This window comes from Delphinapterus leucas, chromosome 1, assembly GCF_059928025.1.
Source record: "Delphinapterus leucas isolate spDelLeu-1000000601 "Yukka" chromosome 1, BTC_Dleu_Yukka2, whole genome shotgun sequence".
Lineage (NCBI taxonomy): Eukaryota > Metazoa > Chordata > Mammalia > Artiodactyla > Monodontidae > Delphinapterus > Delphinapterus leucas.
Window position 1 is genome coordinate 107,461,713 of NC_143129.1, and position 144,179 is coordinate 107,605,891.

The 144,179-nt window shown below is 38.7% G+C and overlaps 2 protein-coding genes and 1 non-coding gene across 3 annotated transcripts; 1 reads left to right on the top strand and 2 right to left on the bottom strand.

Annotated features, from left to right (window-relative positions):
- Window positions 1–12,985: 12,985 nt before the first annotated feature.
- F3 (coagulation factor III, tissue factor) lies at window positions 12,986–37,978 on the top strand. Its single transcript, XM_022553361.2, has 6 exons — window positions 12,986–13,270; window positions 14,343–14,454; window positions 18,344–18,534; window positions 20,337–20,515; window positions 21,376–21,535; window positions 22,872–37,978. The coding sequence occupies exons 1-6, from the start codon at window positions 13,171–13,173 to the stop codon at window positions 23,006–23,008; spliced, it is 879 nt and encodes a 292-aa protein (XP_022409069.2). The 5' UTR covers window positions 12,986–13,170; the 3' UTR covers window positions 23,009–37,978.
- On the bottom strand, window positions 23,483–120,248 carry ABCD3 (ATP binding cassette subfamily D member 3). Its single transcript, XM_022553304.3, has 23 exons — window positions 120,054–120,248; window positions 95,989–96,025; window positions 89,638–89,736; window positions 85,686–85,774; window positions 77,832–77,901; window positions 76,331–76,428; window positions 75,849–75,972; window positions 73,603–73,659; window positions 71,503–71,645; window positions 68,751–68,820; window positions 66,418–66,487; window positions 66,236–66,333; window positions 66,032–66,123; window positions 64,363–64,454; window positions 64,208–64,271; window positions 64,016–64,079; window positions 51,472–51,549; window positions 51,301–51,366; window positions 51,110–51,199; window positions 50,517–50,636; window positions 43,876–43,980; window positions 40,870–40,926; window positions 23,483–38,743 (listed from the first exon to the last, which is right to left on the bottom strand). The coding sequence occupies exons 1-23, from the start codon at window positions 120,161–120,163 to the stop codon at window positions 38,666–38,668; spliced, it is 1,971 nt and encodes a 656-aa protein (XP_022409012.1). The 5' UTR covers window positions 120,164–120,248; the 3' UTR covers window positions 23,483–38,665.
- Window positions 92,028–92,134, bottom strand: LOC115801880 (U6 spliceosomal RNA). The gene has a single exon (XR_004022238.1). It is a non-coding gene; the product is annotated as a U6 spliceosomal RNA (small nuclear RNA).
- Window positions 120,249–144,179: the final 23,931 nt, after the last annotated feature.

Genomic DNA, 144,179 nt, shown 5'->3' on the forward strand with positions numbered 1-144,179 from the left:
GTTTTTGGTGTCTGCCCCCATTGGGTAAGGTTGGTCCAGTGGTTTGTGTAGGCTTACTGCTGGAGGGGACTGGTGCCTGTGTTCTGGTGGGTGGGGCTGGATCTTGTCTTTCTGGTGGGCAAGGGTGTGTCTGGTGGTGTGTTTTGGGGTGTCTGTGAACTTAGTATGATTTTAGGCACCTCTCTGCTAATGGGTGAGGTTGTGTTCCTGTCTTGCTAGTTTTTTGGCATGGTGTGTCCAGCACTGTAGCTTGCTGGTTGTTGAGTAGAGCTGGGTCTTAGTGTTGATACAGAGACCTCTGGGAGAGCTCTCACTGATTGATATTATGTGGGGCCAGGAGGTCTCTTGTGGGGCAGTGTCTTGAAGTCGGCTCTCCCACCTCAGATGCTCAGGCCTGACACCAGGCCAGAGCACCAAGACCCTGCCCACCACATGGCTGCTAGTGCTAGAGGGTCTTCTGCAGAGGTGGGGGGTGGCTGTGGCCTACTGCGGGGACAAGGACATTGGCAGCAGAAATTCTGGGAAATACTCTTTGGCGTGAGCCCTCCCACAGTCTGCCATTAACCTCCCTGAGTTGTCATTTTAATATACCTTAATTTAAGGACGCCAAGTGTGATTAAAAAGATAAAATAGCTCTCCACCCAGAACTGACCACTCCTGTCTCGAGCACCAGCAGCACTTTTTGTTCTGTCTTCGTCTAGGACAGCGTCTTCTGCGTTATAGCACGTATTTTTGCCTTCACCTCCCTAGGTCCCCTTGAGGGTAGGGGGAATATCTTGGTCTTCCTGGTGCCCCCGCAGTACCTTGCCCTGAGCTGGCGCATTGTGGGTGCTTAGGATAGGGTGCTAGCAGGCTGGATCATGGTCAAATATACATGCTCTGGATTCAAATGACCTGCTTTGAGCCGCCAGCTCTGATGCATCCCTGTGTGTGATCCTGAGCAAGTTTCCTTAGCCTTGCTAAAGGCTAAGGTGGAGGACTTACAGTACCTGCTTCTCAGGATTTTCATGAGAAGTAAGTTAGATAATCCTAGTGCACGGTAAGCACTCAAAACCTCCTGTGGCTAAATCATGATGACCTAGACAGAAAAGTTTATCAATGCTGGTAAAACAATTAGTACTTACCTGTGAAATATTCAGGCAAAGGGAAACCTACTCATTTTAGACCGGTGTTTAGTACGGATGGGAGTGTTAGGAGGTGGGTATGAGGAAAAACTCCACTACGTATCCAGTATTATCAAGAAGGCTTTAAGGAATTGAGGTTTCAGGAGCTCTTAGTTGAAGGGAGCTTGCCCGGGAGAGTCTTATAGGTAAGTGGGAGGATCCCAGAAAATTGCTTTTCGCCTCGCTCTCTGAACTCCGCCTCTCAAGTTCTCTCCTCCCCAAAGCCCTTCCCAGAACAGCACATTGCTGCTGAACTTGGAAAGGGATCGACACTGAGGAGCAGGTTCAGAGACTGTCATGCAGTCATCTGCCTCCCAGTCTTGCCCTAGGGCATTGCCCACCCTGTCTCCAGTGTGTAATGTGCCCCACAGGTGTACCTGATTACGTTATTCTGCCCTGGGAGCTGTGTGCTCATTGTGTGTCGACTGCATGGCTGGATCTCAGGAATAATGGACATTGCTAAGCCTGCAATAACTAGAATCAATGCATTTGCCAATGCGGAAATAAAATAAGCAGACCCACAAGCGAATGGCCCGTAATATCTGAGTTAATTCTAGTGACAAAGAAATGGTGAGTCTGGGTGCTTTGAACCATGTCAGTTTAGAAGGTATATTCACAGAAACTATGAACTATAATCTTAGAAGATAAATATTAAAAACTTTAAAAAGTAATTTGAAAAGAGTAATATTTGATACAACTAGTATATATCAGCCATGAATATAAGCTCTGGCCCACATTTCCAAGTCTCTAAGAAAATGAAAAATGGACTATGAGGTTTGGACCACTGTTCCGTTGGCCCATTTTACAGGTAGGAAAACTAAAACCCTGAGAAATCAAATGGCTTACATACCTGCATGCATGCATACACAACACATAAATTTCTCTCTCCTGGGGAAAGGAGTGCATGCCACTTTTCCATGACCACTTTTGATTTTTAAGACTCAACCATTTCATGAGGCCTCAACATCCAGTGTGCTTTGCTCTTGGATTAACTGTGCTATTTGAATTAAAGGCTTAACTTGTTCTTAATCTTCTTTTTGAAATGCTGACTTAGAGAATCAGCGCCCTGCCCATCAGGTCCCAGGCACAGATGAAGCAAACAGCCAGCATGCACACTTTAGCAACAGATAGAGCCTGGGTCGGAGATCTGGGGACCAGTTTGTCATGGCGCCTGTGTCAGAGCCAGCATACCAGGGTTAGAGATCAAGGCAGAGACAGAGATAGTGGAGGTTATCTGAGGAGGCACCAGATACGATCAAGAAAGAGCATCGTGGCCACAATCAAGACTTCAGTGACTGCAGCAGCCCTCTTGGGTAATTCAGAGTGGGTGGACTTTTCCATGAAGGAGAACCAGAGATGGTGCCTTTCACACACTTGCTGTTATTGTTATCCCTCACTGATGAGGCTGTGGTAACCATCCCTGCCCCACTGGGTTAACGAGCAGCTGGGAATCAGAATCTATGAGTATTGCCCGGCAGAACTGGATTAATATTTCCAGTCATAACATGACCTTTCTGCCCTATGTAGACAGAGGTAAAGTGACTTTCTCAGGCATGGGGACAAGGCGCTCCTTTCCCTCTCTCGGGGTATTTGGGGACAGCTGGTGAGAGCTTATAGTTCATGGCCATACAATCAGCTCCCTGCTCCTCTCCATTATGACAAGAAAATTCTCTCCATGTGACCCCACAGCTCCCTGACATCCCATACACTATCTCACTCAACTCCTGCTGCCCCCGTGGGGTTTTTCTCTCCTGGCTGCCCTTAATGATGATTGGAACATTATTGCCACGTGATAATCATGTTTCTGATGGGAGGAAGGGAGAGGGCCCAAGGTGATTTTTCCTAGCATCAGCCTCAGTCATGGGTTCTCAGGCACCACCAACATTTTTCAAAGCAGCTTTAAAGGTGTTGCAGAAATGACCACATAGGCAGGGCACAAGACTAGTGACGGTTTAATAAGCAAAGCCCAGACACCCAGGTGCTGGTGCCACCTGACCTGCTCCCAGAGGCAGGCTCAGAGATTGGCATGCGGCAACCTAGCCTGGGTTTGGGGAAGTGACGCCCACAGAGGAGTCAGGTCTGTGGTGCAGGCAGCCCCTGGATCCCACAGGGAGGAACTCAGCTGAGAAGCCTCCCTCCTGGGCTCTCAGGTAAGGAGCAACCATCCTACACAGACAAGTGGAAATACAAGGGAGTCCAACAAGTTCCCTCTTGAGCCTGGACATTTGCATCATGTGTGAGAAAAGGCATGTGGAAGGCAGATAAGTGGAGGCGATTACGGTTTAAACGAACTCACCAGCTCCATTATGCCATAGCAAGAAGTAGGTCAGAAGGGTCCTCCTGACCCAAACTCTAGTTTATTCATCATAATCATGACCCATGTTTCTTAATGAGTAACAGAAATGCTGAGGGACATTTATTTCATGCTGTCAAGGCAAGAAGAAGCCATTTTCAGGTAGAATCTCTTTTTATTCTGCTCTAGAGAGGGGAAAAAAATCTGAATGTGGAAAAACATTAAGGACCATATGAGTTGGAAACAAAGCAAAAGAAGGAGCCCTTTATTCTTGAATAAGACCAGGTTTTGGCTTAGCTTTCGTTTGGAAATTCCCTTTTTTTCGAAGCCTGGAACTTCAGAGAGGGCCAGCTTCACAAGGTAGGAAACGCTGAGGAAAAAGAGAAAGGGACTTGAATTCAAGCGTTGGTTTCCATGGAGCTTTCATAGGACCTGTGCATGCTTTAGTGCTGTCCTTGGGGAGAGTAGCATGTGTGGTGGTTAGGGAGTTGCACCCTGGAGCTCAACTGCCTGCTTTCAAATCCCAGCTCTGCCTCTTCTCAGCTGTGCAAACTTGGGCAAACTCCTTAACCTCTCTGGCCTTTGGGTTAACTCATGTTATAAAATTCTATCTACCTCTCACGGGGTTGTCATGAGGATTAAATCAGCTAATACCTAGAGGATGCTAGAATGATATCTTTGGCCATTTTCACTAGTTGCAAATAATAGAAATAGATCGCTGAATATTTCCAAATGATCATTTGCTTCTCCACTGGCATCATGACATCAGCTAAGAAGAAATAAGAGGCTACTTATAGAGGGAACAAAGTTAGTTTGCAGATTTCCTGGATTCTCAGAAAGTGACATCATGTCAGAGCTATGTCTAGTGTGTTGTCCATTCATCTAGCAAATATTTGATGGGTCCTGGCCTTCTGTGGAGGAGCAAAGGCAGACATGTTCCCACCTGTGTGGTGCTTAGACCAGGAAAGAACAGAATATCATCATAATAACCTCAATACAGGGCAATGGAGGTGGCAAGAGGGTAAGTACGGGATTCTGGCCGCTGACCAGGTAGAAGACTGTGTCTTTAACAGCCCCAGCCCCCCAGGTGCCCAGCACAGGCTAGACACATAGTAGGTGCTCAATAAACATTCAAGGAACTAATTCACACAGTGCTTATTGGGTGGGACTGTGTGTCTCATGTTGCCCTTTATCTCCTACTCTTCAGAGCAGGAACACATCTCCTTTATTTTTGCGACCCCAGCACCTAACGTCACGCCTAGCACATAGGGTAGGAGCCAAAAATATTTGTTGAATTGATATGAATGATTGATAAGCCTGATGTGTCTCTCCCCCTGTTCAACGGTGGAGGCCTTTCTTGCTTTAACCCAAAGAAGTGAGAAACTTGACAAGATGGGTAGCCAAGTTACTTTTAGGAGCTGAATCTTTTCATACCCATTAAAATTATATATGTAACTGGTTTTCAGCTCACAGCTGCCACGACCTCCTCTTTCTTATGAAAACTCTCTCTCTTTAGGGTTAGGGTCCCACCTGCCCTCCCCCATCTCTCTGGAAATTTCTCCATTTTTCCCCTATCATCTCCCTCCTCCAGCTCCCAGCCTCAGTCCTAAGCCCAGCGGTCGCCATTGCGGCTGTCGGGCCACTAACGCTATCAACCCCCTCCCTCCAAGAGCAGACCCACACCCTGGCCCCAGGAGCCGACACATGTTCCTCTGGCAACGCTGACTGGCCCAAGGAGTGGGCATGAGCCTCAAGCAGGGACAGTCAAAGTCCTTCCCTGGCATGACGCCTGCACCCTGGGGTGATGAAGCTGACAGGATGTGGCCCTGGGGCTGTTGGCATCAACCAGGCCCTACCACGTGGAGTCTCCCTGCAGAGACAAGTGGAGGCCAGCTGAAATGGGAGATGGGAGAGAGAGCAGACAAGAATGAGAGAGAGACCCAGTCTCTGGGACTTCCCTGGTGGTCCAGTGGTTGAGACACCAAGCTTCCAACGCAGAGGGCACGGGTTCGATCCCTGGTCAGGGAACTAGGATCCTGCATGCCATAGGCACGAGGCCAAAAGTAAATAAATAAATAAATATGACCACATACATTAAAAAAAAGAGAGAGAGAGAGAGAGAGAGAGAGAGAGAGCGTGAGAGAAACCCAGCCTCAGAGGGCTCTGGTTTCTCTAGCCCTTGCACTGGGCTGTGAGCTTCCCAGACACGTAAACCCGTGCCTTCTCCTTTAACTGAGCTGGGCAGACTGGAGTGCTGCTGTCTGCAGAGGGATTTGCTGCCACCCTAACCCTCCTTGGGGGCCTTGTCCACTTTTACAGCTTTGACCAGACTTCTAAGCAAATGTCTCCCAATTTCTATCGTTAACCTCAGTCTCTCCACAAGCCTGTGTCCCGGTTCCAGCGTTCCATGCAGGGCACTGTTCCTGGATGGCCACTGCCCCCCTCAACTTCAACTTGTGTAAGGCTCTTCGCTGCTGAGCTGCTGACCTTCTCCATGCTCTACCTTGAACTGTGGTGCCTCGTTTCTCTCCCTCGAGGCCTTCCTCCTCTCTCTTCTTCCTGCCGCCACCCACAATCAGGCGCTAAGTCCTGCAGCTTCCTCCTTCGCACTGTTTCCCACGGCTGCCCTTCTTTTCTATTCTTTGACCACCACGTGGGTTAGGGGCTTAGCTTCTTGACGTGGCCCCTAACTCAATTCTTCTGGCACCGCATGATCAGAGGAATAAGCTTCTTGAGGTTCTCTCTGCTGAATCAAGTCCAGGCTTCTTAGTGGAGCCCACAAAGCTGCCCGCCAGCCATCGTCCTAGCTTCTGGCCACACTCCTCACCCACAGGACCCCTGCGCCCCAAACCCATCGCACATAGCACTCTGCCCACGCAGGCCTCAGCCCTTGCTCACCCCTCCTCCGCCCTGCCATTCCTCTGCGGTCCAGCTGAGGTATTGCTTTCCTCCAGGGAACCTTCTCTCTTCCCCCGGAAAAGTGAACTCTCTCCTCAAAGGTCCCAAATACATTTTAGGTCTTTAAACAAAGTTTTATGGCTATGGAGGAACTATTACGTGCCAGGCCCCGGGGACCTGACTTAAGGATAACGCAGTCTCTGCAGGCACCGAGCCGTCAATGGACTAGCAAGAGATATGGCGACACATCCCGCTTCACTTATACCGCCTCCTCCTGTGGAAGCTTCCATATTAGTCTCACTCCCCTGATTAGCTTGAAAGACATTTTAGAGAAGGGACCCATAGTATAGTTCCTGGCACACGGCCCTACACATAGGAATTCCTCAATAAATACTAACCTATATAAAGCAGCGTCTAGGTTAAAAAATCCATAAAGGATAAGAGATGTAAAAGAACACTATTCTTTTTAAAAATTAATTTTATTGAAGTATAGTTGATTTACAATGTTGTGTTAATTTCTGCACGCACACACTCTTTTTCATATTCTTTTCCATTATGGTTTATCATAGGATATTGAATATAGTTCCCTGTGCTACACAGGAGGACCTTGTTGTTTATCCATTCTAAATATGAGTTTGCATCTGCTAATCCCAAACTCCCAACCCAGCCCTCTCCTACCACCCCCCCGCCTTGGCAACCACAAGTCTGTTCTCTATGTCTATGAGTCTGTGTTTCACAGGTAGGTTCATTTGTGTCATATCTTAGATTTCACATATAAGTGATATCAGATGGTATTTGTCTTTCGCTTTCTGACTTACTTCATTTAGCATGATAATCTCTGGGTCCATCCATGTTGCTGCAAATAGCATTATTTCATTCTTTTTTTTTTTTTTTTTTTTAACAAATACTATTCTTAAAATTAAGGTCCAGGCTTAAAACTAATCCTTTCAGTTTGGTCATTTTAACAGCTGTGTATAAAATTTACCAAATTCTGAAAACTACTGCCTTGGTACCACAAGCACCCTCTAGAGTATATGTCCTGTTAACTCCCCTGACCACAGGGAATAGGAGTCATTTCATGGTTTGTTTGTAGCTGATTTAGAACTGTGAGTTGCTACAATATAGTAACTTAAAGGGTGATAGTTTAGGACAGCAATTACAACTAGCCAAACATTATAAACATGCTTCCACTGTGGAAATAACTTGGCTTATTCAGGAATTACTTACAGGCTTGAAAGCTCTGTTTTCAAGAGTAATTGGTGTCATAGGACAGAGCATCATTCACTAAAGGCAGCACGTGAGTGATGGGCTAAAATTTGGGAGCATTTGTGACCTATGCTATTTTTCCAAACTAAAATGCTGGCAGAAAATCGTACAAATCATTACATAGGATGTAATGTATGTACATAGGAAGGATTCTTTTTGTTTAACATCCAAAGTCTAGCAGAGAACTCAGCATCAGGCAAGATACTCATGCATTTATTGAATGAATAGATTTCTGTTCATCAAATTAGTGCTTATGTCAGGGTAAGTCCAGGCCACTCAAGACGGCTGGTCTCTTGCTCTCGGTACATCCCCTACTTGACCAGTGCCTGCTTCACTCACATGACTATCCAGTCCTTACTTATAGGGCTTAATTTGTCCCTGGTAAGTGATGAGACAACCTGATGTCAATTCCATCTATAAATGGTAGCCTCCTTCTTCCCTAAGTAGTAAAGACTGCTGCCATTTCCTGCTCACTGTCTGCTGCACATGGTGAGGTGTTGCTCCAGGACACTTTGGGTGAGATTCCCCCATCTATTAAACCATTAATGTCTCTGTCGCTGTCTCCAGGCTGGGCAACTGCAAGGCTTGCAGGCCTGTGGGGTTCAGCCCAACAGTCAGGTATAAGGAGATATGGAAATGGGGAATTAAGGGATGTTTTCATAACATGATACCATATAAAAACTTTTAAATCATATGTGTTAAATTACTAAGAACATATGTTAAAGGCTTTAATTTTAAATGACTTTTTCTTACTAAAACAATGTCCACAATTTACATTTATGATTTATTTATTTTGTCAACATTGTATGTAGATAATGTATGATGAATATTTACTGTTCATCAAAATGAAATTTGGCAGGAAGTCTGGTAAGTCTTAAGCTTATAAAGATAGTTGTGTGCTGAAAATAATAATCCAGTCTAAGATTTGAACTGGAAGCTTTTTCTCTAAAATTATACTTTTCAGAATACTGGTGCTATGGGATAACATTTGGCAAAGTTTCTTGTAAACTCTTCTAGACAGCTAGTAGAAGTATTTTGAATGACCAGGACAATAGATTTCATTTTATGGACTCTCAACTATTTAATTTTGGTCTAAAGGTTAACTGTTAGACTAGTGTATAATTATTTTCACAAAATGCATAATCATGACTGTCAACTTTTCCATGACTAACTATACCCTGCCAGATGTTTTTTAGGTTCTGCTAAGTCACATTTTTTTTTCCGCCGGACTCTGTGTTCCCACACTTATTCCCTCTGGTCTTTTTTCATACTTTGCCTTTTACCTGAATTTTGGGTAAATGGTTTTATTGCTCTTTTTACTATTTCATATGAATATAATAGTTTCATATAAATTACTCTCAATTTCACCTTCTATCATAAAGCTTAACCTATCCCTTTCCTTGGGAGAGATACATTTTGTGCAATTTATTCTGAAAAGTTATTAAGCCTTTCTAAGCAAGGAAAGCTAGCAACAGCTCATCAGATGACTGAAAATCTGCTGAATCACTCTAATATCGAGTCTTTTAGGAAAATGCTAACCATTTCCCAAACTTTGACATTTGTTTTCTGCTCTTCAGCCACGTCTCCTGATTAGGTTTTCTGGCTGTAGCAAGGATCATTAATCATTAGACAGCTGGGGCTCACTGTCAAGTGAGACCTTGTAACACATGGTGGATTTGTATTTTCTTACCAAGTTGAGCTTTTAGGGAACATTCGCTGCTGGCCACTAGCAGAAGAATTTCGATGACAAATTTCATCTCTCGAATGCCAGTGAAAATATCTGGCTGCATGCATGGTTTCAAAGTGTTTATTGATTCAAAATGTATTAAAGCCTACCAGGTGCTTGTAATTGTGTGAGAAATGTGAAGAAAAAAACCCAGGTCTTATTCCCCGAAGGAGCTCTAGTGGGAAAGACAGACGACAAACACACAGTTGAAATCAAGTAAAGTATTCAATGAGGTCAAGTCTGTGAAACAGGTGGGGAGTGCTATAAAAGTACAGAGGAAGCGCTGCAACATTGCCCCAGTCACCTTCAGACTCTTCACCAACCACATTTCATCACTGGTTATGCAAAGGCAATGCAACCCTGCTTACATGACTCCATGCATGCATGTTTGAAGGAGAAACCATCAGAATATTTCTGCAGGAGAACAGTGAGGTCTCCAAACTGCAAATATTTTCTACACCAATTGCAGAGCGTTGTTGAGCACCTACGGTTGAATAAACTAATTAAAGTGAGCTTGGGTTTACGACCTAATCTTACTTCCATGCATTGGGAGAAGAAAGCATGGTCGTGCAAAGAAATCTCCTGGGGTCAGAAAACCGGATGTGTATTGTGAGATTAGGCAAGCGGTGTTCACTCAGGCCAGCTGAACACAGGATCGTCATCTGTGAAGGCATGTCTGTCAGGTCCCCCCAGTCATGTGACATTCTAAGATCTAATCATAAGGGGATTGGTCAGGCCAGCCTGATTATCATTATAGTTTAGGACCATTTCAAACATCTGAATCTCCAAGGTGTATCATACAGGAGGAAAATCTGGTAACTGCTGAGCTCCACTTTATTGAAGGGGGTTAAAAAAAACTGTTTTAATAATCAATCTGTTTCTGTGCAAAAAATTATCAATAGTGAAATTTTAACCGTGCAGAGCAGCACTAGAAAGCATTTGGCCACAGTCTGATCAACAAGGAAAAAAACTTTACTATGAAATGTTACTTACCATAGCCAGTTTTCTTCCTCTTCTTGAAAGTGGTAATTCTTTTTTAGCATTTTTCAAATCTTTTATTTTTTTTTACCTTTGATAATTGACTTTATTTGTGGAGTTTTTTGTATACACAAAAACTTTAATTTTCGCATATTCAAATATGCCTTCACATTCTTGCATAGCTTTGGGGTTTGCAGTTTTAATTAAAAAGGTATTACTAACTCCTATATTGTACATGTGTTTTAGATTTGTCTACATTTAACTCTTTTTTTAAATTTATTTTTTATTTATTTATTTTTAACATCTTTATTGGAATATAATTGCTTTACGATGGTGTGTTCGTTTCCGCTGTATAAGAAAGTGAATCAGCTATACATATACATTTATCCCCATTTCTCCTCCCTCTTGCGTCTCCCTCCCACCCTCCCTATCCCACCCCTCTAGGTGGACACAAAGCACCAAGCTGATCTCCCTGTGCTATGCGGCCGCTTCCCACTAGCTATCTATTTTACATTTGGTAGTGTATATATGTCCATGCCACTCTCTCACTTCGTCCCAGCTTACCCTTCCCCCTCCCCGTGTCCTCAAGTCCATTCTCTAGTCTGCGTCTTTATTCCTGTCCTGCCCCTAGGTTCTTCAGAACCATTTTTAATTTTTTTTTAGATTCCATATATATGTGTTAGCATACAGTATTTGTTTTTCTCTTTCTGACTTACTTCACTCTGTATGACAGTCTCTAGGTCCACCCACCTCACTGCAAATAACTCAATTTCGTTTCTTCTTATGGCTGAGTAATATTCCATTGTATATATGTGTCACATCTTCTTTATCCATTCATCTGTCGATGGACACTCAGGTTGCTTCCATGTCCTGGCTATTGTGCATTTTTCAAATCTTAAAGAATGTCATTCTATATTCACTCAAAAACCTATGTTAACACCCGACAAATTCTTCTCTTTCCTGCCTGATAACTTTAGTGAATATGCAAAATAAATATTCTTCTACTTTGTCAACATTTATGGCACCTTTGGTATCACAATATAATGTTAAACATATTTTTCTTATCAAACTGCTGATCTTGACAATTTAAACAATGCTGATTGTTTAAAGCCCTTTATGATTTCAGGACAGTCAGTGGCTCCAAATACAATCAATTACTCTGCAGACAGAGCAACACTTCCTTGGGCCTTGTAAGGCACTTGATTGAAGTGTAACATTTTCTCCCAGCTACCTTCAACTCCAGAGCACAAAGAATCACAACCCATGTGGGGCTAAAGATCTGTTAGGAAAAATGACTCAGGCCAGAGACTGCAAAAAGGAGGATTGCATGGCTTAGTTTTGCAAATATAAATTTTGTTTTAGAGTTGGAGGAGAACTCAAAGAGGAAACCAGCAAGTGCAGCTTTCAGCCTCCAGGAAGGAAGGACTACAAGAGCTAAACCTGGATGTGCTATTTCAGTTCAAGGAAAGGGGGAAAATTTAATTTTGCCAAGTTTCATTTCTTTTAAAATAAGTGTAATGCTATGGCTCAGCAGGCTATATGGAAATGTGTATAGAGTGTGCACTAAAATGCAAGGCTAATTTCCCTAGAAGAAAACTGGGAGAGAAAGAGAGAGAAAACAGACTCCACTCTCCTAAAAACTCTCCAGTCTGTCGAGGAGGCAACTACAGAGTACAGTAAAAAATGACGGCAATACTTTGACAAGAACGCCTACAGAGCCGCTCAGTAGAATGAGAGTTAACATTCTCCTGCCTGACAACTTTACAGCAAAGCCCAGAAGAGGAAGCCAGAAAATTCAGAAAAACCAAAGTTTAAGTCTGACTATATTTTTAAATTTCATTTTTGGCTTCTTTATACTTGAGCAGAACTCAGTCCCGCAAACGTCTTCTTCAACGGCGGCAGATGTCACCTTGGAATTCTCCCAGAGGCAAAGTGCTAGATTTGGGGCAGTTCTTCCTCGGTCACTAACCCGAGGTGGGCTGGGTTGTGCCTGAGCTGACTGAACTTCGGACCCGTAGAAACACCTGCATTGGCACCATCTCATAGGATGCTCCCCGGGCGAGTCAGGTATCATTGCCTTCGGGGCGAAAGCCGAAATCACAGCTAGGAGAGGGCTCTGCTCCTCATCACGCTGTTACTTGACTGCAGATTCCAAGGCTCAGCCTGACGCGCGCAAAGCGCCCGGGAAATGCCCTGGGGGCCGGAGAGGAGCCCGGAGCCAGTACTTTCTATTAAACTCGGTAAGTACTGCTCTCCCGCTGACGGGGACACTGCATCGCCAAGTGGAAGGGAGGGTTCCCTCTCCTCCACCTCGAACTCCTTCCAACCGCCACCTTTTCCTTCCCAACAGACCTGCCGCCCATTCAGGCGGGACATCTGGGTCGGTGGCCTGAGGGCCAGAGCTGGGAGTCAGGGGGTCTGGGCGGCTGGGACCCTGGTTCCCCTCAGCACCTGGAGCCGCCAGTGGCCGAAGGACACTCGCGCTTGACGGCCGATTGAATCACGGGTGAATCAGCCCCTGCAGGGTTTCGGAGTTTCCTACTGGGAGGAGGCGGGGCCGGGGTGTGGATTCGCCGGGAGCAGACCAGGGAGGCTGCTGGAGCCTGGCTGGGGGCGGGGAGTCGGGAGGAGGGGCGGGGGCGGTCGTAGGGCCTGCGGAGGCGCGGGCATGCGAGGGGCTCTTTAAAGCGCGCCGGGCACGGGCTCCCACAGACTCGGGGTTCCTCGCGCCCCTCCTGCTCCATCCCGCAGCCCCAGGCGCCTCCAGTCCAGCCTCCGCAGCCTCCCCGTCTCCCCAGCCTCCGGGGCGCAAGGAATCCTCCCGACCTCGCCGTCAGCTCGTGAACATGGCGACCCCCACCGGGCCCCGGGTACCCTGCTACGAGGCCGCCGTCGCTCGGGCGCTCCTATTCGGCTGGGTCCTGGTCCGGGTGGCCGGAGCCACAGGTGAGTAGCACCCTCCCCCCGCCCCCCGAGCCCTGGGGCCCGCCACCGGGAAGAGGGAGGACAGTCCTGGCTGGCAGCAGGCTCGCCCTGCCGCCCTGAGGTGCCACCCGCCCGGGACCCGCCGCCCCTTCTGCTAGAGATGCTTGCTCGTGGCGTCCAGCGTTGCCTAAGTGCGTTCGAGGCTCTCGCTTGAAGTTTAGGAAAAGAGCTTCCCAGGGAGCCGACACCTTGAAGATGGTGGGACGTGGCTCCTCACCTGCACGGGTCGGCGTGCAATGTTTGAATGTTATCCTTCATTATATATGCACTTTCCATAATAAAAAGCGGCTCTCGGTCTTATCTTGATCGTCTGTATTTTAGACTGCGTTAGAGGCAGTCATTGCAAAATGTCGCTTGCACTGGAGCAGGCACCACCACATTGTGCATGCCCTGTATGCCTGTTCCGTGTGCGGGCAGGGCAGAGGCTGATCTGCTGAGAACTGGCCAGGCAGACCTTAACACTAAGGCATCCTAACCGAATACATCCGACGGTGTTGGATGGTTGTCTGTGGAAGTTTCAGTATAGAGACATTTTAGATACAAATGAAAAAAGTCAAGGTTTGGGTTTTTTATTGGATGCAGTCCTAACTCTTCTTACACATGTGGGCTTTGTCCTTTAACGTAATTTATGGAAAACCCTTCCTAGCCGGCTTTCCCTGCTAAGTTGAACCTGGCGTCCTGCCCTTCCCGAGTTGGGCGGTGGACACCCTGGGCCACTGATGGCTCCTGGACTGTGCTTCCAGGTCATTATCACAGGGCTTCCCCCATGAATAATTGCAAACAAGGGTTTCAAGATCCTTGTGTGTTTCCTCAGATTACCCGGTCAACCTTGCCATGAGGAAATTCTGGGTTTAGGAAAAAATTGCAGATTTTTTCTTATGATAATTCAGTTAAAGCTTTTGTGGTTGGAAAAATATTAATGTGAGGTTTATGATGGTGTTGGGGAGTGGGAAGATGTTTTATACCATCAACATGAAATCGTGTGCTGAGAAGTTCATGTAAACATTAATAGCTGTTTCTCTGTTGTTTAAAGGCACTACAGATGTAGTAGTAGCATATAATTTAACTTGGAAGTCAACTAATTTCAAGACCATTTTGGAGTGGGAACCCAAACCCATCAATCATGTCTACACTGTTCAGATAAGGTAAGCTAGGTACCAAAAAAGAAAAATAAGATTTTTGCTGTTTCCTGTGCTGAATATAAATGTCTTTAAAGCTGATTGATGGATGAGATTATTTAACAGATAACAAAGAAGAGGGCATTCATCGTAATTTGCTGGCCAGAGCCATACTCTATCAAGCCTGCAACATTTCCAGACCTTAAACTGATAGAACATTTTAATTGTTTTTGGAGATGATGGGGAAATTTGTAAGTGGAGTATAAGCTATGGATAGGAGAACCTTCTTGAGCAAGCCACGGTGGCAATGATCGCTGATAATTCATCTCATCTAAGTACACAGCTCTTTTTCCGTGCTGTCTAGACTGCTAGCGGGATTTAACATGTTAGAGAAGAGGTGGGGAGGAGTTTGGATGTATACATTGCCTTTAAACAGTGTTTGATTCATTAATCTTTGGACTCATGATTCAAAATTCGGTTGCATACATGATCTTGGAGGGGGTCAAATTCATGACTCACTGAGCGGGAACGGAATACTCCTCTGTCTGCACCCTGAGCTGTCAGGGCTGCTCTGCTCATCCGTCCCCATCCCTGATTGGCAGCTGTCCCCAAGAGCCCCTAATTCAGCATATTCAGTCTCAATGTCCTCTTTTTGATGGTTGTCACCATATTCTTAGCAAGTTTTTGGTTTCTGAAATGTTCTAGGAAGCTTGGTAGAGCTCTTATTAAGTAGAGGAGAGCAGCTGTGGAAATTAACACTGCTTGTAAGAGGCACAAAAGTATCGCTGGCTAAAATTAAAGGTGCTTTGCCATTTTGTTTAGCTTGTGCCAAGCCTTTTGTAGCATTTGGAATGCAGCTGCTAAGTATGGAGTGGGGCTTTTAGGTGGTTTTTTTGTTTTTTTGTTTTTTTTCCAAAATCAACTTCATGACAACCATTGCCAAGGCAACACGGAAGAGAATTTGTGTGTGCATGCATGCTTGTATAGATACATAGAAAGATTTAAAGGAATTTCATAACTCGAGGTAATAATTACTATTATGGTCAAACTTGTCAAATCAGATTCTACTGGTTGAGAGTTAGTAATTCCACTGATACAGAGCTGAAGTTTACCTTAGTAGATGCTTTCCTTCTGGGTAGTGAAAATAAGATTTTAGGAGGAATGCTTACCTTCGAAATATATTAAGTTTGGTGAACACGAGGAAACATATTTCTGAGTTACCAGCTTTTGAAACATAAGCCTTTGTCAACTCAAAGTTCTTGGACTTTGCAAGGCTGTTGTTACTTAAGTGGACGCAGTCCCCTTGTGCAAACATCCTAGTGCAGAGCTGCCTCTTGGGGGCGCCCGCGGACCCGGGCTGGGGGTGGTTCCCGCCGCACCGGCCGTCTCCACACCTGTGCTGGAGGACTTGTGAGCAGTCCCTCGCCCCTGCCGGAGACCCGCACTCTTCGGCGACCAGCCCACGGGTAAACGGGATTCCTGGGTGAAGGGACCGTAGCAATCATTTTATAGAAGAGGAAACTGGCCCTGGGAAGGTGAGGGACTTATTCATGACTGCGCTGATGGGGCTCGCCCAGCAGGGTCAGGTACCAGGGTCTACCCAGCGACGCGCACCACCACCCCTCAGTGGGTCTCCCCCGGGTGTGATGTGGGGCTCCAAAGCCGGGAGGAGGAAAGAAAGTCATTCCCACTGGCCTCCGCAGTGCGCCTTCCTCCCTCCCGGTTTCCTTCCCTAGAGAAAGTGTCTTGACCTGCTGCTCCTCCTGACCCACCCACCTCACCACCAGCCAGTCCTCAAACACAGGGTGCCGCTGCTGTGTCTGAAGCCCCTCCTTGGAGCGCCAACTGCCTTTTTACCCTTTGGAAAGTGTTCACCGGTGGTTGCAAAGTGTTACTGGCTCAAGCCTTAGCACCGACCATCCCTTGTAGTATTGATTCCATGAAACGTGCTGAATTCTAAAACAGAACTCCCCAAGCTTGTAGAAAACAACTTGCTTCTTAATTGGTGAGTCTGGATTCTGTTGGGATTTTTTAGAAGTTCAGGCGGAACTTTTATTATTTCCAAATCAGGAGATTTTGCAATACCCAGAGGAACCTTGGAGGCGTTTATATTGTTCATGCTGATTATAGCATTCAGAGGAAATGAACTGCAGAATTGCCCCTTCCTAACCTGTTCACAGCACTTCATGGCTTTATTACTTTTGATGATTTAGTTGCTTGTGCTAAATTTTGTCAGAGGACTGTGGTTGCTATTGTGAGCTGGAAGGAACCAAATGCTATATATCTCTCAGACAGAGTGTAGCCTCAGCACCCAGCAGTGTTGCTCCTGTTATCTGAACCATTTGTTTGCCATAGCAGTGGAGAAGAACCATCAGGTTCTCATTCACTTTTTAAAATAGAAATGATGTAATTTAAAAAAATGCATTCTGGTCATTCTGGAATTAAGACTGCATCTCTACTTTTATCACAGAAAATTAGAGAAATCTAAGAGTATGTAAACTGATATTTCTGTATCAATCTTTATTTGTGAATTTAAGGACCAAGAGTGTGTTTACTCACACCCTCTTAGCCCGATTACTTAGTTCAGACTTTTAAAAAAATACTTATTTATGGTTCTCATGCCTGGATTTAGACAACTGAATCCATATGGCAGCTTGTTTTCCCCTGGTTCAACCTGGAAATGTAAACCATCTAATATCCAGCAAGGCCTGGCCATGTGCAAGCCCTAAAGCCCCACTGCGTGATGGGGGAGCGCAAGCGTGGAGCCCTGGTACCACCCTCACCTTAAATGCTTTAATGAGATGTCAGTGCTGGGGGATGGGGAAGGGAAAGATTAATTCTGAGCAAGGAGATCTGGAGATTCCTGCAGAAGGTGGGATTGGAACGTGGCCTTGAATGAAGGGTAGGGAACGCTAGTGGTTGATGATGGGGAAGGTCAGGGTAGCTGTCAACTTATGTGGGACAGATGTGTGTGGATCCAACTGCAGTGACATTTGTCTAGGAATTGTCTTGGTTCTGTAGAATAATTTCATTTTTAGAAGCTCTTTATATCACTTCAGGATACTTTCATTTTTGGCAGTACTTTAAATCATTTCCTCTTCAATGACATCTTACAAAAGAAAGCTCTGTCTTTCGTCAGATCTGTCTCTTAGTCTCAGACTTTGACAGATAACCACCTGTGTTGTTGCTCTATAGTTTTTGACAGCACATCTTGTGAAAGTGAGGGAGGCATGTCATATAATGAGAGGAACAGACCCAGCTCTCACCGCATAAGCTGTGAGACCTTGTACAAGTTACCTAGCAGCTCTGTGCTTCAGGGTCCTCATATGTAAGGAAGATCCAATACCTTCTTGGAAGGATTATACCAAACAAAGTAACATGGCTGAGGGTCCAGTACAGTGCCTGGCTTATAGTAGATTCAATAACTGTTAAATAACCACACCAAGAATGGTCACAATAGAATGTAATAGGATAGAATATATTACATAGAATATAGAATGTGGTAAACAGAACATAACAAGTGGACTGTAATAAATAATTGGGTCTTGATGGAAAATTGCCCTTTATCCCTCATAGTCATGACAAATCATCTACATTTTAAGGAAGATATTTAACAAAACGGTTCAGAGCACAGACCCAGTAGTCAAATTGCTGTCTGGCTCAAAATCCAGCTGTGTGACTTGGAGCTGGTCACCCAGTCTCCCTTTGCCTCCATTGCCTTATCGGTAAGAACAGAGACAATTACAGAGCCACCCGCAGGTTGCTGTGAGGATTCAAACTCATCTAAAGTGCTCAGCATACCAAACGCCTCCTTGGGATTGCTTGTGGGAAGCTGCTGTTGTAACAAGGCACCCCAGCCAGAAAACAGTTTGTCTTGTTGGATGCAAATCATAATGTTCCATTTCTCTTCCTTCAGCTCTAGATTAGGAAATTGGAAAAACAAATGCTTCTACACAACAGACACAGAGTGTGACGTCACCGACGAGATCGTGAAAAACGTGAAAGAGACATACTTGGCCCGGGTCTTTTCCTACCCATTGGATGCCATCGGTTCTACTGGGGAGCCTCCGTTTACCAACTCCCTGGAGTTCACACCTTACCTAGAGAGTAAGTAGCTCGGTTTGTAGTAACCGTTCATTCTTGTTTTCAAAAACTTCTGAATATTCTTGTGAGCTTGTGACCCTTAGGAGCCATGACATAAAAAAATATCCATAAACACATCTTCTTTCTCAGAAACTGGTAAGTGCCACAGGCCTCTTCGCTCATTCCGGATGTGGCAGGAGGTTGACGGAACGTGAACTTTGGAGTTGATAACAATGTCATCAAGTAGGTTTCTCCACCAGTCTGTCCCCAGACCCTACCAGTAACTGGCTGGATGAGGGGCAGGGAGTAGGAAATTCACCAAGCCTGGGGTTCCAGTATTATTTCCCCATATATATTTAGGAGATTCTATATACCTCCCTTCTGAATTTTCAGAAGTCCCAGTTGAGGGTTTTTCACAGGTGGTCATGAGTCCATGGGGAGAGTTCCGTCTCCCTCCAATCTCATCATTGGGCTTGCTGACCTTTTTAATCACTTGACCATGATCTGAGTCCTGTGATGTGCTGGCACTTGCCGGGCCAGCTCCCATCCTGCTTCCTTCTTGCTGGTCTTGAAAACGCAGAGTGCTCTTCTCCTCAGCCTTTGGCCCAGGAAACTGACTTGAGCATCTACTAAGGGAGAGCAGAGGATTCCTGCCAAGTAGGAGACGTACATTTTTTGTCACGGCTATGGTTCTGAACTAGGTATTTTAAATAAACACATGTAGCGCATTGAGAAGAGCGAAATCAGCTGCTCTAGCAAGAAGACTTGGAATGAAAGTGTTGTGTTATTGGTGCTTTTATATTTACCCTTCTGACACCCAGAGGGGAGTTTCTCAAAAGCAGGGATGGAGAGAAGGGGCCAGAGGGACAGGCAGCCGCCTTTCCCCTTAGCACCTACTCTGAGGGTGGAAATAGGGCCAGCCTCACCCCAGGTGAATCTGGCTGCCTGCCCTGAGCCCCCGTGTGCCAGAGCCCGTCTTCAAACTCCCCTAGTGCTTCTACCTGTGTGCCTCTCCCAGCACTTAGCTAGAGTAGCGACCCTACCCACAGCCGCCTGCAGTAACTGCAGGGTCATTGACATTTATTCTCCCTCCACTGGCAGCATCCTCATGATTCCTTTTTATAGTTCTTGAGTTTTTGTCAGCCACTGCAAATCCTTTTTCGGTGCAAGAGGGAAAATAGTTTATGTTTTTGCATGTGCTCACACACACACATACTTGCATATAGTTCCTGTTAAGTTATCGGGATTTGTTTTACTGTCCTTCAACCAAAGCACATGAGATAATTGAGCCATCAAAGAGACCTGGTGGTTAAAACTGTTTCCTTGAGGTACCAAGGACAGACATTTCTTGGGCTTTCCCACAGCCTCTAATTTATTGTATCTAAGATATGGAATCTTATGCAGCTGTTTGGTTAACCACATGTGGCTGCTAAGCACTTGAGATATGGCTAATGCCCTAAGTGTAAAATACACGCTGGATTTTGAGAAAGATCTCCTAAAGTTTTTATACTGATTAAATGTTAAAATGATAATATTCTAGCCATATGGGGTTAAAAGAAATATATTATTAAAATTAACTTCACCTGTTCCTTTTTACATTTTCTAATGTGACTCCAAGGAAACTTAAGGTGACATCTGTGGCTCCCACTACATTTCCACTGGACAGCACTGCTGTAGAACGTCTCGGGGCCCAGCTCTGGGGCTAGGGAGTTGGTTCTATGAGCTGTTTCATGAGGGATGACCAAGTTGTTATTAACCGTGATTAATGGGATTCTACTTTGTCTAGAATTCTTTGATTCCAACAAAGCTCATTTTCTGTGTTTTAGCAAACCTTGGACAGCCCACAATTCGGAGTTTTGAACAAGTTGGGACAGAACTGAATGTGACTGTACAAGATGCACGTACCTTAGTCAGAGTGAGCGGCACATTCCTAAGCCTCCGCGATGTTTTTGGCAAGGACTTGAATTATATACTTTATTATTGGAGAGCTTCAAGTACAGGAAAGGTGAGCGTTCTTTTGTTTTTATGACTCGTTTTAAATTGCAGATCCTTGATTTTACAGCCTACTTCTTTTCCAACTCAAATATCAGAGCGGGTGGTTGAGAGGACAGGGTGGCGGAGTGGGAGGGGCCGCTGTCCTGGTTTTACCTGTGAATTCCAGCTGCCTTGGTCAGGGCCTCCTCGGATACTCAGGTTCCTCAGCCAAGGGGCTGGACCGGTCATCTCCAAGGTTCCCACCAGCTCCCGCATTTCTTCCTCTACGGAGGATCCCAGAGACAAGATTTGTTTTCCATTCAACAATTAATACTTCATTCCTATTTTCCTTTACTGCAGATATCTTTTTTAAAAATTAATTAATTAATTAATTTTTGGCTGTGTTGGGTCTTCGTTTCTGTGCGTGGGCTTTCTCTAGTTGCGGCGAGGGAGGGGCCACTCTTCATCGCGGTGCGCCGGCCTCTCACTATTGCGGCCTCTCTTGTTGCGGAGCACAGGCTCCAGACGCGCAGGCTCAGTAGTTGTGGCTCACGGGCCTAGTTGCTCCGCAGCATGTGGGATCTTCCCAGACCAGGGCTCGAACCCACGTCCCCTGCATTGGCAGGCAGATTCTCAACCACTGCGCCACCAGGGAAGCCCCAGATATCTTCTAAAGGGGCTAAAAACTGGGTTGGATGTGCCCAAACTGGATACCTTTATCCTTGGGAAAAAAACATCCTTAGCAGTTATCAGGGGAACTTGATGAGCCAACTCACTTCCAATCCTTTATGTCAGATGTGTCCATGTAGGCTTTAACTACCACAGTGACTTAGTAAAGGGGGCAGAATTCACTCTGAGCCCAGATGAATAAAGGACTCTATCTTTTAACAGAAAAAGGCCACGACGAACACTAATGAGTTTCTGATTGATGTGGATGAAGGAGAAAACTACTGTTTCAATGTTCAAGCAGTGATTGCATCACGAAGAGCCAACCAGAAGAGTCCAGAAAGTCCCATCGAGTGTACTAGCCAAGAGAAAGTTCTGTCCACGGGTGAGTGGCTCTACCCCTGATCCATCTGGGAGGGAGGGAGGGGTGCCTTCCAGGACGAGGATGTACTTTCTTCAGGGGAAAACTGCCTTGGTTTTTTGTGGTTTTGGGGGTACTCATAATTTTAGGCATTTAGAGATGTTTCTATGTTGTTCCCTTGTATTAGCAAGTGTTTTTCTGAGCACGTACCATGCGCTAAGCTCTCTGCTGAGCCCTGGGCCCATGGTACATGTTTAGGATTTAGCATCAAATGCAGATTTCTCTGAGCATTTCTTCTACTTAAATTCTGACTTGGGGAGCTTGGGGGCAGCTTCCGGGCCAGGTGCAGTAGCACCTGATGCACATTTATGAGCACCTACTGTGGGCTGTTGCCACAAAGGTTTTAACCCACGAAGGGAAGGGATTGAGTCTATCAGGTATACCACATGCATGTGTGTGTCCCTGGCCGGCACGTGTGTGTGTGTACATTATGTGCCACACCAGGGCCCTGACACCAAGTGAGGAGTAGATCTTATCTGGAGATGCCATGGAGGCTCAGACACGTGCATGAGGGTGAGAGCCCAGGAATCTCCCACCAGGCTTGAGCGGGTAGTGCTCTGAGTACTTTTGGGAACAAAAAGTCAAAGGATAGCAATAATGACCTAGTGCCTTGTTAAGATGTAATTTAAGCCTTTTAAAAACACTTTTAAAATTCCCTCCCATTTATTGACACTGACAGAAGGAAAGGGCTCTCTTTCCCTCTGGTTCTGCACCGTCTGGGCCCTCATACCCACAGCCCTCAGGTCCATCCTCCTAAAGCCAGCCTGAGTTCCGCTGCTCTCTGACTTCATGCACACCTAGATCGCTGCTTCCCCTGCCTCTTCTCTATCTGCTGAATTGGGTCCTTTGAGAATCATTTCAAATGCCACCTCCACCAGGAAGCCTTCTTATTGCCCCAACCAGTTATCATCTCTTCTTTACTTGAATCTTGGTAGTGCTCTGTATCTCTCTTTGCACTGAGAGTTCAGCTTCTATAATCGTTGCCACCAAAGTCAGCATCATTTTCAGTCACTTGTTTCTAACAGCCGTTCTTGCTTTCGTCTTCATGCATCTTTCTAGACTGTGAGCATTATCCAGTTTATTAAATCGTTTTCACCACTGTCAATTGCCCGCAAACACCTAGGGTTTGACAGATTCTTTCCTAATCGAAATGTGTTGTGGTGGAAAGAGTACAGAAAAGAAATTTCAAGTTACGCAAAAGCAGGATGGTGTAATTTGGGGTTATGCCTTCAGTTCTGCCCACTGATAAATGGGATTCAAGCTCTCTCTCTGAGTTGACTTGGTACCTTTTATTTTTCAGAAATGCCCTTCATCGTTGTAGCAGTGATGCTTGTTGTCATCATCTTCATCATCGTCCTGTCTGTGTCTCTGTATAAGTGCAGGAAGGCGAGAGCAGGGCGAAGTGGGAAGGAGAGCTTGCCCCTCAATGTTGCATGAAAGATCCTGCTCTTGGATCTGCCAGCTCTGCAGAACTCGTGTTGCACTGTGACCAAGAACATTTAAGGCAGTAGAATACATGGAAACACAAATGAGTGTTTGGAGCTTAGAGAGAGACCCTTGGGCTCAAAGAAAGCTCTTATCTGACCTATTCTCACGATTAGCATTCTGGTTTCAACATCAGCATTAGACACTTTGGGACGTAATGAGCGGTACAACCAATTCCAAGTTTTTTCAATTTCTATTTATTTTAATGCTACAGCACCTTTTGCACATATCATGCTCTAGACTGTATATTTTCTACACTCAAGTTGAAGCCAGATCATCTAAGGAAAAACAAATGAACAAATGCCCTAAAAAGTCCTGGGTGGATTTTTGGAGAACTTTTGAGAGGCCGACTTCAAACCATGTGGGAGAGTAAAATGGAAACTGGGTGGACTTTCTAACGTATGTCTGTCCTTTTGTAATATGGTGTTTAGGGTTTTTTTTTTTTTGAGTACTTTTGGAGGTTCGAAACAATTAGCAAACATTTATATGAATGTGTTAAAAGCAGAAGACTTGTATTTGGGGCACATTCATAACATGCATTACAGTTTAGCACTTTAACTGACTTAAATGCCGTTGATGAAACACTTGACAGATAGCTGTATTTTTATAAGACTACTATACCAACAAATTACATAGAGTTTAAGATTTAAGGTACTTCACACTTTATGATCAACATTGTACATATTTATATAATTTGAAAAAAGGTTTTATATATGGGGATTTTCTATTTATAGAGGTAATATTCTGTTTGTATATATTGAGATTATTTATTTAATATACTTTTATATAAATAAAGGTAACTGGGAATTGTGACTATTATATCTTATTTATCTTATTTAGTTATTATTTATGGTTTGGCCTTTATATTAGTTGGCTCTGCTGCAGTAACAAATGACCCTGGAATTCTCAGTGCCTTATGACAATGGTATCTTTACATTACACTTACAGTTTGGTGGCTGTGGACTGACTACAGCTCTTCTTAATGTCTTCTCATTCTAGGACCAAAACCAAAGGTGAAGCCCCTATTTGGATCAGGGCAGAGGGAAAAGCAAAAAACTAGTAGAACGGGCAGCCATGTCTTCAAGGTTTAAGCCTCCTCCTAAAACTTCCACTCCAGAGTGGCTCAGTGTCACTTCTGGTCACATGCCACTGGCCTAAGCAAGACATATGACCAAGCCTGATAACACTCTGCCTGCCGGGAGGCACCATGAGTCACACAGCAATGGGCAGGGATGTATGGTTTCCAGGGAAGGGAGGATCTTATACCATCTACTGCAGGCTTAGCGGGAGCGAGATCTTCCCATGGGCATCAGTTTGAGTTGCAGATGAGGGTTGGAGAGGAGAACAGAAGAAAAATTCTTCAGATTATTGAAAGAAAATTTGATAAAAGGACAGTGTAAGATAAGGAGAGAGAGAAGTGGAGTTTCTAGAGTTATTAGAAGCAAACTAGGTTGAGAGCTCTTTGTGGGCAGGATGGGGTCACCGTCTGCTGCTCCTTGAAGGTGACCGTGCCAGTGGGCTCTTAAGACATGGCTGAGTCGAACTACTTCACTTCGTCTAGAATGTAGAAATAGTTCTCCATTCAAATGCAAATAAAATCTAGCAGAACAGTCTTGATCTCACAACTGCACTGAAAGAGGATTCTAAGTAGAGATGAAAATGAGGTTCCTGGCACCTGGTTGAGCCCAGCTGTGTTTGCCTCCTGTTGTGGAAGGCTGGGCCAGTACGGCCTGAGAAAGGCTTCCAGAGGCCACCCCCGCTTGGACATGGTCCCGCCAAGGAGACACTTAGCAAGCACTGAAAGCCAAGACTCAGCTCACTGTCCAGCTGTTCATGAATTAAGTGCATTTTGTTCGTTTGCTCCAAAGAGCTCAAAGCATTGTCAATAAAAATCTAAACATGAAATGTTAGGTATAACACCATATTCTTAGAAAGAATGGGGCCAAACAACCTTTCAGGTCCTCAGAAAGATGGCAGCCTGAAAAAAATATATATATATATTTTGGAGAAATTAAGGGAAACAGACCAGTGGTTGGTTTATTGGCTGGTTCTGATGGGTTGTTTGCCAGTCTGTGTCAATGCTGGAGTGGCATTCAAGCCCGAGAAAGAGGGCGTGCATTTGCAGCAGAGTCAACAAAAGAGAGGTTGGCATGGGAGCATGTCCCAAAAGAAGTATGCTTTGGCTGTTATCTTGAATTCCTGCTCACATGGGGCTATCCAGGACAAAGAGCTTAGTGCATGGGGGTAGAACAAGCTCCCAGAGAGGGTATCTGACTGGGTGGTTCCATCAGGCTGCTCTATTCTCGGCTAGGAATAAGTACAGCGTTATGCAATTCCACGGCCTCATAATCTAAGGAAATTGAATGGCCCCACTAAAGAAAGTACTGGCAGAGTGAAAGCAGGTCTGGGTAGTAATGAGGTGTCTGGCTGTTCACAGGGAAGGAATTCATTACAGATCCAAACAAGGCTGCACTGCAATGATCGGGAATCGGGAAGCTTCAATATTGCACATTTTAACCACGACTCAGGTTTCCACCCCTGCCCTTATCGCTGAGACTAGAGCTGCTGCTCAAATCAACATCGTAATTAGCACTGGAGCAGAAAGCCATGCTCTAAATTGTTGGCTGGTATCCAGAAACTACTGCCCTCCAGTGGGCCAAATTATACTTCACTATTTATCCTGGTCTTTAAAAGTATCCCATAAAGCTAATTGTTAGTAAACTAAACGTTCATGCTTTGAAGACAGATTTTTACCATCTTAAATTATTAACCAAGTTCGACTTACATATAAGAGACTAATACCTGTGAAATCCAAAGACATTTTACCTTAGTTACAGCTGAGAGCCAATAACCTAAGGACTTGTCTCAAATAAACAAAGGAACAATTCTATCAAATAGTAAATAAACTCATTACCAAATGCAGTTTTGACCTGTTCTAAGACACGTGTATTTAGCATGTGTTATTTTTCTTCGGTGGTTGCCTGAGAAGCTTTGTGATGGTTACAAGGTGACTTTCATTCATACCACACACTTATAGTGGACTCTAGTTCTTCTTTCCCACAGCCCTGCTTTTCAACTGCAGACAGAGGTGATTCTGGCTTTGCCATTCAGCACATTCCTTCCTCAGGACTGCAGAAACTGGTTTAGGGGTAATCACATGCCCTAACTTGGTCTAGGAAGGGTGAATCTCAGCGCTCTTTGTGGGAATGTTGGGATGCTCTCTTTCTTGATGAACATAATGAAGAAACATGTAGCCCCAATGTTAGCTTAATCTGATGGTTCTCAAAGTGTGGTCCTGCATCTCAGGTGATGGAATAAGAATTAGCATCACCTGAGAGCTTGTTAGAAATTCAAATTCACAACCCTGACCTCAGACTTACTGAATTAGAAATCTGCATTTTAACAAGAAGCCCTTCAAGTGATTCTAATGCCCAGTAAAGTTTCAGAACCACTGGCTTAATCTATAATCTACTGCAATGAGAGACGACAAGTAGCTCTAGACACAAATGGGGCATTCTTAGCCCTGGGAGAGGTCAGAAAGCAGCTTGCTGTGAAGCCAAAATCAAATTAAGAATACATAAAGCATAGACAAGATCCTCTGTCTTTAGCTGCACTGGAAGGTCTGTCATATATGGGTCTGTTAGGATTTTTTGTTGCAACGTACCGAAACTCTTTCAAGAGAACTTCAGCAAAATTGGGGAGCCTGTTTTCTCTTTTGTCAAGTGAGCTAATTGGTTGAAAGCTCTTCAATCTCTTTTAGCCTAAATTCCATGATTATGTATTCACTAGATAGAGCATGAATAATTAGCAGCTGAAAGACAACACTTTCTCTGGGAGAAATGAAAATACTTCAAAACAATCCAGGAATTTTTTAACAGAAATTGCAATTCATCTTGAATATACAAAATTTAATAAACATTTAAAACAGGGTTCTAAAAAAGCTTTAAGAAAAAAGGTTTTGACATAATCTTAGTCCAGCCTGATTTTCAAAAATCACTGGAAAACTATGCTCCATCTGCAAAGAAACTTGTCTTCTCTAAGCATGTATCAGGCCAGAGAATAAGAAACATACAGAGGGGCAGGAAAATGCTTTTCCTTTGCATAACAGCATTTAGGATGGAAGTGTCCTTTAATGACTAAGATTGTGCTGCCATCTTCAGTTCCTGAGGAGCATCGCAACTTAACCAGAATTCACGAACTGGATTGCAAAAGCAAAGGAATAGTAAATAAAACCCAAAACACCTGTAAATGATTAAGAATGAAGGAACATGGTGGGAGGGGTGGCCAGAATCACTGAACCAGAGAACCTTCTCCAAGTTGCTGCAACTCTACCTGTGATGGTCTCTTTAGTCCACAGCTAGAGCTCCACCCCAGATCCTGCTACTTAAAGTGTGGTCTCGGGACAGCGTTTGAGCATCACTTGAGAGGTAGTTAGAGATGGAAATTCTCGGACCCCACCCCCGACCTACTGAACCAGAATCTGCATTTTCCAGGTGATTTATATGCACATTGAAGTATGAGAAGCTCTGTGCTTTCCCCAATCATTTAGCCCACTCTTCTGATTTCACAAAGGCCGGGTAGGGGAAGTGAGGTGGAGAAAGGGAAGAGACACCTCACCAATGGATAGAACTGCACAGCCTTGACAAGAAGTTGCCATTTATTAAACTTAAATTTTAGCACGTTATTAATCCATGCCAAAAGTAAAAGCAGAGCCATGATCACACTGTAAATACTACACATTTCACTAAGACAATACTTTGAGGACCTCTGCTTTCATCCACAGTTTTCTAAAGGCCAAAAGCTCTCCTGCCTCAATCTCACTGATTCATGTGCCCTGCTTCTACCTACCCATCCTTCAAGACTGGATAATAATTCCTGGATCTCACCCAGGAGCTTTCCTCTTCCATATTCCCAGTGCACTCTTCCTACCTCCTTACTGCATTCTCACAATTCTTTCTTACCACCCTTAGTATTGTACAGATCTTTACCTGTTATGGCCCCTTTCTAGATGGTAATTTTTCTGGCAAGAACCATGCTTATGCATTTGAATTCATTCATTTATTCTAATATTAAGCACCTACTATGTGCCAGGCATTTTGGATTTGATAAAATACCACAGGTATAATCTCAGCTCTTGCGGAGCTCATGTATTTGCAGGGTAAAACGTCAAACAAGTAATGATAATAGAACGTAATCATTATGATAGGGGAAGTATAGGGTGCTGTGGAAACTCACGTGGGGCCATCTAACTTGGAAGGGCTACCTAAAACCTCAGCTGAAGGACACAGTTAACCAGGCAGATGGAGGAAAGGGAGAGGAGAAAGTGTGAGAAGTGTTCCAGGAAGACGGAAGGCTTGATCACAAAACAATGTCTTGGACATAGGATGATGCCAAAAATAAATATGTGTTTGAAAAAGCTTGGAGTTTTGTATTGCCTTAAGCATCCCAAATTCAAAGCCATTTGGCAAAATATCTTTGGCTAAATAGTTTGGCCGATTAATTTATGTTTAAAATTTAAATTTCTAACGGATATGTGTATAACTAACTCGCTTTGCTGTATAGCAGAAACTAACACAACATTGTAAAGCAGGCTAGGATCATTAGCTAAAAGCCCGCCTGTGACAAACTCAAATCCTCACACATCGACTGCTTTAAATATTGTCCCAAACCATAATTTTAGCTGATTAGAGCCTACCTACTTTACATACCCCATGAAATTGTATTGAACATCTGCTGACCATAGATAAGACAATCCTATAGCTGTAAGACCCCAAACCACTGCTTGTCCTTCAGAGCAACTGCTGCTGAGGGACATCACCTAGACACATGAGCCCCTCTCTGATTTCCCTGTTGCCCCTGGGAGTCCCCTTGTCCTGTTCCACTTATAGGTGGTGGTCTCACGCCACCATCTCTGGAACTAATTTTTTCTTAAGTTCTGTCAGTTCTCACGTGTTGAAGGACTTCCTCTCTCATGCAATCCTGTCCAACTGCCATCCAAATAAAGTTTATGTGTTTAAAGTTTATCTTGTCTCCTCCTTGATCAACACCCAAGCCCCTGACTTACCACAAGAAGTTACGAAGTTCACAGGTTCAAGGGATGGGATTATAAACCTCACTTCTCTTTGGAGGATGTTCATACCACACTGTAAAGAGCATGTGGGATGGGAGCATCCTTGGAAAATACAATCTGTCACAAAGATCAATTTACAAAAATTAACAAGTAGAAAATAAAATATACTATACTAGAATCAACAAACATCAAATGCCTAGCAATGAAGATGTGCAAGACCTCTACACAGAAAACAACAAAATATTACTGACAGAAATTCAAGAAGTCTTACATAAATAGAGGGATCTATCATGTTGGGTGAATTCTGCAGTTGCTGGGTACACATGTTAATTACGTCAAGTTGGGTAATTGTGTTCAATATTTATGTGGGGTTTTTTTTTCCCCCACTACTGGTGGATCAACCTTTTATCATCCTGAAATGACCTTTTTAATTTCTAGAAATGCTCATTATCTTAAACGTCTACTTTGGATTCTGACACAAGATGATAGAGTAGAAGGACTTGAGCACACCTACTCTCATGAAAACACCGAAATCACAACCATCTGCTGAACAACCATCAACAAAAAAGACTGGAACCTACCAGAAAAAGATATTCTATGTCCAAAGACAAAGAAGAAGCCACAGCAAGACAGTAGGAGGGCGTATGTGTGATATAATCAAATCCCATACCTGCTGGGTGGGTGACCCACAAACTGGAAAATAATTGTATCACAGAGGTTCTCCCACAGGAGTGAGAGTTCTGAGCCCCATGTCCGGCTCCCCAGCCTGGGGATCTGGCATCAGGAGGAGGAGCCCCCAGAGCTTTTGGCTTTGAAGGCCAGCGGGGCTTGATGGCAGGAACTCCACAGGACTGGGGAAAACAAAAACTCCACTTGTGGAGGGTGCACACAAGGTCTCATGTGCACTGGGACCCAGGGAAAAAGCAGTGACTTCATAGGAGCCTGGGCCAGACCTACTGGCTGCTCTTGGAGAGTCTCTTGGGAGGCGGGGGGTGGCTGTGGCCCACTGTGGGGACAAGGACACTGGTGGCAGAGGTACTGGGGATTACTCATTGGCATAAGGTCTCCTGGAGGCTGCCATTCTGACACCAAGACCTGGTCCCACCCAACAGCCTGTAGGCTCCAGTGTTGTGACACCTCAAGCCAAACAACCAACAGGGTGGCAACACAGCCCCACCCATCAGCAGACAGGCTGCCTAAAGTCTTCCTGAGCCCACAGCCACCTCTAAACACAACCCTTGACGTAGCCCTGCCCACCAGAGGGTCAAGACCCAGCTCCACCCACCATTGGGCAGGCAACAGTCCTCCCACTAGGAAGCCTGCACAAGTCTCTAGACCAGCCTCACCCACCAGGGGGAAGACACCAGAAGCAAGAGGACCTACAACCCTGCAGCCTGTGGAACGGAGATCACAAACACGGAAAGTTACGCAAAATGAGATGGCAGAGGAATATGCTGAAGGAATCAGATAAAACCCCAGAAGAATAACTAAGTGAAGTGGAGACAGGCAATCTACTCAAAAAAAGAATTCAGAGTAATGATAGTAAAGATGACACAAGATCTCAGAAAAAGAATGGAGGTACAGACCAGGAAGATACAAGAAATCTTTAACAAAGAGCTAGATGTTATAAAGAACAGAGTTGAACAAATACAATAACTGAAATGAAAAATACACTAAAAGGGATCAATAGCAGAATGAGGCAGAAGAACATATAAGTGACCTGGAAGACAGGATGGTGGAATTCACTGTCATGGAACAGAATAAAGAAAAAAGAATTGAGGACAGTTTAAGAGACTTCTGGGACATTAAACACACCGACATTCACATTATAGGGGTCCCAGAAGGAGAAGAGAGAGAGAAAGGGCCTGAGAAAATATCTGAAAGGGCCTGAGATAATAGCTGAAAACTTCCTTAACATGGGCAAAGAAACAGTCACCCAAGTCCAGGAAGTGCAGAGTCCCATACAGGATAAACCCAAGGAGAAACATGCTGAGACACACAGTAATCAAACTGATAAAAATTAAAGGCACAGAGAAAATATTAAAAGCAACAAGGGAAAAGCAACAAATAACATACAAGGGAATCCCCATAGGGCTGTCAGCTGATTTTTCAACAGAAACTCTGCAGGTCAGAAGGAAGTGGCACAACATAAACTGATGAAAGAGAAAAACCTACAATCAAGAATACTCTACCCAGCAAGACTCTCATTCAGATTCAACAGAGAAATCAAAAGCTTTACAGACAAGCAAAAGATAAGTCAGCACCACCAAACCAGCTTTACAACAAATGCTAAAAGAACTTCTCTAAGTGGAAAAGAAAAGGCCACAGCTAGAAACAAGAAAATTACAAATAGGAAAGCTCACCAGTAAAGGCAAACATATAGTAAAGATAGGAATCATCCACACACAAATATATCAAAACCAGCAATCGTGAGGAGAGTACAAATGTAGGATACTGGAAATGCATTTGAAATTAAGAGACCAGCAACTTAAAACAATCTTGTGTGTGTGTGTGTGTGTGTGTGTGTGTGTGTGTATATGGACTGCTATATCAACACCTCATGGTAACTGCAAACCAAAATTCTACAATACATATACACACAAAAAAGAAAAAGCAAAAAAATAAAAATAAAAACAACGCAAACACAACACTAAAAATGGTCATCAAATCACAAGAGAACAAAAGAGGAAGAGAAGAAAAAAGACCTACAAAACCAAATTCAAAACAATTAACAACATGACAATAAGAACATACATATCAATAATTACCTTAAATGTAAATGGATTAAATACTCCAACCAAAAGACAGACTGGCTGAATGGATACAAAAACAAGACCCATATATATGTTATCTACAAGGACCCACTTCAGATCAAGGGACACATACAGACTGAAAGTGAGGGGATGGAAAAAGGTATTCCATGCAATTGGAAATCAAAAGAAAGCTGGAGTAGCAACACTCGTATCAGACAAAATAGACTTTAAAATAAGGACTGTTACAAGAGACAAAGAAGGACACTACATAATGATCAAGGGATCAATCCAAGAAGATATAACAACTGTAAATATGTATGCACCCAACAAAGGAGCACGTTAATATATAAGGCAAATGTTAACAGCCATAAAAGGAGAAATCAACAGAAACACAATAGTAGTGGGGGATTTTAACAACCCACTTACTTCAATGGACAGACCGTCCAGACAGAAAATCAATAAGGGAACACAGACCTTAAATGACACATCAGACCAGATGGACTTAATTGATATTTACAGAGCATTCCACCCGAAAGCAGCAGAATACACTTTCTTCTCAAGTGCACATGGAACATTCTCCAAAATAGATCACATGCTGGGCCACAAAGCAAGCCTTGGTAAATTTAAGAAAACTGAAATCATATCAAGCATCTTTTCCAACCACAACACTATGAGATTAGAAATCAACTTCGAGTTCTCATGCAGGAAGATCCCACACGCCATGGAGCAACCAAGCCCGTGCACCACAACTACTGAAGCCCTTGTGCCTAGAGCCCATGCTCCACAACAAAGAGAAGCCACCGCAATGAGAAGCACACACACCGCAACGAAGAGTAGCCCCCACTGGCCACAACTAGAGAAAGCCCATGCGCAGCAACAAAGACTCAACGCAGCCAAAAATAAAATATAATAAATTAAAAAAAAAAAGAGAAATCAACTACAAGTAAAAAACTGTAAAGAACACAAACGTGGAGGCCAAACCATATGCTACCAAATAACCAATGGATCACTGAAGAAATCAGAGGAAATCAAAAAAATACCTAGAGACAAATGAAAATATGATGATCCAAAACCTATGGGACGCAGCAAAAGCAGTTCTAAGAGGGAAGTATTCAATATATAGCAATACAAGCGTATCTCAGGAAACAAGAAAAATCTCAAACAACCTAGCCTTACACCTGCAACAACTAGAGAAAGAAGAACAAACAAAACCCAAAGTTAGTAGAAGGAAAGAAACCATAAAGATCAGAGCAGAAATAAATGAATTAGAGATGAAGAAAACAACAGAAAAGATAAATGAAACTAAAAGCTGGTTCTTTGAAAAGACAAACAAAATTGATAAACATTTAGCCAGACACATCAAGAAAAAAAGGGAGAGGGTTCAAACCACTAAAATTAGAAATGAAAAAGGAGAAGTTACAACTGACACCACAGAAATACAAAGGATCATAAGAGACTAGTACAAGCAACTATATGCCAATAAAATGGATAACCTAGAAGAAATGGACAAATTCTTAGAAAGGTACATTCTTCCAAGACTGAACCATAAAGAAACAGAAAATATGAACAGGCCAATCACAAGTACTGAAATTGAAACTGTGATTTAAAAACTCCCAACAAAAAAGTCCAGGACCAGACAGTTTCACAGGCAAACACTATCTAACATTTAAAGAAAGTTAACACCTACCCTTCTGAAACTCTTCCAAAAAATTGCAGAGGAAGGAACACTCCCAAACTCATTCCACGAGGCCCCCATCACCCTGAAAACAAAACCAGATAAAGATATGCCTAAAAAAGAAAATTACAACCAATATCATTAATGAGCATAGACACAAAAATTCTCAACAAAATACTAGCAAACTGAATCCAACAATACATTAAAAGGTTCATACATCATGATCAAGTGGGATTTATCCCAGGGATACAAGGACTTTTCATTATCTGCAAATCAATCAGTGTGATACAGCACATCAACACACTGAAGAACAAAAACCAAAGGATCATCTCAATACATGCAGAAAAAGCTTTGACAAAATTCAACACCCACTTATGATACAAACTCCCCAGAAAGTGGGCAAAGAGGGAACCTACCTCAACATAAGAAAAGCCACCTATGACAAACCCACAGCTAACATCATACTCAATGGTAAAAAGCTGAAAGCATTGCCTCCAAGATCAGGAACAGGACACGTTTATTCAACATAGTTTTGGAAGTCCTAGCCATGACAATCAGAGAAGAAAAATAAATAAAAGGAATACAAACTGAAAAAGAAGTAAAACTGTCACTGTTTGTAGATGACATAATACTATACATAGAGAATCCTAAAGATGCTACCAGAAAACTACTAGAGCTCATCAATGAATGATGGTAAAGTTGCGCAGGATACAAAACGAATACACAGAAATCTGTTGCACTTCTATATATTAACAATGAAAGATCAGAAACAGAAATGAAGGAAACACTCCCATTTACCATCGCATTAAAAAGAATAAAATACCTAAAAATAAACCTACCTCAGGATGCAAAGGACCTGTACTCTGAAGGGAGTACACAAAGGGTATCCAATTACATATGAAGTTCACAAACAGGCAACCTAATTTATAAGTCAGGATAAAGTGGCTTTTATGGGCTAACGATTAGAAGAAGACATGAAGGAGGCCCGGAGGCGTGACAACGTCCTATTTCTTGATCTGGGGGGTGGTAATGCACATGAACACTTTCTAAAAATCCAATGAGCGTAAGATTTGTGGGCCTTTCTGCTTATGTATTATATCGCAATAAATATATTGGCTGTGGCTGGAATACGGGCAGCAGGGGACGCCTAGAACTGAAAAAGTAAGAAGTAGCTATATAATACACTGCTTAAAAATAAAACCACCAGGGCTTCCCCGGTGGCGCAGTGGCTGAGAGTCCGCCTGCCAATGCTGGGGACACGGGTTCGTGCCCTGGTCCGGGAAGATCCCACATGCCGCGGAGCGGCTAGGCCCGTGAGCCATGGCTGCTGAGCCTGTGCTCAGCAACGGGAGAGGCCACAACAGTGAGAGGCCCACGTACCGCAAAAAAAAATAAATAATAAATAAAACCACCACAAAACAGTTACAGGTTACAAATGGTCGCCCCGGGCTTCCCTGGTGGCGCAGTGGTTGGGGGTCCGCCTGCCGATGCAGGGGGCACGGGTTCGTGCCCGGGTCTGGGAGGGTCCCGCGTGCCGCGGAGCGGCTGGGCCTGTGGGCCGTGGCCGCTGGGCCTGCGCGTCCAGAGCCTGTGCTCTGCAACGGGAGAGGCCACAATAGTGAGGGGCCTGCGTGCCGCAAAAAAAAAAAAATGGTTGCCCCACTGAACAGCAGAAACGACCTCAGCATTGTAAAGCGATTATACTCCAATTTAAAACAAAAAAAGAGAGACAGAGAGAGAGAGATTGCCCTTAGGGTGTGGGGAGGGACTGTTATTTATGAATTTCTGGTACTAGATTTTTTTAAGTGGTATGCATACATTTATAGGTCAGAGCATTTCAACTCTTCACAAAAGGAAAATTACTGATGGAGGTAAAAATGTAAACAGCTTCCTACAACTAACAATGCTAAAGTCCCATCTGATAGGAGAAAACTCACTCTGCTTTTAGGCAAACTATGGTTTTAAACACCAAATTTAAAAAATTATATAAGGAAATGATAAATGCTATAATATCACCACAGTTTTAAGCCAAATGCTAATCATTAAGGGGTGGAGGGGGAAGAGGTGAAGGGTGGTAGGATTTGTCATCCCAAAATATGCCACTTTGGCATAAGGACTAGTTTGAGCTACAGGCACTTAAACAGCAGGTGCAGGAAGGGCACTCTGACTCTCCCCTTTTTCTTCCTAAAAACAGGCGATAAAACCCCCATATGGAATATGTCCTCACTACACCCGAAGGAGAATAACACTGTTATCAAGGACAGGATGTTGAGGCTGAGAGAATTCTATACAAAACTTATTAAAATAATTCTTACCTTCTTTTAGCCTCTCCACATAGTTATTTTCCACAATTGCTTGTTTGTTCAGCTTTGTAGCCTCAGGTTTTGCCACTTCTTTGGGGCTTTATTTCCTTACGAGGGCTCCCGTGTCACATAAAACTTATATTAAATAAATGTGTATGTTTTTGTCCTGTTAATCTGTCTTACGTCAATTTAATTCTTAGGCCCAGTCAAAAAACCCAAAGAGGGTAGAACTTTTGCCTCCCTTATAGAGGCAAACCCCAGATACATTTATTCTATTAGTGCATAGCATACAACCCTAGGTGTCTGCATCCCTATTTTCTCATAGAAAAAGTAGAAGCTTGGTATGATACACTTGATATGCAGTGTGTTGCTCATGGATGAAAGTCCTTATCTTCAGTTTATTCTTCAGATTAAACTGCCATTTCCTAGTTCAGTCTATGAACGATACTAACAGGAATTATATGGGAAAAGATGTTCCATGGTCAATCACGTTCTGGAAACACTGGATTCCTTTACTGCAAGCCTTCCTAGAACCAACAAGTTAATGTATACTGTGATTCTCCAGGAAAGGGATCTTTCTTTATACCTCATATGGTGAGGCACTTTAACATTTGTTAAATTAAAAATGGAAGAAAAAATAAAGAAAACAAAAACAAAAAAATTTTCTTGATTGCAAGAATTCATTACAGGGTTTCCCTGGTGGCACAGTGGTTGAGAGTCCGCCTGCCGATGCATGGGATGCGGGTTCGTGCCCCGGTCTGGGAAGATCCCACATGCCGCGGAGAGGCTAGGCCCGTGAGCCATGGCCGCTGAGCCTGCGCATCCGGAGCCTGTGCTCCGCAACGGGAGAGGCCACAACAGTGAGGGGCCCGCATACAGCAAAAAAAAAAAAAAAAAAGAATTCATTACAGAGAAATAAGGAGGCAGCTAGGAAAATACTTCTATTAGTAGGCTTAGGATAACCTAGAAATCTGAAAATCTGAAACTTCCCCTATGCCATAAAATGTTTCCCAGGACTGATACTATCTTTTAAGGTTTCCTATTTGGTAGCATTTGTGAAGTACACTGAAGGTTTTTTCCTGGCTTTTCTAAAGAAGAAATTCATTCCATTAAAACCACATTTGACAAAAATTTTTTAAAATTAGATACTGGATGCTAAAAGGGCTTTCTGAATGTTTATTTTTGTATTTTTCAAGTCAAGACTGTATAACTCTGTATGAACTACCTAGGATTTATATACCAGAATAAAAAGAACAAGCAAAGGTTGTATAGGATATCTGATTCTTTTTTAATCTGAACAGAAAATAAGTAAGTATACAAGTTTGCTAAAGAGGAGCGGTAAAAATTGAATGTTATGTATTATGGAATCAGTACATCAAGTTTTAACTTTGGTAGTCAGTGATTCTTATAGTTAATTCTGCAAAAAAAAACACCCAAACCAGTTATGCAGAGACAAGAATATAAAAAGCCCCTTTCTGAATCCCAGTTTGATAAAACTGATTTCATATCTAGCTTATTGATAATACTCAATTTCAGTTCTCCCTGTGCAAATAATACACATAGTCATTAATGGTGGTCTGGTGAGATGAAATTGATTTCTCTTAGGATATAGTTCAACATAATGACCCAAATACAAAAAAGTTATTAAAGAGTCACAGAGATAAACCAGTGCCTTAGGAAACATAATTCATTCATGTGCATAATTTTATAACATATTTTTTAAACATAAAATCACAGTCAAAGACAGTGATAACATTGCATACTCAGTGCTTTACTTCATGTAGTACATTCCTATGGCTCATCTGGAGTTTAACGCCATGTAACCACCACACTTCTAATGAATGGGCTCCTAACATATACAAATCCATCCAATTCTTTAAAAATTCTAAAAATCTTATAAGACCTTGAGCTTGACATGTAAGGACTTTGTGTTTTCATATCCCATCACTGAGAAGATTAGGTGTGAAACACAGTAACCATCCCCTGTAAGCAAGACTGCACATAAAGAGGGAAGACATATGGGAACATATGTATAACTGATTCACTTGGTTATAAAGCAGAAACTAACACACCATTGTAAAGCAATTATACACCAATAAAGATGTTAAAAAAAAAAAAAAAGACTGCACATATACTTTTGTTGCATCACCACAAATAACCCTCAAAACAACTCAATAATGAAGATTGCGAGTGGCACATTTATTATTTAGCCAAAGAAAATCCAAATGGCTTTCCTGGATTCAAATGTACCCCAAGACATAAGGAATGAGTATAACTGTGGCAGCTAAAGACATCTGCCACAGGGTAATAAAGGCTATTATGCCAAGATGTACATTTTGATAATACACTATGATTTGTTTGTTTCCCACTATCATGGGGCACAAGAAAATGAAACTCAAGACTATCTTGTTAGAACAGGACAAGTGATGACCCTAGTTTTAAATAGGGTTCTTCATTGAAGGAAAAGATAGAGCCATAAAAGTCAAAGTAGCTGACTTCAAATGGTTTACATCCCAGGATGAATCAGGTTACACTGATTTAAGCCCAATTTAATTTAGGCAGGTTTTTAACCACAAGAATAAGGACATTCTTAGTACATATTAATAATTAAACCAACATATACACAATTAGCAATATCCTATATAATATTAAATGTTTCAACAACTTATTCGTGATTATTTTATATCTAGTTAATTTGTTGTTTTGTTTAAAAAAACAAGCTCAACTTTATTTTACAATGTACTTTGTATTTCTAATTGTATTGTGTAATTATTTCATTGAAGCTGGTTCAACACAGTTCTCTGGATTCTAAGAGCCAAACTCAACTGTATCTTCTGTTATCTGTTTGAATTCATAATTGCCTCTGCCATCCATATGCAGGTAGTACTATGGGAAAGAAGGGGGAAAAAAATCAGTAACTGAGAATCTCCTTTTTGTCAGGAATTTATGTAGAGATTATTATACGAGAAAATGATTGAAAATAATTATTTTAAGCCACTAAAATCTTCAAAAGTTTATACTCAGAAATGCATACCATTTTCCAAGGAAAGACTAAAAGAAGATGTCCGCTGTCCGCTCTCTTTAAAAGGAGCCACAATATACAACTGCTTGTAGTGGAGATGGCACTTTCCATTAAGAGAATTAAAACACCAGACTTCCTTATTATTATTTTTTCCTTATTATTTTAAAGGAACCAAATCTGTAAGCATCCCACAAATTAGAAAGCTTCTACCACTCCACAACCAACAATCTGATCTACAGAGGTGCAAGTGCACTAAGCGCAAGCCTGTCGTACAGGACAGCCTCTAAAATACTTATTTCAGCTGGTTTCCCAGGTCAGCTCAGAACCTCTAACTTAAGGCTTTTTGTTCATCTGTTCTTTGACTTAGCAGAGGAGGATGAGAACTAGAGAGTGAGCTCAAATATTTCATCCTATGAAGATGCTTATTAGGACAGCAGTTACAAAGCCTTCCATCTTATTTAGTGGCTTTTTGTTTACAGAAAAGACTTCTGTTTTTCCATTTTCTATATTGTTATTTTTAAGCTATCCTGGACTCTTCAACATTGCAGTTCTTTGTGTTACCCCTCCTTCACATGATCACTGGCCTGATGGTTATTTTGATAACTGTCTATACACCTCCAGGAGAAGAGGAGAGGGGAAACACAAGTCCTTTCACTGTCCTATGGCTGTAATGTTTATGAACTTCTGAGAAAACACAAAGGCTTGGGTATATTTTAAACTGCTTTGATTTCTAGTTATTTAGTTTTTCATTCAATTCATGAAAATGGGCAAATTATAATATGTCATTAAGATAATAAAAGTATCTTTAAAAGTCAACAGCTATATAGAACTTCATTACGGTTTATTAAGAACTTTCATACAGGCTACCTCTTTGATCCTCACGGTAATCTATGAGACAGTTAGGCAAGGAACAATACTTTATTATACGAAGGAAGCAATTAATGCCAGAAACAGTGATGCCTGAACCCAGGTTTTCTGACTTCAAATCCCATGCTCTTCATTTAACCATTTATACACTATAATCTAAACCATAAGGTTCTTGAGTGTAAGGACAGTACTCTGTATCCCTCATGACACTTAGCCCAGTATCTGGTTAAAAAGATAATCAATCAGGTATGTATTTTATGGGACAAAACACCCTTACCATGTTCCAATTTCTCTCAACCCTTTCTGTATCATTTAGGAAGGAAAAAAAAGGAAAGAAGAGAAGAGGGAAGGGAGAAAGAAAGAAAGGATGGAAGGAAGGAAGGGGGGGGAGAGAGGAAGGAAGGAAGGAAGGAAGGGAGGGAGGGAGGGAGGGAGGGAGGGAGGGAGAAAGGAAGGGAAAAGAAAAGAAAAGAAAAAAGAGAAGAGGAACTAAGCTGGGTTTATTTTTAGGGTTTGATTATTTTACATTAAGAGTTGAAGAGAACTCCCACACTGAGAATGGCACTATGGCACTGCTGGAGCACCTGTACCTATGTAAACCTCACTGTAATATCTTTGTAAATTATAGTGACCACCTAATGAATTCTGTTTATTACAGTGTGATGACAAATATAGCTGACATTATACAGTTTCCTCCTTGTAGTCCTGATCTCTACTAAAACTGTCTCTAAACTTTTTGCTACCTGATCCTTCTTAAAACTTTCTCCTTCTGTCAATACAGAATGGTAAGAAAAAGTTTGTTTGGCCATAGTTGTGATAAGATTATGCACATTTTAGTCAGTTACTATACAACAGTCATTTATAAAACTGGAGAACCACTAACTGGTTCTCTAATATCTATCATATATAACAAGGGACTGTTTACATATATTGTAGCTTTCAAAATTAACAACTACAATAATATTTATGAAAATCCTGTTTTATAAAAATGAATTAGAATCACCTTTTCCCCTTAAGTTATATATTTATAAGGGAATATACACCAAGAAATCTAAAACCATAATCACCTGAATTCATATATGAAAATAAACTCTCACTATACCATTCAATAAGAAATACAAACCTCATGGTGTTTCCAAAGAGACTTTCTATGTGACACAGTGAAGAGGGTAATGCCAACCTAATACAAGGAAAATGATCTAGGTTTATATCAATAACACAAAGTCACAAATTAAACTAGTCTATATAATTTAAGCTGTTAAGATGACTGTCTTCAGTAGCTATAGTTAAAAATCAATGCCAAAGAGAAAAAACTGTAACCGATGCCAAATGTTTAAGGTAATGCAAAGTACAGGCCATTGACCACATAATAAAAACTAACAAGTATCAATAGAATCTTAAAGAAAAAAAAAAACCTAAACTAATAGGTACTAGCTTAATTAAGTGTATTATTTTGTTTTGGGCAGGAAATATATATCCTAGCACATTTTATATTTTATTGTGAAAAATATATGAAAAGAGTATAAAGGTGGTAAAAGTAGCAAAAAGTCAAAAACAGGAAAATTAAATCAATATAGTACTGCCTACAGTAAATTTGTTTTTCAAATACAGGGTCATAATCTTTTATTGGAAACCCTTATTTTGGAATGTCTTAGAATTCAGACTTTGGAAAAGTAGTATTTACCACCCCCAGAGGGTTCTGAGGCAGAATTCTGAAATCAAACACATCAATGTTTCTGCAACAACACATATGGACATGAACATTCAGTGAGATAAATAAGAGCTTAAAAGTCTTCTGTCAGTTCAGGCCAGATCTGGCTACCCAGTGAGCTTGCTACAAAATAATGAAAAATCTTTTGGTTTTACAAGCTTACTGGATTTCAGACTGTGAATTAGGATTTACAGATTGTTCTTCAAATTTTCAAAACAACACTAAGAGATATAGCTAGTTGCTCTGGATCAGTGATTCTCAACCAGGGAGGGGAGGCAGGGGATTTTGTCCCATAGGGGACATTTGGCAAGGTCTTTTTTGATTGTTGCAACTGAGAGTGCTACAGAAGTCTAACGAGTAGAGGTCAGAAATGCTGCCAAACATCCTACAAACAGAGGACAGCCTCCCACAACTAAGAGTCATCCAACCCACAATGTCAACAGTGCTGAGATTGAGAAACCTTGCTCTAGATCAGTGTTTCTCAAAATGGATCTCTCGAGGCTGAGATACATGCTAGGGTAGCCAGGAAATCTCCACCATGAGTTCCAATTTTTATATCCATTTTGATAATTAAAAAGAATTTTGAGTATGTTCTTCTTATCACTTCTATCATGAGATTTAAGTGCCCAAGTTTGTGTTTACACTTCTGTTGGCACCAAGTGGTGACTTAAAGTGGTATCATTTAAAACTTTTAATGTATCATAAGTTTGGCTGCCATGGGAAAGGTTTTCAAACAGGTTAGGAACTGCATGACAAGTATATGGTCCGTTATTAATAAAACATATATTTCGATGGTGCAACACATATCTGATTTTTGAAAGCTCACTTCAGATATTATTTCTCTTACAACTCTAAAATAACTGGATTAGATCTCAACTGAATGAAGGCATTCTTATAATAGAATTACTTAAGTCAAAATACCTAAGCAAAATTCAAAACATAAGATCTGGACCTCCTATTATTTTTGGACCTCAGATTAAACCTAAACCAGTGGTTTAGTTTCAGCAAAACAGTATCATAGGTCTCTCTAACGCTGCAGTTTTGAAACTGTGTTTTAAAGTTTTATCTGTACTTAATTTATAAGTTTATATTGGTTTTGTAGCTTTTGTAAATGAGTTTTAAGTTTAAGTTCATACTTCATTTCATGCTTATCCATATTCAAGTGCCATTATAGTAATACAATTTATCAACTGGGGGCTCCATAAGAATTTTTTTCTTTTAAGTGGAATCTATACATAGGAGAATTGCATCCTTTGTGGGGACTTGCAGCCTACAGCTAGATATAAGAGGAAACTGCATGGACAAAATTACCAGCAAAGTGCCTCTAAATCACTAATCAAGTAGAGACTACGTGGTTTTATGTGTAAGAGATTCCACAAACACCTCTAATGCCTATAAATCTGAAAATACGTATGGACAAATGGACAAAAAATTATAAATGACTAAAACTGATTAAGAACAGAAAACCATTAAAGAAATAAAATCAGTAGCTATAAAATCTTCCTAAAAGGTGAACGTAGCAAATTTATTCCTTCTTCATTATGCCAATTCTTCTCAAACTTTAATGTGCATTTGAATCATCTGGGGGTTTTGTTAAAATGCAGGCTCTGATTTAGTAGTAGGGCTTGAGACTGCATTTCTAACAAGCTCCGAAGCGATGCTGCCACTGCTGAGCTATGACCAACCACACTTTGAGCAGAAGGAATTGATACTGTATATATGCATCGTGACTTTTTATATTTATTGTGAACTCCCAAAGAGCAGTTACAAAATGTTAAAAGACTCCTGTACTTCATTTGCTTACACTGAAACTCTAAAACAGTTAGGATACACTGCTCTTGTTCTCAAAATCCAACACAAGTATAGATGATGGTGACAATTCCTCACAGGAAAAAAAAACAAACAAAAAAAACTGAGATTACTGGATAACTACTTAAAGAATGGAACCAATGTAGACAGCCTCAGAAAAGGCTACTAAAAGAAGCCTTGGTAAAATACTGGCCAGGCCAGAGAAAAAAATGGATAAATTAAAAGTTGCCAAATAATTACTATCGAATTTTTTTAATTAAATTTTTTTTTGAATTTTCTTTATAAAAAAACAAATGATATTTAGGTAAAGTTGGTGGAACAAATTAAGAAAATATCAGTTTACTAACTCTGAGTATAGAGAATGAGTTAAAAGGAAAATAAATGTAAACACTTATTTTATATCTAATACACGGCTAAAAAGAATTATATTCAGAATTCATTGATAATTTTTACTCATATCTATTAATTATCAGTTTAAAATATTAAAGCAAGATATCATCCTATGATAGTAATTTTGTCCCTTTATAACTTGGAATCTTCTCTTTGGGTAGATATTTGGTTGGACACAGAGTAAACTGAGAGGGGGGACTGAGAATTTATCACACTTACCTTTCGACAATGACTGTAAATGTAGTCTTCCACATCCACACTAACTGCACTTGTGCATTCATCCAGAATGGCAAACTGGGGCTTATGATAAAATAATCTTGCCATCTGAAGCATAAAAAGAAATATTCTGTACAATCATTTAGAGAGCTAAAATTAATATGTAAAAGTAGATTTACTTTAAATTAAATACTCATTTACAGTCTTCTAAAGCAAAGATGAAAATTATTCTAACTCAAATATCTACTTCTCAGAAGCAAAAACAATATAAAGAAACCTGATTGTTTTTATTATCGTCCCGAACAGAGGGAAAAATGTAACACATGGGAAATATTGTTAAGAATAATGCAAAAACTTTTAAGACTGATGGGAGATGAAGTTGAGTTTTAAACTAGTATTAAAGAAAGCTCTCTAAAAAAGGTCAGAGGGTACACTTTTTGATGAAATCTTAGAATTCAGACTATAGATGACTCATGCAAAAACTGACTATTTTTAAACATTTTGTTGCTAAAGTAATGTCAATATTATGTTGCCAATTAATATTCCCACCAACAATGTTTGAGTGCACCTGTTGTATATATCCCTGTGGTCAGTACTGGGCATGCTCATTTTTAAAAGGCTGTGCTAATTTTATAAGTGAAAATTAACATCAAGGTTATTATAGCTTACATCTCTTTGATTAGCAGTAATGCTGAACATTTTGCTGTTTATTTTCCATATGTATCTTATTTTCTGGGAATTATTTATTTTGATCCTTTGTCTAACAGATATTCCAAATTGGCATCTGCTCCTAACTGTGATCTCCATGTTGCATGACCAACGGACACTTTCTATCCTTGCCCAATTTATCTTCTCTGCAACATTCAACGCAGGTGACCAGTCCCTCCTTCTTGAGAAAGTGAAATCATGGTTTTAAGTTTCTTTCCATTTCTTATGCTGTTTTCTCAGTTTCTTTTCCAGCATTTTCTCTTTCACTTGACCATTAAATGTTGGGGTCCCTGAGGGTTAATTCCTAGGTCCTCTCCGCTTTTTCCTATGTTGTTCCTCTCTGAGTGATCTCATCAAATCTCATGATTTCAAATATTATTTACATTTGTAAACTCTAGATATATCTCCCTCACCCATACTTCTCTTCTGATTTCCAAACTAATACATAAAAATTCCTATTTGATCTTTCTATTTGGATATCTTACAGGACTCGCAGACTTTAAAAATCTAAAACTCAACGATTTTCTAGATTTTTCCCTTAAATCCATTCATCCATTTCAGAAATGAAGCTATCAAACAGCTGCTCAAGCTAGAAAGCTGTGAGTCCTCCTTGATCTTTCCCTTCTCCTCCTCCCTTCCCCTCCCCCCCCCATTTTTAGTCCATTCAAGTCAGTCCTGTGGACCCTACTCACTTTCCCCCAGCTCACAATCATGTCCTTAGCCCAGAGCATAATCCTCTCCTGCCTGGACGACCACAAAGAGCCTCCTGCTTCCTCTTTTGCACCTCTTTAACCCATTCTCCATGTAACCAGAGAGGATCTTCCAGAAACGTAACAGAGAATTTCATTCTTCTGCTTAAAACCCTTCAATAACTTCCCATTTCACTTAGAATAAAATTCAAACTCTTTACCATGGTCTACAAGGCCCCGCACAACCTTATTACTACTCACTCTCTAACTTCAACATTCCAGCCACCCTCTCTCCTCTCAACTACCAGGACACAATGTGTCACAGGTCTTACAGGCTTAGCACATGTCACTTTCCTTGTGTCTCAAACGCCTTACTCTGCTCCTTGCATCTTTCAAATTTCTGCTTAATGTCACCTTCTCAGACAAACCTACCCTGATCCCTTTCCCCAATCCAAGTAGGTCCCTTCTGTAACATCTCTGCAGCTCTTCACATACTGTAAATTGTATGTTGTCTGTTTCTTTGTCTACCCCTTAGGCTATAATATTCACAAGAGCCGAGACTCCGTTTTAATCACTACTGTACACCCAACACCTGTATAGTATAGGAAACATTCAAATATTTGATAAATGAATGACTAAAACATAAAAACAGCTTTCTTGGGGTTTATATCTTATTTATGAGAGGTGTGAGGAAGGGGAAGCAGCAAGGACAGACCATCAAGAAGTTCAGCTGTGCAGAGAATGAAAGGTATAGGCTACATGGGACCTTTGGTTAAGGCAGAGTTTGCTTTTTAGATCACAGAGACCTGAAAATATCTTTCTATAAGAGGACTAGAAGAGATTAAATATGGGGGGGGTGTCGGAGGGGGTGCATAACTGAAGGAGAGGGATGTGATAAAGTTGGAGGAGGGAGGGTCCAAAAACATAGATGGAGACATTTAGCCTTTCTCAAGAGGAAGGATGACATATCCTCCACTAACAGTGGGAGCAGGGAGGTCAGGACAGCCCAGTGCAAAGTTATTAAGAGGAGTGATTATTTGAAGGCATTCCACAAATGCCCCTCCTCTGTGTTCCCATGCAATGCTTTGCATAGCTTCGTCACCACACTTAGCACATTATATGGAAATTTTCTCATCATGTGTCTTTATCTCTCCCACTATGCAGTCAGCTACTCGGTTTCTCAATACAAGGAGATTTTGGAGTATATGAACTCTGCAGTCATACTGCTGACTGAGCATGACAGGCCGCTCCCACCCCCCACCAGCTTTAACATTTCCTAGATATCTTTGCCTGGCAAGCCACTTAACTGTTCTACATTCTATTTCCTCTGTGAAATGGGACACTCACAGCTCTCATCTCACAGGACTATGGCGAGAATGAAATGAGATAACCTGTGTAAAGTGCTTGGCATACTGCCTATCGCCTATTTAGCACTCAATAAAAATTAGCAGTCATGTAACTGAAATAACAGCATCTCTTTTTTCTTTAAGAAGTAGGAGGGGGCTTCCCTGGTGGCGCAGTGGTTGAGAGCCCGCCTGCCGATCGACACAGGGGAGACGGGTTCGTGCCCCGGTCCGGGAAGATCCCACATGCCGCGGAGCGGCTAGGCCCGTGAGCCGTGGTCGCTAAGCCTGCGCGTCCGGAGCCTGTGCTCCGCAACGGGAGAGACCGCAACAGTGAGAGGCCCGCGTACCGCCAAAAAAAAAAAAAAAAAAAAAGAAGTAGGAGGAATTATTCTGCTGAGAGTGGTGGAGTAGGTAATGGGGTAGAAAGCCTGAGACTGGTAGTTTTCAAATGATTATCATGAAAAATGAGACAGAGGGACAAAAATCAGTAATAGGATTGCCAAGCTATGCTGTGAATCTCTGTAAGACTGGAAACCATGGAAGTGCAGTGCCACCAATCCATCTTATTCTCTGATTTTTTTCCAGCGGTGCTCAGAAGCCAATGTACAGAGATGCCAAGGCAAACAACTGCTCTTGGATTGGTGTTTAAATAATATGAGAAAACAGAAAGTGGGAAAGGAAGTTAAGGGGAAGGGATCATTTGTTCATTCCTTTAAGAAATATCTCCTGTGTACCTCCTATGTTCTAGGCCCTGGATTGTTAAGTCTGTGCTGGACAGGAAAGAAGGTAGTCAGAAGGGAACTGATCAATTATAGAGAAGGAATGGGTAAATATTAGAGAGACCTCAGTGAGTCTGAAGAATGGGGACAGCTGCCAATTAGGTAAAGGAAAAAGAATTAATTACAAAAATGAATTTAAAAAAACACAAAATCTTATGACAGTGGTATGTCTGGTAAGGTGGTTTGGGCCTTTCTTTACACTTTTATAAACATTCCAACTTTTCTATCATATATACTTTTTCATAATTCAATATAAAGAAACCATCACTAAAGAGGAAGAACAAGAACAGAAGAGAAGAAAAGAAAACTATGGGTCAGAGAAATAAGACAGCCCAATTTATGATATTAGGTGGAGCAACCCTGGCTGATGTTTGGACCAGGGTTGGACTAGCTGATGGCTGGACACAAATGGGTACAATGGGGGAAAAAGACATGTCACTTGAGACTTCAAGGCACAGTGAGAGAAGAGAACTGGTCAGACAGTTCACCTGCATATTGAAGGCCGTATACTGTAATGTATTGGTTAAGAGCAAGAGTTCTGGGGTCAGACTCACCTGCACGTGGATCTCAGTTCTGCCATGCCGCAGCTATCTGGTATCAGTAAGCTGCAAGTTCTCCAAGTCTTTCCCTCATCTCTACCTTACTTCACAGGGGCTCTTGAGAGAATTAAATGGGACCTGCCATCCCAAACCAATCTTTCCCTCATCAATATTCTAGTGCATTTTCTTTGTAACTATCACTGAAGACTGCCTGCCTGGTATCACAATTAAAGGAGCATATCTGGCTCTCCTTACTAGATTATAAAGGCAGGCACCTAGCTAAGTGCCTTGCACAGAAGAGATTCTTAGCTAATCCTAAACTCTGTGGCAAGCATACCATAATTAATTTTTTTGCTGTTAAAATAATGGAATAATATTTCCCCCTATATTTATGTTGATATTTTTCAAGGGACTTTTAGAAATGTGTTCACCAGATCTCCCTTTATTCAGTGGTTTTATTCCATTCCCTCAAATTCAAATCCTGATTCTCCTTACCTAAGAGTTCCTTTGGTTCATCTGTTTTATACCAACCTTCACTCATAGATTCACTGTTTTGGTTAAACCTCTCAAGTCTGTTCTTCCTAAAAACTATAATTTTTATAATTTATAAATTATAGATTTTTATAATTTATAAAAATTATGTCTTCTCTTCCCATCAACTTTTTACTTTGAAAATCTTAATCCTACCAAAAAAATGAAAGAATAAAATGAATACACATACATTCTCCACCCAACTTCAGCCATGTTAATATTTATTGCATTAGCCTTTTCTATCTCCCTCCAAACCCTTCTAAAGTAGCAAAACAATATGCTCTCTTTTAAACTTCACATTCAATTCTCCAAATATTGGCCTATACAGAACACACCCTGTCAAGGGCTTGGCCACACAACCATGTTACAGGTGAGCTCTCCCCATTTCCCAGCTCTATCATGGTTCATCTAGCTTTACAGGGTTCCTTCCCCCACTCCCTATTCTTCCAAAATGACCTCTCACTCCTCTAGGCATACCCTTAAATTTCGTATCTTCTAATAAAAACTACCCTCTGTGTAACATTTATACCAAACATATAGAATTCCTTAGTTTAAGCAGATTTATTTTTCTTTCTGAGTCTCCATTGTGTCCACTTGTGAATCTTGCCTTATCCTTCCATTTTCTTTGAAGTCACGGTATAGGAATGTAAATTAGTTTTCTTGAATTGCAGTTATTTCTATAGGCATCTTCTAAACTGATTCCAGAAATGCTCAATCACTTTAAATTCTCATGCCTTCAGCCCAATTTCCACTTTGAGTATGGCTGATATCTCCTCTTTCGTTTATGATTCATTCATCACTCTAGATTAATCTCACTAGCCAGACAAATCACAATATTAAGTTGATATTAAGTTCATATAGAATGGGTATGACCTGGAGAAAAACAACATGCAAAACAATTATGGAATAGGAGGTAACCAAAAGGTAGAATATAACCTGAAGATAAACAGTAAGCAATTCTGAAATAAGTCCATTCTTCTGCTATCTTTCCTTGGCTACAGTTTTCTCTAATTTCCACAAGGTTATAACACTCCCTCACCAAAAAATTCCCCTGGATCTGCTCAAGTTATGGTATGTCTAGTTAGAAAATGACTCCCTAAAAGTTATCCCCCTTGCGACTTCCCTGGTGGCGCAGTGGTTAAGAATCCGCCTGCCAATGCAGGGGACATGGGTTCAATCCCTGGTCTGGGAAGATTCCCACATGCCGTGGAGCAACTAAGCCCATGCACCACAACTACTGAAGCCCACACGCCTAGAGCCCGTGCTCCACAATGAGAGAAGCCAATTCAACGAGAAGCCTGCGCACCACAACAAAGAGCAGCCCCTGCTCGCCGCAACTAGAGAAAGCCCACGTGCACCAATGAAGACCCAACGCAGCCAAAAATTAATTAATTAATTACAAAAAATAAAATAAAAAAATAAAAGTTATCCCCCTTTACAGAGTACTCAAAGAATCACTCTTAATATGTCACATTTTGTAGTCATGTTTGATTGAGATAACTTTAGTTGATCATAAGATAATTGCTTTGAAATGTTTCTTTATATTAGGAAAATTTTAAAATTCTAAATAACTTTAGGTAGTAGATACTGAGCCCTGAAACAAGGATAAATATAATGATAGAGGGAAAGGATAAGAACAGAATAAAGAATAAAATGATAATAAAATTAACATCTCTAATACCTTCAGCTACTTTAGAGAGAACAGGCTAAGACAGAGAGGTGTCTATAGGGAAAAAATACTGAAAGGGATCTCATAACCCAACCAGGACCTATGTGCTACAAAGTTCCCCAAACTTTTGGAAAAACGGATTAACGGTATATAATTGGATCTGCATCTTTTCCTTTCATAGGAATATTTTTGCATTTTTCAGAATTCCAAATTTACATGCAAGCTATACTTCTTTTATCATATAAACTAAACCACACTATAATAATTGCTAAATAAAAAGATTAAAACAAAACTGTATGCCTTGATTATCAAAATGCTGGATTCTAAGAGTGACTTTATGCAACCAGCTGCATTGTTGTGCAGTGTTTTCAGAGCACACTTACTGCCATTCTTTGCTTTTCTCCACCACTGAGTACATCCATCCAATCCTGAACACTGTCCCAGCCTCCTTCACGTTCAAGGATATGACCCAGCTGGACATTGTCTAAGTATTCCTTCAGTACCTTTCAGCAAAATGATTAAAGATGAAATCATGCTTCATATAAACCAATATTCTCTACCTTGCTTTATTTTTTAAACTAGAAGGACTATAATACTATTGTCAATATCACTAAAAAAGGCACATTTCACAAAAGAATGTGGCACAAAGGTAAACAAACTCTTCCTATTTATACTAATTTTGACAAAATATATCCAGAGGCATAAAGAAAATAATACTATTGTACATAATTAAAGGACAAGGGCAATGAGAAAACAAACAATAGTGTAAAGACAAGGTTAAACATTCAACAAGTCATATTTAAGCAAAATGGTTAACGTCTTACCTCAACCTGGAAAGTTATAATTAATGATTAGGCTGTAGAAGCCTTTACAAAAGGTTAGGATAAACTACTTGAAATCTAAAATACTTAACTGATTAAGATAAAGACTCTGAAGTGGTGTTTTCAGTAAGTCTAGGAAATAAACATTTCCTTACGAGGTCAGAAATCCCCTTCTTTCTCTGATCTTCTCTTCCATCTGGATATATCACCTGGTCTCGAAGTGTTCCAAGGGTCATATAAGGTCTCTGATAGTAACAGAGCAAAAATCATTAGAAGTGATTTTTTAAAAAATAAGTTAAAAGATCTTGAAATCAAAGATTATAAAATAACTCAAACAAGGTCTTACCTGGGGAACGTAAAATAACTTTCCTCTCTCAGGTTTAGTTAGACGTCCTCCAAAAAGAGGCCATAACTATAAAAGCAAAGGAGGAGGGGGAAGAAGAGCTGTAAATTTCACAATGTGGTAGATTATATAGCAAAATAAGACTACAAAACCTTGAGGCCAATTTTTACTTACTTCACCAAGAACACGGAAAAGTGAACTCTTTCCACAGCCATTTGGACCACAAATTAGAACGTTTGCCCCAGATCGAACCTGAAAGGAAATGAGTCTATGAATTAATTAAATAGAATATACACTCAATGAACATTTCCATAGAGTCAAATAGTTCTTCGCTAATGATAAGCTTTCTATTATGTCTATAAATGTGATATTAGGTAGAAGCAGTGGAGGCTATGGATGAAGAGACCTTTTATTTTTGTTTACTTTCAATTTTTACTCAGTCACTTTTTTTCCCACTTAAATATCACTATTGATTGATATCAACTTAATCTCAATCAGAATACAGATATCTAAAGCTTGAATTCTTGAAAACAGTAATTATGTATGTAAACACAGTCTTGTTTTAAAAATAGAATTGTACTATATATACTGCTCTACAACTTGTTCTTATTTAACAATATGTCGGGTGCTGAATAGACTCATCCTGCCTAGTTGGGGAGGTCAGCAAAGAATTATGTTTTATTTTGCTTTGCTTTTGAGGTTTTTAAAATGTACTTAAAAAAAATCTAGTTATATATTGCTTACAAGAAATATACCATAATAAAACAGCTCAGGAAAGGTATAAATAAAGACTTGTACAAAATACAGATGTAAACAAAATGAATTTCATGGAAGGGATCAAGATGGTGGAATAGAAGGACGTGCCCTCCCTCTTGCAAGAGCACCAGAATCACAACTAACTGCTGAACAATCTTATCAACAGGAAAACACTGGAACTCACCAAAAAAGATACCCCACATCCAAAGACAAAGGTGGAGCCGCAATGTGACGGTAGGAGGGGAACAATCACAATAAAATCAAATCCCATAACCACTGGGAGAACACAAAATGGAGAACAATTATACCACAGAAGTCCACCCTCTGGAGTGAAGGTTCTGAGCCCCACGTCAGGCTTCCCAACCTAGGGGTCTGGCAACGGGAGGAAGAATTCCCAGAGAATCAGCCTTTGAAGGCTAGCAGGATTTGACTGCAGGACTTCAACAGGACTGGGGGAAACAGAGACTCCACTCTTGGAGGGCACACACAAAGTAGTGTGCACATCACGACCTAGGGGGAAGGAGCAGTGACCCCACAGGAGACTGAACCAGACCTACCTGCTAGTGTGGGAGGGTCTCCTGAAGAGGCGGGGGGGTGGCTGTGGCTCACCCTGGGGACAAGGACACTGGCAGGAGAAGTTCTGGGAAGTAATCCTTGGCATGAGCACTCCCAGAGTCACCATTAGCCCCACCAAAGAGCGGGGTAGGTTCCAATGTTGGGTCACCTCAGGCCAAACAACCAACAGGGAGGGAACTCAGCCCCGCACATCAGCAGACAAGTGGATTAAAGTTTTACTGAGTTCTGCCCATCAGAGCAACACCCAGCTCTACCTACCACTAGTCCCTCCCAACAGGAAGCTTACACAAGACTCTCAGATAGCCTCATCCACCAGAGGGCAGACAGCAGAAACAAGAACTACAGTCCTGCAGCCTGTGGAACAAAAACCATATTCACACAAAGATAGACAAAATGAAAAGGCAGAGTACTATGTACCAGATGAGGAAACAAGATAAAACCCCATAAAAACAACTAAATGAAGTGGAGACAGGCAACCTTCCAGAAAAATAATTCAGAATAATGATAGCAAAGATGATCCAGGACCTCAGAAAAAGAACGGAGGAGTCAAAGATTGAGAAGATACAAGAAATGTATCTTCTAGAACAATTAACGACCTAGAACAATTAAAGAACAAACACCCAGAAGATTTAAGAACAAACAAACAGAGATGAACAACACAATAACTGAAATGAAAAGTACACTAGAAGGAATCAATAGCAGAGTAACTGAGGCAGAAGAACAGATAAGTGACCTGGAAGAAATGAATGGTGGGATTCACTGCTGTGGAACAGAATAAAGAAAACAGAATGAACAGAAATGAAGACAGACTGAGAGACCTCTGGGACAACATTAAACACATGAACATTCACATTACAGGGGTCCCAAGAAGAAGAAGAAGAGAGAGAGAAAGGACCCGAGAAAATATCTGAAGAGATTAGAGTCTAAAATTTTCCTTAACATGGGAAAGAAAATAGCCACCCAAGTCCAGGAAGTGCAGAGAGTCCCACACAGGATAAACCCAAGGAGAAACACGCCAAGACACATAATAATCAAACTGGCAAAAATTAAAGACAAAGAAAAATTATTAAAAGCAACAATGGAAAAATGAAAAATACAAGAGAACTCCCATAAGATTAACAGCTGATTTCTCAGCAGAAACTCTACAAGCCAGAAGGGAGTGGCATGATATATCTAAAGTACAACTAAGATTACTTCCCTGGCAAGGATTTCATTCAGATTCAGTGGAGAAATCAAAAGCTTTACAGACAAGCAAAAGCTAAGCGAATTCAGCACCACCAAACCAGCTCTACAACAAATGCTAAAGGAACTTCTCTAGGTGGGAAACATAAGAGAAAAAAAGGACATATAAAACCAAACCCCAAACAATTCAGAAAATGGTAATAGGAACATACATATTGATAATTACCTTAAACATGAATGGATTAAATGCTCCAACCAAAAGACACAGGCTTGCTGAATGGATACAAAAACAAGACCCCTATATATGCTGTCTACAAGAGACCCACTTCAGACCTAGGGACACATGCAGACTGAAAGTGAGGGGATGGAAAAAGATATTCCATGCAAATGGAAATGAAAAGAAAGCTGGAGTAGCAAAACTCATATCAGATAAAATAGACTTTAAAATAAAGAATGTTACAAGAGACAAGGAAGGACACTACATAATGATCAAGGGATCAATCCAAGAAGAAGATATAACAATTATAAATATTTATGCAGTAACACAGGAGCACCTCAATACATAAGGCAAGTGCTAACAGCTATAAAAGAGGAAATCAACGGTAACACAACAATAGAGGGGGACTTTAACACCTCACTTACACCAATGGACCAATAATCCAGACAGAAAACTAATAAGGAAGCACAAACTTTAAATGACACAACAGACCAGACAGATTTAATTGATATTTACAGGACATTCCATCCAAAAACAGCAGATTACACTTTCAAGTGCATATGGAACATTCTCCAGGGTAGATCAGACCTTGGGTCACAAATCAAACCTCGGTAAGTTAAGAACACTGAAATCATAGCAAGCATCTTTTTCAACCACAACACTATGAGATTAGAAATCAATTACAGGGAAAAAAGCGTGAAAAACACAAACACATGGAGGCTAAACAATACATTAATAAATAACCAAGAGATCACTGAAGAAATCATAGAGGAAATCAAATCATACCTAGAGACAAATGACAATGAAAACACAATGACCCAAAAGCTATGGGATGCAGCAAAAGCAGGTGTAAGAGGGAAGTTTAGAGCAACACAATCCTACCTCAAGAAACAAAAAAAATCTCAAATAAGCAATCTAAGCTTACACCTAAAGGAACTAGAGAAAGAAGAACAAACAAACCCCAAAGTTAGTAGAAGGAAAGAAACCATAAAGATCAGAGCAGAAATAAATGCAATGGAAACAAAGAAAACAATAGCAAAGATCAATAAAACTAAAAGCTAGTTCTCTGAGAAGATAAACAGGATTGATAAACCTTTAGCCAGACTCATCAAGAAAAAGAGGGAGAGGACTCAAATCAATAAAATTAGAAATGAAAAAGAAGTTACAATGGACACCACAGAAATACAAAGCATCATAAGAGACTACTATAAGCAACTCTATGCCAATAAAATGGCCAACCTGGAAGAAATGGACAAATTCTTAGAAAAGCATAACCTTCCGAGACTGAACCAGGAAGAAAGAGAAAATATAAACAGACCAATCACAAGTAATGAAATTGAAGCTGTGATTAAAAATCTTCCAACAAACAAAAATCCAGGACCAAATGGCTTCACAGGTGAATTCTATCAAACATTTAGAGGAGATCTAACATCGATCCTTCTCAAACTCTTCCAAAATATAGCAGAGGGAGAACTCCCAAACTCATTCTACAAGGCCACCATCACCCTGATACCCAAACCAGACAAAGATACTACAAAAAAAGAAAATTACAGACTGATGAACATAGATGCAAAAATCCTCAACAAAATACTAACAAACAGAATCCAACAACACATTAAAAGGATCATACACCATGATCAAGTGGGATTTATCCCAGGGATGCACGGATTCTTCAATATATGCAAATCAATGCGATACACCATATTAACAAATTGAAGAAAAAAACCGTATGATCATCTCAATATACGCAGAAAAAGCTTTTGACAAAATTCAACACCCATTTATGATAAAAACTCTCCAGAAAGTGGGCACAGAGGGAACCTACCTCAACATAATAAAGGCCATCTATGACAAACCCACAGCAAACATCATTCTCAATGGTGAAAAACTGAAAGCATTTCCTCTAAGGTCAGGAACAAAACAAGGATGTCCACTCTCACCACTTTTATTCAACATAGTTTTGGAAGTCCTAGCCACAGCAATCAGAAAAGAAAAAGAAATAAAAGGAATCAAATTGGAAAAGAAGTAAAACTGTCACTCTTTACAGATGACACGATACTATACGTGGAGAATCCTAAAGATGCCACCAGACAACTACTAGAGCTAATCAATGAATTTGGTAAAGTTGCAGGATACAAAATTAATGCACAGAAATCTCTTGCATTCCTATACACTAACAATGAAAGATCAGAAAGAGAAATTATGGAAACAATATCATTTACCATTGCAATGAAAAGAATAAAATACCTAGGAATAAACCTACCTAAGGAGGTAAAAGACCTGTACTCAGAAAACTATAAGACACTGATGAAAGAAATCAAAGATGACACAAACAGATGGAGAGATATACCATGTTCTTGGATTGGAAGAATCAATACTGTGAAAATGACTATACTACCCAAAGCAATCTACAGATTCAATGCAATCCCTACCAAATTACCAATGGCATTTTTTACAGAACTAGAACAAAAAAATCTTAAAATTTGTATGGAGACACAAAAGACCCTGAATAGCCAAAGCTAGCTTGAGGGAAAAAAATGGAGCTGGAGGAATCACACTCCCTGACTTCAGACTATATCACAAAGCTACAGTAATCAAGACAATATGGTAGGGGCTTCCCTGGTGGCACAGTGGTTAAGAATCTGCCTGCCAATGTAAGGGACACGGGTTCGAGTCTGGCCCAGGAAGATCTCACATACCGCGGAGCAACGAAGCCCATGCGCCACAACTACTGAGCCTGAGCTCGAGAGCCCGCAAGCCACAACTACTGAGCCCACGTGCCACAGCTACTGAAACCTGCGCGCCTCGAGCCCGCGTCTGCAACAAGAGAAGCCATGACAATGAGGAGCCCGCACACAGTAACGAAGAGTAGCCCTGGCTCACCGCAACTAGAGAAAGCCCGTGCACAGCAATGGAGACCCAACACAGCCAAAAATTAAAAATAAAATAAAATAAAGACAATATGGTATTAGCACAGAAACAGAATATAGATCAGTGGAACAGGATAGAAAGCCCAGAGATAAACCCATGCACCTATGGTCAACTAATCTACGACAAAGGAGGCAAGGACATATAATAGAGAAAAGACAGCCTCTTCAATAATTGGTGCTGGGAAAACTGGACAGCTACATGTAAAAGAATGAAATTAGAACACTCCCTAACACGATACACAAAAAATAAACTCAAAATGGATTAAAGACCTAAATTTAAGACCAGACACTATAAAACTGTTAGAGGAAAACACAGGAAGAAGACTCTTGAAATAAATCACAGCAAGATCTTTTTTTATCCACCTCCTAGAATAATGGAAATAAAAACAAAAATCAAGAAATGGGATCTAATGAAACGTCAAAGCTTTTGCACAGCAAAGGAAACTATAAACAAGACAAAAAGACAACCCTCAGAATGGGAGAAAATATTTGCAAATAAATCAATGGACAAAGGATTAATCTCCAAACTACATAAACAGCTCATGCAGCTCAGTATTAAAAAGAACAAACAACCCAATCAAAAAATGGGCAGAAGACCTAAATAGACATTTCTCCAAAGAAGACATACAGATGCCCAAGAGGCACATGAAAAGCTGCTCAACATTACTAATTATTAGAGAAATGCAAATCAAAACTACAACGAGTTATCACCTCACACCAGTTAGAATGGGCATCATCAGAAAATCCACAAACAACAAACGCTGGAGAGGGTGTGGAGAAAAGGGAACCTTCTCGCACTGTTGGTGGGAATGTAAATTGATACAGCCACTATAGAGAACAGCATGGATGATCCTTAAAAAATTAAAAATAGAATTACCATATGACCCAGCAATCCCACTACTGGGCAGATAGCCAGAGAAAACCATAATTCAAAAAGACACATGCACCACAATGCTCACTGCAGCACTATTTACAATAGTAAGGTCATGGAAGCAACCTAAATGCCCATGAACAGAAGAATGGATAAAGAAGCTGTGGTACATATATACAATGGAATATTACTCAGCCAGAAAAAGGAACGAAATTGGGTCATTTGTCGAGACGTGGATGGACCTGGAGACTGTCATACAGAGTGAAATAAGTCAGAAAGAGAAAAACAAGTATCGTATATTAATGCATATATGTGGAATCTAGAAAAATGGTGCAGATGAACTGGTTTGCATGGCAGAAATAGAGACACAGATGAAGAGAACAAACGTATGGACACCAAGGTGAGGGAAACGGAGGTGGGGGTCAGGGGTGGGGGGCACGGTGGTGGTGGTATGAAATGGGAGATTGGGATTGACATATATACACTAATACGTATAAAAGAGATAACTAATAAGAACCTGCTGTATAAAAATAAAATAAAATTTAAAATAAATAAACAAACAAACAATATATCACAGATATTCTTTCAGGTCAGTATATTCAGATTCTCCCCATTCCTCTCTTAATGCCTGCAGTGTATTCCATAGTAAGGATGTATCATAACGTATTTAAATACTCTCCTTTTGTTAAATATTTAGGTCATCTGCATTTTGCTTGCTCTTTTAATAATACTGCAATGAAGCTCTGAGAGTGCAAACTGATGCACTGGTGAGAAATACTTCTACAGATCAGATTCTTAGAAATTATGTATTGTATCAAAGTACATATGTATTATAAATATTTATAAGTGCCACCAAATTGCTCTGCAACAACGTAAAGTTAAATGAAAAATGTCAACAGTGGTTGATTTCTAAGCTTATGGTCTTATCTGAGTTAATCAACCTGGCGATGAATCAAAAAACCTGAGTCATAATTGTAGCTCACACAGCAATGTATCACAGCAGAAAAAGACAACAGAGAGATATGAGTTACCCTGGCTGTGGAACCTGCCTTTTTTAAACTGTTGAGCCTTAGGTTCCTATTTTTTAATTCAATGAATATGTATTGAATACTCAGTGTCTGGCTCTGTTCGAGGCAATGCAGCTACATTAGTGAGTAAAAGAGACCAAAGAAACCCAAAGAACAACAAAAAAACACAACAAAATCCTTACCCTTACCAGTACACATTCTAGTGGGAGAGATATACAATAAGGAACATGCATAATAAATAAGTAAATTAAACAGTATGTTAGAAAATAAGTGCTACAGGGAAAAAATAGATAAAGGTAAAAAAAAACTGTGGGGGGGGTGGGTTGCATTTTTAAGGTGGTCAGGCCAGGCCTCACTGAAAATGACAACTGGGCAAAGCTGTGAAAGAAAGAGTAAACCAGAAGTTTATCTGGAGGGACTGTTGCAGTCCCAACCCTACCCACAAAAAGTAGCTACAAAGGCTGAAGCAGGAATGTACCCGTCGTATTCAAAAACCAGAAAGGATTCTGCTGAAGAAGAATGAGCAGGAGGGAAGAGTAGTAGGAAATGAGCTCAGAGAGGTCAGAGGTGGTGGCAGGGTAACGGCAGGTAAACACTATAGGGTGCTGTAAGCCACTGAAAGAACTTTTTCTGATGGAATGCAGAGCCTTCTGCGTTATTCAAAATAGTCGAAAGTGGAAGCAACCCAAGTGGATAAATGAATAAACAAAATGTGGCATATACATACAATGGAATATTATTATTCAGCCTTAAAAGGAATGAAATTCTGCTACATGCCACAACGTGAATGAACCTGAAGACACGATGCTAAGTGAGATATGCCAGACACAAAAGGACAAATGTTATGATTCCATTCACATGAGGTACCCAGAATAGGCAAATTCAGTGAGACAGAAAGTAGAACAGAGGTTACCAGGGACTAAGGGGTGGGGAGAAACGAGTTACTGTTTAATGGGTACAGGGTTTCTCTTTGCTGTGATGAAAAAGTTCTGAAGATAGAGGTGATGGTTGCACAACACACTAAATGTACTTAATGCCACTGAACTGTATACTTCAAAATAGTTAAAATGGTAAATTTTATGTTGTATATTAGAGAATGAGCTATTCTGAATGACTTTTCCAGATATTTGTCTTTTTTTCTGAGAAATTATTTTAAAGAGTTATTTTGATGAACTTCTTCTCAATACATATTTCTTTTTCCTATAAAATTGAATATAGTGAATATTCCTAGTAATACATTATATATAATAATTGTACTCTACTATAAAAGTGTTTCCCCTAGGAGCACCTTCAAGTCCAGAGAATGATTAATTAAATGGTTCCCTAGCACTCTGATTTATTTAGGTAATGTTAGCCATATGTACTGCTCTCTGCACCTAACTGCTTACTGGGGCTTTCACTGATATCCAATACCCCTCCACATTACTTGGTGCAACATGCCGGGAAACCTCAAAACCAAGTTTGTAATGATGTGTATAAATAGTAACTAGAGTTACTGAAATCCTTAGGTACTCTTCTATGCACAAATGTCTGAGACTCAGCATTAACTTTTCTTTACTCCGTGGCTTTTGATAATGTTGGACAAAACTTCCAATTATGACATCAGCCATGGTAAGCCAGTGATAATTTTTCCAAATTAAAGATTTGTAAAAACATGTATTTTTTTTTCTGGGTTGAATTAAGACTAAAAGCCAAGGGTTCCTTTCACTGAAAACCAGTTATTAAGTTCTTAATAACACTCTATTTTTCAATTTTTTAAATATAAATTTATTTTATTTATTTATTTTTGGTTACGTTGGGTCTTCATTGCTGCGCACAGGCTTTCTTTGGTTGTGGTGAGTGGGGGCTACTCTTTGTTGCAGTGTGCTTCTCATTGTGGTGGCTTCTCTTGTTGCAGAGCATGGGCTCTAGGGACAGGCTTCAGTAGCTGTGGAGCACGGGCTTAGCTGCTCCACGGCATGTGGGATCTTCCTGGACCAGGGCTGGAACCAGTGTCCCCTGCACTGGCAGGCGGATTCTTAACCACTGAACAACAAGGGAAGTCCCAACAACACTCTATTATTGAGGATCCTGGATTGCTTTACTGGGGCAACGAATGCTTTGAACCACCATATCATTACCAATAAAAGTATTCCCCCAGAAATATCACTTCTTGATAAATGCTACTTCCTATGAATTTACTATAATAAAACATCAAAATATTCTACACATAAATATGATTTAAATGAAAGAGAGATTACATGAAAGTATGCTGTTTACGAAGATTTACTTAGGCTTCTTTAAACATTAAAATATGCTCGCTTACTGAAAAGGTAAAAATTTTAGTAAGTTACAAAGTACCGTTTTAATGCCCACATTATAACCTACAAGTAGTTATTTCTTAGGGTTTCTCCAGTCTATATAAATATGCCATTGCTGAGGGAGTTTATAAAGGAATAAGATATAAAATCTCCTATCTCAAAGAAGCTTACATTATTTGATTATTAGGTAACCCAAAAGGCACACTGATCATAAAGTAGGACACATTAATTTGTGATGGCCAAGTCTCAGTTTTATCATGCCTCTTTGCAGGAGAAAGGAATCTTTATTTCCAAGTAAGCCAGATGGATAGAAAACAATCAGATGTTACAAAGAAGTGATGGATGTTTGTTGAATTAAAAAACAAAATAAAACAATGTTAAAAAATGATAGAAAGACAAAATAAATGAGAAAAAGCCAAGTCTAACTTAGAATACCCTAAGTCAGAAAGAGACAGAAGAGGAATTTATAACAGTGGACCAAAAGTACAGAAGTCAAAGAAACAGCTCCAAGTGGAGGAGAAAACAATACAAGAATCACAGAATAGACAACAGTGATATGGAACATGGTCACAGAGTAAAAAAACTTAAACAAGCAGGGGTGTAACTGATAACTAAAATAAAACTTTCCAAAATGAAACCAAAATAAGAGCAAAAAACTTAGGTCCTTTCTGAGACTAAAAGTGAAGTTATCAGTACTGGCCAGAAGTATACTAAAATTCAAACATAGAGGCTTTAAAGGGAAGGGCGGCTTTGGACTAAGATGAAAGGGACAGCATTAGTGTGGTAACACTGTGACAAAGTGAGCATATCACAGACCATAATCATGATCTATTTATTCCACGTGGCTGTACACACAGATCCCAAATCTCTCCTCACTAGGCTCAAACCATGTGTGCATCTGTATTGTTGGCGTATTCTATGTCTGTGTAAAGACACAAGTGAGGGAAAGTAGGAGAAAGGGCTACGAGGATTCTTCAATGGAGAAATCTCATGGCCCTTTTTACTCTTGGGTAGTGACAATAAAAGGGTTACTGGAAATCTATCAAAGATGGAGTTTTGAGCTGTTTTATTCCTGAAATCAAGCCCTGTAGGTGGCCACCTACTTTGCCAAGGGAGCAAAGCAGCACCTAGAGCTGTAGCTCTGACTGCAGCACCTGGAGCTAAATGAGAAAACACTTCTGTAATACTTGTGCCATTAAATATTTACCAAATATATTCACATTTTCTGTACTTCCCTTTTTGTTTCCTGGGTTTAAAATAAACATGACAATATATAACACTCATTGTTGAATAAGTCCAAAGTACTTTGCATAACCAACACTTTTCATTTTTACAGTTCCTTAAAAAGAAAGTGGAGACGTACATAATAAATATACATGACTAAGAGTAGAAAAACTGAAGACTTACCTATAATTATAACACTTTGAAAACAAATCCAGTAATTATACTCCTTATTTTATGAACTATCAGACAACATTCCTTCAATAACAGCAGTTGAAGAGAATCTCCATATACAACACAAATTACAGAGGACCATAAACATAAGCATGTAGAGAATTCTAGAGTTGTGCTGTCCAATACAATAGCCACTAGTCACATGGCTATTTAAGGTCAAATTCATTAAAATTAAGTAAAATCTAAAATTCAGTTCCTCAACTGTACTAGCCGTATTTCAAGAATACAATATCCACATGTGGCTACTATACTGGACAATGCAGATATAGAACATTTCCATCATGGCAGAAAGTGCTACTGGACAGTGTTATTCTAGAGTAACGGTATCTGGAACTGGAGAGACAGCCCACATGATAGCCATCTGTTACTAATCTCCAAGATTTTCAGATGTGAACTATTCGTAAAGTCACAATAGACACATAACCTAAATAGTAACCCTTAGGTCTGCAAGAGTCTTATAAAATCATACAATAACAATAATTCTCATCTTTTGCTTTTTCTTTTTCATTTGGCCTGCCATATTCCCATTTGGTTAACAGACTATATTGATCAGCACCACAATTCACTTGGCTCGAGATGTTATGTGTCTTGGGTGAGTGGCAATCTGCAGCGCTATTGTGCTGCTCTTCCACTGTTTCCATCAGTAATATGAAAGTCTGTGTTTTGTTTTTATAGGTACAGATCCTCCTATACCATCAAAATACTACCAAATGGTAAATTATTTTAATTTAAAGAGACTAATGTTATATTTGCATGTTTAAATATTCATCTTACATCGGAGATTCCAATTATCTATATCTTCTATGGCTTTCTTCAGATGGACTTTATTTGCAAAAGATTTTTGATAGTAGTATTTGAAACTTTAAAGTCCTGTCAAATAAGAAAAATAAATTTCTATTTCAAAGACTTACTTTTTATTTTTTTCTTCCAGTTTTATTGAGATATCATTGACATGCAACACTGTCTAAGTTTAAGGTGTACAGCATAATGATTTGACTTCCATACACCATGAAATGATTATCACAGTAAGTTTAGTGAACATCCATCATCTCATACAGATACAAAATTAGAGAAATAGAAAAAGAATTTGTGTGTGTGATGAGAACTCCTAGGGTTTACTCTCTTAACAACTTTTCTGTATGATATACAGCAGTGTTTTTATATTGGTCATGTTGTACATTACATCCCTGGTACTTATTTATCTTATAACTGGAAATGTACAGTACCTTATGACTACCTTAATCGAAGGCAGTCCTCCTTTATAAAGACTTACTTTTTAAAGCAATTTTGTGGGTTCAGAAACTAAGTGAAGCCTTAAAATTATGTTAAATATTCAGACAACAGTTCTTCATTTCACATTTTGAAGATGATTTAAGCTTTTATATAACCATGTAAAAACTTACTTCAAAATTAAGGTCTCGAATCAAGATATCTCCATTTGGCGTTGCTAAAGGAACATGATCAAATCTATAGAGGAAATTAATAAAAAGAGAATAATTTTACATTAAACACTAAGCAGATGTAGCTGAAAGAGAAAGGCTACTGTGTAGTTTAACAGATATTTATGGTGCTAAAGAACCCTTTTCTGTACGTACTTTATAATGTTATCTGCATTGATGATTTCTCCAACACCAGGTATCAAGGGAATGCCTTGTGCTCCTTCAATACATTAAATGGAAAAATCAGTATTAAAGCATCATGGCATGTCAGCAAAAACTTATAATAGGTGACCTAGTGCATTCATATTTACCTTTTTCCTGTTGTGAGACCATGGTGCGTTCATATTTGCCCTGATTTAAATCCTTTAGTACTTGCATTAATTCTGTAATCCGAGCAGTAAAGCTGAAGAAAAAGAGAAGTCATAATCAAAACTCCAAAGGCTATATATTTAATTTTTATTATTTATTTGAATATAATTGACATAACATTAAGTTCATATTTTTTACTTTATACAAATCTAACTGAAGTTTCTAAACTTATCATTTACTTTAAATGAGATAACTTAAAAGACATCTCATCAACATAAAGTATTAGTACACGTTTTATTATTATGCTTCAATAGGAGAGCAGGAACACGCGGCTAAGAAAAGAGGTCTCATAGGGTCCCACCTCAACAGATACTTCATTAATAGGCAAATCAAGAAGGTTCTCTGCCACTAGAATTTTAAGGAATTTTCTAGTAAATACTATAAAAGGACTAATGCTAGTGCATTCCTTAGGTCCAGGAAGCATGGACCCTGAGTTCCTGCTGGAGCGAGTTATAAAGCCTTGGATAAAGTTGGTTTTTCTCTCTGAGGACATCATTTATTTTAAGTATGCCAAAAGCACACTACTTCCCTACAAACATGGGAGAATTTGGAGGATTCCTCTCTTTCTTCCTCTGAAGAGGGAAAAAAGATGGAAGTGTTCTTAATATTAGAGAGAAATCACTGTGGTGATAGAAATCAAAACTAATGACAAGAAGTTGAGGAGGAGAAGAATGATATGATGGTCGAAGAGAAAGCACTCTAACCAGAGAAGCAAACAGGATCATTCTGTGAATAACAAGCAGAAACTTCCTAAAGGAACAGAAGCATCCCATATGCTAGGAGCTGTAAAGGCATGAGAAAGTTATTAACAAGTAGGGAGAATGTCAGCATTCTCAAGAGAGAGACTCATAGTAGTTTATAACTTCTTATAACTATCTTGCCGTGAAGACCTTAACTGCCAAAGGAGTAGAGAAGAAGGAACAGAGGAAACAGGCAGACTAATCACAGGCCTGGGAAAGATCCAAAGACATCTAATTTCTTCAGATGACCTGAAACTTACGGTGCTTTTTTTTAACATTATAGTTTTTTTGACACCATACCAAGCCCTTTATATTAGACCCTGAAATTTTGAAATATTTAACTCCATTTGATGGTCTAAGAACAATTTTACTAGACACCCCGACCATATTTACAACTGGACCTACAGCTACCATAAGGTAACTTTTCACTTTTTTCATTAAAATCAACTTCATCCTTGTTTATCTTTTGCTGAGTTGCCAGGTATCAAAGACCTAAGGAAAAAAAAGTCTGGTAGGGGACAAAAAAGTTCAAACGAGAAAATTCTATTCACTAACTTAATTTTCTGTGAATCAAGGAAAGACTGCCCCAATTCGACATTTCCCAGCTTACTGAATACCAGTGTCCACAGAACAGACAGCTTGAGAACAACTAACCTAGTTTAAGGCTCCAAACAGCTATCTTAAGGAAACATGGAAAGTTCACTATCAAAGAAAAATCTTCCTAATTTTCTATCAAAACCAGCTTGCAAGAGCAAGAAATACGGGGCTTCACTGCCCCTTATCTCAAGCTCAACTGGGCACAATCATTAAGGATAACATATTTGAAAAAAATTATTCTCTGCAATTGCTCATTATTACTAATCTTACCTACCCAGCCAATCTTGTCATTTCACGGCCAGCCAAAACTATTCGACCCAGAGCTTGAGACATTCGCAAAAGCATTCTTCCACTTTGGTAGTAATCCTGACATAGAAATAAATATTAGTTTTCACTTACATCTCTAAGATTAAAACTAGCTTTTCTTTATTGTTATATTTAAAATTTCAATTGAGTATGACTACTACTACCACTTTACCTCCAGAAGTTCTGAATGTGAGCTTTTGAGATGTCGAGGATGAGACAAATCTAGGAAAGGACGACTGACAACTACGTAACCAACCACAGTGGCAAAATCTGAAACAAAACAGTTAAAAACATCAACAATACTTCACTTTTCCCACAAATTCCATTCCACTACCTCTTTTAAAGCATACTTACATTTGGCAATTATGCTATCAATGAAGCCCATAGAAAACCGAAACAAAATGAAATTATGTAGGTGCTCCACCTGGCAGAAAGCAAAAACAAAAAATATATATACTTTCTGTATATTAAAAAAATGAATCTATCATGAGGACAAAAGAAACTAAATAATTTTTGTATTCAACAAGTATTAGCTGAGTGCCTGTGATGTCTGATTACATTATACATCACATTTCATTGAGCGCAATGCTGATCACAGAACAGGTGCCAAACAAATACTTCATGAAACCATTTTTATGCAAACAGAATGGAAACTACTTAAAGAATATCATTGTGGTGTCCCTTGCATGTAACAGTACAATGATACTGTATTCATAATATTGTCAGATACATACTTGTTAAAACTGATCAATAATCAAAAGAAAAAGAACAGAAAGATGAGCTAATTTAGGTGAAACACCAGCTGTCTGGAAATAGCACTCAATGCTTTGCCTTAGTTGGAAACCTCCGGTCTGTGCTTTCTCTAAGAATTATATTACACTCAATTTGAACCAAGCGCTAATGATGCTGCACAGCCCGAGTCTGTAGCTTTAATCTCAGCATGCATTATCTCAAAATTACAAGTCTAAAAATGTATTTTATTCTGCATTTTTAATGTTCTTGACTTTTCCGTCTATCATTTTACTCAAGGTCCTGCATGATCCGGCACTGGTCTCTATCTTAAACCTCATCTGCTTCTACTTTGCTCTTTCTCACTGAGCTCCAGAAATATTGGTTCCTCAAACATGCTTCTGCCTTAAGGCTTTCCTCCTGCTGTTCCCTCTGCCAGGATTACTGTGTTCCTAGATATTTATATTCTGTGACTAACTCCCTTAATTCACATGGGTTTCTGATAAAATGCCACCTCTTTAAGAAAGACCTTCTTGCCATCCCCTACCTAAAATAGCTAGGCAACAGCCCCCATCATACTCTACCACTTTATTCCATTTTATTTTTGGCCACAAAATTCACTACAACCTGAAATCATATATTGTAAAATATCCAGTTGTTTACTTGTTTATTGTCTCCCCCACTAAAGTGTGGATTTCCTGAGTACAGGGTAGCTTGCTCTTAATATCTTCTGTAAAAGAACAATGGCTGGAACATGTATTCAATGAATGACAGAGGTTACATACCAAGCTCAATGCTGAAGATACAACAATGAATAAAGCAGACAAGGTCCCTGAGCTCATGGAATTCACATACTAATGAAAGAGACAAACTAGTAAAAACAAAATAATTATAAATCACAATGTATGCTTTTAAGGAAACAGATCATTAAAATGGGAAAATAACTGGTGGAGGCCATCAGAGAAGACAAGGCCTCAAAAAGGTGTTAACTTTTGGGCTGAAATCTAAAGGATAAGCATGGGCAAGCCATGTGAAGAGCGAACTAGTTAACAGCAGTCCCCTAGAACATTACCTTAAATGCATTTTATCAGTGAATACTATCAAAGTTCAGTCATGTTAAATATAAAAAAGGCAAAAATTCAATTTCTGAAATAATTTAAAATAACTTCTTTAACCTTTAAAAATCACCTCAGATATGTATTTAATTTCAAAAACTTCCACTAAAATGTAAGCTCCTTAAAGGGAGGATGTGGCCCATCACACACACCGTTATCACACTAATCACCTGGACAAGCACAGACACCTAGATGGTGCTCCGTATCTTTTGAATGAATAATCAATACAATTAATTAAATTCAAAACTTCCAAGCAGCAAGTAAATAAAAACCAAGGTATAGTTTTCATAAGAAACAACGTTTATATTCTAAATCAAGGGTCAGCAAACTATGGCCCACAGTTCAAATCCAGCCTGTCACTTATTTTTGTAAATAAAGTTTTATTAGAACATAGCCACATCCATTCATTTACATATAGAATATGGCTACTCTTGAGTGGCAGAGTTGAACAGTTGCAGCAGAGACCATATGGCCTGAAAAGCCTTAACTATACATGTATTATCTTGCCCATTACAGAAAATGTTTGCTGAACTGTGCTCACAGTATTTCCATGAGTGCTACAGGAACAAATTCCTTCTGTAATAATTTATCACTAAATAAGACTCCTAAGTAACTGCTTTACAAGTACAGACAATTATTTTAATAAAACCTACCCATTTTTATAGTTGGGCAGCTTAATACATTGATTTGATAGTTTTTAGGAAAACACAGTATAAAAATTCTTCATAGTTAGTTATTTAAAAAATAAATATTTTAAAGATTAAAGGTATATGTATGTATCTCGGCAAAGGCCCCCAATTTTTTCTTCCATAAACACACGAGCCTCCATACATGTTATCTTACCAGTTTTCGGAAGACTGAGTGGATTGTCTGCTTTTCTCTTTTATTTCCATTGTAAAAGGCAATTTCTTCACTATTAAAGAAAATAATTTAGCAATTAATTTTAATGTTACCTAAGCCTGAAAAATAACTGAAATACCGTATTTAATGACAGAATATTTGTATATAACTGGACATTTTGTGACTATGAGCTTATTGGGTACATCTCAAGCCACTATCTGTACCTAGCTCAACTGATCAGAGCACAGGGATACGCACCTGACTGGATCACAGACTGCACTACCGACATATGTTGCATATGCCACATATAGCCTGGCTGGAAAAGATATGCTGGGTTAATTCTCAGAAATGTGAATAAAGAAGTAAGAAATATAATAAGAAATAAGAAGTAAGAAGGAAATTGCCATGACATATAGGAAGGCAGGACTAGGGCAGCCATTACTACAAACTGAGTACAGATCTAACCAGAAGGGAGAGGAGAAAACAACAGTTAGAAAAAAAATAAGGTAGTGATGCCATGACATGCAGCCTTTAAAAGACAGAAAAGCAAACTAAGTCCTGCCCGCCTCACAGTGCCAGCTCCCAGGAGGCCTAGCTGAACAGTTGTTCTTATTCTCGGAACCCCAGCATAGCCTCGCAACTCCTCTTTCTTTGAGCTGATTTGAATGGGTACACAGGGGCCACACGGATCTTAACTAGGAAAAAAGGGTCAGTTTATGGATGAAAAAAGGTTAAATATAGTTAACTAAATTTGCAGAAGTCATGGAGCTGGCAGGTCAAATAGCTGAAATTATAACTCGTATCTGACACTAAAGTCTAGTTTTCCACTCTATTCAGTATAATGTAAACTCTCCCAGCAAAGTACCTCTTACAGCAGAGGAAAGTAAAGATTTACATAGGCATCTAGAAGGCACAGTTAAAACAGCTCTTAATAAACACACAATATTTCTTTAAAGTCTCTTTTTTCCCTTAAAAATTTATGTGAGTTTTATATTCTAGTCCAAAATGTACCTGTATTTTTTTCCATCATAAAAACAAGGTAGCCCCTACCTCAACCCATTCAAGTAAAATTAACTTTCCATAAACTTGCTTCGTGTTTGACCTGCCTTTCACAATTTCCCTTACACAATAATACAGGGCCCCAGGGTATCAGAATCCCAGTTAAACACAATTCTATACCTATAATTTGTTTTCTTACTTCCTTTTACCTCCTCTGCACATTTAAGTCAGTGGAGAAAGATGAGGTGATAATTCTACTTCTCCTGAACATTTTAGCCTAAACCTAAAACCTGAAAGAACAGAACATCCCAGAATACTGACAACTGCCTATCCAACATTTATTCTCTGCCATGTCCTTCTTCCTAAGGGAACCCCAATTTTCTTAAAGTTCTCTATCCTTTTCTATGCATCCAAATGGTTGAGGAATGGCCTCAACTCCATCCACAGGGGAAGAGTTCCCAATGGTCTAAGCCAATCACTTTGCTGTAACTGCTTTAGTGATAATTCTGGCCAATGAGATGTGAAAGAAAGTCTGTTGTGGGGCTTCTGGCGAAGATTCCTTGCTCTCTTAAAGAGACAGCAGAAATGGTCTGTTTTTGTTTCTGGACTTTTTGCAGGGGAAGAGGGCTGGTGAGATCTAAAACTGCTTTTGCCATCTTGTGATCACAAAGAGAACTAGCCAGAGGAAAAGGGTAACATACAGAGGAGGACAGAGCCAAGAGAAGACCCAGACACCCCGATCATGCTGCGCATGAACTGCTCTATCTTTAAGAGTTTTTATGTGAAGTAGTAAATGTCTTTATTGTTGCAGCCACCTGAGTCAGGGTTTTCTGTTTCTTGCAATGGAAAGCATCCTAGCTGATACCATCTTTCATTCACTTGGCAGATCACCTCTCTACTCAACCTTCTATTCTTCTGTCTCCCTACAGCACAAAAACCCTATTTAGAACTGGTACTATTTTAGCAATCCAAGGAAATAAAGGAAGAGGGAACTGTTAAAAGAATAATTTCCTAAATAATTTTGTAATGCCAACAGGGTAGTAAATAAATATTAGGACCCTCAAGATGACTTAAGGTTGACAGATCATCAATATGCGAGAAAATGTATTGAGCACTTGCTACGTATTAAAAACAGTGCTGGAAGCTTTATGTATATTTCATATTTAATCCTCATGACAACCCTCTATTATCTACCTAGCATAAACAAGAAAAGTGAGGCTATAAATAAGTTGCCAAAAGTCATATATAACTGATAAGTGGAGAAGGTAGCTTTTGAAACTAGTCAGGCTGGCTCTAACGCCCAATACTTCTTCCTTCTTTGGATTTTTAAACTGTCTGGAAAATAGGTAGAGACACATGCAGTGAGGCTGAATTAACTTTGAGTATTCCAAATACAGTCTCAAACAAAAAACATTTGTGGATAAATTGAGACAAAATTTTCTTTGAAGAAGTAAATTTGAATTTAAATTGTTTTTTGACTTTGCTTAAAGTGAAATCAACAGAAAGTTAATCAATAGAAGACATGAAGAGGTAAATCAGGGATACTAAACAGTTAACAAGAAACAGGGTTAGAAACGTAGAGGATTACTACGTTATAAAACCGATATCCTTCATAATGTATATTTTCAAAAGAAGTAAATACACACAGACATAATTTCAGTGTTACTAGACTTTTTGGAGTCAGCTTACAGGACTTCAATAGCCATACAAAGGAATTTTTAGTACAGCCAAATACATTTAATACATTTGTACACACCTGTTTGTGATGAGCCGAGAATTAACGTATCTATACTCTCCTTCAAGCTTTTGCTCAGTTATTGTCATCTTACCAATGGGTCTTCTAATTCGAGTTAGGAAGAGCCCAGAAACAAGCAAGTAGGCCATCATGCTTGCTGGGCCCTGTTATTATTGGGAGAGAAAGATATACAAAGGTCAAGGATATAATAAATTCACTGAATGCAACACACACAATTTATTATAATTAACTCCAGTTACTGTGAGAGAAATTTACTCTTTTGACTAATTTTTTCCCTTAATTGTTTCTTTTCTGAGAAATTACACACTGGGTCTTCTTTGTTTTTACTACTCACCTACTCCTCCTCCCACAACTCTTTCCCCAGCTCTCCCAAATTTGCTCACTTAAAAACTCCTAATTGTAGTCCTCACTCTTTCTTTTACAGCACCTAAAACTCTTCTGATGGAACTCTTCTCGACACTCTTAATTCCACAACAACTCGCAAAACTTTTTTTTGCCTTCTCTTTGAATGTTAATACTCCCTGAGGTTTCCTATTTCACTCCCTTCTCCTCCCAAATTTATACCTCTAATCCCATCACTCTTTAAGAATCCAAGATGTTATTTCCAAATACTTAACTGTACATCTGAAGCTTACTACTCTGTAGAACCTCAAGCTCAATTCCCCCAAATGAGCTCAATCTGCCTTTCCCTTCTCCTGTGTCTTGCTTCTAGCTGCCGTACTTTCTAATGTGGTAACGTACCTCATCACGCATTGACCCTTCTAAGAGAGAAGCTTCAAGCTTGCCTTTCCAAGCTCATCGAAGGTACTTCCCTCATTCCCATATATATACCCTATGTTCTGCCATACTGAAATAACTGTTTCCTGAACGTGCCTTTCCATGAAGTTGTTCTTATGTCTGGCAAGCCTGACATGTCTAATGGAGGCCTACTCATCATCCTCAAAGCAGTGCAAATATCACCTCCAATTCTTCTGGACAATAAATACATTTCCACACTTGCATTACTGGGCTTATCACTTATTACAATTGTCTGAATACCTACCCTTTCACCAGATCATAATCCCTCTTGAGTAGGAACTGTGTCTTACTCATCTTTTTATTCAGACAGTGTGTATGGAATATAGTATGTATTATTTTTAAATTCAATATGATTGATTCAATGCATTTCAACAATTACTAGAAGTATGGGCAAAAGAGATAACTAAAACATAGTTTCTACCTAAGAAATACAAAATCAGAAAATAAGAACACATGGAGATATATTTAAATATAAACATAATACTTAAGTATTATAAACATGTAATAAGTACCATCAAAATATTACAATATACCGATAAAAAGGTATTAAGCCTATTCACTTGTTTACAGTAAAAACAAGTTTTAAGAATGATTAAACCTGGCTTACGGGATATCAAAAGGTTAGGAAGATAGACAAGAAAATTAAAATAAAAAACTGCTTTCCCCAATGTTTTGGAACAGAACAAAAATCACTACATAAATTATTTATTAATCAACTACAGAAATTATATACATACACATGTACATATACACATAAAACAACCACACTATTATATGATGGTTATAAATATATAACAATAATACTACATATTAAATGACTAAAGTTAGACTTCAACGAGAATACTCAGAATATAAAGGTAATTCTTACTATCACAAATGTCAGAGAAATACCTAATAAGGCTCATGGGATAGTCAACCATTTATATTATTATAAAATATTCTTGAAACTGTTATGGCCACTCTAAAAGTATTTAAACATTCAAATTTCATAGTAAAATAGCTATCTCCAAATTTCTTTTTAGACATTACTTTGCAACAATAAATACATGTATGTTCAATGTTTAAGCACTTCTGGTTGTTAAAGCCACAAAAATTTTCCAAGTGTCTGGCTTAAGCAAAATTAAAAAGCTAAATTAGAAAACTTTAAAAATCTCTAGTACAGTATTATTTTATAACCAGACTTTATTAGCTACACTTGTAAAAAATACATTCTTTGAGATACATAAAAATTCTTACAAACCATCCAGCTATTCACAGCACAGTACTGTAGCCATTTAAAAGACAGAATGAAAGTAAACTTACCTGAGCTCCTATTGCACTTGTTAACTTGAAGATATACAAAACTATGTCTAAAAATGGCTGTAAAATAAACATCAGAAGGTTCAGAATTAAAAAGAACTAGATTGCCTAGACTGATAGCCAATAAACATGTTAAATACAAAATGCTATTCGACATTTAACACATAATTGTCAACATGCAGAGTTCCCACTATGTATAATGTACTGTAACAGTATGCAGCTCAATGAATACATAAAAGACACAGTTCTTACTCTCAAGAAACTCAAAATGGAGACAGCCTGACCAATGTCTACTGACCATCAACTGGGAAAAGTATCTACCACTTTCCATCAACTAAGGTAGCTCTACTGTGATAATTAGCCATTACTTACTTAGCAATTTCTCAATGTAGTATAAAGACACTGAATAAAATGACCTGAGTTTTAACCCCAAATCTACTAACAGCTTTTCTGGTTTCTATATATCTTCACCTGAAAAATGAGAGACTCTTTCTGCTCTTAACGTTGTCTGATTTTATCACAACATCTATATGTTGAAATATGGTGAGTGAGCTTATGAATCTCATCTTCTGACCTAAAACTCAAGCTCCTAGAACTAAAATAATACATTAATGTACTGCTCCTCACACAGAGACAACTCAACTGACATACCAAAAGCTGTACATATTTTGAACTGTTTTTCAAGAAACCCAAACTGTGTTCATTTACTTTAAGTCCATAGCCACTCCTTTCTGACTATATTAGGATAGGTGGCTTCATTTATTAATTGGCTTGTACTAAGATGAGCCTTTTCTTTCTTGTCTTACGAATTATCAAGAAGTTAGATATATTTAGACATATACTTAGATATATAAAATTCAAGTACCCTTAAGTTACTGACAAAAATAATGACTCAATTTAAGTCAGAGTTCAAACAATCAGATATTTTATAAACTAAATATACTGTCGTATATAGCACCACTACAATCAATTAATTTGATAATATTTTTCTTTACTACAGCTGTGACAAGTCCTGAGCTATGGACTTACTCAAGTGCCAAGATGTAATGAAGAATACACAACAATGTCTACAGAATTACACGAAAAATATTATATACAGCACCTCCCCCCTACACACACACACACAGAGAACAAACTAAAATGTGGTGATGGGTGGAGGGAAAAAAGCAGCTGAATTACTGAACAACTTGCAGCTGTCTGAGTTTCTAGAGTTTGGATCAGTAAAGACTTAAAGAGAGCTAAATAAAGAACAAAGTTTGGCATGAAGTGAAAAGGTGTCCTAGCAGTGGGCCTATCAAGAGGGATACAGATCGCTTTTCTTAGAACTGCCTATCCTCCTTCCATCCACATGGTTGAAATGGGAGCATTCCTATTCTTACAATGTGACCCAGCCCCTTATGGTATATAGTTTTTTGTCTCAAGACTGGATATTTGGATCAATTGTGGTCAGAGGCAAGATACTACAAATGGTCCAATTTGAGACAAGCTCCAACCACAAACCAAGAGCAGTCATGTGGACTGGATGGGAAATGGGGCATCTAAGATGAAGAGTGGCGGGGGAAATGCTGGGCAGACAGTCTTATAGATGCCCTCTACATGTGCTAGCCAACGCAGGAGGTAATGGCAAAGAAGATGGCTTAATGAGAAGACCACAGCAAAAAACTGTAAGGGTGGTGAGATAAGAAGAGGAAGTAAGAGCTGACATAATCAGCAGGAAGAAAACTAGTTAAGGTCAGAGTCAAAAGCTTTGGCAATATTCTGGAAAGGGGGGAAAAACAGTAATTAGAGAAAATTAGAAATGTACTAGTATCTTGTGAAAATTTTTTGACTATTACTTAAATGATCTATTAGAGATACTGAAGCAGAGAATTGGGCAAGAATATGTCCTAGCCTAGGGTTATGAATGTAGAACTAAAAATACATTGACCATGAATTTCTAACAACTGCCAGAAGTACACAGGTCAAGAGATAAAAATCCAAGTTTCTGTCGTTTTACTGAAACCAGCCTGCAAAGTTCTTATAACATCTTTATAAGACACTAAATTCTCAGTTCTTGGCCAAAGCACCTCACATCAATAATATAAAAAATTAAGTAACTGTAGTTAAAACTATTATAACAACTCTATAACTTTCCTATAAAAGCATTAAATACTTATATGCTGCTGTTATGTGCATCAAATCAATTCCATATAAATTTGCTTAGATTCAAAGATAAGCAAATTAACAACAATAAAAATAGAAAAACTTACCTTACTAAGATTTGAATACAGATCAACTACACTGTTACAAAACTTTTCTACATCTTGTGTAAGCAGCTGGTCTGGATTAGCTATTCTGTTGTCCAGATTTCCCATTTTATAATACGTGAAAGTTCTAAAATAACAATAAGAAGATGACTTTAAAACAAATGATTTTAAAAACAAAAAAATTCACATTATACTATGTAGTGCAAATTCATAGAAACAGAAAAATCTGGAGCTGGAAAAGACCCTAAAGATTGTCCTAATTTATTTTAGAGATGCAGATGCAAGTCTGGAGAAGGATCACTGGCCAATTAATGGAAGAGCCAGGATTAGATTCCAAATAGCTGATGTCTTTCTCTATATGCTTCTGGGTCTAAGAGCAATCCTCTTGAAAAACATATCAAATAAAAAAGAAAAACTTCGACATCTCAATATCATAAGTATTATTGTTTAAGTATTTTTAATATAAAAATAGGTTTATTACTTACTGGAGATACTCCTCATAGAGGTACTTAGTTAGTCTTACTCGGAAGCACAGTTTGAGCTCATTTAACCCAAACTTCAAGAAGTTATTAACCAAAGAAATCTAAAACAAACAAACACATATTATTGGTTTTGCTTCATTTCTACTTACTAAATTGTAATTTATTTCCCTATCATTGATTTTGTCTCCAAATCCTATAAATTTTTTATAACTGATAGTACAAATTGATATAATTCAGTTCTGTTTTACTAAACATTTCCGAAGACACAAAGAGAACATGCTAAATCAAATGCAATTAGCTATACTACCCTTTACTTGGAAATTAATTTTAGAATATATTAATATTATTAATCATGAGAAGCACCTTGTTACCTTTTTAATTTTTTGGGGGGGGGAGGGAGATATAAACAAGCCAAAGAGCAAATCTGTCACCTTTCTATCCAGTGTAAAGAACTTACTTTAGGAGTACTGACATTTATGCTTAGTATATCTTCTCTTTCCTGCTACCAGCACTACAACCCTAGACAACGGAACTCTATACCCACTGTATTTGCATTTGTTAAAAAAATTACTACAAGTTTTATACCAACTAATGCCATCTTCTAGATTATTTCTGGAGTCAACTTTACTACTCTTTTCCACCACTATATTAAAATTAATTCTTCCATAGTTCTGAGGTCACATTTATATAAAAATTTTCTCAAGGAAACACTGGTCTTCTGCTGAATCTCCATCTTTGATTGACATCAATGCTGCTTTTCTCAATTTTCTATTTTAAAAGGTCTTCCATGTATGTCTATCCTCAAGCTTTATTAAATCTGACATATGTTCTAATTAATTAAGTTCTATAATTAAGCTCCTCCCTTTTACTCCCACACATACAATACTAAAATTCTTATCGTGCCGATAAAATAGAATAAAGGTAAGGCTCAAGCTAAGAAAACTACTTATGATTTGGACCACTTAACGTTTATATTTAGTAAATTCGGACAATAAATTCCAATTAAATTACATTACATTACGTTAGTGGTTCAAGTTACTGTAACAGTTTATGGCCTACAGCAATGATTCTCACCCAGGATTTCTGCCCTCAGCTCACTGCCCCACAACCTCACCTTAGCCCCCCACAGGCCACTTGGCAATGTCTGGAGACACTGAAGACATTTTTTTTGTTGTCACAACTGGGGGAGGGGTACTATTTCCATCTAGTGTGATGTTACTAAATATCTGAGAAACCCTGGCCTAATGGTCAAAGAAAAAATCATCTACACTTGTATACACCTACATATGTATGCAGAGAAACTGATCCAAACATAATTCCTTTAAATTTTTCTATCTAGTGTAAAGGTTTGCGCACTGAAAAACTCCACTATAAGTTACAAAACTAAACTTGAAAAAACTTAGTATATAAATCTTCAAAGAACTTAATAAGTAAAAATCCTAAAAGATTTCAGTAAGATGCAATTTTTTCCCTATGTAAAAATCTTTAAAGAATTAACACTTACGAGAGGCATGGCAGCGATGAAGTTGAATAAGTATTTCTTGAAATCTTTTCTGCTACGACCAATGATACCACTGCAAACCACCACATGCAATGCATTAGTTGCAAAAGAAGCAATATTTAACACTAAAAAAACTTCTCTACATCTCTAAAGCTATTTTTGGAAATTTTCATTGAATCAAATGAATCAATAAGAAAAAAGATGCTAAAAACATTTTCTTACAAAAACATTAACTTTTGAAATTTTGTCATTTTAAACAGCTTGCTTGGAAATCACTCTACAAACGGCAAAATTAAATAAGAATGATAGCTAGTTCTTTCCTTCGTAAAAATGGTAATTAAACAGCAGGCTTGGGCTTCCCTGGTGGCGCAGTGGTTGAGAGTCCGCCTGCCGATGCAGAGGACGCAGGTTCGTGCCCCGGTCCGGGAGGATTCCACATGCTGCAGAGCAGCTGGGCCCATGAGCCATGGCCGCTGGGCCTGCGCGTCCGGAGCCTGTGCTCCGCAACGGGAGAGGCCGCAACAGTGAGAGGCCCGTGTACCGCAAAAACAAAACAAACAAAAAAAAACCCAGCAGGCTTATACTTAAGCAGTCACAAAAGGATTTTTTTTTTTTTTTTTTTTTTTCTGTACGCGTGCCTCTCACTGCTGTGGCCTCTCCCGCTGCGGAGCACAGGCTCAGGGCGCGCAGGCTCAGCGGCCATGGCTCACGGGCCCAGCCGCTCCGCGGCATGTGGGATCCCCCCGGACCGGGGCACGAACCCGCGTCCCCTGCATCCGCAGGCGGACTCCCAACCACTGCGCCACCAGGGAAGCCCCCACAAAAGGGGTTTTATATGATGAAACAATTAACAACTTTATAGACCCAGGAATGGATTACTGTGGATAAAACAAAGTACTATTTCTTTGTTTGCCTTTAGATATTTTAACATCCTGTCATTTGTATGAACTAATGGCAAGGAGACAGACTAATGACAGATGAGCAAATTCTTACTATAAAGGGCCAAGAGCAACCATTTTAAGCTTTGTGGGCCATAAGGTCTCCGTTGCAACTACTCAATTCTGCTACTGTATAGCTAAAACAGCTAAGAATGAGATTGACTGTGGTCCTAAGAAAATTTTACCAAAAAAGATGGCAGTGGGATTTCAATGAAACCAGATCTTTTATCTATTTTTAATCTATTTTAAATATTTATGTTTTTAAAATATCCACTAAGAACTTATTTAAAGGGTTCCACTACTTTTTTAAAAAGCTAGAAAGCCATTATATCATTATAAGTAAAGGATCTCTGACTACCAAACGTCTGTGGTCTAGTGCAAAGATAATGTTAATATTCCCAGAAGTAAATTAACCATATTTTGAAAAACAATGCGCTAAATGATTCAAACCTAGCTCTACACAAAAAAATGACTGGTATACATACTGATAAATAATTTCTTTTTATGAGGGAGTAGATGAATAATGCCAAATAATATGAACTGATCTTTTAGAGCAAAAAAGTTCCATGGTCAAATAAATTTGCAAAAACCTGAGTTAACGCTAACAAATGTCTTTACCAAAGGCCCTCTCAAAGCTCTAATGTATAATATGCATTGTAAAACTCTCTGAGAGGGCTTTGTCGCACTAGCATTTCCTCCATCATTGCTAAGATTCCAAAGAACATACTTTGGGAAATGTTACTCTAGACCGATAGAAAAATTAATAGTCCAATTTTGACATAGCTGCTAAAAAGTGTTAAAAAAAATTTTTTTTAAAGCTGAACTAGAAAAAAGTTAAACTAGAGCCACACAAAAATGTTGTTTACAGCAATAAGAATATTAGAGACAAAAAGTAATTAAGTACAAAAGTTTAGAGGTTTAAATTAAAATTATTTGAACCAAACTTTACATAAAACCAAAGTGCTTTAGTGCTGCCCAAGCTGTGAAACACACAAGATTATCAAACTTTGGTAAAGCACATGCCATCATTCAGCAATGGTTTACCACTGGAGTAGCAGCTACAAATTTAAAAAATGGTTTCTTGAATAAAGCTTTATTTCTGCTTATTATCCCGCTGCAAAAGAAAAATAATCATCAATAAAGTAATTTTAGAGTAGTCCCAATCATAGTTACTTCTAAAACATACAGGAATCTTAAGATAGTTTGGTAATTTTAAAATGCTACTTATAGCCAAGCGGTTAAAAATAAAATATATATTTATGATTACATACGGCAGTATAGGGGAACAAACTTTGCCACCCCAAAACGTGTTTCTTTGGCATAAGGATTACTTTAGGCTGATTATTTTTAAGAAACAGAAGCCTCAGGAAGTCTTTCTTTTTGCCTCCCCCTTAGCTGCCTAAAGAATTTAGATAAAAGGGCCTGCTCCCAGAATAGAGCTATGACCAGAGATATCTGCAAAGCATATGGGCTAAGCGTGTGTGGGGAAAGTAGGCAGGACCTAGAGATCAGAGTCCACGCTGTGTCCCAGAGTCTCCACGTAGCCCAGCAAACAGTTGTTTACCAAACATTTGCTTTTCCATCTTCATGTGAATTGCCTTCCTCCCCTGTGAAGTCCCAAACCCCTACCCCCAACATCCTCTCTGTTGTTAGCTGAAGATGGTATTCAACATGAGGGCTTCGGCTATTCTGGCAAGTTACTAAGTTCTCCTGGGTCTCTCCCATGTACACATGTTATTAAACTTTTGTTTGATTTTCTCCTGTTAATCTGTCTCACACCCATTTAATTCTTAGACCAGCCAGAAGAACCTAGAAGGGCAGAGGGGAATTTCTTCCTCCCCAGCAGCAGCAACAAGATATGAAATATTACCTTCCATATCATAGAACTGCCAGTTTCTACCTTAAAGAAGGGGTCTGCCCTATTAAAATCTGCCCCATTCCGAAGTCATTAGTCACTGCTAACAAGTAAGCCTAAAAGATGTAACGGATATTAAAATTAAGTACATTAAGGACCATAACAAGTCTCTTTGTGACTCTATTTTAGCAGAAGAACATAAATCTAAACATACTTTGCAAGAGGCAAAATGGAAAAGACAAAGTTTATGATGTAGCTTTAGTAGCAAGTTAGAGAAATGTGTTAATTTTTCAAATAAAACTGTTCTATATTATGAATTCACAATATTTTAAAACTTTTAATTTGACCAAATATCAAAAGATCTCATGCACAGCAGAAGCTCAAAAATCTTTATTCAGGAGAAAATAAACAATTAACTTTTGTTTTTGTTTTTTTGGGGGAGGAGCAGAGAAAGGTTTATTGCAGGGCCAAGCAAGGAGAACAGGTGGCTCGTGCTCAAAAAAAACCCAAACTCAACAATTAACTTTATTTATTTATTTATTTTGGCCACACTGCACAGTATGCGGGATCTTCCCTGACCAGGGATTGAACTCATGCCCCCCGCAATGGAAGTGCACAGTCTTAACCACTGGACTGTCAAGGAAGTCCTCAACAATTAATTTTTAAATGACTGCTTCAGGGATTTCCCTGGTAGTGCAGTGGTTGAGAATCCACCTGCCAATGCAGGGGACATGGGTTCGATCCCTGGTCCGGGAAGATGCCACATGCCGCAGAGCAGCTAAGCTCGTGTGCCACAAGTACTGAGCCTGTGCTCTAGAGCCTGCGAGCTATAACTATTGAGCCCACGTGCCGCAACTACTGAAGCCCATGCACTCTAGGGCCTGCGTGCTGTAACTACTGAGCCCACTTGCTGCAACTACTGAAGCCCACACACCTAGAGTCTGTGCTCCACAACAAGAGAAACGACCGCAATGAGAAGCCCGCGCACCACAACAAAGAGTAGCCCCTGCTCGCCGCAACTAGAGAAAGCCCACACGCAGCAACGAAGACCTAATGCAGCCAATAAACAGACAAACAAATAAATAAAATGACTGCTTCAGAATCGTGAATTTGGGTTAAGAGTATAAGGAAGCTCCCTGTACTATTCTTGCAGCTTTTCTGCAAGTTTAAATTATGTCAAAATAATGTTTCTTAAAAACTCTTAAAATTTTTGTTTTTTTAATTTTTTTCTACATCTCATAACTGAATTTTAAGGCTGAGTACCCAACAAGTTGATTAGTCTAGTAGAATTATAAGTTGGCTCATGCTACATAATAACTTTCCTCTTATCCATCATTACCAATTAAATTAATGCACCACATACTCTTAGTGATGGATTTTCTCTAGAGCATTCAGTCTTTGAGAAAATTAAAATAAGCACCTATTTAATTAAAGTTGGAAATCCCTAGCTTAGAAAATTAAATATTATTCTTTTAGGTTACAAAAACATGAAATCACAAAATATGAATAAAAGGGAAAAAACTTTAAAAGATAATCTTCTATACTATACCATGATTGTACAGGGTTCTTTATATGTATCATGTGACTGACTGTACACAGATATCTAATATAATGTTATTCACAGTGGATGTAACCTGTTATTTTTGTCACAGGTAATTAATAACACTACAGTTGGGGAGCCTGTATTTTTATTAACAGATACGGCATTTAAATAATAAGTAAAGCCATCAAAGGAAAAAAATATAAAATTCTATAATCATGTAAAAGGACTTACATGTCTTCTCTATATTAATCATACAAATGACTCAACTTACTTGTACACAAAGCTCATAGAAAGAGAACTTAACAAAACTGATCCTGCTAAAGCTGATGTGCTAGCAGCAATGAACAAACACTTCAATTACTCATGCTTAACTTCTTAGAATTCCTTAGAGGATTCCTCACTGGGGCACAAACACACAAAACTGACCAGACTCCCCCTACAAATTCCTTTCAGGGAAACCAGACAATCAACAATCCCACAACTTGGCTTCTAGCAAGTTAAATATGAATACACAGCCGAGAGTGACTGCTTAAGGAAAGCTCTAAACTGAATGACAAAGATCAGAACAACAAAGGACACTGAAAGTCACAGACTTGAAAGAATGACTGCTACAAAAATGAACATTCATACAAAAAGATAGCTCCTGGAAATAAAATTAAAACAAATAAAAATTCACTGGATGATAAAGTTAAAAGAAATCTCCTAGAATATAATATAAAATGTCAGAGATGTAAACAGTAGAGAAATTATAGTCAGAAGATCAGTCCAGGAAGTCCAACACTCAACTAAGATTCCAGAAAAAGTATAGAAAACACTGGAGAGGAAGAACTTTTTTAAAAACACAAGAAAATTTAATTCTTCAGAATGAAGAATGAGTTTCTAGATTGAAAAGAGCCCACCTAGTGCCTAGCACAAACACACGGAATGAAAAAAAATTCACACCAACATTCAGTGAAATTCCCATAACACCAGCAATACAACATCAACAATAAAGAAATAATAAAAGCTTCCAAAGCAGGTAAAAGAAGATCCGCTGCTAAGGGCGGGCAATCAGCACAGGAATGGGACTCAACACCAAATGTGGAAGCTAGATCAGTAGTTTTTAACCTTGGCTGGGATCAAGGTTAGGATCACCTGGGATGCTTCAAAAAGTAATGATTGATTGAATCATTAGTAGGTCTCAAAATTCCCCAGATGATTCTAATTATACTGCAGCCAAGGTTGAGACCCACAGAGCCCTACAGAAGACAACAGGGTGATGCTTTCCAAATTCTGAAAAAAACTGATTTCCAATTTAGAATGAATAAATACAGCTAAATTATCAATCAAGTGTGAGAGAAGAAGACTTTATCAGACCCACAAGGTCTCAAAATTTTACTTCCCTTGTAACCTTTTCTCAGAAAAAGACTGCATCTGCCAAAATGAGAGAGTAAACTGAGGAAGAGGAAAACAAAAGATCCAGAACATAGGAGTTATTTAATGCAGGAAAGAAAGATGAAAAAAATTCTTAAGATCACGATAAAAGTAAATTCAAACATGACTGCTATTTAGTGAAGCTAAAGCACAATCAATCCTAATGAGGGCTGGAGGACAGAAAAGTAACAAGAGGTATGAGGTGGTAATAGATAAAAATCAGTAAGTTATCTAGTGTGTTTGACATATTACAATACTGAGATTTTTTTTTTTTTTTTTTTTTTTTTTGCGGTACACGGGCCTCTCACTGTTGTGGCCTCTCCCGTTGCGGAGTACAGGCTCCGGACGCGCAGGCTCAGCGGCCATGGCTCACGGGCCTAGCTGCTCCGCGGCATGTGCGATCTTCCTGGTCCGGGGCACGAACCCGTGTCCCCTGCATCGGCAGGCGGACTCTCAACCACTGCGCCACCAGGGAAGCCCCCAAATACTGAGATTTTATAGTGTTGTCAATAAGCTTGAGCTGAATTAGTAAGAAGTAGGCAAAAAATTAATGTGCACAAAAACCTGCAATTTATAAATGCCGGGAAAAGAAGTTGTATATAAAAGAAACTACCAAAGAAGAGCATTTGGCTCAGCTGTAAACAAAGTCAAAATCATGTAAACAATAAATTCTGATTTAACAAAAAATTGTGATATAACATTGAGAGAATGAGCACAGACATGGGTAGGAGTGGAAAAGAGCTAATTCTCATCTTCCAAAAGAGAAATAAATACACGCATAGTCTCTAAGACTGAAAAATCTAGAGACAGTAACATAAGTGTGTTACTATGAAATGCAGAGACAAAATAAGAGATGAAACAGTAAAAAGAACAGAAGACAACTGGCTCCAGGAATGACAGTTACAGGTGGGAGGAATGGGGCACAGAACTAATGTTTTTGTGATTAAGTCCTGTATGGCTATTTGATATTAAACTATATTCATGTTTTACTTTTTAAGCTTTTCATATATTACTTTGATTGAAATAAAAAGGCATGGCACTGACCGAAGGATTCAGGGCGCCCTGAATTGAATATTGGCGTCTGTACCATTTACACATATTCAGAGGCACGTGGTCGGGGCTTTAATCCTATGCAGATAACCTTCTTTGTTCTTCTAGAGAGATGAGTCAGAAAACACCTGCATAAAGCATTCTGCCTCTCCTACAAATCCTCTAAGCCACACACAAATCAAGGATGTCAGAAAAAAACTTACAAAATTTGGGAGCATTTAAAAATTTTAAGTACTGTCATTCAAACAGTTACGTTATACTAAGTACTTTAAGAAATTTTCTGATAAAATACTGCATGCCAGGAAACAAAATTCCAAGAAAAAATTTTTTACTGACATTCAAATCGGTATCATGAGGAATAAATCCTTTATTAACAGATAAATGTTAATATCCCAACTGTTTTTTTGTTTTTAAATTCCAAATCATCAATTGCAGTGATTAATACATGTACAAAGACTATAATGAAAAAATATATAAAGCACTAACTTCAGAAACTGAAGAAAATGTCTAAGAATTTTTTTCTGTTTAATAAACATTCTCAACATGATTCCCTGAAATGCTTTGATATTTTCCTCAAATTATCTCATTAATTTCAGACATCCAGCTTGGTGACTTTTTAAGTTCCCACTACAGCATTTATTATACTGCATATTAATTTTCTTTCTTTCTTTCTTTCTTTTTGGCTGTGCCCCGGGGGCATGCGATATCTTAGTTCCCCAACTAGGGATCGGACCTGTGCCCCCTACAGTGGAAGCGTGGAGTCTTAACCACTGGACCGCCAGGGAAGTCCCATAATTTTCTGTTTACTTGTCTCTGACCCTCTATAAACGGCCAGCTCTGCAGGGCTTGGTACAGGGTCTCTCCTGTTCGCTCATGGGTACATCCCTATCACTGCCTGTGGCACAAGGGAGACAATAAATATCTACTAAGTAAATGAACAAAGACATAATTTGACTTAAGTATTTATACCTAACTTAGAATCTATTTCTTGCTTAAAATAACACTTAAATATGACACAAATTAGTATTTCATACATACAGGACGAAGATGAAAAGTACCTTTCAATGAGTGTCCCGTTCTGAATCATCCAAACATCACAATATGTTCGAGACACCAGCATAACAGCAATAAGTATCAAGTAACCTGTCTAAAATAAACCAGGTACAGTAAATTAATTAAATGCATTTTAGAAAGTTAAAAGAAACATTACTTTGGTAAAGATTTTTGGTTTCTAAATTCAAAGCTTTATTCTAGCTTTAATGTAGTTGGCTGACATTTTACCTACAGGTTATTTTTAAATATAATTTTGAAAGAAGTTTAAAATATAATGTAAATGGAAAAGGCCTTACAGATCATTTAATCTAATTTTTCATCCAGATTCAAAAGTGAATCCCAGGCAGGTCAAATGACTTGTCTTCATATAATTAGTCAATGACAGAAACCAGCAGTATAACTTAGACTACCTAAATCACAGTGTATTGTGATTGTCCTATGTTTTTAATATACAACTCTAATAAAGAAAAATGACAACTACCAATATACAGTTAAGAACAAATACTGAAGCCTAAAATTTTGCTTAAGTAGAATAAATTTGGTTCTGTTTGTTAGAAAAATCTCTTAACAGTGTCCCTGCCCTTGCAGGGCTTTCAATTTAGTTATTAAGGCAAGATTTACACATAAAATGTAAGAAAACAGACCAGTGTAGGTAAGTATATTTGCATCACTTCACGTGATACGTGGCAGGATCGAAAGGTCTGAGGTAGCAAAAAAGGCTTATGACATTAGAAATACATTAAATAAACCAAGTAAAACAAAGGAGAAAATGAGGATTATGAGTAAAAAAAAAAAAAAAGATGAAAGATTTAATGGAAAATAAAAAATAGATTAAAACCATATGAATTACAGTATTGCACATCCAGCAGAGCTTATAAAACTACTGCAAGCTTTTAGGTAGAACAGAATATTAAAAAGTGTTTACAGAGCATTACTTAAGCAATGCTGGGCAAGATGGATCATCGTGGGGGAGAGGTGAGAGGCTGAGTGGCTGGCTAGGAGTCAATTGTCTTTGTGTGGGATGAAAATCTACCCTCCAGCCTCCAACTGCAACACACACCCATTCAAAGGTGACCTTAAACTTTCTAAATGGGAAAAATATGACAGCAGCATAGAAGCTAAAGTCAGAGAAGAGGGTGTGTGGCAGGGGCAATGTTTGTTGGATAAGGTGTTTGATTTCAAAGTTATGGAATTGAGAGGCAAATGCATCTATGACTTTTGTAATTTTTGCAAAACAAATCTTGTTTTTTAAAAAAGGTGAAGGTACTGAAAATACAGCCCTTAAGTGAAAGACAAGGCAGGGAGTCATAAACACGGAAGTAATAAATGAATCCATAAGAAAGAAGGCAATGTCAAAGAAAGTCTACACAACTGAGTTGTGACAGCTGCTCCCCCAACGTTTGCCAGAGTTGTCCATCAAGGAAGATACCATCTTCCTACCCTCTCCCACCATCTCGAAGTTAGGTATTAAACTGACAACAGAAGAACCTACTGATTTTAATAAATCCTATTTGTAGATGACACTTTAACGGTAATGCTAACTTTTAATTCAGACCTTAAGTACAGCCTCAATCCTAAATTAATCATTTGAGGAATAAAGGTAACATTAGACAAAGATAGTTTATTTTTGCCTTTATTTTATATACTTTGCTTAATTTTTTCTTTAAATAAGTATCAAGTTTATTATCTCATTTAGCAAAATCTGCCGAACTTTGATTATTGACAGTCCTGAAATGCCTTTTTATGCAAAGGCTGTCCTCAGAATCACCATAATTCCATTACTGGGTTCGTAGAATATGTCAGAAACTAAAGATAGGCTTGATTTAGGCAGTCCCTCACCTTATGATACAGATGAACTTCCATATGTTCATATGCAGCATTTTTATTTCATAAATTGATTAAATTAATCTCTCTATCTCTACCTCCTATTATCTGTGATTTCTACTGGAGTTTATTTCACTTTCTTGAACTGGGGTTAAGCCCGGATTTTTATATCCCTCAAAGATGGTTCGTAAAATGGCTCTGTGGCATGGATGCACCTTGACAGAACTGGGAGGTTGGCCAAGTTAGGCCCATCTACCTTCTTACTAACTCCCAGAGATCTATTCAATGTCTCACATTCATTTCATATTCAGCAAACCTCTGCTAAAAGGTTAAATGAACATTAAGCTGTTAACTGATAAGGGGGGGGGGGTAATACACAAATCTTTCCAGAGAAGAAGCTTGTATTTTAAATAAAGATTCTTCAAAGTCAGGTAGATTGTAGAATGAGAAAACAATTAATTATATCCAGAGAGTCACGGGATGCCTTCACAAAGAAGATAAAGAGCATTAAGCTGTTTTTTAAACATATTCGTTTTTGTTGGGGGTGTTGTCACAAACATGGTGTCATGAAAGTACGAGGGCACAAGGCCTGGCTACAAAACAGCAAAGGACCTTCCAAGTAGATGGTATGCAAAGGAAGAGCAAAGTCACGTGATTAACCCTATAGGAGAAAAGAAGCCAAATGTTCTTATTCGGGTTTTAGAAAGAAGACTAGTTAGAAAAGGAGAAGAGATTATAATAATCCAAGCAAGTGAGAACAGTACAAATGGAAAGTAAGGGACTAATCGAAGAGAAACTCAAGGATGCTTGGAAAAAACATTTAAAATATAAGGGACGAAGCAGATTTAAAAAGTGCATTTTCCAATTTTTCTTCAAGAAACACAGGATCTCTATCTAATTAGAAAAAAAACAAATGTTATTAAATTATTTTTTAGAGTCTCTTTTAAGGGCAGAGTCAACAAGACATGACGCTGAAGTGAGAGGAAGGAGAGCAAGTCCAGTGTGATGGAGGAATGTGCCTTTCCTTTGAGAATTATAGTGCTTTTGGAATGTCTTATCCTTTTCCTGCTATCGATAGATTACAAGCCTAAAGCTTTTTAAAATTTGAACAGTGGGAAACAATTATGTTTGAAGAAGACAAACTTGACAGAAAAGATTTAAAAAGGAGAGATTCGGGCTTCCCTGGTGGTGCAGTGGTTGAGAGTCTGCCTGCCGATGCAGAGGACACGGGTTCGTGCCCGGGTCCGGGAAGATCCCACATGCCACGGAGCAGCTGGGCCCGTGAGCCATGGCCGTTGAGCCTGCGCATCTGGAGCCTGTGCTCCGCAACGGGAGAGGCCACAACAGTGAGAGTCCCGCGTACCGCAAAATAAATAAATAAATAAATAAAAAAGGAGAGATTCTTTGAAATGAGACTAATTAAAGAACACTGTAATATCTAGGTAAGAATATTTAGAAAGAAAAATTAGCAGATAGCAGTGACTGAAAGGATGATAGGTAGGTATGGGGAGGAGAAAGAGTCAACAGTGATAATATTTCTAGTTGTACAAAAGGAGAATATTAAGGTAATTAAAGATGGAGAACACAGCATTATGTTATTTTTAATCATTAAAATACTTAATAAATCATGACAAAGATAATCTTGACAAAAGAGTAAATGAAAGAATAACAAAACTTTATTCTTACAACCAGTTCACTTCCTGAAAATACTTGAAGAATTCAGGTATCTTAAAAACATATTTAATCAAATATGAAGAAGCAACTCTCAAACATATTCCATATCAATGCTACTTGTTAACATCGTAATGTAATAAAAAGGTCTTTCTAAATTTAATCTCGTTTGCATTATATTATAATAAAGCAACACCATTTAGGCTGGCCGTACTGAAGTACTCTAGTATTTCACATAAAATATAATAATATTTCATAAACAAGAGAAAATCATTTAAAAACTGGCGCTGAACAACAAGGGTACTTGCATGACAGGCAATGACTTAGACAAAAATTTAGTCTTCATTACCTACAGAGGAGACACTTGACCTGCAGTAGAACAAAGCCTTTATAATTCTATTGTTCTGATCTCACATAAGCTTTAAAGTTGAACACTTAATATTATCATTTCATAAGACTTACCTCTTTACAAAATGTTCTAGGGACCATGATTTTCAGAATTCGTGTGAGCCTTGAAAAAAACACCTTGTCCACCACAGCTCGTTCTTTTTTCCCCTCTTTCTACATTAAAAAAAAAAAGAAAGAAAGAAAGCTCTTAAAATAGTTATAACAAATTAAAGAACCATGTTTCATCTAAGGCAACATAAACAACTACTAAGATGGATACTGCATTTGAAAAACATAGTCTTGTACTGCTCTTCATATTCAAACATGCTTTCAAGAAACTAAGATGTTACCAAAAACTGAATAAGGAAGTGAGAACTTCCTTTCAGAAGTGAAGCTGCAGAAATAGCTGGAAAAAGAACACTGCAAACAGAAGAAACAACAAATGCCAAGGTAAAAGCTCGTTTAATAACAAAATGGCCAATCTGGCTGGAGCTGTGAGCAAGAGAAAGTAGTAGAAGATGAGGTCAGAGGACAGCTAAGAAATGGCCATTATCCACCTCATTACTGTTTGTTCATCATCCACTTCCTTACTAACAACAGAATTTTAAATAAATCCTGAACAGGAGCTTTCCTGCTATCAATTACAGGAAACTTTTGGATTCCTAGATTTATCATTTAACATTTCTAATATGCACTCTTCCTTACAAATTCAAAGACAGACAAGGTTCCCTCACTCATACAGTTCACATTCTAGCAGGGGAAACCCAGATAAAAATAAACCAATAAATAAACCGTTACAGATAGACTAGGCAGGGTCAAGAGAAAAAGAATGATCCAGAGAAGTATGAGAAGAAAGGTCTCTTTGGGGGAGGGTAGTAAAGCACAGGGAACACCAAGCACAAAACCCAGTTCAGGAATAAAATTGGTATGCACACTGAAGAGCAAGATGACAGTGCTGCTAGAGCAGAGGGGACAAAAGGAGAGAAGCTGAAGAGATGCGCAGGACCTATAAAAAACAGAGCCCTGAAGCCATAGAAGGATTTAGAGTTTACTGTCAGTGTAGAGGGAAACCACTGACGATAATTAAGAGGGGTAAATCATTTTATTACCCTCAGATATTTCTTCATTTTCACTGGCCCAAGAAAATAGAGCTATAAAACCATTTGCAAGGATAAGGAAAGAGTGACACGAACTGGGTATAGTGGACGTTATTTACTTCATTACCCTTGGGCTGTCTGGAAGAACAGGCAGAAGAAACTCCTCAATAGGCAAGACTCTCCAGAAGGACCCCAGCCCCAATTGAGCTCCTTTCCCCAACTCCTATAATCACAGCTCACTTATGTATTAACTACTACGCTCTTGATAAACAAGTACCCATGGTATAGTAAATTCTATTAGTTAGACAAACTTTGCTGTAACTATGCTTTAATTAAATTAATATCTAACTTGATAAACCTTAAGTGAGTTGTTTGTGTACTGAATTAGAATAATAAGCTACCATCCATATGTCACACACTGTGCTAAGGGCTTTATATATGTAATCCTAATAGATACTGCATGTCGTACAGAACTGTAGACAAGAGATGAAGGCACTGGGTGTGTAGAGTTAGATCAGAAAGACTAAGACAGAAAGAACTGGATAAGAACCAACCTACCGTGTAACTGCTGGAACAGAGTTCAGGTCTTTCAAACCGTACAAAGGTTGTAAACCCCATCCCACTGAGTCACAGGCCCAGTCTACTTCATTCACACATGTATGTATTCATTCATTCAATATTTACTTGGCCCAAGGCACTGTTCTAAACCATGGGGACACACCAGTGAACGAAACACAAAATGCCCTACTCACAGTCTATTTACTCTAGCTAGGCTATTCTCCTCAAGCCAAACCTTACAACTTCAACCTAAATATCCCCTTTCACCTCCCCAAACTGAGAAAGTATAGGAAGAAAAGAATAAAGAGAAAGCAATGTACATCAACTACCTTTAAAGAAAGTTAGACTTCTACTCTCGTTTCCCTCCTGTCACTGCCTCCCTACCTCACTTCATCCCACCTGTAGTCAGTACCTTCTCCATCCCTAGCTTGAGCCTTAGACAGAATAATTCCAAGGTGAAACGGCCACCTTCTGACTTAAACAGAGGATAACTATTTCCAGCTGTTCTCAAGAAATGATCTAGGGCAAACAATGAGGAAGGTTTAAAAAAAAGTTATAAGAAAGTAACAACGAAGCACGTCGTATATAATTAGCAGTTTACCTGGTATTAATTTCTCCTCCTCTTTTTCTTCTGTCCCTGCTCCTATTTCTTAAGCTGTCTGAAAGCTGACTTTATTATTTTCATTACATTTGAATCCATAAAGGGAACGATATACTTCCTAAAGTCAGGAAACACCAAACATCTGGGCTGGAGGGCTGACTCAGGCTGAAGAAATAATCAAGATGCTGTACCATTCTTTTTTTAAAAAAAAAAACATGGAACGCTTCACGAATCTGCGTGTCATCCTTGCGCACGGGCCATGCTAATCTTCTCTGTATCATTCCAATTTTAGTATATGTGCTGCCGAAGCGAGCACTGTACCATTCTTGATACATAATAAAAGTCATACCTGAAACCAATCTAAATGCAAATACTTACAGAGACAGTACATCTCATAAACACTACTAGCTTCTCCTAAGAATTCATTTTAACCACAATTAACTTTCCCCATCTTTAAACTTCCCAGTAATTTTTTAAAAATATAAAAAATACTTTTATGATATAAATCTAACATGCAAATCATAGGAAAAAAACAACCATTAAAGACCATTTAAGAAGCTAAAGTGATAATGCAGTCAGAAAAAAAAAAAATGTACCTAACATTCAGGAGGCAACAAGGTCAAAGGGCAACGAGAAGTTCCTATTGATGTGTCAATCAACTTAGAAAGGTGACATGAACCAGAACTTACCAGAAAAGACAGATGTTTGAAATAGCAAATAAAAGGTCATGTTGTGCTGACAAAAGTGTAAGCATTTCTGTATATTGTTAGAGGAAGTATAAATCAACATAACTATTATGTTGCATCTATCAAAATATAAAACATACACTCATTGCAAAATGTAAAACAATCCCGCAAATTTACTTTTAGAAACTTATCCTAGAGATATTCCTGAACATATGCTTAAACACATAAATGAAAAAACTTGCACATTGTTTTATAATACTATAAAATTAAAAACCTAAATGTACAGCAATTATGAGATACTACATAAATCATGGTAAATTTATGCAATGAAGATTCTACACAACTGTAAAAAAGGAAGCAGCTCATATTCATACAAGAGAATACTATAGAATGGTTAATTAACTAGATCTATAGCTATCAACATAGATGGATCCTAAAAAAACATTATGCTGAAAAAAAAGGAGAACGATACGTACAATGACTCAATTTATAAAATTTTTCAATAAGCAAAATAATTCTACCTATATTGTTTATGGAGATATACGCACACCCCAAAAGTACAAAAATATGCATGGGAATGCTGAAGACCAAACCCAGCACAGTGCTACCTTTGTATATTTTGAATTTTATACCCTGTGTATTACATCAAAAAGAATAAATATTTTAAAACAAGTCAACTATCTCTTTATACTATTCTCTATCTAAATTTTTTTCTACTTAAATCTAATGTCTTATGAAACTTGTCTCACCTCAACCCATCCCACCAAAGATTATAAAAAATTTCAAGAAAAAATTCTTTTCAATTGCATCCCCTCATAAGTGACACACATTCACTGTCGTAAAATTAGAAAATTCTGATGAGCAAAAATAAGGAGCCTATAGCTACCACTGAGAGACATCAACTGTTAATATTTGGCATATCTCTTACCAAATTTCATTTCAGCATATGTCTGTGTGTGCACTTCCTATAGATTTCACAAATGTGGTATCAGGATGTACACTGCCTTAAACCCTTTTTTTGGCCAACAATTTGATCTAAACTAAATTTATTTTGCTTACACTATATGACTAGCAAACAAGTGTATATATATATTTAAATGTACAAAAAAAATAGGAAGAATTAAAATATGAGTGAATGAATACTGCTGTACTGGATAGTTTCACCGATGTCCTAGAACTTTCAGATACGGTGGTATACAAATAGTAGCTATAACTAAGATAACTAAGGTTTGATTACTCAGGTATAATTTAGATATAAGAGATTATGAAGATGGAAATTTGCCAAATGACTGGAGATAAGCATATCTTGTCCCATTTTTCAAAGATTATGGAAACTGGAGAACAGCAATTTTGATGTCCATCTCCAGGATATTCAGAGAATAGACATTAATATTGAGGGTTTAGGAAGACCTAAGAGACGCTAATCCTTAGAAGCCAGCAGAAGTTTACTAGGAAGAAGTCATGTCAAAGCCTTCTAATTTCCTTCTTTGTTAAGGATACTGTGCTAGTATATTAGCTGACATGCACAACATTAAGCTCCATGAGGGTAGGAATTTCTGTTAACTGCTATACACGCAGAACCAAGAACAATGCCAGGCATATATGAGGGGCTCAATCAATATTTTTTGACAGGCTGACTTAATAAATGAATTAACAAATTAATCAAGGAATTTGACGTTTCTTATAAAACTATTGTGGCCTTAATGGAGAAATAAAGACCAGATTTTTCTGCAGTTGGATATAGTCACAGCTGAATAAACCATAACCAAAAAAACAAAGATTAAGAGATGCCACAGAGGAATTTTCTGGTCCTAACCTAGTCAATACTATCAGCAATTGTGAGGAAGATAGAGAAGACAAATTAAGTTTGTACATAATACCTTCCACTTAACACACTAGATGTTAGAATTATATTCAGAATTATACTAGGGAGTTCCCTGGTGGCCTAGTGGTTAGGATTCCAGGCTTTCACTGCCATGTCCCGGGTTCAATCCCTGGTCAGGGAACTGAGATCCCGCAAGCTGTGCAGTGTGGCCAAAAAGAAAAAAAAGAAAATTAATAGAGTAATAGAATAGACATATTATAGAATAGACTAATAGTATAGACCCTATAGGCTGACATTTACAGGGAAACAACTGAGTTACCATGTGACCTAGCAATTCTACTCCTAAGTATATACCCAAGAGAAATGAAAACATATGTCCACACAAAAACTTGTACATGAATGTTCAATAATTTGGGCATTATTCATAATGACCAAAAGGGGGAAACCACTTAAATTTCCCTCAACTGATGGATAAATACATGTGGTATATCTAAACAATGAAATACTATTCAGCAATAAAAAAGAATGAAATACCGATACATTCAACAATACATATGAACCTTGAAAACATCATGTTAAGTGAAAGAAGCCAGTCACAAAAGGCCACATATTACATGATTCTATTTATATGAAATGTCCAAAATAGGCAAATCAATAGAGCCAGAAAGTAGATCAGTGGTTACCAAGGGCCAGGAGGAGAGGGTAATGAGGAATGACTGCTAATGTGTATGGAATTTCCTTCTGGGGAATTGAAAATTTTCTAAAATTAGATAGTGGTGATGGCTGTACAACTCTGTGAACATACTAAAACCACTGAATTGTACACTTAAATAGATGGATTTTATGGTATATGAATTACATCTCAATAAAACTGTCATTAAAAAAAGAAATAAAGAAATCAACTGATGAATACAGACGTCTGTCAAAAGAGCTGTTCATCAGAAAGACACCTGAAGGCTTACAATTTATCACAAACTCCACTTAATATAAACAGAAGTAATGGCTAAAGAAGTAAAAGCAACTTTAGGCTGAATTTTAGCAACATGATGTTCATATCAAGAAATGTAGTAGTGCTGATGCATTCCACACTAGTCAGACCACGTCTACATTAGACTACATTCTATAGACCACAGACTACATTCTATCCTAAACTTAATGTCTAGAGGAACTAACTAGTATAGATCCAGAGGAATGTATACATAATTTACGAACAATTAGAAACCATGTCACCTGAGAAACACTTGAAGGAATGAGGATTGCTTAGCGGGGGAAAAAGATTCAGAAAATACAACCATCTTCAAACAATATGAGAGTCTGTTAAGAGAAAATAGAGTAAACTTGTCCTGTGTTTCTACAAATGACAAAATAGAGGCTTAGAGAGGGAAGATTAATTCCATCATGGACTTGAACTAATACAGTTATGGCTATCTCCTAGGTAGTACTTTCCATCAAATGAACAGATTCAAGTAAATACGAAAAGTCACCTACCAAGGATTCCTATTTTAGGAAGAATTCCTATAATATGTAGTGGATTAGAGATGATATTTAAGTTCCCTTCTAATTCTTAAATTCCGTGATTTTATCCTAATTCAAAAATATATAATGAAACAAATGAAATAAATGCACGAAATCCCAAAGAGTAGACAACATAAATTTTACCTCATTGTTCCGTAATGGTGGTTTTCCATTTTTCTTACTGCAGAGAAAAAGAAAAAAGAGCAAGACAGCTTTATTTGCAAACTGTTCCCATCATAAAATATTATTTTAAGATATCAAAAGAATATATCAAATTCTCCAAATGAATTTCTTCTTTTACATTTCATACTGAGATAGAATATATTAAATACAATAGTCCAATTGTATAATCCACAGTCCTCTTACTAAGTATAAATCACAAAAAGTGCTCAATAAATGTTAACTACTACTATAATACATCAGGCATTACGTTGTAATTTTTTCATACACACACAACTACACTTATTTTACAAATTCTCCCATGGAGATGCAGAGTCTGTTTTTCCATCCTTGAATCAAGGCTTGGCCAAGATATTAGCAAATTGACACAAGGAAGGCCTTGAAAAACATTTGTGCATTGGGCTCACTCTCTTGCTGCTGGGAATCTTTTCCCAGCCATGTGAGCAATCCCAGGTTAGCTGCCTAAAGGATGGGAGACCATGTGTCATTTCCATGTTACAAATGAAAAAACTGGCTTGGGGGACTTCACTGGCAGCACAGTGGTTAAGAATCCGCCTGCCAATGCAAGGGACACGGGTTCGAGCCCTGGTCTGGGAAGATCCCACATGCCGCGGAGCAACTAAGCCAGTGATCCTGCACTCTAGAGCCCGCTCACCATAACTACTGAGCCCGCTCACCACAATTACTGAAGCCCACGTGCCTAGAGCCCGTGCTCCGCAACAAGAGAAGCCACCGCAATGAGAAGCCCGCACACCGCAACCAAGAGTAGCCCCCGCTCACCGCAACTAGAGAAAGACCCAACGCAGCCAAAAATAAATAAATAAATAAATTTTAAAAAAAGAAAGAAAGAAAAAACTGGCTTGGAAAAGTCAGTACCATGCCCAAGGTTCACGCTACTCAAAGTAGTTAATCTAGCACCCCAAAACAATATAATAACCAGGCTTGGCTTCTTTTTATACACACTACCATAGCACCCTATGCTTCTATATAACATTAATCACATATTAAATCTCTTGTTTAACATATATTTCCTCCCACTATATTAGTTCTATGAGATCAGGAGCTATTGCAGGTTGGCTTCTCCAAAGTAGAGGCAAGGTGGTGTTCAGAGTACAAAATGTTTATTAGAGATCAGTGTCTGTGAAAGGAAGGCAAAGAAAGAAAGTTTGGGCAGAACTCAAACTGTGATATAGGCCAACAAAATTTCAGCCAACCAAGTGGGAAGCCCTGAATCAAATACTGTCCATCATAGTGCTCTGTAATGGGATGAAATGGTCAGGTCTTTAAACCTCTTTCTAGCTCAGCATGCAAATGTATGCTGCTCCAGGGAGATCATGACCTTGAGGGAGGTAGCTCTGCAGGTAAGGCAGACCCTAGAGGTGTGTGCAGAAGGGGCTACCTGGTAATCCGCACTCCTCATAGCTGGATAGTGAGCCCTTCTTTGAAGGGGAATCTGGGTAGCATATCTCCTTGTCTACTACAGGGGTCATATATTACCCAACCCTGTATGTTCAATACCTAGTTGAGCCACAGCAATCTGTACAGCAATCAGTGAACATTTTCAGTAATAGGATACCACGTCACTGAATAACGCTAGAAAGGCAAACAACTATTGATACAATTCGGTAGATGCTATCATTTTTAAAGTGCTTAGGTTTATTACTGTTTCTAGTTTCAATTATACTGCAGGATTGTTCATCTGTTTTTAAATTTCCATGAGACCGCAAAACTGTTTCACAGAATGCCTTTTATATATATGTTCAAGCATGCACAGTTAATTATGAGCCCCTTTTATAAATAAGGCTTTCTAAATTCCTCTTTTTAAGAATTCTTTAATGTTTCCTCAATTTTGAAGATACCAGCTATATAAATACATATAAATTACTTAGGATAAATTAGAGCAGTATACTATATTTATGAGCTAAATCCATTAAAATAAAAGTATTCAACATGTTCAAAATATATTATCAATATGCACACAAAATGGCGAGGTATCTATAATACCTAGAACAATCACTAAATATCAGTTATCTTGTCACATTTCAGGGTATAACCAACTGAAGTTATTTTTAAATCTAATTTTGTGACTATGTGAATGATAACCTTAAACCAGTCTATTATACCAATATCAATGTCATGTTCAGTCACGAGCTGCTCATCTATCTTCTTCTCACTCAATAAATCAGCACACTTTCCAAATTACGATGGCACTCCTGCATCAATCCTTTTCATTGCCTTGCCCAACATCCAGGCGTGGGCAAAGGCAAGGAAAAGAGAATCGCAGTACCAGGATAAGATATATAAAAGCAACTTGGTTGCTAGAGTATGAAACAACGGCACACAGAAAAGATACATTATCAAGTGCATGTGGTACTGAAAAGACAGGTAAATTATAAAAGTGACGTGGTCAAGAAGCATTCAAACGTCTACTAATTGCTTACTACATGCTAGACACTATTCTAGATCAGCATTTCTCAAACCTCGTGGTCTCAGGATCCCCAAGAACTTTTATATATTTGTGTTACATGGATATTTATCATATGAAATTTCAACCTCATAAATTTTAAAAATACTTATTTACTCATTTAAAGACAACAAATACATTACATGTTAAATAAAATTTTTATAAAAATAGCTATATTTTCTCAAACAAAATAATTTAGTAAGAAAAGTGGCATTGTTTTTACATTTTGGCAAATCTCCTTTATGTCTGGCTCAATAGACGACAAATGGATTCTCATATCTGAGTCTGTATTCGTTCTATCTACTGCAATTCAGATAGGCAGTTGTAAAACAGTATTCTAATAACTGTGGATATTCTTCTGTGATACTATAATGCTGCAATGCAGTCTGATAATTATATCAATGAACTTGTACTCTGATACAATAAAATTCACTGGTCTATATTATATTACACTTTAAAAAAAAATAAATTTATTTTATTTATTTATTTTTGGCTGTGCTGGGTCTTCGTTGCTGTGCACGAGCTTTCTCTAACTGCGGTGAGCAGGGGCTACTCTTCGTTCCAGTGTGCAGGCTTCTCATTGTGGTGGCTTCTCTGGTTGCGGAGCACGGGCTCTAGGCACATGGGTTTCAGTAGTGGCAGCTTATGGGCTCAGTAGTTGTGGCTCGCGGGCTTAGTTGCTCTGCAGCATGTGGGATCTTGCCAGACCAGAGATGGAACCCGTGTCCCCTGAATTGGCAGGCGGATTCTCAACTACTGTGCCACCAGGGAAGCCCCTATATTACACTTTCAATGGCTCTTTTAACCCACTCGAAATTTTCTAAGATCATGCATTAGTCATTTGGAAAATGCTGGTTCACTGAGTTATATAGTAGGCCTTCCAAATGTAATACATTTTATTATACAATATTTTTTAAATTATATTTGTTAATATTACCACCAACCTCATCAGAAAGGTCTTAAGCACTGGGAAACTAGCAAGCTCATGGTAGCAGACAAGATTTCCAAATTCTAATTTTCACTTGAAAGCTTAAACTGTAACATTAGCAACAAACATTGCCAGCTGTTTTTCCTTGAAGGCATTACAAGAAAATGTCTGCAACATTCAAGGCTGAATAACCAGAGTTATTCAGTCTTTCTTTCAAGTAAAAATGATGTTCCACCAAAAAAACAACAAAAAAAAAGTGGCTAGTTCAGTTCACAACTCAAACAACTGCACAGTGCTTTCCCTCAAGACAACCTCTGTATTTGATATGCTACGAGAAGTGCTTCTGCAAATTTCTCATTTTTCTTTGGCAAAGACATTACAAAAAAGAAGAGACAAGAGCAGTAACCAGCTATAAAAAGTATAGGAAGGTTTTATCCAAGAAATGTAAAGTCAGGTTAACATTTGAGAAAACAAGGTAATTCATCATATTAACAGTCTAAAGAAGAATAAACATATGATCATATCAATAGATACAGAAAAGGCCTATAAAACCTGACACTTACTCATCCTAAGAACTCTCATCAAACTAGAAATAAAAGGAACTTCCTCAGTCTGATAAAGGACATCATCAAACACCTACAACTATCATCATACCAATTAACAAAAGACCGAGTCTCTGTAAGATCTGGGACACTGCAAAGATGCCAACACTCACCACTTTTATTCAATATTGTTACTGAAGGACACAGTGCAATAAAGTAAGCAGAACAAACAAAAGGCACATAGAATGAAAACGAAGAAGTAAAACTATCTTTATTGCAGACTCTATAAACACTATACAGAAAAGCCTAAGGAATCTACAAAAAAGCTAAGTGAGTTCAACTGGTTTCCAGGATACAACATCTATATATAAATACCAATTGTATTTCTACATATGAGTGAAGAACAATTGGAAATTGAAATTTTAAACATACCATTTATAAAAGCATCAAAAATATTAAATACTTAGGGCTAAAATTAAAAAGAAAAAAAAAGACGTGCAAGACTTGCATGCTGAAAACTACAACACATTGCAAAGAAATGTTCAAAGAAGACTAGATAGATATATATCATGGTCATGGATCAGAAGACTCAATATTATTAAAGTGTCAATTCTTTCCAAATTGATTTAGAAATACAATGAAATCAAAATCGTACCAGACTTTTCTATAGAGAGTAACAAGTTGAATCTAAAATCTGTACGTAAATGCAAAGGACCTAGAACAATCAATAAATTTTTACAAAGAAGAACAAAGTTGGAGGAATTGCACCTAATTTCAAGGCTTATCATAAAGCTATGCTAATCAAGAGTTTGATACTGGAGTATAAATAGAGATCAAAGAAACAGAAAAGTCCAAAGTAGACCTACACATATAAGGTCAATTGATATAAGACAAAAGTGCCATGGCAACTCAATGAGGAAAGGATAATCTTTTAACAAATGGTACTGGATCAACTGGACAGACATTTGCAAAAAAAATCAAAAGGAACCTCAGATGTTATTGCACACCATATACAAAAATTAACCTGTAGTGAAACAGAGACCTAAATGTAAGAGCTAAAACTACAAAATTTCTAGAAGAAAACAGAAGATCTCAGTAATCTTGAGTTAAAGACTTGTTAAATAGAACAAAATACAAACTACACACAGAAAAAAAAAAAATCAATAAACTAGAATTCATCAAAATTCTAAATGTTTGTTTCTCAAAATATACTACTAAGAAAATTAAGACAAGCCACCAACTGGGAGAACATATATGCAAAATACATACCCAAGAAAAAACTTGTATTCAGAATACATAACAGACCCTTACAATCAAATAAGGTGGCAATTCATTTAAAGATTTAAACAGACACTTTGCCAAAGAAAATGTATGGATGGAAAATAAACACAGGAAACATGCTCCAAATCATTAGTTCTTAGGGAAATTCAAATTAAAACCACAATGAGAAACCACTACACACATCCACTAGAATGGCTAAGATTAAAAAGACTGGTCATAGCAAGCGTTATCAAGGATGTGGAGCAACTGGAATTTTCTTATACTGCTGATGGGAATATAAAATGGTACAATCACTTTGGAAAACAGTTTCTTAAAAAGTTAAAGAGGGCTTCCCTGGTGGCACAGTTGTTGAGAGTCCGCTTGCCGATGAAGGGGACACGGGTTCGTGCCCCGGTGCGGGAAGATCCCACATGCCGCGGAGCGGCTGGGCCCGTGAGCCATGGCCGCTGAGCCTGCGCGTCTGGAGCCTGTGCTCCGCAACGGGAGAGGCCACAACAGTGAGAGGCCCGCGTACCGCAAAAAAAAAAAAAGTTAAACATACACCTACCATACAAGCCAGCCATTCCACTACTAAGTATTTACTCAAGGAAAATAAAAGCATATTTCCATACATAAACCTTACACAAATATTCATAGCTGCTTTATTTTTAATAGCCAAAACCTGGAAACATCCAAATGTTCATCAACAAGTGAATGGATTTTAAAAATTGTAGTTATTTCCATAAAATGTACTCAACAATTTAAAAAAACCTATTGATGCACACAACATGGATGAATCTCAAAATCATTATGCCGACTAAAAGTAGCTAGACAAAAATGTACATAGTGTAGATCCCACTTAACATGAAATTCTAGAGCAGTCAAATCTAATCTACAGTCATAGAAAGCAGGTCAGTGGTCGCTTCAGGCTGGTGCAAGGGAGAAGACTGACTACAAAGGGGCATGAGGGATCTCTGGAGTGATGGAAATGTTTGCTATCTTGATGGGTGTGATGGTTTCACAGGTGCTTACATGTCAAAACTCATTAAGTTGTGTATTTTAAACATAAGCAGTTTATTGTACATCAGTAAAGCTTCAATAAAACTATAAAAGAAAAAGATGACCAAAACCTAGGGGAGACTTTTTCCTAAGAACACAATAGAAAAGTACATTTTCTTTGTTCTTTATTGTTGGAGGGGTGAGGGAGAAGGAGATGGAGTTAACTATTCCTTAATAATGCCAACAAAATATGTAAAACTAATAAGCAGAAACTTCCCCCAACGAACTATGAGACTAGGAAAAAGAAATTGACAAAAATTAAAAGAGAAGTTTTCAGATAACTTTCAGACTAAGTAAAAAAAAAAAAGGAAAACAATTCTGAAAACTTTGATCAGAGTTTTGTTATCCAGAACAATAATTCTGACCCTAAAATTTCTCACTTAGTTCATTTTTCTAGGCCAGTGTTTCCTGGACTTCAGATAATATACGAACCTCTCCTGAAAGAAAAAAAAATTCTTACAGACCCCAGCGTTGACTTAATTTGGTGCTTCCTTAAATATGTATAAGCGGGCTTCCTTGGTGGTGCAGTGGTTAGGAATCCGCCTGCCAATGCAGAAGTCACGGGTTCAAGCCCTGGTCCAGGAGGATCCCCCATGCCGCAGAGCAGCTAAGCCTATGCACCACTGAGCCTGCGTTCTAGAGACCACGAGACACAATTGCTGAAGCCCGGGCGCCACAACTACTGAAGCCCATGCACCTAGAGCCTGTGCTCCACAACGGGAGAGGCCACCGCAATGGGAAGCCCACACACCGCAACGGAGAGTAGCCCCCGCTTGCCTCAACTAGGGGGGGCCCCGCGCGCAGCAACGAAGACCCAACACAGCCAAAAATAAATAAATAAATTTTTAAAAAATGTATAAGCATAAAATTAAGTTAATTGACCCTTAAACGTGAAGACTTAGGAGCACTGACCCTCACTGCAGTTGAAAATTCACCTATAACTATACAGTAGGCCCTCGTATCCGAGGCTCCAGATCCTTGGATTCAACCAACCACGGATCATATAGTATGGAAGTACATATTTAGTGAAAAATATCCACACAAGTGGACCCTCGCAGTTCAAAAACATGTTGTTCAAGGGTCAACTGTATACATTCCTTTTGTTTACAGCTCTTCTACAACCACAAAATAAAATTTATCACTTAAAAACTAGCAAAAATTTTAAAGCCAATAAAAATGGAATCAACATTCATTTAAAGTGATAGGTGAGATAACATTGCTACAACTAATCACCAGTGCTGGGGTAAAAGAGTAGAAGGAATTATTTATGTGTTGTATGTTCCAGTTAATAGCCACGATTTTTAAATAATCTTCATTATTTTTCTTTTGTAAACAATGAACTGGCTTTAAATCACTGCTTCATTAATGTTGATGGGATAATCAATTTATTAGTATACCCCAAAACAAAATTCTAAAAATTAAAATACTCAGTGAAAATGTCATAGAACTTACTACTAATAATACTACTAATAATAAGTGTTACAAATTGGTATTTATAGAGACAAATGGAGATCCATGCAATGTAACTGCTCACAAAAATATAATTTGCATATATATATAAAACATACATACATACATATATACACACATATCCACCCACAATATATATACATACACACACCCACAATGGGCCACATGATCAGCCAGCTCTCCCATCACTTTTCTCTCTTCAAGCTACCATGAAATACCTTATTCAGAGTATACCATGACATCTTATAAGGCCTTCACTTGGCGTAAACACATAATCTACATGTCAGCCCTATGTTCTTTTATCAGTTTGTGACAAAGTAATACACTACTCAGTTGCTCTACGTCTTTTTCATGATTTCAAACCAAAGCTTCGTTATAAGATTTCAGTTACTTAGAAATTCTATGGAAACACCTTTCACCCGTAATTATCACTACAAAAGAAAATTTTAATAGCAAAATAATTCAGTATGAATACTAAGGTTGAAGATGATTTTCTTAGTTTTACATTACTACACTTCAGCCTGATGTAGGTTCTAATGCAGCAGATTTGTCTACCATACATGTGGCCTCTTTCGATGATCACTTAAGCAACAATTCAAACACAAATACGGGCACAAAAATCTGCAATACTATGGTAGTCATTCAGATGATCCAGAATGTGCTTATACTAATTTATTTATAATTTATCACCAAGATGAAAACACAAAGTTAGAAAATTCTCAAAGAACTTTAGGACCCTGAAGAATGAATCATTAGATCCATCATCTCTAGGCCCTAGAGATACTACATTAGAACACCTCGGTCAAAACCATGATATCAGCTATCACCCATTCTCTAACGACTCCCCAAACCTCTAGCTCCCTCATCTTTCCTAAGCTCCTGACTTGAATAATCTATTTTTTTAAATAAGGTATCTGTACCTGGATCTACTGAAATCATTTTAAACTCAACATGCATTGTATGTCTGAACTTACCTTTCCACCCCAAATCTACCCTTCCACCTTCTCATTCTGAGCTGGGCCCTAACTCAGTGAATGTACCTTCTTCTATCCAATCACCTAAGCCACAAACTTGGGAATTATTCTTAGATATTCTCCCTTTCTCATACTCTCCCTATCCAATCTCTCTCGATGCTCTCCTTTTCCTCTATTGCAACTACTTCAGTTCAGGCTCTCAAAATTTCTCATGTAAACTAACAATTTTCTCACCTGCTTTCTAAGTAGGTTCCTTATCATTTCTATTGTCCCCCAATTCAAGTCCTTAGCCATATCAAATATAGCTGTGTGTGTGTGTGTTTGTGTGTGTGGGCACACATGTGCACACACACAACCAAGGTCAATCAGGGCCCAAAAATGATGAAGACCTGAACAAAGGTGGTGGCTATGGAAATGGAAAGATGAAACAAAATTGCTAGAAATAACAGGGTGAGGGAATAGATAAGAGCTAAGACCTAACTGAATATGGAAATGAGAGGAGAAGAGCAAAGACTTAAAGAACTATGTAAAGATACAGGAGGTATTAGAAACCTTCTGCTCCAAACTTATGCCCTGAAAGGCAAAGATCATTTTTCCTCAGGTCTCACAAACAGTTTGCACCCTAAGCGACCCGAGGACAGTCATTCCATTTACCATAATAAAGAATAACAGTAGAAGCATTCAGGGAAATAATAATTGGACTCATTATAAATATGTTAAATTTCAGGTTCCAATAAGATAACTATATGGAATTGTCCAAGAGATTTTTTTTTAAGTTTAGATTTGAAGTTCAAGAGTGGAGATGTTGATTTGAAAGGAATTAACATGACAATACTGTGAATATACAATGATATAACTCCTTTGGGAAACAAAAATATGAAGTCTGAAATGTGAGTCTTATACCTGTTTATTAAGCTACTGTACTAAAAATTTTAGTATGTGCTCTTAAGAAACTTGGTTTAAGTTGTTCCCTGACTGATACTGCTCCCAGGTACTTTAACAAGTAAACTTTCCTCTTAAAATGAAAGTATGTTTACTATAAGCCTCAAAATTATTCCTACAAGTAATTTTAAATAAAATGTCTAGACCATAATCGAAAATAACCAAGCACACAGGAAACTACACTCCATAACCAAGAACCAGTAGAAATGACAGAAAACAGGAGCAGACCCAAAAAGATTTCAGATGTTGTAATTTCCAAACATACCTTATAAAACAATGCAGACTATATTTAAAGAAATAAACAGATAAAATAAAACAAAGATATCTACCAAGATAAGAAAATAATAAAAAGCTACACAGACTTAAGAAAACCAAATGGAATTCTTAAAAATAAAAATACAATAATATTAAATATTTAATCAAAAGGTTTAATAGATTTCACACAGCTGAAGAGAAAATTAATAATCTAGCAGCTAAGTCAGAATTGACTATACAGAGTATAGCAAGGAGAAAACAAAAAGACAGCAAACAAAGAAATAAGAGACAGTGGTTACAATAAGACTATCTCAGTTGGTGTCCAGGAAGAATAAAGAAAGAAAACGAGGCATAGGTAATGGCCGAGAATATTCCAAAATGGAAGAAACACACCAATCCACAAAAATTAAAAGGCCCAGTGAATTCTAAGGAAGACAGATAAAAAATAAATCCACACCTAACCAAATCATAGTGAGCTTCAGAAAACCAAAGACAAACATAAATCCTTAAAAGCCTCTATGGGAGCAAAAAAGAATGATTACCTTCAAAGCAGCAACAGTTACAAACTAACAGTTGACTTCTCAACATTAATAATGGAAACCAGAATATGGTGGAATCAAATCTTCAATGTACAAAAAGAAAATTACTGCCAATCTAGAATTAAACATTCAGGAAAAAAGACACTTACATGAATGAAGGCAAATAAAGACATTCCCTGGCAATATGGAGAGGGTTCACCATCAGCAGACTTGTACTAAAGAAATTTATAAAGGACATATTATGGGGGAGAGGAGGGTTGATCTCAGTTGAAAGGTATAGACTGCAAGAGGGAATGGAAAGCAAAGAATGTGGTAAATATATAACTCTAAGTAAATATTATATAAAACAATAATAATAATGTCTTATAGTACTAAAAAAAAAAACCCACAACAAATGCATCTAAATAAGGACGAAAAGTTAATGGGGTCACTGCTCTGAAGTCCTTTTACTGCCTGGGAGAATTACGAAGTATTTCTTATTGATTAATATTTAGACTTGAAAAGGTAAACAGATGGCAAAATTTCTAGGGTAACCAGTAAAATTTTTTTAAAAATTTATATAGAGAATAACTTCCAAACAACTAAAAGAGGTAAAAATAAAATGAGGGAAAAAATCAATACTCTAACCACAAAGCAATTATGCTGGTAATTAACAGCAAAAAGAAAAATACAAGAAAAATTCCCAAATGTTTTGAAATGCTGGTATATTAAATACTGAGACAAATTCCTAAAAAGGAGGAATCTTTTTTCCCACCCTTGAATCTGGGCCAGGCTTGTGACTTGCTCTAGCCAACAGAATGGGTGGAAGCCTTTCTGCTTTCACCCTGGCTTCTTGGAATGCTGACCTGAGACCACCAGGTAAGGAACTGGTATAGCCTACTGAATGATATAATCACTTAGATGAAAATCAAGGCATCCCAGCCACCAGCCAGCACCAACTACCAGATATGAACCTTCCAGTGCAGCCAATCCTCTACTGGGTTCCTCATAAGGGAACCCAAACAAAACAAGCAAAGGAACAACCCAGCCATCCATAGAAATAAGGGGGAAAAATAACTGTTGGGGTGGTTTGTTATACAACAATAGGTAACTGACATAAATAAAGAGATTCGCCTTGGTTTGTGAAAAGTCATGGGTCAAAGAAATTTTTAAAATATTTGAAACGAATGATATACATATCAAATTATATGTTTACAACATAAGAGTTTACATATCAAAAAAACTGTGGGATGCAACTGAACAGTGCTTAGAGAACTTTATAACCTTAAATGAATACATTAGAAAAGATGGAAAATTCATCATCTATGTGAACATTAGAAAAAGAACAAAATTAACTGAAGTATAAAGAATACAGATAAAAGCAAATAAAAATGAAATAAAAGACACTCAACAGAGGTAAAGCAAAACTGAAAGTCAGATTTTTAAAAAAACTGACACGTTACAAACTCATGGCAAGATTGATCAAAAAATAAAGGGCACTATAACCAATTTTAGAAATTAATCTATAAATTAGATGAAATCCTCATCAAAATCCCAACATGCTCATTCTAAAATTTAGATAGAAATAAAACCAATGCAAGAGTTGATACCTGAGGCACATTTCATATTTTTATAAGATTCACTGCATTCATAAAGGTTCCTCCAAAGCATCTATAAGAGAGCATTAACTACTTATTTACAAGTAGTCAATCATTAGGTTCATAATGACACTTAAGAAGAATTCATTGGTCACCTCCAGAGAATAACAAGAAACTGATGTATAATAAAGAAGCAAACATCCATCCTGCCTTTCCTAACTGAACTGTACCACTGGGGAACCAAATAGATGAAGAAAACTTCCTTTTTACAGAAGCATTCCACCTTATAAATGAAGTAATAACCGAATTCAAATATCACCATTTTGTAAGACCTAATAAACTCATTATTCTAGGTATCAAATATCAGTGGCTGCTCAAATCACAAAAAGAAACCACCAGACATTATACACCTTGTGACAGAGACTATACCACATCAACACCTACAAAGCATTCTTGTCCAAAAAATAAAAACAAAATCTAAACTTTAGATCCAACTAGCAATTTACAGGAAATAGAGAATGAAGAAAAATTATACAACTGGCATAATCCAAATTACAGAATATGTATAGGTGAAAACACCTCGTTGCTTCAACAAATAAACTATAACAAAGGGGAAAGAGAAATGGCATGCAGACTCATAGATTAAGAGAGACTTGAACAAAAAATCCCACAAACACATCTGAATTATAGTGCTTAGGAGCGCACCTTTGGGTGATAAAATTATAAAGAAATGCAAAAATGTAATTACTATAGAAGTCAGGACAGTACAGGGAAGGGGCTGCGACTGGGAAGGGGCATGTGGCTTCTGGGTAGATGGCAAAGATATTTCTTGACCTGGGTGGCAGTTACAAAAAAAGTCATTAATTTATATACGTGTTTTATGCACTTTTCTGTATTTGCTGTATGATATACAATAAAAATGTTTTAAAAATCTTAAGAGTATTTCACCATGACTATATTTTAAAATTAATATACTACAATAAAATTGTTAATCTAACAATTAACATAACTTTGAATTTAACGTAAGACTTTTTCTTAGCCCCTCAATGATTCTTGACTGTTCTTTTGAATCTGAAACCGAGTTCCCTTACTGAGTTTATGATTACTCTCTCTATCCAATTCTTTATTCCCTTTTTTGTCCCCTCTGACCTCAATCCTGTGCTAACTGAACACTAATCAACCAGAGTCAGATGACGAAGACTGCTACTGTCGATAACATCGTTAATGTGCTAAAATTGCTATTATATATATCATCATTAACACACAAACCCAGGTTGTTTCTCCAGGGCAAGATGAGCTAATGGACCCCAAGCCATGGACCACCTGGTCTGAGCCTCATAAACCGGAACATCCCGACTCCCGAAACTATGATGAAGAAATGTCACAAGATGATGATTAGCCCCAGCTTTCGTTCTTCCCCTTAAAAAAAAAAAATCCCTAACTCAAAGACCAAGATGGAGTGGATCTGAAGCTTGTCTCTCTCTCTTGCTTGGCGCCGTGCAATAAACCCTTACTTTGCTGAAAACACCTGCTGTCAAGAGTTTGGCTTTCTGTCCAGGGGCGCATGAGGCCTTGCTTGGTTACAAATCTAAGTATATCTGAAGGATCTATAAAAATGTTTTATTCTGTCTTTTACCCTCCACATGGCTAATTCAAACGTAAGAACTCTTATAATCAGGTACCATTTTTACCTTTCTGATTACTCACCGATAAAATAAAGATAATAAAACAACTATCTCAAACGACTGTTGTCAGGAATAAATGCAAAATATTTAGAACCTATAATATGGCAAGTGCTCAATAAATAGTTAATAGTAAGGTTACCAGCTTCATGTCTTTGCAGTCCCTTCTTCTCAAATCGTAACTCCACTAACGCCATGCCTTTGCTCATGCTACTTTCTCTACCTAGACGCCTTATCTCTTAAGATCAGGCACAAAAGTGAAACCTCCCCAGGTAACAACCAAAACAATCAAACATTCCCAATTCAGTGCTCCCTCCCACAGAATTATTATTAGACCACAGGTCTAGTCATACTGACTTGTACGACTTTTCTATATATTTGTATTTCCACAAGACAGGGGTTAGAAATAATGTCCATCAATTTGGTATCTCAATGCCTAGCTTAGAGACATACAAGAAGCATTCAACAGAACGTACTGGATAAACATTGTATTTCCTTCCACATTGAAAGTTTCTTCACTGAAGTAAGGGGAAGTAGCTATTTTGTTGAGCCGGTGATAAAATACAGAGAGAAATGTATTCACTCATCAATAGTTAAATTGGAAATTATCTGATACGTTAAAAATGGGATCCTTTCATTGATTCTGTCCTACACTTGCCTCCCCCAGTGCCTCCACTGTTTTACTAAACACATCTTGGGCATTACTGCAGGGAAAAGAAAATGAATACCATAGTTGAAAACACCTTAAATCTAATTTCCTGATGCAACAAAATTGTACCACAGGTAAATGGAGAATAATATTTTAAATAAAATATACCAGGAGTTTCTTTTCTTGACTAGAAATTTGGTGTGAAACGTCCAGACACAGGATTCCCTCTTTTAATAGTCTGTGGGTTTCTTAACAGCAAAAATCTTGCCTATTTAATTTTTAATCTTCCCAAGTGCCCAATACAAAACTAAAATGAAATGGGTTCTGTCTTCTCTCACTACAGGATCCATCTAGGAAACAGACCTACTCTCATTCACTACTGTGTGTTCTCAGCACCTAGCACTAAATGTTGAATGAAGGTACAGACTTGTATCATACCCCCCAACGCTCGAGAATAGGACCTTTTTTTCATCTCTATAAACCCAGCATCTGACATGTAGCAAGCACGAGATGTTTTGTGAGTTAGTGCATGATCTTTGGGTCCCTTTCTTTGAGTGGTTCATTGATTCCCTTGCCACCCTACTTCCTCCAGTCCTTGCTCTGGAATGAGGAAAAGATCTGATTCTACCTCAACTTAAGTTAACTTAAGTTAACCTCTAAGATATAATGAAGAAAGAATGACAGTAACACTGAATATGGAGTCAGAAGATTGAGTTTGATGTAAATTACCAAGAAGCATTTTTATAAGCAAATTAAAAACATGCACAGTACAACGGAAATGTAACAATATGCCAATACCATATTAATCAAAGCTAAGATGCGTCGGCTGTAAATTGCATCCTAATTTCAGAGAAGCTGAAATGTAAGAACGTCCTACTCACTAAAGTATGATAAATTTATAGGACCATACTTTTTCCTTCTGAGGAGACACTATGTGTCTCATTGCTTACTTCACAGGTTTATGAAAGTGTAAATGTTTTAAAGAGCAACATGCAGCGACCTACAGACACAGTATGCTGATTAAATAACCAAATTATGATTTACCTAGAGAAGCTGCCTCATTCCGCATAGTACATTTATTTTTAATGCCAACAGATAACTATTGGCACTAAATTAATGCCAGTAACTTCTTAAGCAGAGAGTAAATCATACAACCCATGTTTATGTCTATTATTATGGTACCATTACAGTGGTATGTGAGACTGTTACGTCTATTCACAGATACCAAATTAGCTGAATGCTTTGATGAGCTTTATTTTCAATTTTATACTTTATTAATTTAATTGCAATCATTCAGGACTGCTAATTAGCCAAACAACAAATGCATGTTTTTTTTTAAAAAACACCTTTACCACACTCACTGGTTTTATCTAACAAGGCTTCAAACTATCTTAATATGCATAATAGTTCCCAATGAAGAGCGCAACCATCAGTTATCCAGACCATTTTATCCTAATGCTTATGGAAGGCTATATTCTTAAAAGAGATGCCTAAAACAAAAGTTATTTCCTCATAAAAAGAATGTTATGACAAAAGCCATATTCTTAAGCAACGGCCTTATGTCTAATTTTTTGTAGAAATGACTACAAATGTCATTTATAAAAACTCTAACATTCTGTAAAAAAAATCACTCCAAAAAAAATAACAATAGGGAAATACAGTACCCATTTTGCATAAAATTTAATTTGCCATATATAACTCTAAAGAAAATTATAAAGAGCGCCTATCTTTCTTCTTCATAACTCCAGTTTAGGGAATTCCCTGGAAGTCCAATGGTTAGGACTGACTCCATGCTTCCACTGCAGTGGGCATGGGCTCAATCCCTGGTCAGGGAACTAAGATCCTGCAAGCTGCGTGGTAAGGCCAATAAAATAATAATAATTCCAGTTTATATTTTATTGCAACAGATTAGAAGGTGGTGATATTCATCATCCATGACCTAAAAAGGAAGACCATTTCCCACTGACTCCACAGCAGAAACATCACAGAGGAGGAAGGATTCTGACTGGCCCAGTATGGATCAAATGCCTAGCCCTACCGTCAGAGTGCCAAATATCACCAGAAGGAAAGGTGTGAAAAGGTACCAGGTAAGTTAAAGATGAGAACCAATACAACCCCCAAAAGGTATCATTTAAAAGAAAGGTTATAGTGACCTAAATACATTGCTCTATACTTAGTCCTGTCCGATAACTTATTGACAAAATATATAGAAAGAATACTAATTAAATGTGCAGGATCTACTGTATAGCACAGGGAACTCTACTCAATGTCTGAGGTGACCTAAATGGGAAGGAAACCCAAAAAAGAGGGGATATATGTATATGTATAGCTGATTCGCTTTGCTATACAGTAGAAACTAACACAACACTGTAAAGCAACTATACTCCAATAAATTGTTTTTTTAATGTGCATGATGAAAAAAAATTTAGGAGAAAGTGATGTGCCCAAACAAAGATAAGTTGTAAATACCCACACCCAGGTTTAAAAAAAAAAAAAAATCAAACACAGCAAGCTAAGAAGGGGAAAGGAAGGGAAAACAATTGTGCAAGCTAAAATATGAGTGAAGAATACTGACTGTCACAAAAATGAATGTAACCTCACCTATTTTAACAAAAGTTTTGGATTTACAAAGCAGGTAACAGCCCACTCCATTCTGTCAGTCAGACCACACTTAGAATAATGAATTCAGTTTCAGACCTCCCTTTAAGGGGTGGAGAAATAGAGTATCATATTCAGGAAGCAACAACTGAAAAAACAGAGAGGACTGAAACCATGTCACATAAAAGTAACTTAAATACTTTCCAACTCTGAATGAGTCTATCAATTTGAAAGGTTTCTTTAGGGAGATTTTCGTGGGCATATTTGAGGAAATTTTTATGAAGGCTCAATAGTTACTGAGTACATAACAATGGGATGTTTTGCTGTCCTTTGGCAAGCACAGGGAAATCTAAAGCTATCTTCTATTTACTGAGCTTTGTTCCAGCTACTGAGTTAGGACATTTTCTCATTTGATCCTCACAACTACTGATTAAGTAAATACTATTATCCCTGTTCTACAGATGAGAAAACTGAGGCTGAAAGAGACTGAGTAAATTGACCAAGATCACAGGTCTAGCAGATGGCTGAATAAAAACCTGAACCCATATCTAACACCAAAGACCATGTTTTATACTATGCTGAGTGCCTCCATAATAAAGACAGGTTTCTGCATATAAAAATATGCATTCTTGGAAATTAAAATAATCCTGAAACATTATTTTACATCTCTAAAGTAGTTCCCCCTCCAAAAAAATTCAAACATCCCTTAATGATGATTAGAGAATTATATTAGCACTCATTCATAGCATTCTATGGCACAATTCTTAAAAAGTAATATGTGGAATTTGTGTAGCTCCAGAACGTTTATGTTTTCCTTTTCCACAAAAACTAAAGAAAGCTTATAACCTTCATTCATTAACCCTAATTCTGGCAATTTATTCCAAGGAAATAATTCAGCAGAGACAGAAATGTTCACTCACAAACACACACAGTATTATCTGTAAAAATAACAGAAGCAATCTAGATACCAAATATTTAAGGGTAAAATAAATTATGATATAGTCACACAAAGGAGTATTTATATATTTCTTTTAAAATATAGTAATGAGGTTCATGTAGAAACACAGGAATGATGTCTATGCTTTAAATGAAAATAGCAAACCATGTATATAACTGTGTAAAAATATATGCATATAAATAATAAAAGGTAATAAAAATAAAACAATATGTGTGTTATGGTGATGACATTATGCATGATTTTTTAATAGATCTTATTGGAGTATAACTGCTTCACAATACTGTGTTAGTGTCTGTTGTACACCAAAGTACATGATTTTTAATTTCTTAAAATTGTCTTTAATGTTTCTACTCTATTGTTAACTGTCAAAAGCAGGTTATAAAATAATGATACTATTTTTATAAATTTCTAAGACTTGCTTTACCCATGCATATAGAAGGTGCCCGGCTCCTAAAGAGCTCATAATATACTTCAGGAGACAACATTTACATGTGTAGCAAGAAAAAAATTGTTATTTAAAACAAACAGTAACCACAGCTCTAAGAAAAATGGGAGGGAAAACAGTGAGGATGTATGGGGAAAGAGAATTCCAGGCAGGGGAATAGCAACTGCAAAAGCCCTAAAATGGAATGCCTGGCCAATGATGCTAATGTGCCCAAAGCTGAGAAGTTTAATTATAATAATTAAAAAGTCAGTACCCAGTTACCCCCAGCATACCACAGACAGCTGCACAGTTCTGAGAACATGACCTGCATCAGTTGGTTTCTGTATAGAGCTGCTTTTCCTGGCAAATCCTTCAAGGCCTTCTTTACCTATAGCTGCTTAAGCATCTCCTTTTTATTCTGAGGATCCATATGGCGATGAACCCTACAACATCCACTCATGGTTCAACCTAAGGGTCTCATGCAACTCCAGCCCCTCACCTGACACACGCCTGTACTTGGCAGAACATTCAGTGGGCCTGTGAAACTGAGAAAAGTGAAGCCAGCCCCTTCTAAAGCTTGATATGAAAGGGGCAGATCTCAAGAAGGAAAGCTGAATTCAGTATGCAGGAAAGCTGTAGGGAGGTTAGTGGGGACAGAGTACAGGGAGCAGAAGCTAGAGATATGGAAACATCCAAGGGGTACAGAAAAGACCCAGCAACAGGCCACAGGGCTGAGGCTCAGGGGAAAACAGACAACAAATTTCCAACAGTGGGAATGTACAAGAAACTTGTAAATAAAAGAACTTCTCCATTTTAAGCTGTTCCCTATGTTGCAATATAATCCCTGCCACTACTCCCAAATTTTCAGTAAAGCTCTACTACAAATACTGCTTTGTGACTGATGCTTTGGAGGAATCAAGGCAGATACCAAAATGACAGGCTCAAGAGACAACATACAAGTGGGTTCTAAAATAGAGCAGAAGCATAGAAGTAAGGCATGACTAAGAGAAACACAAGCTCCCTGAAACTCTCCAAAAATATTTGGTTATTCCTACCATCTATAGATTGGGGATTTGAAAAATGACAAAGGAGGACCCCATAAGCTGGTGGACATGGCTACACTCCGATGGCTAACAACTAGATCATACCCAGTCAAACAATTAATAGATGAAAAAAGAAAAGCACCTAAATACATGGTTCATAAGATTAAAAAGGGGTTGTTTAAAATTACTTCATGGAAAAGGTGACCTTGACGTAACCCTTAAAGGATAAGAGTTGAAGAACAGAGGATACAGGAAGAGATATTCCAGGTATGGCTAATATCATGAATAAGGCTCCAAAGCCAGGAATGAGTGTGGCCTGTTCAGAAAACAGTGCAGAAACTGGCCTATTTGGAACAGAGAGTAGTCACTGGCAGGCAATGGAATAAAAGATTAGCCAGGTAAGGTGAGACCAGATAAAGGAAGGTTCTGAAATCCAGGAAGAGAAATCTGAACTTTGACAAGCATTCATGGGAAGAGAAAGAAAACTGCTTTGTTCTGTTTTTGTTCTTTGTTTGGTTTTATTAAGATCATAAAATAGTTTGGCAATGTAGACTGGTCTCTTCCCTGCCTTCTAATACTGGCCCACTGATTTCCTACCCCTCCCTACCCCCCCGTTCCTGTTATATAATCTCAGGTACACAACTATCACTTCTCTGAAGATAATGCCTTTACTCACGTTTGAACTAGTACCCCATCTCCAACTGCCTGTCAGACAATTACCCTTAAAAATTCTTCAAATGGGCTTCCCTGGTGGCGCAGTGGTTGAGCGTCTGCCTGCCGATGCAGGGGACAGGGGTTCATGCCCCGGTCCGGGAAGATCCCACATGCCGCGGAGCGGCTGGGCCCGTGAGCCATGGCCGCTGAGCCTGCGCGTTGGGAGCCTGTGCTCCGCAACGGGAGAGGCCACAACAGTGAGAGGCCCACGTACAGCAAAAAAAAAAAAAAAAATTTCTTCAACTATCCTACATCATTTGTCCACCCTGTAAATACTTACTGAATGTCTATCCTATGACATGTGCAAACTAGGAATTTAAAGATGACTCAGTCCATGTCCTCCAGAAACTCACAGTCTGATGCAGGTAGAAGCCAAGAAAAGAAACTACCATACAGAGTGGTAACTAGAGTAGGGGAATGCTTAGAGCAGCCTGAGAGCAGAGGACAACAACATCAGTTTGGAGATCACGAAAAGACAGGAAAGTGCTAACTGAACTGAGTCTTGAAGGAAAATAAACATCAGAGGGTGGGAAGAAGTGGTGGGGATGACAGTGATTACAATAAGACTGTAACGGATGGGCAGAGCCTGTCCTACCCAGAGTGTGTTAATTCCATTATGGCTGGCTGAGTCGAAGTAGCAAAGGACCAGATCGTGAACATCATTCACTCATGCTAAGAATTTTGTATTTTAGAATAGCTGAAAGATTTTAATGAAGAAATAACATGATTATATTTGTGTTTGGACTGAAAGAGTACCACCAAGCTTCTTCCTCCCATAAAATGCAACAAAAATCTGATAAGGGCTGCTACTGACATTCAATTTATCTCATTATTCATTCCTACCCTCTTTCTAGGCTTAGCTCACATCCTTCATAAAACCTTCCCTAACTCTTCCCAAACACATTAATCTCTTCTTTCTCAGAATTTTTAATATATGACTGTCTGTACACTGCACTGTCATCACCTTACATTTTTAACTAATTCACATTTAAGATGCCATATATTTTTTTAATGTATGTGTAACACATACACGCACACACACACACACCTCTCCATCCCATAGCACCTAGTAATACAACATTCTGAAACATACTTCCTTTGAACTGAAATACGTGGTCTCCTTTATCCATGAGTAAGAAGATTCCACTATTCCCCATATAATAACAAACAAAATAAGATGTATGATTAAGCAAAACTAGGCTGAAAAAGGTTAGTACGGTGGTCATGTAGAATGAATACAAGAGAACTCTCTGGGGAGATGAAAATGTTCTAATTTATGAAAGGGATGTGTTATACTATTGTATCCATTTATTTTAAAAATGTACAAGATGTGTACAGCTCAATATATATAAATTTTACCTAAAAATCTGTAAAAATCAGGGGTGGGGAGCAAGGAGCTATAAGAAACAAGAATGGTAAAATGTTAATGGTACTTCTTGTGTGAAGTGTACAGGAGGTCCATTATACTATTCTGCTTACTTTGAATATGTGTGAAATTTTCCATAATAAAAAGTAAATTTGACCCAGTCAAATCATATGTAACTAAAAACTTATTCGGAACATTAAATTACTCATTCTCCCAATGTCTGGAATAAAATGACACTGTAACTTTTAAAGTGATTTTATTATCTTGATTAACTATCTGGTTCTAAGGAATATCTTCTAAGACAAATCTACTGTCAATAGCATAGACAAATAAAGGTCAAGCACTCACAGGTTCCTTCATTAGGCACCAGATAGTAAAATTAATTCGCCCTGTTACCACAGTCACCCGAAAAGCCAGTAAAATATAAAGTTAGAATTTTCTCATCTTCAAACTATGATGCCAAAGATAGCAACTGAAAGATATCCAAATGATTATGGAAGTATATTATCTACAAAGATAGATTTGACACCATTCTTAATGGTTTTATAGTAATGCAACCATTCTACCTCAGTAATTTAAACATCATGCTTATCTGCTCATAATTTGCACTCTCCTCCCACAAACTGACGTGTAAAATAAAGATTTTCCTCACTACTGCCAGTGCAAAAGATTAACAACAATCTTTTGTTCAGTAAATTAACTGTTGCATAATTTAATCCCCCAAAAAGTTTACAAAGTTTCTCAAGAAGAGGTTTGTAAAGCATTTTATATAATAATGAATAAACACTTAAATTATTTAATAAAACTGATTGCATTATACCATCTTGCTATCATTGCTACTATTTCCCATTAGATTATGTTTCAAATTTCCCTCGCTCAATAATCTATGGCCTTATTAATCAGTAACTACTTTAGCTGTGACTGGAAGGGACTTGAAAAGAGCTTCTGGGTTGCTGATAATATTTTTATCTGGGTGCAGATGACGGTGATGATTACATGAGTGAGTTCTATTTGTGAAAACTCTTCAAGCTCTACACTTACGTTTATTTTTCTACAACTATGTAATACTCCAATAAAACAAAGTTTTTAATTAAAAAAATCATAAAAGCAAGCCAGAGCTGTTAGGGCTGTCCTCAAATCCCCCTCTCCCATACTAAAACACCTGTTCTATGCACTAAAACACTTCTCTATAAAAATGTAATTCAAAGTTATTTTATAGCATTCAGCATTTTCTATTGGCATATTCCCAGATAACAAATAATTTCCATTCATTGGCAACTGGGAGATCAGAAAGCACACAATCTAACAGAAAATTTTGTTTATATTTTCCAGAATAAATCATTTTAAAAGCAAACTGAAGAGAGGAAAAGTGAATAGGTACTGTACTGTCCTGACAAAGAAGCAAATCATTTTCAACTTTGTTAAGCAGATTTAGGCAGGAAAAGAAAGACCACTGCTTCAGACTAATAAGATAAAGAAGCCAGGGGAAGGTTAGTAAGAACTTCATGGGAAGGAAGGCCACTTGTCAGTGTTTTAGTCCAAAATCTACTACTACTAAGATATATTAGGCAAGTCAAAACAGAAGGCAACAGTACCTGCCCAAAGAAATGAAGTAAAATGGATGAAAGCACTATGCTAAGATTTAATATGAAATATCCAATAGTAGCAAGAATGCGTTGGAAGTAGCCTTTTCTCATTCATTTGCTGAAGGAAAGTGACTCCCAGCAAATAAAAAATTATGTCTTGTAACGCCACAACAGTAACTCAATTCTCTCTCTTCCTTCTCTAATCTTATAATCTCCCAAAGTTAAATTTAAACATTAAAATTCTCGAGGGAGAAGCAGCGGAATATAATCAAAAGGGATCTGGACCCTTATCTAGAACACACTTTCACGTTCCACCTGCGAGTCAGGGAAACGAACCTTGCCCTCCAAATACCTCGGAACCGATTCAGCTTTTCCGATGAAATGCTAGGGCGTTCACTGGCCAACTCGAAAGGGACACCACTTTAGAAAGCAACTTTGCCAAATGGACCCAAGATAGTTCACACAAACCATCCTCGCGACTTTCAACAGCAACTGCTAAGGAATGGTGCCAAACCTCACTCATCCAATGACTTAGACAACAGCCTCCAGTCTGGTGAGTCCAATCCCCTTCCTCAAATCACACATACACGTCCACAAAGCAAATCCACGGTCTGTCAGGAGATGAGATGGCAAAACAAGAATACACCCATAAAGTTGATGCAAAAAGGAGGTGGTGGTGCTGATGCAAGAAAGGGGAGGACATCAGGGGCGACGGCCTCGGGGCAGAGGCACGGGTTTGCTAGCGAGCGCAGGAAAAAGATTCGCACACCCGGGGGCAGAGTGAGCAGCCGGACAGGCCGGCGGAGCGCAGGGAGCACGGGGGACGCCCGCGCCGCGGGGACACCGGACATCCTGACATTGGAGCCTGACAGCGGCCGCAGCCGGCCCCCTCTCCGCTTGACCCCGCGGGGCAAAGGCACTCGTCCGCCGGGCGAAGAAGAGAGCGCGGGGAGCTCACGTTCGGGCCCGGGAAGGCGGCGCGGCCACGGGCCTTCTTACCCGTGCAGGCCGAGGGCGCGGCGCCGCTTGTGGAGCAGGCAAAGCAGCAGGAACGCGGCCCCCGCCAGCGAGGAGTTTCGCACGGTCAGGTACTTGCTGAAGGCCGCCATGGCACAGCCCTTGCTAGCGAGACGGGAACAGGCACGGGGACGCGGCGGCGACTGCCGTAGCGCAGGAAGCGCGGGGGAGACTGGGAGGAGAGGAGCGCGCTGGGGGCGGGCAGTGCCGGCCGCGCAGGACCGCCCCCTGGCGCGCGCCGCCGCACCGGCCGCGCGCCGGAGCCCACCTCGGACTTTGGCTCGTGGGGAGCGCGCGCGGGCGCCACAGAGGCCGGAAAGGTCCCGGGACGCGCTCTAAGCACGCGTGGACCCTCGCAGGGTCTCTGGGAACGCGGGCTCGGAGACGGCCCTGGGCCTCCCTCTGCTGCTCCTGGCTACTGCTGGGTCAGTGTGTCGCCCCTGGCTCACCCCTACCCCCTACCTCCGCGCGCACACACGCGCAGGCTTTCACACGAACTGGAAAAGCGGGCCTGGCCTGCGCCGGGGGCTTCGTGGGACCTGCCACTCCACCTCCAGGATGGGCCGTTACCACCCCCTTAAAGGAGCCAGGAAGAAGGGAAACGGCCCCGTCGCAGAGCATTTACACAAAACTGAGGGCTCAGTAATCCTTTAGATGAAAACAGCTGTCGGGAACTCTCCGAGGTGTACGGAAATGTGGAAAGAATGGCTACAAATCAAAAACCTTTTGCAAAGCCGGTGTTTTCTAAACCATAGATTATAGTCTCTAGGGGATTGTGATATCGGTTTGATAGATGGAGACCACCACTTCTTTTTTTTTAATGAAATCTAGAAGAATAGAACACAATAGAACAATCTGAGAGTGCATTACATGTAAAGGAGTTGTTTTGAGAAATTTTTATACCAGTCTTTTATATCTATGTGTCCTGAGGAGTGATACAAAATGTATTTCTTGGGCTTCCCTGGTGGCACAGTGGTTGAGAGTCCGCCTGCCGATGCAGGGGACACAGGTTCGTGCCCCGGTCCGGGAAGATCCCACATGCCGCGGAGCGGCTGGGCGCGTGAGCCATGGCCGCTGAGCCTGCGCGTCCGGAGCCTGTGCTCCGCACCGGGAGAGGCCACAACAGTGAGAGGCCCGCGCACCGCAAAAAAAAAAAAAAAAAAAAAAGTGTATTTCTTAATGTGGGTCTGATCAAACAAAAAGTTTGAGAAACACTGTTCTTTGCAGAGGGACATTCAGACATAACAAGAGTGCATTGTATTAATGCTGGCCTTACTCTCAGAATCAGAAGGGCGTTACAGATTACAGCATTCTTCTGTCAGGCCCGATGATACAGAATTTCTTATCCTTAGCATTTAGACTCGGGTATGTACAGTGACTAGCGAGTCCCTGTCTTTAGTTGAGGAAACGAGAAAAAAGCAAGTGTGTCAGTCAGAAAATAAGTACATAAAACCTTGCATAATACACATATTAAAGTAGCCCACTCTGAAGTAGCCCACAAAACAGTGGTTTCCTAGGTGTTTTCTCAATATAAATTGGTAGTTGCCTAATAAAGATTACAAGAGTCACTCAGTAAGACAAGAGGGAAAGTTACTAATTCACTAATAAATTGCATAGTACTGTGAAAGTGTTAGGGACCTTGGGAGAAAGTGTATCATCTTGGAGTTTGTAGCACTGAAGGAAGGGCATGCAAGGTTAGTCCAAAACATGTCTAATTAGTAAATAGATTATATTTCAAAGAAAAGATATATTTAGGAAGTAGACTATAGTTCAGAGGAAAGATAAGAATGACTCATTGGGCAAGATATTCTAAAAGATACCTTTGTTCAAGGGGCATGAGTGATTCTTAAAAAATGAAATTAGTTAATAATGAGCTCAAATAATTTTAGTTGTTCATAAAGCCCATCATATAAAGACCACCAGGGACAAACCTGTAACCCAACAAAGTTAGGTTTATTAACTTACTGCAGCAAAGGAAACCCCACACAGCAGAGGAAGCAGAGGAATTGTGGGTGTGTCTCCAAAACAGGGAGGAAATGGGGATCATTATGGTATCAGGGGAAGGGAAGCATTTAGGTAGATTCTAAATAAAACAGTACTTAATAGGCTCAGAGCAAATCAGATCTGTATGTAAAGGGGTTAATATCAGACCTGGCTTGAGAAGCAGACTAGTGGTTCTATTTTCTTGAAAGATAAATTTAAGATTAACGTAGAGTATTGTGTCCAAACCCCCCCGCCCCCCGCACTGAAAATTGACGCCAATTCTCTAAATCAAAGTGACCTGGAGGGTATACACCCCTCAGGCAAGAAAGGAATGTTCTGTTCTCACTAATATGAGTTCCAAACAATGAAGTTTCTGTCAACCTAGGATTTTAGAGAAGGTTCCTTAGCACTGTGTCCTTTGATAATTAACCAAAGCAATTTTTCAGATTTATACTTTATAATACTAAATGATTTTTTTAAGTGTGAATTAATTGGGAGATCTTCAGGAGCTCTGATTTTTAAAGAATTTGAACTATTGGGAATAGGGAGGAGAGGGGCATATGGAGCTAGGGAATCTAGAAAGCCTCTTGAAGAGATGTTGTGACAGCCAGCCTCCAACACTGTCCCAGATGATCCCTGCTTCCTGGTATTTATGCCTTTGTGTAATCTCCCTCATGCTAGGACTGGTCTGTGTAACCGAAAGAGTATGGCAAAAGTGATGGTATGTGACTTCTGAAACCAGATCATAAAAGGCATTGTGGTTCCCGCCTTGGTCTCTCAGATTGCTGCTGCTGGGGAAGCCAGCTGTGCAGAGAACAAATAGCCCTAGGGAAGAACTGAGGACTCCTACCAAGAGCCAGCACCAGGTTCCCAGCTTAGGAAGCAGATCTGCCATCCCCAGTCAAGCCTCAGATGACTGCAGTCTCATGAACCATCCCAAGCCAGAACACTCAACCAAGACGCTCCTAAATTCCTGACTCACACAAGCTGTAGGAGATAATAAATGCTGGTCGTTGCTTTCAACTACTAAATTTTGGAGCAATATGTTATGCAGCTGATGTGATTTGGGCCAGGCCTTGAAAAATGGATGGAAGAAAAGGGCTTTAGGAGAAGATATAATAGGAGCAAAGCTACAGAGACAAAGCAGGTACAAAGCAGATTCAGGAAGATGATTAACTCTGGTGTGGATGGAGGTTCAAGAAGGGGTGTGAGGGCTTCCCTGGCGGCGCAGTGGTTGAGAGTCCGCCTGCCGATGCAGGGGACACGGGTTCGTGCCCCGGTCCGGGAAGATCCCACATGCCGCGGAGCAGCTGGGCGCGTGAGCCATGGCCGCTGAGCCTGCGCGTCCGGAGCCTGTGCTCCGCACCGGGAGAGGCCACAACAGTGAGAGGCCCGCGTACAGCAAAAAAAAAAAAAAAAAAAAATGAAGAAGGGGTGTGAAATGAGAGAAAAGGATGAAATGTTTAATGGAAGATCTAAAACACTAAGTTAACCAGGTGGGATTTTATTCTGCATGTAAGAGGGAGTATTGCAGGTTTGGGGGAAGGGTAGTGACCTCAGCTATCATTTAAGGAAGACCATGCTAGTGGCAGTGTGTAGGACAGATTGAAGGAGTGAAGCATCAAGTAGAGAAACCAGTTTGAACACTCTTGAAATAATCTAGGTAAAATGTTGTGGGCATCTGAGAGAGTGCAGCACAGAGCAAACAGGAAGGAAAGGGCTTTGTGGATTCAAATTGGGTGGGGATGAGTGAGATCATTACTTAGTAGGAAGAAAACTTTTTTATTAACTCCAAAATTTCCTGGTTGAGTGCCTGAGAGGATAATATTTACCAGAGAGCAGGGGCACACAAATGGCACATCTTGTCAGGAAAGATATTGAGGTGCAGATGAATAAATTCCTCACTGGCTCCTCATCACCAAGATAAACCCCAAGATCCTTAGCATCTTACAGAAAGGCAGGTATGATATAAGCTCTGCCTACCTCTCTGAATTCCTAACGTGGCACTCTTCCCCTCCAACAGGTATATTCTACCTCTGCCCCAGGACACACTTCTATTCCCCTCTGTGGTTTTCCCTCGAGTATGCTATTCCTTCTACCTGAAATACCAATCCCGTTCTGCCCTAACATCCTTTAAGATGAAGCTTTGATGGTCTCCAACCCCAAACCGTTTTCTGACCACTTCCCCCCACTGCCACCCCCACTCCCTGCAAAGTTAATTACTCCCCGCTTTGTACTACTTATGTTCATATGTAGTTTTATTAATGTAGAACTAGGGTGTCAGGGAGGCAGATCTTAAAACTTTTTTAAAGAGAAACAGCCAATCATTTTTCTGACAAGGTAAACACCTCTAGTCACAAGGAACAGTTCATCTTTGCTTAGAAAAGAAGCACTTGAGAAGCTCTTCTTACTGACACGTTTATAGGAGAGTTTGGTACCCATTGGGTTGGGGAAAGTATGTAACAGGACATCTGGACAAGACCATTCCTCCAAATAACCCTAGTTAGCCCAAATTGGTAATGTGAAAATTTGCCTAGGATTGCCTTCTGGGAAGAAAGACTGAGATGTCAACCTCTTTCCTTTTGAGGTTCCATATTATTAGAACCTTCTGGTAGACTAAGATAGTCCTGTCTCATAAGCTCGGGATCCTAAAGAGAAACCCCCAGGGAAAATAGGAAGCCTGGGCTGGTGAACTAGTTCAAAAACAGCCTTATGGCCACAAGGAGAACTGGTTCCAGCACAGTACTTGGCTAAGTCATGAAGGCCATCCAAATTCAGCCATCTAGGAATACCGTGTTCTTTGGGAACAGTATCCAAGCGTAGAAAAACTTTGGGAGTCCATGCTTCAGCCACTCTACAAGCTGTGCACCCAGGACAACATGACAGGGGAGCAAGGATGCTGAGGAGAGCCAACTCGCAATGGCAACAGCAGCTAGTACCCAAAGAGTTTTGGCAGTAGTTCCCTCTCTTACCTGGAGACGGACAACTTTTAACTTCTCTGGGCTAAATTACTGCCTGTGGTTTTTGGTGAATTAGGTGAGAAAGGCAACCTCAAGTTTAAGACACAGGTTTCCCTAATAAAGACCTAAATTGAGCAACTAATTGGAAAAATAAATGATATGAAATGATATGTGACTATTACCCCAAACTGATGGAGCAGGTCATACTGATTAAAAGCATTCACACACACAATTGTGCTTTTTGTTTCTTTAGAATAGATATATCCTTAGGCCCTATATACTGTTGACACACAGCAAATGTTTGTTAACCTGAACAAATATTTTGGAGTGTTAAGAGGAATGCCAAGTGGAAATGCCCAGTACGTAATCAGAAAATTAAGATCTAGTTCATAGGAAAAAAGATCAGTATTAAACATTTATTCATATGAAAATATTTGTTAATGACTTACTATGTGCCAGGAACTGAGGCCATAGGTGAGAAAAAAAGAATAGTCCTAACCCAGAACAGTCTAATAGGTGAACAGATATTAAGCAAATAATCAAATAAATATAAAATTCCAAATATAATAAGAGTTTCAAAATCACATTTAGAAAAAATATACATGGATTTAGAGGTCTTCCATATACAAAAGAGATGAATCCTTGGAACTGAATAAGAGTTAAAAAGAAGAATGGGCAGTTGAGAAGTGGAGTGTAATCCCATGAAACACCTACATTTTAAGGATTAAAGGAAGGAAAAGGAGCCAGGACAGTGAGAATACTTTAAAAGGTAGTATGGGAATGCAGAGACATGAGAATCGGAGAAGTCAAGATAAAAGAGAGTTCCAGAAGGATATAGGAGCATTAATTCTGATCAGTAAGTATTGGAGATACATTCCTTTGTGAAGCCTTTTCTGGACTCTCTTTTCCTCTCTTTGGTGTCCCCAATGCACACTGTTCTGATTTCTGTCACAGCTCCTAAAATGCTAATTTATTTAAATGGCAGTGACCATTACAAGGGAAGAAACCAAGTCTTATTTTTCTTTAATCCTGCGTCATCTCAATAAAAAGAATTGGATCCATACCTCATACTCCAAACAAAATAAAGAGAATAATTTCCAAATTGATCAAAGAATGAATAAAAAGAAAAAAGAAATTTAAAGAAACTATAAAACTATTGGAAGGAAACATAAAATAATTCTTCATGAAATAATTATCTTATAACCTTGGCCTAAGGAAGACCTTTACCAGTATTAAAATCCAGAAACTGGGGCTTCCCTGGTGGCGCAGTGGTTGACAGTCTGCCTGCCGATGCAGGGGACGCAGGTTCGTGCCCCGGTCCGGGAAGATTCCACATGCCGCGGAGCGGCTGGGCCTGTGAGCCGTGGCCGCTGATCCTTGCGCGTCCGGAGCCTGTGCTCCGCAACGGGAGAGGCCACGACAGTGAGAGGCCCGCGTACCGCAAAAAAAAAAAAAAAAAAAAAAAAAATCCAGAAACTGTAGAAGAAAATAATTGATGCTTGGCTACTAAAAATAATTTCTTCATGACAAAAAACACAATAAACTGAGCAGAAAGAAAACTGTAGGAAACAAGTGCACTTTATTTCATAGACTAGTGGTTCATTTTCCTAAAAGTACATCAAATCAGTAAGAAAAAGACCATAGCTAAATAGAAAATGGGTAAATAATATGAAATATAGTTCATAGAATAAAAAATTAAAATTAATACGAAACGATGCTTTTTGTCACACATGATAAGTGATACAAAATAAAACTACACTAAAATACAATTTTCATCTACCAGATTGGCAAAGATCCCCAATTTTTTAAAACATACTATGAAATTTTTTAATTAATATTTCTGAGGGACAGGTAAATTAGAGCAAACTATAAAATAATTGATCAAAAGCTTTAAAATAGCCACAAATGCACATACCCTGTGACCTAGTAATTCCCTTCAGGGAATTGATTCTGTAGATGTACTCTCAGATAAGTGAAATGTCATAGATATAACGCATCTTTGTGAAAGAAAGGAATTGGGAATATTCTTTAATTCCTATCAGTGAAAAACTGGTTAAATAAATGTAATGGAATAGTGTACATGCATTAAAATAATGAAGCAATTCTGTATGTACTACTATGGAATGATATCAAAATATAATATTAAGCAGAAAAAAAAAAACCAGGAGCAGAATAGTATGTGAAATGTGTTACCATTCATAAAAGGAGTGGAGAGGCGAGCAATATATACTTACTTGCTTATAGATGAATGTAATATCTTTGGAAGGATACTCATGAAGTTGATCGTATTGACTAGTTGCAGGAAGGGTAAAATTGTGGTGAAAGGGAGGAAGAAATATTTGCACTGAATAAATTTGTACCTTTTATATTTTTCACCCTGTGAATATATCATCTATTACATTTCAGAAAAAAATTTAATGAGGTGAAATTCACATAACATAAAATTAACTATTTTGAAGTCAACAATTCAGTGGCATTTAGTACATTCACAATATTATACAACTGCCGCCTGTATCTAGATCTAAAACATTTTCATCACCTCGAAAGAAAACCCCATACCCATTAAGCAGTTACTCTCCACTGTCCCCTCCCCTCAGCCTCTGGCAACCACCAATCTTCTTTCTCTATGGATTTATCTATTCTGGATATTTCATATAAATGAAATCATACAATAAGTGACATTTTGTTCTGGCTTCCTTTACATAGCATAATGTTTCCCAGGTTCATCCACATTGTAGCCTTCCTTTCTATGACTGAACAATGTTACATTGTATGGATAGACCACATTTTATTTATCCACTCGTCAGCTAAGGACATTTGGATTCTTTCTACCTTTGGGCTACTGTGAATAGTGCTGCTATGAACATCCATGTACAAGTATTTGCTTGAGTACCTGTTTTCAATTCCTTTGGGTGTATACCTGGGAGTAAAATTGCTAGACATATAGTAATTGTATGCTTAAATTTTTTGAGGAGCTGCCAAACTGTTTTTCACAGCAACTGAACCATTTTGTGTTTCCACCAGCAATGAATGGGGGTTCCAATTCCTTGACATTCTCACCAACACCTGTTATTGTTTGGGTTTTTGATCATAGCCATCCTAGTGTGTCTGAATACTCATTGTGGTAATGATTTGTATTTTCCTAGTGACTAATGATGGTGAGTACATATTCATGTGCTTGTTGGCCCTTGTGTATCCTCTTTGGAGAAATGTCTGTTTAAGTCCTTTGTCCTTTTTAAAATTGGATTGTTTTCGTTGTTGAGTTGTAAGAGTTCTTTATATATTCTGGATACTAGATCTTTATCAGATATATGATTTGAAAGTACTTTCTCTCATTCTTTAGGTTGTCTTTTCACTTTCTTGATCATGTCCCTTAATGCACATTAGTTTTTAATTTTGACCAAGTCCAGTTTATCTGTTTTTTCTTTTGTTGCTTATGCTTTCGGTGACATATCTAAGAATCTATTGCCAAATCCAAGGTCATGAAGATTTATCTGTTATATCTTCTTCTAAGTGTTTTATTGTTTTAGCTCTTATATTTAGACCTTTGATCCATTTTTAGTTAATTTTTGCATATGGTATGAAGTTGTCTAATTTTCTTCTTTTTTGTGTGGATATCCAGTTATCCCAGAACTATTTTTGAACCTATTATATTTTTTAAATGAAATTTAAGTATAAAAAAAATAAACTTAGTCTTTTCAGGCTTTCCTCCTTTTGGGGGGTGTAGAAGTTTTGGGGTCTCATACATAACTAAGGAATTGTAGAGGCCCCTTCATTTATCAGTTCTCTGTCTGTACTATCTGTGACTGAAGCGTCATTGTCTCAGCCTGCACAGTTCCTTCCATGCCAGGAGATTTTGGATGAAGCTAGGATCTTCCAACCTAGCATTTAGCTGACCTGGTATACTCTGCAGCTAAAGAACCCCTCTCTCCTCCTGTCTCAGGCAAGATCTTTTTATTCTCTTCAAACCCCAGTCTCAGTTTAAGCTTTGACAATCAAAAGTCATAAAGCCATCCTACCAAGCCCAGCTGAAACAATGAAGCATAGAGCTTGCTCCATGAATGGGAAAGGGAAAGGGGAAACGATAGGGAGAAAACATAAACTGATATTATGCTGCTACCCATGTATTGGGAGCCTACTTACAAGAAATTTGAAAGCAAAGAAGATAGTCCCCACCCTCTTGAAATTAACAATGTAAGGACAAACACAGGCTAGGGAGTTATAAGGCACCAAGTTTCTGATAACATTTATTTCTGTATTTACTTTTACATTTACATTCACTTCAGTTCTCTGTCTGGTCCACTGTGCCCCACATTCGCATGCTCAGTTCCAATCATTTTTAAGCAAATCCTGATTCAAATAGTAGTTACAGTATTGATGCCCTATCTGACAGGCTAAATTCTCAGTCATCCACTTGTATGTGGGATCCAGTCAACCAGACGTAGCTCCTGGGCCTCCGTAAAGCAAAGTTTGATTCATTATTCAGCTGAATACCACCATCTCTCTTTTAGAACTATTGTGCTGCCCTGACCCTGGCTGGGACTGGACGCTATGCTGAGTCTTCTCAGGCCTCCTTCACAGAAATAGAACTTTGCACAATTCCATGGCCAGCCTAGGGTCCTGCTCCCCAGTCCCTTTATATAACTATTGGCCATTGTCTGATTCCTGGATTCTCTACCACTCTGTGCTATCCGCCAGAATGGAAATTTAAAAGGCTGCTAGAATTTGGTGTGTCAGGAAAACCACAATAAAGCCAGAAAGATATGAAATTAAAAAGCTATAAAAAGGCCAATGAAGTCTTTACTATTTTCATTTATATAATTTTTAAAAAACTGAAAATGCATACTGTTTTACCAATATAGTTGACCCTTGAGCAACATGGGTTTGAACTGAGTGGGTCCACTTTCATACAAATTTTTCTCGGTAAATATAGTACCTGTGTTTTCATTTTGCAGGTCTTTAAATTAACAAGTTTGGAGGAAAGTTTGTCTTCGATAAGGGGTCACAATATATGGAATCAAAAGAAGTAGGGTTTGAGTCCTGATTCTATCCAAACTGTTTCACCTTTCATCTCAGGTGAGTCATTGATCAATTCCTTTGTTTTTGAGGCAGAGAAAGCAGCATTGATTTTCAGCTGGGCAGCGGGGTCAGTGCCCCTAACTCCCACATTGCTCAACGGTCAACAGTGTGGCTGTATATTGTAGTGATAAATTGTGAGATAAGAAAAATGTAAATTGGCTTATAATTAAATTGCAGATCTAAATTAATTCATCCTATGTTGTCTCAATTGCCTATTCATACAATGTTTCAAAGATCTATCAGGGATCTTTAGGGAAAAAGGACTGAAACATAAAACATTTAAAACTATAAGGTGACTTATTTAATGTAAAAATGAGCATAGGCAAAAATGCCTTAGAAGTTTCCAAAAGGAGCAGAATAATATGAATGGAATTAGCGTGGTGAAAAGTTCTCTGTTCTCTGAATGTTCCTTTTATAGACTCTTATTCTTACATGATGGTTGTGGTATCATTTCTTATCTCTCTGAGACTATGAATGATAGTTATTTTTAAGTTGTCTTCTCTCTGCACACTCTGTTTTCTCCAAGTTATTATTTCTTTTTTAAAAAAATTTTTTTATTTAATTTATTTATTTTTGGCTGCATGGGGTCTTTGTTGCTCGTGCAGGCTTTTCTCTAGTTGTGGCAAGCAGTGGCTACTCTTCGTTGTGGTGTGCGGGGTTCTCATTGCAGTGGCTTCTCTTGTTGTGGAGCACAGGCTCTAGGCACGTGGGCTTCAGTAGTTGTGGTACGCAGGCACAGTAGTTGTGGCTCGCGGGCTCTAGAGTGCAGGCTCAGTAGTTGTGATGCACAGGCTTAGTTGCTCCGTGGCATGTGGGATCTTCCTGGGCCAGGGCTTGAACCCATGTCCCCTGCTTTGGCAGGTGGATTCTTAACCACTGTGCCACCAGGGAAGTCCCTAAGTTGTTATTTCTATCATGCCTTTATCTTCCACATAGGAGATTTTCCTTGGATGTCTAATAACCCTTGATTGTGTGTTCATGATCCTTGATCGTGTGGAACAATTTTTAAAGCCTAAAAATTAGCACTGATTAAAAAGAAAAATACCACCAACATGTAGGTATTTTACTTTATTCAACTGACTTAGTTTACTTTATTTACTTTATGCCTTCGTGTCTATTCCTATATTTACTTGGGCCCTACTTTGTGAAACAGGTTCAAGAAGATGATTATTTAAATCATAATGATAACTACGAGGGGGAAAGCTATAAAAAGGTAAGCATGAGCAGAAGATTGTAAAGCTACAATGGACCTTTTTTTTGATGCTAATGCTTTTTTAAAATTGAAGTATAGCTGATTTACAGTTTTGTGCTAGTTTCAGGTGTATAGCAAGTGATTCAGTTATACATGTATCTATATCCATTCTTTTTCAGAATCTTTTCCCTTATAGGTTATTACAGAATATTGAGTAGAGTTCCATGTGCTATACAGTAGGTCCTTGTTGATTACCTATTTTATATATACTAGCATGTGTATGTTAATCCCAAACTCCTAATTTATCCCTCTCCTTTCTTTCCCCTTTGGTAACCATAAGTTTGTTTTCTATGTCTGTGGGTCTATTTGTTCTGTATATAAGTTCATTTGTATAACTTTCTTTTAGAGTCCACATATAAATGATATCATATGATATTTGTCTTTCTCTGTCTGTCTTACTTCACCTAGTATGATAATCTCTAGGTCCATCCATGTTGCTGCAAATTATATAATTTCATTCTTTTTATGGCTGAGTAATATTCCATTGTGTATATATACCACATCTTCTTTATCCATTCATCTGTCAATGGGCATTTAGTTTTTAAAAAGCTAAAAGTAGAGCTACCGTATGATCCTGCAATCCCACTCCTGGGCATATATCCGGAGAACACCATAATTCAAAAAGCACGCCAATGTTCACTCCATCACTATTTACAATAGCAAGACATGGAAGCAAACTAAATGTCCATCAACAGATAAATGGATCTTTACATCTAGACCCATGGCCTTATTTACAGATGAAGAAACTGAGTAAAGGAGAGGTGAAGTGACTTGGCCAATGTTCTGTGACTAATTAGTGACAAAATCAGTATAATCTTCCCTATTCTGTTTTTTGTTTCTATATTCTTCCCAGTTCCTTCCTCTGTAATATAGTTACAGGAAGACAGACCCATTCAGAGTAGTGTATAAATGTTGGTACCCACTTGAATTCAAATATTTCTGTTTAAAGTTGTTAACTTGAGGTTTTAATAATCAAAGCAGGATTATTAGAAAATAAATAATGAGATTCATTAAACAAATTAAGAAATTGCCATTTAAATATAACTTTTTAAAGAAAGCTGTACATAGGAAAGTTGACTCGATTACCAATCCGTAACCATTAAGAAGGTTTTGATTGTTTTGTTTAAATTTTTTGTTTATTTTCATCTTATGATCTATTTATTCTATTCTCTTGGTCTCAATTAATTGCTCCCTAATATCCCTGATAGCACCTTGGAGCAGCTTTGTTCATAGTTTCATTTGTGCTACAAGAATGAATGGAGGGCTTCCCAGGTGGCAGTGGTTGAGAGTCCGCCCGCCGATGCAGGGGACACGGGTTCGTGCCCCGGTCCGGGAACATCCCACGTGTCGCGGAGCGGCTGGGCTCGTGAGCCATGGCCGCTGAGCCTGTGCGTCCGGAGCCTGTGCTCCGCAACGGGAGAGGCCACAACAGCGAGAGGCCCGTGTACAGCAAAAAAAAAAAAAAAGAATGAATGGATATTTTTTCATCATGACAAAATATATGAAACTTACTCCTAAAGTCAGCTCCGAAACGAGGAAACTCTAGCAGCATTCTCACTAAAGTCAGGAACAACAGATGCCTGCTATCTCCACTATTATTTAACATTCTCTGGAGTTACTACCCAGTGTAATTAGACTACTGGAAACAATGAGGCAGAAGAAAATAAGAAGTAAATCTATCTATTTGCAGATAAGATGGTGATATACCTGGAAAACCCTAGAATAAGGGTCAGCAAATTATGGACCACAGGTGAAATTCAGCCCCTCATCTGTTTTTTAAATAAAGTTTTAGCGGAACACAGCTATGTCTACTCATTTCTGACTTGTCTATGGCTGCTTTTGCACTACAATGGCAGGGTTCAGTAGTTGCATCAGAGACCTTTAGACCATCAGGTCTAACATATTTACTCTCTGGTCCTTTACATAAAATGTTTGCTGACTTCTGCCCTAGAGAATCAATGGTAAAATTACCTCAAACAATAAAAGAATAACAAAAGGTAGCAAGATATAAATTTACCATGCAAGAATCAATAACATTCATATATACAAGTAACAACCAGTTAGAAGATATAATGGATGAGAAAACCCCATTTACAATAGCAACAAAAAAGAAAAAATATTTCAGAATAAACCTAATAATAAATGTTCGAAACCAATATGAAGAAAATTATAAAACATTCCCAAAAGACACAATAGTAGTTTTGAACAAATAGAAAGACATCCCCGTTCTTGGTTAGGATGTTTCAACATCATCGGTATGTGAGTTCTCCCTTAGTAAACACTGCAATTTCAAGAAAAATCCCAATGAGCTTTGTTTGGAAGTAGATAAGTTAATCCCAAAGTTCATATGGGAAAATAAACATGCAAGAATAGCTGACAAGAAAGCATTTAACCCTTTCAGATATTAAAATATACTATAATGCCTCTATAATTAAAAGTGTGGTATTGATACATGAATAGATAGACCAATGGAATAGTATAGAAAATCCAGAAATGAAGCCAACTGCATATAACAGTCTAGCATATGATAAATGTGGTATCTCTCATCACTGGGCAAATATAATTATTTTTTTTAATAAATGGTGTTGAGACAACTGGATGACCATTTGAAAAAAGATAAATTTAAGTCCATTTCTCACACCATACACCAGAATAAACTCCAAATGGATCAGATATCTAAATGTAAAAAATAAATTACACAAGTACTGCAAGAAAACATGAGTGAATTCCTCTATAACACAGATATCAGAAAAGTCTTTCTAACTATAATTAAAAATCCAGATGCAGTAAAAGAAAAAGATTGATAAATATAAGGACTAAAAATTTTAAAACTTTGATATGTCCAAAAAACAGCATAAGCAAAGGCAAAAGACACATGATAAACTAGAAGAAAGTATTTGCAACCTACATTCCAGTTAATGGGATAATATCCCTAATTTATAAATAACGTACAAAACCTGAAAGAAAAAAAGCCTATAGAAAAATGGGCAAATGACAAAACACAGACAATTTACAAAAAGAGATATAAAAAATGGCCTTTAAACATATTGAAAGATGTCTAATAAGAGAAATTAATGGAAGTAAATTTCTTACCAATAGCAAGTTACCCTCTGGCAATAATATGAGGAAAACAGACACCCTCATACATCACCGTGAGAATGAAAAAAAAAAAATGAGGGAAGTTGGGAAATACAAATACAAGCACAAAATTATACATGCATTTACCCCTTGCCCAGAAATCCTACTTCTAGGAATTTAAATGCCCAAGGAAGTGGATCCACTTCCAGAAATACAAAAATCCATGCGCACAAAATTCTCTCTTGCAGCATTATTTGAAATTGCAAAATAATGGAAACCAGCCGAAGATTCAAGCATAGGACATTGACTGAAGAATCTTTGGTACAGGTACACAAAGAAATTCTATGCAGCTTAAAAAAAATAATAATAGAGAAGATCTCTGTGAATTGAAATGGAGTAATTTTAAGAGGTACCACTAAGTTTAGAAAAAGCAGAAGGGCTTACATAGGATATTATCTTTTATGTACAAAAAAAGGAAAAACAAGGATACATACTTTTTTTGCTTACCTTTTTTTTTCTTAAATTTATTTATTTATTTAACTTATTTATTTTTGGCCGCGTTGGGTCTTCGTTGCTGTGCACGGGCTTTCTCTAGCTGCGGTGAGCGGGGGCTACTCTTTGTTGTAGTGTGCAGGCTTCTCATTGCGGTGGCTTCTCTTGTTGCGGAGCACGGGCTCTAGGTGCGCGGGCTTCAGTAGTTGTGGCACGCGGGCTCAGTAGTTGTGGCGCAGGGGCTTAGTTGCTCCGTGGCATGTGGGATCTTCCCGGACCAGGGATTGAACCCGTGTCCCCTGCATTGGCAGGCAGATTCTCAACCACTGCGCCACCAGGGAAGCCCATTTTTGCTTATCTTTACAAAAAGAAACACAGAAGGAGAAACTAGGTAACAGTGAAAGTGGTGGCATACAAGGATAGGAGGAAATAGGGTGGAAGGAATGTGAAGAGAGTATCGCTTCTCTGAGGATACCTATTTGCATAATTTTGATACTTGAAAGCATGTTTATGTTCTACATATTCAAAAATTAAATCCAACCACTAAGAATGGGGAGAAAATCAAAAACTTAAAGCAAAATAAAACAAATGAATCTAATTGTACTTCAAATGAATACCATAACCACACTGAGGGAAGAAAAAGGAAGGAAAGAGCCCAGGAAAGAAGGAAGCCTAGACACTTATGAACAAATATTTGACTACACACCCTGAGTCTTGGACAGGGTGGGGGCTAGGAAAGAATTACAAGTGAATCCTGAGCTCATTTTAGAGATTTGTTTATTGTAGTAGTACGGGAAAATACTGAAGCTATTTTAGAATATATTACAGGATTGAACAAATGTATTGATGTTCCTGGGAGCTGGAGATCTCACAGAGGAAGAAAGGACATACAAATATGGAATAGAAGAAGACAGAAAAGAACCCTGAGGGCATGGAATGGAACTGAAGATCTCAGGTATGAATTTATGATTTCTAAAATATGCATATGGGGTGTGTGTGCCTATATCAGTGCATGTGTGTAAGTATGTAGGTATAGGTATTTAATTCTGTCCACTGAAAGGACCAAGAAGCAAAGATACTGGCAGCAAAGATCATACCTAGTACTTAGATCTTGGTCTTTAATACCATTCTTCACTAAGACGAACCAGGGCTCCTCAAAGAAATGGCTAATACCAGGGATGGAGCAAAGCAGGTGTTAGATGAACCTGAAACATCTAGTTATTCTAGAAAATAAGGAAGTGATTTAAAAAATCATGGGGGAAAGAATGTCACAAGAAGACAACAGCCATCTTGAAGAGACTTCTCTTAGCCAAATCTGGGATAATTTGTGTGTCAAAATATATAGAGTAATGAATTGTAGGCCATTGAAAAAATAGAAATTAATGAGTTCGTACCTATAATAAATAATAAATAATAGTGCAGAGGAAAGAGCTCTTGATTACAGTTGAATGTTGAGGGCCAACTGGTAAATGTGGAAGAGTAAGCAAGTTGGAAAATGATCATTTTGCAACAATCACAGTAAAGATTGTATCAGGTGAGAATCACCAATGATGCTAAATCTAGGAGGAAATTTTCATAAGGAATAGGATATTTTCTCGATTCTAAATTATCTCTGCATAGTCCACCTATGATTTACAACAGAGAGGAAAATAGTAATTTTACACTGAATAAATTAGACAGCATCTTGACAGGGCAATCCAAATTAACATCACCAATGGGGGACAGATGGACAGTTCATGCCTCTAACTGTGCTACCCTGAGAAAGAGCATCTCCCATGCAGTATTCTGGTCTAGACTGCATAATATAAATCTAATTCTGAGGAAACATCAGAACAACCTGAAATGAGTAACACTTTTTTTTTAAAGAGAGGGGGGTACCAATTTGTCAAAAATGTAATGTTATAAAGACAAAAAAAGGCTTTAGAAATATTCCAGATTAAAGGAGACTAAAGAGAGGTGACAGTTAAAAGCAATAGCTGATCCTAAACTGGATTTTTTATTGGGGGAGAGTAGGGGACTTTGTTAAGGACATTATTGGGTCAATAATTGACAAAACTGGAAAACAATTGATAGATTAGAGTATTACACTGATGTTAAAGTCACTGAAATTGGTAACTATACTGTGACTATATTAGAGAATATGCACATTCTAAGGAAGTATAGACCAAACTTTTTAGGAGTAAAAGGCCATAATTTTGGAGCAAAGGACCTTCAAATTGTTCAGGGAAAACACACACACACAAATGATAAAGCAAAGTTTAAATAGTTACAATGGATAAATCTGGATAAAGGGTATATGAGTGTTTTGTGCAACTTCAATTTTTGCTACTTTTGGTAAGTTTGAAATTATTTTTTAAAAAGAAGTTTTTTAAAAAGAGAAAATTTAGAGCTTCCCTGGTGGCACAGTGGTTGAGAGTCCGCCTGCCGATGCGGGGGACACAGGTTCGTGCCCCGGTCTGGGAAGATCCCACATGCCGCGGAGCGGCTGGCCCCGTGAGCCATGGCCGCTGAGCCTGCGCGTCCGGAGCCTGTGCTCCGCAACGGGAGAGGCCACAACAATGAGAGGCCCGCGTACCGCAAAAAAAAAAAAGAGAGAGAAAATATAAAGACATTCGAGAACATCCGTAGCAGCCTTATTCATAACAGCCTAAAACTGGAAACCCTCGTGTCCATCAACAAGAGAATGAGTAAACAGTCTGTGATATAGCCATACAATGAAACACTACTCAACAACAAAAATGAAGAACTACTGACAAATACAGCAACATGGATGAATCTCAGAAACTGAAAGAAGATACATGCACACGCACATGTGCACACACGCACACACACGCTACTTGATTCAATGAATATGAAGTGCAAGAACAGGCAAAATACTATAAACGTATCATAGAAGTCAGAAAATGGTTGCATTTGGAAGTGGGGTAAAATCGACCAGAACTTTCCGGGGTGATGAAAGTGTTCTATATTTTGTTTGGGGTCAGGGTTTTAGGGGTGTTTACAAATGTCAAAACATCAAACTGAACACTTAAGATCTGTGTCTTTTATGGTCTACAAATTATAACTCCAACTAAATGGATGAATGAATAAGCAAACAAACAAGCTAATTCTTTTTTAAGGGCAATAACTTAAGGTAAATTCAGGTTCAAAGAGAAGTTAACATCCCTGGAATTTGTTCCAGTGTTAAGACCATTATGTCCTGAGAAAGATCTGGAGTTTCTAAAAATAGCAAAGGGAAATAATTTATCTTAAGAAGACCTAGGGTATCTGAAAACATGGAAGGGAAATGATTGATCTTAGCCATCCCTCAAACAACCTTTAGAATATTTAAGAATGTCCTGTGGGATGTATGGTTAATTTCAAAACATAACTAACCAGTTTGTTAACCCCAAAAGATGCATATATTGCTACACTTGTGAGGATGCCCAGATTTTGCTGCTACAGTTTTTTATTTTCTCTCTTACATGTAAGGAGTGGCATGTCTTTATAGAATTGGGGCCTGTTTGGGCACCATTCTGTGCTGGGAATGTTCTCCTGATTTGCTCACACTGGGCCCAAACCAGGGCTGCAACTACATGTGTTACCTGAGTTCCACCCAGTTCAGGCATCTATCTTTAGCAGTACATGAAGGAGTTCATTTTATTCAAATGATAAAAGGATTAGTCCACAAAAACTAAATTGTGCAATGGAAATAATGCTAGTTTAAATATCTGTGCCGTATTTCAAGTACTCACAGCTATAATCATAGCATAGCTTTAGAGTTGCAGCAGCGCCTCTCCTCTAGATGCTGGTGTAGGCTTCATCCAAGAGGCACTAGGGTGATGCTCTATTCCAGTCCTGTGGCAGCTCTGCATCTTTGGTCAGGCTGGCTCTGAGATTTCTCTCCTTGACCTCTTTTGTTCCAGAATGCCACACTGGTGCAGCTAGGGGCTCATTTCCTATTATCACAGCTAGGATACAAATTCTGAAGTTTCCCAATCTCTTCAGTTCATCAAAGTTCAGCTTCAAGGGCACAGATTTTATCAATAGTTCTTTTATCGTTCTAGAATATTGTGCTTCTAACTGCTACTGCTCCAATCTTTGCAAAACAGGGACTTCCACGAGAAAATCCTTGCTGGTGCCTTCTGTCTGTGAGCTGCTCTATGAATCCCTACTAAACCCCTGCTGTGGCCAGAGTGGAAAGGTTTTTTATAGACCTCCATGGCATAACACGGAAGATACAAATCATACTCCCCCAACACATGACTGCCCCTTTATCCACAGCTACCGCAGCTGAGGTCAAAACGGTCTACTTACCACCTCATGGGTGTTTTACAAGTTGTCCATTTCACACTCATCTATATTTGGGTTGCAGATTGATCTGAGTATACATGCCTTTGAATAAAAACACCAGGAAGTAGAAAGAACAATGATCTGGTAGTCTTGAGTCTGAGATCCAGCTCGGTTTGTCATAACAAAACTTGTGTGACCTTAATCTCTGATATGTGAAATAAAAGAGTCAATACCAGTTAACTCTGAGAATGGGGCTTGGAACCATTATTAACTACTAGGCCAGATACGGACATACCAATGGAGATAAAAAGAACTACAGAAATAGTCAAACCCTTACATATTCACACATACAAACAACCGAGGGAAAGTTGTTTTCACATTATACCTTTCTCTACCATTAAACAAAAATGTGTGTGTATTTTATAAATTTTAAAAATGCAAAAAAAATTATAAAATAGAAAAAGTTTGGACAAGTTGATTCCTAATATTCTTTATTGCTTAAAAATGTTTATTATTTTACCAGAAGGTGTTAGAGCAGGGGAAAGAATGTATGAAAAATAAATGACACAACTGCATGCGGGTGGGAGAAGAGCTGACCCATCTGGGAGAAGAGTGTTTCTACTGGAAACTGTAAGACTAAAGACAAAAAGAACTGATGAAAACACTGATATATTTTACTTGGTAGATGCGTGTCACACAAGAGCACAGTTTAGCAATTCCGATACTGCATTACAAGTGTACTAGGGTTGAACAAAAGTAAGTAAATCGTAGATAATGGAAATCATGTTTCTCATTGTCAGAGAAAGTAAATTACAAATAAGTAAAGGAGGAAAGGCTAGAATGAACCCTGTGGAGTTGAATGAGTCAAAGATATCAGCATATACTCGCATAGTTGTTAGATAGATAGATAGATAGATAGATGGAAAGAAATGATACAGAAATAAAAAGAGCTTCATTGACCAAACTTGGAGGAATTTAAAATTCTTGGAGGAATAATAAAATTAATAACAATAGTATTGGATTATAACTCAAAGAATAAAATAAGTATCTATTAATTCATATTGATATAAATAAATCATTGAATAAATAAATGGAGAAGGGAAAACTCTTCCTTACAGAAAAATTCCAAAATTCCAAATAATAAATATAGAAGGAATGAGGGCAATAGAAAAATCACTATTTGAACACCAGAGTAATAACTACTGTGGGCAAGATTCAAGGATGTGTGCTAAAATTAGTGGGTGAAACTTTAAGGAGAAACAGCATAGTTGCACAGCCTCAATGTATCTCCCCCCAAATATTTACTAAATGCTTTAGTGGTTTTAACATATGTCCACAAATTCTTTAATACTCCTCCCTCCAGAAGGTGTCATTTATTTCCCCAGATCTTGAGTGTTGACTGGACTTAGAAAGTCACTTCTAATGAATACAGTATGGAAATGGAAAAAAAATTAGTAATTTTACAGTGTAGAAACCTGGCAGACACCACTGTAACCAAGTGATCACCAGTAATAAGTTGATTAGTACATGGTGATATCACGTATCCTTGATATGATGCAATGAGAAGGACACTTCATCTCTGTGGTATTCTAAAAACTCCACAACCCCAGTCGGATCATGAGAAAACATTAGACAAACTCAAATTGAGGGACATTCTGGAAAATATCTGGCCAGTGTTCTTCAAAAGCGTCAAGTTCATGAAACACAAGGAAAGACTGAGAACCCATCAAAGATTAGAGGAGACTAAGGAGATATGATGACTAAATGCAGTATAGAATCCCACTCAATCCTGGAGCGGAAAAAGCAGAAGTGGGGAAACTGGTGAAATTCAAATGAAGTTTGTGATTTTGTTAATAATGCTGTACCAAGGTTGATTTATTAGGCTTTGATAAATAGAATACGCAATGTAATAACATTAAGGGAAGCTGGGTGAAACATATGCAAGAATTCTCTGTACTATCTTTGTAACTTAATCTCTGCACTATGTAAGTTATCTTTGTAACATTTGTAAATCTAAATTGTTTCAAAATTAAAGTTCAGAAAAATGTCATGATAAAATGCATTCAGTGTTGATATACAAAATATATGTGTCTAATCAGGAGCCTTACTGTTGAACCCAGAAATCAAGAAAGAAACTAGCATTAAAAAAATGTTAAATGTAAAGAAATATAGACGACTACACTCTTTTTTCTTGGAATACCAGCCGACAACATCTTGGACTTATCAACAAAGCCTGGGCACATACCTTGCACATCATGTAAGGCTAGAACTCATTATTTTGTCATAAGCTTGCTTTTCATATCTCTAAAAGAACCTCAGGAGATCATTGAGTCCCAGGCTGGGAGACCGTTTCATTCCCATCCACACGCATAGACCCATAGAAAAACATAAGCATTAGGACAAAACAATTTAATGCTATTTTAGTTGTTAGTTGTTGTTTTTTTTTAGAGATAGAAATGTGTAACATTATATTCATGTGCATCTAAAATTAAGAAGAGTTTACATAAAATTGTTCCATAAATGTAGAAAGAAACGACCAAACAAACTTCTATCCACACTAGGAACAGTGTATGGAGTGAGAAGGAAAGGAGAGAGGAAGGGAGATGAGGATTAGCTGCCTGCTACCCTAAGATGGGCACTGACTTCATGGCTAAACTTTTTGTGGTGCCCTAGAGAATGAGGTTGGATGAGGTGTGTATGTGAAACAGCCCTTGAGAGTAGCTGCAGTCGGTGTCCTGGTAAAGAAGGGTGTTAAAGTTCACTATCAAGATTTTGTTGTCTGGTCTGAGGGGTGAAAAGGGAAAGACTGAGTAATTACTAGAGCCTCCACTTATAGGAACATATCTCATTTTATTTATTTTTAGGGAAACTAAAGCTTGGAGACAATAAGGAACTTGCCCAAGGTCACACAGTAACTGGAGAAGCCAGAACTGGAACCTAGGTTTATGTGACCTCAGAGTTGGAGCTCTTAACCACAACACAAAAGGAGTCAATAGCTGAGCAGACACAGAAACGAAGAACAGAAAGAAAGCCTGGACAGGAATAATGTGAGAGAGTTTAGCATTTGCCTCAAATACCTGAGATTCACTTCTAAAGGCTGCTGGATTTTCCAGGTTGCTGGGTTATCACCGGCACAAACAAAGAAATGTCAGTGGACATAGAGACGTAAAAATGCTCCTTTCTCTCTCTCTCTCTCTCTCTCCCATACACACGCACACATACTCACACACACACACACACACACACACACACACAGAAATCTTAGCCTCACAGAGGATGTGGAATCGGAGCCACCACATGTAACCACACACACACCTACAGAAGCAGTTTTTCTCCTTTTCTAGGGCCAACCTTCCATCTGGCTCCATCCTGTGAGGGCCTTGAACTTGGCAGAGTCAAAGCTGGTTGGGGGGCTTCCCTGGTGGCGCAGTAGTTGAGAGTCTGCCTGCCGATGCAGGGGACACGGGTTCGTGCCCCGGTCCGGGAAGATCCCACATGCCGCGGAGCGGCTGCGCCCGTAAGCCATGGCCGCTGAGCCTGCGCGTCCGGAGCCTGTGCTTCGCAATGGGAGAGGCCACAACAGTGAGAGGCCCGCATACCGCAAAAAAAAAAAAAAAAAAAAAAGCTGGTTGGATAGTGACTGGAAACTCTTTCACCAAGACAGAGTGGTATCTGGAAGTGGTTTGCTGCTCTCACACCTGCCAGCAAGATACTGTTTCTAAACTGGCCAAAACATCTAAAAACCTAGAGAAGAACAAAATGGTGTTCAAAGCCTCATGCTTCTTGTGATCCCCTTCCCCAACCTCTTTGTCTCAGGTGACATCTTGTGTGTCTTCCCCAGAAGGCATCTTGTGCTCAAACTCTACCCCCATGCCATCTTCCTCTCTCCTCCTCTGTGAAAACCTGACACCTTAAAATCGGACCCTCTGAGAATCCAAATGCACAACCCCTAATTCTGTTTCTAAGTTAACTGGAGCAAATAAACAACTAGAAGGAAAGATTAAAATAGCAATTACCCTTGATTTTTTATAATAGGCAAATATACTCCAAAACTCCTAGGAGAAAACTTGCTTTCTGTTTCTGTCAGTCTGTTTGTTGAAGGCTTTTGGCAAGTCACCCATTCCTTTCAAAAGGGGGAAACTTTGTTTTAAATAAGTCTACCTTAAGGGACATCCTTAAAAGAGAGGAGACAATGGAATCTATTTCTTAATTTTTAGGCAGAAGCTTCTGAAAGACAAACTGACTCCAAAAAACAGCTCTAAAAGGATCCTTACAGCCTACAAAAACAAAAACCAAACAAAAAACTTTGACCACCTGGGCAAGTAAACTTAATTTAGTTGTTGGTTTAATTAAAAACAAGCATGTCTTTGGAGTTATCAAATCTGAAAGTAATTGCAGGCATACAATTTTAATTCTATCTGGATGTATTGACCAGAGAAGTTCATGTTATTTTTTTTACAAAATTTGTCAGCCAGAAAAATAACTTAAGATGGCTAGCTGTTTGAATGTCATGTGAAACTTTTTGTGAATAATCTAAACATAATTGTTGGAAACAAATGATTTAGGTAGAGGAAAATAGAATAAGAGTTTTTGGTATAATAATTATGTTTTGAGGTATATGTGCTTGAAAAGTAAATTCCTGAAACCTTTTTGGTAACTTGAAACTTTGGAGTCTTGCTAAGATTAAATTAGATGAGTAGTCTAGATCTCTATATATGGAAATATCTAGATCATTTCCAAATAAGTTAAAATACTGAAACGTTACTGAAAATAGATTCATCAACTTTTGGCTTTCTTTACAAAGAAATTAAAGGTATTTGGGTTTATTGGTTTTTTGGTGCCACATTGGAAATTTTACTATGAAGGAAATATACTTTTATACTGGTCCACTCCTGATGACAGATTGTGAAGGATTTTTCTTTACCTATTAAGTAATCTGCTTAGAAAACAAAGATTTGTGTTTTATGAAAATAATTTCTTGCCCTTCATGTG

Coding starts and splice junctions, on each gene's coding strand:
- F3 (XM_022553361.2), top strand. CDS start 13,171: ATGGCGACCCCCACCGGGCCCCGGGTACCCTGCTACGAGGCCGCCGTC. Junction 13,271..14,342: donor CCGGGTGGCCGGAGCCACAG/GTGAGTAGCACC, acceptor TGTTGTTTAAAG/GCACTACAGATGTAGTAGTA. Junction 20,516..21,375: donor GAGCTTCAAGTACAGGAAAG/GTGAGCGTTCTT, acceptor ATCTTTTAACAG/AAAAAGGCCACGACGAACAC.
- ABCD3 (XM_022553304.3), bottom strand. CDS start 120,163: ATGGCGGCCTTCAGCAAGTACCTGACCGTGCGAAACTCCTCGCTGGCG. Junction 96,026..120,053: donor CGCGCCCTCGGCCTGCACGG/GTAAGAAGGCCC, acceptor TTTTCTCTGCAG/TAAGAAAAATGGAAAACCAC. Junction 66,334..66,417: donor TGATAGCATAATTGCCAAAT/GTAAGTATGCTT, acceptor GTTTTGTTTCAG/ATTTTGCCACTGTGGTTGGT.